The 118,375-nt window shown below is 37.6% G+C and overlaps 1 pseudogene; it reads left to right on the plus strand.

Annotated features, from left to right (window-relative positions):
• Positions 1-7,907: 7,907 nt before the first annotated feature.
• On the plus strand, positions 7,908-82,125 carry LOC139729194 (uncharacterized; annotated as a pseudogene).
• Positions 82,126-118,375: the final 36,250 nt, after the last annotated feature.

Below are 118,375 nucleotides of genomic sequence, written 5' to 3' on the forward strand. Positions count from 1 at the left end.
TGGCCCAAGGATGATGTATGATACGGCAATTAGTTGAGTAGATTTTAGTGACATTGGCAAGAGGTCAAAGGTCAAAAGGCCAAGGTCAGATGCTAAAAATGTTGCTATTTCCCCATATCCATGCAATGCCCAAAGGTATTTTCTTGAAACTTAGTGTAGACATGTACTACTGCATAAAGATTCTCCAGAGAGAGTTTCATGTCATAAGGTCAAAGGTCAAAGATTAGGTGAAGATGTTACAGTTTCACTTTTCTCACAAATGGTTCAATGTATCTTCATGGAACTTGGTACATACACATGTACTGACTGGCAGGGATTATGTAGGGAATTTAGGGGTCATGGGTCAATTGTCAGGGATCAAAGGTCAAGGTCAACTCGTCAAAATTTTACTATTTCCCTCATATACTAGTATACGCAATGCTTGCATTATTTTTAAAACTTAATATACATGTATTACCTAATGGAGATTCTCTTGGAAATTTCCTGCTAAAAGGTCAAAGGTTAAGGGTCAAGGCCAGGTTTAAATGCCAAAAAAAAAATCTATTTTATACTGTAATTACACTCTTTCTTTATACCTTGAAAATTACTCAATGCATAAACTTATAAAAGGGTCCGTCAGAAGTCACGTAAAAATCTTCAATTCCCCAAATACATGTACCTGCACTCTTTAATAGACAATTATAGCAAACGTAGTTCAAGGAAAGTGAACATTCAAGATATTTCTGACAAACCTGTCATTTTAATATTTTGCCAGTTATGTGAAACTGTTATCTCACATTGTGAAGACATTATACTATACACCTATTGGGAGAATCATGCATTATGGTGGAGGCATCAGTCGCCATAGCGACATTTCTAGTTATGTGTTTATTTTGCAGATTATTTTCTCTGAAATAAAGTCATTTTCACAGGAGAATATGTGAAGTGAGCTGTACGCTAATGTGTGAGATAGCCTTCATGTGGCTTGTTTGTTAATGGAAGATAAAAAAAGATTTGATTTAGACTCGTCAGTGTCTAACTCTTTAATAGTAGTTAGTAGTAGTAGTAGTAGTAGTAGTAATAGCAGTAGTACAAGTAGAAGTAGTAGTAGTAATAGCAGTAGTACAAGTAGAAGTAGTAGTAGTAGCAGTAGTAATAATGATAATAGTGAACTCAATTCATAAAGTACACAACCTTGTACATATGAAGAGTTTTATTGCAAAATGAGCTAAGTGCCATTTTCAGACATTTCAATGTAAGTCCATCATCAGATAGAGCAAAATTGAACCTTTCCAGTAATACCTCACTTGTGACATAACAAGGAATATTCTGAAAGTTATGCTTAAAAATACCTTTTATTTTCTTATTGTTTTCTTTTTTTTTTAAACCAGCTTTGATCACAAATATCTCTACAAGAATGGAGTCCGCTCTTTTTGCGATAAAACTTTTCATATATTCTTCCCCACTGCAAAAGCTTATAATATGCTTTACAATAATGCACTGATAGATCACTTGACAGAACTATATAACATTAAGGGAAGTCATGTAGATAAGAAAGTTGAAAGGGAATGTAGGTAAGAGCAGATCTTATGCATGCATGTTAGGTTCAGGTAATGAGATTGGCGTGAGTTGGAATGGCGAGTTTAAAGGGATGGTATAGTATTGGTGGAGATGAGAATTGGGCTGTTAACTTTTTTGTGGATACCAAGAAATCACTTATGAAATTGTACAAAGCATATGTTCTAAGAGGAATTCAAACTTTATTTGATGAAAATTGTTTTTGGAATGGTTGAGACAGCGTAAAACAAAGCGATTGTAATAAAAGATGGGTCTCACCATTTATTAGAATCGCTCTGTTTTGGATATTTCAGTCATTTCAAAACCAACTGTCATCAAATTAACGTTGATTTCCTCTAGGAATTACATGTTCTTTCAGATCTCACGAGAGGTTTCTCATTATCTCACACACAAAAAAAAAAAAATGTTAGAAACATGAAGTTAGTTCTCAACCAAAACTATACGATCCCTTCAAAGTGTCAGAGATCTCGGTCAAGGGATGGAGAGAATGGGAGTTAAGTCATAGAGGGTCAGGGTGTTCCAATGGTATGGGGAATGAGCATTCAGTGGTGAGAAAGAAATCATTTTCATATAAAGCAAATAATTGATCAGTATAGGTTTGGTAGATTGAAGGTTCGGTTTACCATTGGGAGCAGTGATTTAAAAATGTTGGAATTATCACATTTGATGCATATGTGGAGGTCAGTTTTATCACAAAACATCCTACATTATTTTGTACCATATAAAAATTTTGCAATAAAGCGTAATATATAAGGAGATATCATTGTTTTTTCTCAATAAACGATAACATTTTAGTACTATTTCAGGGGCGTCACCAGCTTTTTTTCAAGGGGGGTGCGTTTTGACACTAAATGTTTACGAGATTTTTTGGACAGACATTTGGAATATAGGAAGCTCTCAATCCCTAGACTTTTACTGTTTTTTGAGGGAAACCAAGCGGGGAAAGGGTTAGGGTATACCCCCTATAAATGGATTATGGAATGACGGTGTGAAACGACAAATTACTGGCAGCGATATCAGGAGAATGGCATGACGACTACATGCGAGCGAGGGGAGCGAGCGAGCTTGAAAATTTTGACATTTTACAATCCAAAAACTGCCGGTTGTAGCCATATTTTTTTGCTTTGTAAATTAAGGGGGGCGCACCGGGCGCAACTGCTGGCAATTACTGGCAGCAACATCAGGTAAACTGCATAGTAATTAAATGCGAGCGAGCAAAGAGAGCGAGTTTGGAAATGTTGACATTTTACAGTCCCAAAACTGCCATTTGGAGCCATATTTTTTCGCTTTGGAAATAAAGGAGGCGTGCGGGGGGGGGGGGGCGCAACGGGCGCAACTGCCGGTAATTACTGGTAGCAACATCAGGAGAATTGCATAACAATTAAATGCGATCGAGGGGAGCGAGCGAGCTTGAAAATTTTGACATTACAGTCCAAGAACTGCCGTTTGTAGCCATATCTGTTTGCTTTGGAAATTAAGGGGGGCGCACCGGGCGCAACTGCTGGCAATTACTGGCAGCAACATCAGGTGAATGGCATAGCAATTAAATGCGAGCGAGCGAAGAGAGCGAGCTTGAAAATTTTTGACATTTTACAGTCCAAAAACTGCCGTTTGGAGCCATATTTCTTCGCTTTGGAAATAAAGGAGGGGTGGGGGCGCAACGGGGCGCAACTGTCGGTAATTACTGGCAGCAACATCAGGAGAATTGCATAACAATTAAATGCGAGCGAGCGAGCGAGCGAGCTTGAAAATGTTGACATTTTACAGTCCAAAAACTGCCATTTGTAGCCATATTTTTTTTTTGCTTTGGAAATTAAGGGGGGGGGGGGGCGCACCGGGCGCAACTGCTGGCAATTTTACTGGCAGCAACATCAGGTGAATGGCATAACAATTAAATGCGAGCGAGCGAAGAGAGCGAGCTTGAAAATTTTGACATTTTACAATCTAAAAACTGCCTTTTGGAGCCATATTTTTTCGCTTTGGAAATAAAGGAGGGGGGGGGGGGGCGCACCGGGCGCAACTGCCGGCAATTACTGGTAGCAACATCAGGAGAATTGCGTAACAATTAAATGCGAGCGAGCGAGCGAGCTTGAAAATGTTGACATTTTACAGTAAAAAACAAACAAACTGCCGTTTGTAGCTATATTTCTTCGCTTTAGAATTTAAGGGGGCGCATCGGGCGCAATTGCTGGCAAATACTGGCAGCAATATCAAGAGAGCATAATGATTACATTCGAGCGAGCGGAATGAGCGAGCTTGAAAATTTTGCATTTTACAGTCCAAAAACTGCCGTTTTTAGCCATATTTTTCGCTTTGGAAATTAAGGGGGGAGGCGCAACGGGCGCAACTGCAGGCAAGTACTGGCAGCAACATCAGAAGAATGGCATAAAGATTAAATGCGAGCGAGCGAAGAGAGCGAGCTTGAAAATTTTACATTTTACAGTCTAAAAACTGCCGTTCTTAGCCATATTTTTTCGCTTTGGAAATTAAGGGGGGGCGCACAGGGCGCAACTGCAGGCAATTACTGGCAGCAACATCAGAAGAATGGCATAAAGATTAAATGCGAGCGAACGGAGCGAGCGAGCTTGAAAATTTTGACATTTTACATTCCCCAAACTGCCGTTTGTAGCTATATTTTTTCGCTTTGGAAATTAAGGGGGGGGGGGGGCGCACCAGGCGCAACTGCCGGCAATTACTGGCAGCAACATCAGAAGAATGGCATAAAGATTGAATGCGAGTGAGCGAAGAGAGCGAGCTTGAAAATTTTACATTTTACAGTCTAAAAACTGCCGTTCTTAACCATATTTTTTCGCTTTGGAAATTAAGGGGGGGGGGGGCGCACCGGGCGCAACTGCAGGCAATTACTGGCAGCAACATCAGAAGAATGGCATACAGATTAAATGCGAGCGAACGGAGCGAGCGAGCTTGAAAATTTTGACATTTTACAGTCCCCAAACTGCCGTTTGTAGCTTCAAGTATATTTTTTCGCTTTGGAAATTAAGGGGGGCGCACCAGGCGCAACTGCCGGCAATTACTGGCAGCAACTCCAGGAGAATGGCATTACGACTAAATGCAAGCGAGAGGAGCGAGCAAGCTTGAAAATTTGACATTATTTACTGTCCACAAACTGCCGTTTGCAGCTATTTTTTTTTTCGCTTTGAAAATTAAAGGGGGGGGGGGACGCCCGGTGCGCCCCACCCCCTGGATCCGCCACTGGTAGTCAAGGGTGTGGGTTTATGTTCATGACTGGGGGAGGTATGACCAGCGAGGTGGCGTCGAAGTGACCAAGCGTTGAAAGGATGTCCAAAATCTGCACTTTAGAGCATCCCCTAAACTAATTGTGCGTGTTTGTTTGTGTGTGTGTATATTATATACATGGAAAAGTTAGGAATTAACCCAGGTCAAGTCTTTTTATTGGCAATGCAAGACATTTATATATATATATATATAGACTAGTATGTAAAGCAACACTGCAAAATCAATGATCTAGCTTTGATATAACGAAGCGTAAGGTACAAAGGTGTACATTCTACATCACATTGCGCAACATTGTAGCAGGGAGGTGGAAGCCCCTGATTGTAGCGACTCTTCGTTCGGATGTACTGAGTACACTGCGCACATCCTGCTTATATGCAGAATGCCAACCAGGAATCACAATCTTTTGTCGGGTCCGGGCTTTTTGAACAATGTTTCACACTATATACCTATTTAATTATGGTTAAAAGAAATCATAGAAAGATATCTTATTTCTGGATCACCCTTTCATTCAAAAGCAGTTTACTAACACTTGAACTATTATTTCGGGAAATCCTTTTTTTTTTTTTACCAGCGGATTGGGAGGGGCCGCACCCCCCCCCCCCTCTCCGTAGTTACGCCGTTGCTTTTGGGTGAAATAATTGGACAGATTTCTTGAATTCTAACAAAAAAGCAAGAAAATCTTTTCATCGCGGGAATTATGATTATGTGGGGTGGGGCAAATGGTGCGCTTGCCTTCCAATATTTTCATGGGGGCAACATTTTTGTTTTCTTTCAAAAGCAAGAAAATCTTCTCATTTCGGGAATTATTGATTACGGGGGGGCAATTGATATGCTTGCCCCTCCATTTCTTTTTATTTTTTTTTAATGAGGCTAAGGCTCGCTCTTGGGCTGGCAATGTGGATTGGTGAGAAGTAACGTACATAGACCCTACATATATATAAGTATATATATGTATAAGTGCTCCGTATCGTACGGATGTACAGTATGGTCGATAAATAGTAAACACTGTAGAATACTAATAGATAAGTATAAAATCAGTGCTGCCAGAACCAGGGGTGCGAATTGTTTTGTGTGTGTGTATGTGTGTGTGTGTGTGTGTGTGTGTCCCTGGTGCAAAATATTAAAAAAAAAAGTAGAAAATAATAATTATTTAGCGTCCGGCGTTGAGGTCGCTCGCAGACTAATTTTTTTTTTTTTTTTTTTTTTTTTTTTTTTTTAAGGATCTGAAGGGGGGTGCGTTCGCACCCAACGCACCCCCCCTGGTGACGCCCATGTATTTTGAAGCCCTAAAGCTGGGTTTTTGTTTCATCTGCAAATGGTAAATAGTGCTTTTAAACTTGGCTTTCCAGACTGTACAAGGAGATCTCCTCTATAATGGGTCATAGTAGGTATGCCATTGCATTAGTTCATATATAAATGAATATGTAATTACCAGTACTACACTTGGAGGAAAATGTAAACAAAAGGCGGTTCCAACGATTTTCATGGATACGTTGAAGGCTTCAGCTGATAGAAGCACATAACACAACAGAGAATCGTACAGAATGGGAAATAAGTTATTAGGACTGAACAGTTTGCATACAGTTCTATCCATAGGAGACATTTGTTTCCGAATAAAAAAAAAAATTTCGCTTGAGATATTAAATTTCACTTTCATGACGAATGAAAAATAACCTTACACTGTATCCAGCTTAACCATAACTGTCTTGAAAACAGCAAGAACTAAAGACCAGGAATCCAGAAATTCCGTAAAGGAGAGGCGCCTTTACAAAATTAAAGGGGGCGCACAAGTCCACCCCCCCCCCCCATTTTTTTCTTTTTTTTAACAAAAAATAAAGAGGGGCGCGCAATCAAAGCGCCCCCCCCCCCCCCCCCCCTCTGGATCCGCTACTGAAGACGGAAATAAAATCTGTCCATGCCTTATGATTATGAAGTCAAAAGTGCTCTGTACATAAATCTATTTGAGACTTAATACATATTTTTCTTGAGTTAAGGTTGAAACCGACATTTCGAGGAGAAATGCGTAATGCACACTTGGTTATCGATTTGTTTGGAGCTTGTATGGTCAATAACTAACCAACTCAGCACTATAAGGGTCGCATTTGATGTCACATCGGCGCTCAGATCTTCAGTTTGCATGCTTTCGAAAACCAAACTTGAGTCAGATCCAGAGCTCGGAGATTTTTTAAACCAACCTTGTTCTATAACTTGTGGTGACAGTTTGTTTTGAATTCATGAAGTAATTGTTATAAGATAGCCAGTTATCATATGGATACACTTATGCACACTACTCCAGTTATAGTTGTCTTTTAGGAGAGGCTCTGTTTAACCTTACAAGTGTTCCTTCTTATGCTGACATTATATTTTATAACAATGAAGTATGGACGATTAATGGTGATAAGTCACATTATTACCAAATGATATTTGCCACTCTTTCCTATTCGCCACATTTCAGGGTTGGAGCGTTTAATGTCATCTTAAATCAGATATTGTAATCTACGTTAAATCAGAAACCAGTCGTTATGCGGATTCGCCTCACACATCCTCGCTTCGCTCTTTACAAAGTTAGTTTCCCGGAAGTCTGAGGTAATTGCAAAGCCGTTGCTAAACAAAAGTGGCTTTGACTGGCCATGTCAAGTACATGTACAGGGCAGCCGTTTTTCTCATCGACGTACCCGTACATTATTCCAGGTGAAAAGATGATCAGGAGACGGATATACTCAGTTTATTGCAAAAACAATCGTGCACGTTGCGGCAGTCTGCTCGGAAAACCGGTATTGTGTTTTACATGTTGATATTAAAGAGGAAGCACTAACGTTGACTACGCAGTACTTTCACTTTCTAGCGGAGGAGCGCGCGTAACACGGGGTAGCCGTAAATCGGACGTTTGCCGTGCGCAAGCGATTGTCTGGTTCAGTGTTCGTGTTCACTGCGGCTGAGGAGTAACGCGATTAGTGGAAAGTTCTGCGGTGTGTCTGCCACCGACTCTCTCCGCCTCTTTTGCCTTCTCCCCACGTCCTGACTCTCACCGCTCAATTCTCCTCAACATGTGGGACTCGAATCATCGCCATGAAATAGTGCCTCAGGTTGGAATGAACAACTGTGTCCACATCTAGGAAGGTACATCAGTGTTTGGTATATGTGGACATACCCTAGCAGACGACTCCAGAAAGTTGCAATACTATACCATATAGGATAATCGTCGAAATGACCTGCTTGCAACTCGGGACTCGCTTTCTTTGGAGCTTAATACTACCAATCATTGGGCTCATCTGCAGATCAGATGGATCTATCACAGCAGATAGATGCACGTGAGTATCCCTATCTCTTTTGACTTTTTTTTATTACACTCCACAAGGACTGCAGTGATTTAGAGAGCTGTTTGTACTAAAGATAAACAAATGTGAAAATTGTGTAAATTAACACGGACAAGTTTCTTCCCCGCAAAACAAACAATCAATACATTTTTTTCCAGATATCATCTTTATTAGCGTTTGTTTGTTACCCTTACGATGTAGGCCTATCAGCCTCTTAGACAGTGTATACAAGCAAGAGAGAGAGAGAGGGGGGGGGAGAGAATACTGTCTTGTCCATAAGAAATTGAAACGAGTCTACATCATCACATGGCAAGAACATACTTGAAAAGAAAAAAAAAGGGTGATGTCTCCTCTGTTCAGCCATGAGCGAGAATGTCTTTTGTAATTGATATGGCGTAATTAGCCTACTGTTCAATGTTGGGTCATGTAATTCTCATCGGAGAGACCAGCTGCTGTATATCGTGAGTTTGTTTTGCGGGTATCTGGTAGAGTTGTTTATACTTCCAGTCAGTCACACAAACATCACATTCTGTGTCCTATTAAGGTGGGTTTATTTTATGATTGAGGCTTCATAAGTGCACACAGTTTTCATCCCGAGGTAAATCTTGTACACAGCGCATTTTCTTTGCTTTGCTTTTCTTTTTCTTTTTCTTTTTCTTTTTTTTTTTTTTGGGGGGGGGTAGTTTCTCTAGGCCTAACTTTCAAAATGTTTTATGTAGGCCATACGAAAAAAATAAGGGTAATGAGAGTGCGCGTGTGAAGGAGAAAGCGCGATGGAGGCTAGTTCGTCATACCCAATGTCGATATGAGAAGGCCGCGAACGCACATCAAGCTTTTACACAAAGATTTATTACCATGACAGTTGCACGTGTCCATTATACTTTTCCTTTTACTTTCTAATACGAAAGTGATTGTGGGTATTTAGCACAATTGTTACAGCAATCGTTATGCATGACGTTCATTGTCACTGGTGGTAAATAAAACAATACGTACTAATAGGTCAAACCCCCCCCCCCCCCCGGATGTTCCAAGGAATCTCATCACTTACATTGATAGAATGAAATGGAAGTAATGAACAAAACCTAAGCATGATTTAGACAGGAACTAGAATGATATGAAACGAAAATGCTGTGATAAACGAGTTGCTTAGATCTTTGGATTCTTACACAAGGCTTGTAAGGACCCATTAAAGCAAACTTGACGTGCGAAGCATATTTTTTTTCTATCTCCCTTTCTCGAGTGATAACTTTAACAGATACATGTATTTTGTTTGTTTGAAGTACCATGAAGAAACAAACTTTTGATATAAGTTAAAGTTTGTATATTAATTACAACAATTAACAATGAGAGCGAAAGATAGTAGAATACTCGGTTAGCGAAATACAAACCCGTCGTTAGACATTCAACTTTTAGAGGGATTATCAATAAAGAAGCAATACATAAACTTTACAAACAAACAAACAAACAAGCAAACAAACAAACAAACCGGCCCCTAACGGACAATAAATTATTAATTAACATTTTTGAAAAAAAAGACTTCGGAGAAATGACATGTGGCTTGGAGTCCACTAACTGCCACCAGAATTCTGTTTTTATGATACTTTAAGTTCTCAGAAATGGAATATTGTCCTTTTCTCTGCCCTTGCGTGACTCTCTATATTTATGTCTTTTCGTCAGTCTGTCTCTCCATTTAATTCTTCTACTAATCGCGTCTTTGTCATCTCAAACACTCAAAATAAAAAGATACTCACAAAAAGACGATATAATATGAAGGAAGGACGATCGCTGACTCTTTTTGATTTAACGATGCTGCTTTACGATTATAGATATCTAATATTAAAAAAAAACCAAGGAGAATACATGGTGCGGCAAAACGTTGAACCGAGTCGCGCCCCTCTTCCCTTATCCCTCCGCGCTGATACCATCTCCAAAGATGATGTAGGCGGAATTGAGAAATTTGCGCGCAGCTTAAGGGGTTAACAATACAAGGATACAATCACGAGGATCCATCCCGTGCTGATTACTATGGGTTTGATGTCAGCGGGCGGTACGACTAATATTTCTCAGTCAGCACTTCGGGTTCTACATGGTGACAGACGTCATAATCAAAAAATGAAAAGATGGATATATTATATACATGTTCAGGCATGACAACAGATAAGAAAATGGCAAATAACAAAAACAAATACATACCAGATAAAAGAATATCATTATTCCGAACATTAGAGACTGAAATTATAGTCCTCAATGTGAGAGGAAGAGATACGTTTTAAGTTTGGATTTGAATGTTTCTGTAGATGACGATTAAGTGAATAGGTAACTGATTCCGCAATTTTTGGTCCCATAACGGAGAAAGCATGATCTCCCGTTCATGTATAGTAGGATAATGATGTCAATGATTGCATACACAACCTGTAAAGTATATCAAGATATAGAGGGAGAGAGAGGGGGAGGGAAAAAAGATACATAGATATATGTTTATGCAATATACTGATATATTCATCTGGTGATACACGATAAAGACATAATATCATAAAAGGGCTTTAAAAAGTTCTACGCCGTAGCGATGTTCATGTTGTAATTATGTTTCCTAACTTACAGATGGTGTAGAAGTGTACAGAAAACATGGCTGCGAAATCATGTAATTGCAACCAACCGCCTCCCCTCTCTTATATTCATACAAACTCCAACCCTTCCACTTTACTAGTATTACAAATGCTCACATGCGCCCAGCACGTGCGGGGGGAGGGGTTCTACTATTGCACCGGGCTGCACAGGGACATATCGGAAATGATCACCCGAATCAAAACGATGACACATTCACGAAAAGCTTTGCAAATTTGGCTGAAGATGTTTTCATTTGACTCAACTAAATAAGATTTAATTTCTCCACTTTTCATGAATTTTATGATCGTTTTGGTTACGGCGAGATACCAGCACCATATCAGTGCCACATTATTATCTTGTAAGCCTTTTTTGCTAGTAGCTATTGTACGAATATCTCCAAGTCATTCCTGCTCAATGTGAATATACATATATATGTATATATATATATATATATATATATATATATATATATAATGCAAAAAGTAGAAAAATAGTCGTGCATTTTTAGTCCAACTTGTTGTTAGGAAAAAGCTTCAAAGGGAGGCCTCTTTTCTATTATTAAATTCTCAAATACATTTTCCTTTTGAAAGGAGATTGAGATAAGTACACAAATCATGTAGTCTGAGGATGTTGATAATATTGAATAAAGAGAATTTCAAGGAGCTTGCTTTCGTGGACAAATATTTAGGTACTGTGAGTATTACTGTCATGCTGGTTTCCAATAGTTTAGATGAATAAAAACGGTCAAGTTAAAAACGGAGAATTGATTCACGAACTATAATCCTAGTCTAAATTTGTAATCGTTCACAAGTTGACTACAAAAGCATGATACATAGTTGTCAAAACGTCGTACTAAGCATGTCATCCAGCGCTGCCTTCCTCTACTAATTCTCTAACCATCTGCTCAAATATGTAAAAATCATAAACCATAAAATGCTACAATACTTTATTTCATTTATATTGAATGAGGGTCGTAGACAAAGGCGACAGTTTTCCTTTGTTTGTTGGAATGATTTCTGAATGTCTCTCTGCCGGTCTACTTTATAGCATTTTCGTCGTCACGTGCAGCCAAACGTACCGCGGTAAAGTTTTAATTGCAGGTATTTTCGTGCAAATCAAGTGAAAAAGCAATCAATATTGCAAGGCCCAGGTTAGCTTCTTAGCAAGGAGCTAGGTTGAGATAACGTATAGCCACTATACTTTGTAAGGAGAAAGGACAAGATGTAACTGAGAGTCTTTTTAAACTACGATGGTATTATTGGCTGTTGAAGATGTTTATTCATTATCAAAACTTGTGCCAACATCTCCTCTAGTAAGTTAGTACTGGATACCATCTTTCAAGCTGGCGTGAAGCCAATGGAATAAACCGTTTACAAGGGTTAATACACCTTCAAGAATGTACTTGAAACGTATTCCATATCATGAATCGAATTCCATGCTAACATGCAGCATGATGCTCTGAGCGCCAAAGTGATTTTGTATCACAGAGGATCGAGTCACGTGGAGTCGTAAACTCGAGTACACTTTCACACGTGTTTGTACTCCAGTCTGCATCAGTCGTTGTAACTTATATGTTACCGAAGAGAAAGGACGGGTGTTGAGGGCCGTAATTCACAAAGCTGATATGAAATATGATATCCTAAGAATACTATGTGATATGATTTTTTAAGGAGGTTGGGGGTAATCTAATGCACTGGTTTTGCTGGTTACACAAGGAGCATCTTCCTCAAATTTAAAGGGGAAGTTCAACCAACATTTGTGTGCAATCACAATGAAGTATTCAGTAAAATTTTTACAAAATTTGAAACATTTTTATTGAAGGTTATGAAATTTACTGTACATTGATTTTCGAGGACATCCACAACGCACTTGACCCAGCTCTTCAAGGAGACATTATTAATGTCTTCTTATGAAGAAATTATGCTTCTTCATCTTTGTAACAAACCCTAGAAATGTGTACTTGTTATCTATTTAAAAGAAAAGACGTTTCAAAAACTTCTTGGTTGGCATAAATTAAACGATAAGCATACTATTTGAAAACGGTATTTCTGTATTCCTTATGAATTGATTAAAAATACATTATTCCATGATTTACGTGTCATATTTGTAACTGGAATTGATAACATGATTTGTATGCAACATACATCTCTTTGACAAAAGTCATCATAGATTCACTGTGATTCTTCAAATATATAATTTGGTATCGTTGCCTCAAACGATTTTTTCCTCGACGTACATACTTTGTACTTTGTATTCTTTATCCCTTATATGGTTTGTCTACTTTCGACCATGAGCCTCCTACGTGTAGGTTCATGTTTTCACTTATATAATCCCTAGCTACACTTCCACAGCTTCAGGTTGTTTCATCTAAATTCAATTCACTCACACATGCTTTCATTTTCGACAGAAGACATAACATATTTGTATACACATTTCACTTTCTTTTGTAATTGAGAATAATGTCAACCATGCAGGCAATGTGAAATAAGCATGGTATGCAAAAATAGCGAAATCTTATAGTAATGACACAATGCATAATGAATACTGTTCAGTATTCAAAGTGTAGTGAACAATATGCAAAGTGCGAAAGATGAAAATGTTCGTTGTTACGCTGTCTATCACTGGGCTTCTTGCTTTTGGTACCGACAATATCTCTCATGCAGCTTTTTCCTTGTCTTCCGAAGATTTCTCAAACTCTTGTGCGTCGTGTCACGTATTGGGCTGAGTATGGATTTGAAGTTAATAAGTCCATTTAAGTGTAGGATGTATGGGTTTGAATTTCCTATCCTTCATATTTCAATATGAAGATCAGAATGGGAGATAATCGTAAAGTGCGGAGTAATAAAGAAATCCTGAATCCAGACTTAGACTCTCATTATTTGCCTTTTCTTATCTTTAATGGCATAATTATGCCACTGAACAATCACGCAGCTAAATGTAATAAATACCTATGGAAAAAAGTGAATGGAGCCAAGAGAAGTGAAAGACATAACAATGAGACTGGTCGTATGAATATACGGTGTATGGCTCTCTTGGTTTTCTATGACACAATCACCAGTTTCAGACGCGGAAAAATGGACTTCGGTGTAACATTCAAGTTCTTTCTGAAAGCGTAATAATGAAATATTACATTGGTAAGCATCAAAGAATATCTCTCGAAAGAATGGAACTCTGAGATATTTAGGATAAATCCACCACATCTGTAGACAATGAACTCGGCATTGAATTGAGATTACAGAAAACAAACAGCTGTGTAAAGGGGATTAGGTTAGTCTTCGGTAAAGCATTTCAAAAAGGATTTTGTCTGTCTTTAGACTTCCTGTAACCATCATCTTCCCTTTGCTATTTTATTCCACCCCTCCTTTTTTTTTCTCTCCTAGTCGTGTATCTGCAAAAGTCTCTCTCTCTCTCTTTCCACACACACACACACACAAACACACAAACACACACACACACACACACACACAAATATATATATATATATATATATATATATAGAGAGAGAGAGAGAGAGAGAGAGAGAGAGAGATTATTTTGTATTATATTGTATCATGTTTTATCATGTATTTATTTTATCTATTTATTTATTTATGAGTGTATGTGTATAATATGATTTATATACACCATTTGTCTCACGTAATTATCGCTTTCATTGTTTTTATATACCATGCCTGATTACGTTGAGAACTTATGTAAAGAAACCAATATTTTTCATTTCAATTTTCACGTATTTCGAATCACCATGACACAGGCTCAAACTAATGTACACTTTGGTCTGATGATGTTGTGCATGTAGACGGACGGATGACGATACTGTTGTTTTTCTCTAGAAAGTATTTCTCCACTAATTGTCCTGAGAAGGTATCAAGCATCATAGACCTCATTTGCCCTGGATATTACTCCTCATTAAAGTGAAAAAATGTAGATAACTCATACTACGAGATTAACCAGTGAAATGTTTAGATTTAAAAATCAGTAAATACGTAAACATTTTATACACAACGCGGAAACGCATGTGGCTCTACGTGGCTGGAGTGGTGTATGTAGTTTCCACTTGAGTGTGACCAAGACTTCGCTACCCATCTAGGTAACTTCCCGCTGGGAGTCGGCCTAATGGCATCAGCGGCATCGGTAACATAGACATGTCTGTCTTTGAGTTACCGTCAAAGCGGAAGAGGAAGTGACATGAACATGCAGCAAGAAATACGATCCTTCCTAACAAGAAACAAATTGGCAATGGAAGAAGAAGACGATTTTGCCTTGTTTAGTCGAGCAGCAAACAAGAGCGAAAATTTATCCTTCCAAAGATGACAAAGCCAAAGAATCGGCTTACAGAAAGGCTAAAATCAACGATGCATCAACTCGATGCAAGATGATGAAATCAATATTATTGATGATTTAATGAGGGATGATTGTTTATGATATCCTGAAATTGATGCTGGAATAAGAATATCATTATTCACTATTATATCGTCCACTGGACTGATCAATTACTTTACAGTGTTATGAGCCTCATTAGAAATATTACAATAAAGGAAAAACATATGAAAGTTCACGGCAAGTGCTTCGAGCTACTTAAAAGGGAAAGGAGATACGATAATCATACAAGCTACATACGTCACTGTCACGAGTGGGGATGCCAGACACCCTATAGGTTAGCGTTTGTTGGTAGAAGCTGTGAAATATGATTAAAACGAGTTCCTTTGTAGTTGAATGTCATCAAGTCGATATGATAAGCCTTGTGTGATACCCTGTGTGATACCTTGTGTGATACCTTGTGTGATACCTTGTGTGATAATTAGCCTTTTGTGATTTAAGCTTTGTGTGATGCTAGGTGTTGCAAAAACATTTCCCACTTTTGATCCTTTATAATTCAAAAACTATCAGATAATACTAACATTGATATGAGCAATAGCTGTATAGTGTACAATTTTGTTGGAGGTAATTTGAAAATCAAAGCATGATTCAGTTTCTTTAAATTCAACATTGATTTTTCAGTTCGGTTTCAGATTATGCTCTATCTTCAACCCTCTGTACAAAACTTCAACTTTGCACAGGGGGTTATTGGTGTGTATAGGAGCGTTTTGTTGATAGCCAGACAATGGTCCTGGAAAATGGCCAGGATTGGAATGCTCTATTACATATTTATGAGGAATTCCACTGTCACAGCTAGTCTTTATTCATTCTGAAATGCGTTGTATGCAAGCACATGGAAACATGTGCTCACTTTTTTCATGTGCAGAGCATGCATTTCACCCTGTGTCGTGAATTCATACTAGCAGTGCTCAGAGAAATCCACATGAATAATTAATAAAGCATTCATGTGCCTTGTAGCAGAGCTCTAAACAGGCGGTAATAGCCATGTCTATTGTTCAGGGTCATTGTAAGCATACACTCACATACACATCATTGGTTCCTGTGTAAAGTTCAATTTTTGTACAGAGGGTTAAAATTTGCTCAAAATCTGGAACCGCACATTGAAATAGATAATTGATTTCATGAAACTAATATAGGCTTTCATAATTATTCAAATCACCTCCAACTACATTGTACACCATTCAGCTATTACTCTTATCAAGGACAGTTTTATCTGATATATGGTTTTTGAACAATTAAGAATCAAAAGTGGGAAATGTTTTTTGTAACATCTGGTACCTTGTGTGATATTTAAACGTGTGATACCTTGTGTGATATTTAAACGTGTGATACCTTGTGTGATATAAACCTTGTGTGATACCTTGTGTGATATAAGCCTTGTGTGATATAAACCTTGTGTGATACCTTGTGTGATATAAGCCTTGTGTGATATAAACCTTGTGTGATACCTTGTGTGATATAAGCCTTGTGTGATAGGGCCTACCTTGGGTGATATGGAGTAAAGGAAAGAACACTTCGAGAAACTCTCAAATCAATATTTTATTCACAAAATACTTCATAGGCAGACCATAAATCTATTTCTTATCATAGTCATGCAGTACAGCTAAGATCAGGTTTAGAGTTTCAAGAGTATCATGTGAGGTGAGCATTCAGATCATCGTATACATTCGTACAAATATATCTATACAAACGTACATGTATGTATACGTATTTAGGCCTAAATTATTATGTGTGTGTATGTATGTATGTATGTATGCATGTAAGAATGGATGAGTGGGTGTGTGCGTGTGTTTTTTTTTTTTCCGGGATGGACAAAAAAAAAAAACGACTACAACTTTGCCTTTCGTCACACAGCGGCTTTTAACAAAGCTCGGCCAACATGACTAATGTTCTTTCTCTTTCCCTCTTGCTTGGATCCTCTGTTGTGGTTTCTGTGTATGATTTGTGTTTTTTGTACTCATTTCGCGAAGGTTCAAAAGTGCAACTGCGTGGAAGAGGATGCGGAAATTACAGGTTGACAAAAAAACAAAATGCTCACGCGATATGGGGCGTTGGTCATCCACGCTATCCGTATAGTGAAAGGAAAAGATACATACATTCTTTCATTTCCTTTTTTCATGGGGCTGTACCTAACATAACATTTGTTTGAATTACATTCGATACACTCGACGTTTTGTATTAGAAGTAGTTTGAGAAAGGTACACCTGTTCAGAGAGCTTCGAGACTTTGAATGAAAGATAGTCATCAAACATGATACCTGGTAGAAAGATTTCAAAGTGGTTGCGTTGATCACATGACAGTACACGGTGTCGTCTGCGTATAGATCTCTATTGTAGTGCTCAGATAAGATAATATATTTCTTAAACAAGTGAAAAGAACTTCATAACTAAGCTACTCATGAATGATTGAATGATATCGTAAGAAAACCTGGGATCATGTGGTACTAAGGAAATTATACCGCTATAAAGGAAATGAGAGAGCGTAATACCGTGACCTACTCTCTCAAAAAATTCGAGTGAAAATATTCACTCTTAAAAGAGTGAATACAAAAAAGAGTGAAATTAGAGTGAAATTGGAGTGAATTGTGAGTGAAAATGTTCATTTTCACTCGTTTTAGAGTGACGTCAGGGATCACTCCAAAATCTTCGAGTGATCCCTGAGGTCACTCCAAAATGAGTGAAAATAAACATTTTCACTCAAAATTCACTCCAATTTCACTCTAAATTCACTCTTTTTTGTATTCACTCTTTTAAGAGTGAATATTTTCACTCGATTTTTTTTAGAGAGTAGTATATCAGTGTATATGAATGTTTCTGGATGTGTACATAACACACTCTGATAACAGTATCACGATGATTCAAAGCAACTCGGATCTCCTTAACTTGGTCCGACTCTGCCTAAATTGTCACTTCTGCCATTTCCTAATCCTTGCCATTTTTTTTTAACCAGACAATGGAACGTGACGCTCAAGTTAGAATTATGATCATCGCGCAGAACGAGCGAGACTCAAATCCTGGCTATACTTGTACTAGTGATTATAATTATGCCCACGTTGACTAGTCTGGAATTCTATCAGCGAAAGTGCGGCATGTAAACGTGAGTTAACACTTCAAGGAAGGACACTTTTAACAGCCAGCCAAGTGTAGTTTCGAAAAAAAGTGGATACTTTGCTTGTGTATTAAAGTACGGAACGACGCACAGACGATGCGTTTTCGTCAAAATTCCTTCCAGACGTATCAGGCAGGCTACATAGCACCGGGTATATATACAAACGATCACATTATTGCACACTTGAGATTATATGACATACACACACACACACACACACATATATATATATATATATATATATATATATATATATACCTCCTTTCTTAGCAAAATTAATATTGTTACCAACAAAAATATCAAAAACGCGATGCTAGAAAGTATCTGAGGCATGTAGGTAATTGGTTTTCCTTACTTCTTATAGTTGTTGAAAAGATTGAAAAACGTCTCTCTTTATACCGGTGCGTTCCCAACAGTGAGGTATTTCTGAAGGAGGCGTTTAATCGATTTATCTTCTAATGTTTCTTTTTTCTTTCTCTCCTCTCTTTTCTTCGGCGTCTTAAAAGAGATGTTAAAAGAGATCTTAAAAGAGATCTTAAAAGAGATCTTAAAAGAGATCCCTCCTAAGCCTCAGATTCTTATAATCTGATGAAGGCAGATGGTTGTGAATCAAAGATTAAGTATACAGTCACACGAATATGACCACATTCATTTTTTCTCAGGGCCTTTAATTTCTCCGACCTTCTTCCCCTCTCGCTCTCTCTAACATTATTGTTTTTCAAACTGCTAAATCCCTTTAATAAAAGGAAAGGGGAGCCTTTCTTATCGACGTATATTATGTATTAATATCTATGTTTCTTGCATTGGAAGCGACACTACAGTGTCCGGATCTTTTTTTCCCTCAACATCTTTCGAAGCACTCTTTTGACCAGTGCCCGTAGGACTTATTCTTTGCAGGTTAAAGGACAAGTTCACCTTCATAAACATAAGGATTGAGAAAATGCAACAATATTAGTAGAACACATCAGTGAAAGTTTGAGGAAAATTGGACAATCGATGCAAAAGTTATGATTTTTTTTAATTTTTGTTTTGGAACCGCTGGATGAGGAGACTACTACAGCTTGTGAGTCATATGCGTACAACAGCATAAAGAAAATGTAAAAGAAACTTCAACATATTTTCACTTTTTTCGCATAATAAAAGAGCACTTGACTTGCCTCTTTCTAAAGGCAGGAGGAATAATATTATCCATAACATTTGTCGGTAACGAGGCAGGGGAATGTGTACTTTTTTCAAAAGATGGAATTTTGTGAAATTCTCTTTATATTTTCCTTATATTGTTGTACGCATGTGACATCTAAGTTATTCATACACTGCAGTAGTCTTCTCATCCAGCGGGTACGGCACAAAAACTTCAAAAATTCATAACTTTTGAACGGATTGTCTGATTTTCCTCAAACTTTCAATGATGTGTTCTACTAATATTGCTATATTCTCTCAATCCTTATGTTTATGAAGGTGAACTTGTCCTTTAACCATTGAATCATTACCTGACATTTTAACTTCACGATAATGAAAATGATATTACAGGATCAAAAGTAGATATCGTTGAGATACTTGTTGAATCAAATGAACGATGTATTGAGGAGAATCGAAACTCGCTGGTTTATTTCTGATCAGAAACATTCAAACCTTCAAGTTGTTGTTTCATTCGATAACACACGTTCATGATGAAAATGAACTCTAGATGCACTTTCCCTTCTTTGAGTGCTTGTTGCCCGTTCAATGCCACACTTAAACGAAATCAGAGAAGGGACTCATGGTATATCGTTGATAGTCTACGCATCTTCCTGCCCGCATATAGAATACGATATGCAAATACATCGCCATGGCTACGATATCCGTCGTGTTGTTGTTTTCGTTAAAAGAAAAATACCACAAGCATTTTATCAATAGAAACTACCATGGATACCCATAAAAAGGAGGGCATAATACTTGTACAAAGTGAAGATCATGTTTGTTTGTTTGTAAGATCTAATAGTATAGATTTGAGAAATGACATGGAAAACGTTAAAAACGTGTGCGCCTAATTGATGAGTTTATGAAATAACAACTGCAAAAGTAATATGAATTTTATGGAGATAATTGTACTGGTATCATGATCAGTGATGCTGGGTGGACAAGGTGATATGAAGTCTCCGTCTGTTTGTTTCACCCACTTCTTGGCAGACGAGTTGCCTTCGTTAATCTAACCAGGAATAATGTAAGAATGTCAACACGTCCGAGCAAGGACAAACAATCTCCCTTTTCTTCATCAATGTTGTTTTGTTTTGTTTGTTTGTTTTAGCTTGCTGTTTGTTTGTTTTTCATTGTTTTTGCTGTTGTTTTTTTGGTTGATTAACTATTTTGTAATATGGAATATGTTAGTTCTGTGCCGAACATTTCATATGAATACAAATTTGTTATTCAGTAGATTTTTTTTTTGCTCCAAAGTTGTCGTCACCGCGTTGGGTTGAAGGCGTTCCATCTTTACGTATACCTGTATTCTGTTCGAGAGAGAGACAAATTAAAGTGTAACTACATATACCTTGTTCAAGTTGAGTCTTACAGCAAAAACAAAATACGCAGGAGTGAAATTTTCACAAAAATCGAATGAAAAATGCAGTCATAAATTATCCAGCTTTACTATTTTAACGAAGCAGTGATATTCATCATAATTGCACACAAGTCAATTGCAGCGAACATGATATCATCTCATAACCCAACCACTTGTTTGTTCAGATAATGACTGTTTGGTCAACTATAATTAACGAGACGAGTACAACCCCTTCTCCCTGGAAAGTCGCCATTGCTTACTCATTTCAACTCTAGAATGATTTGATGTGGATGATTCTGTTCATTTTTATTTCATTCAATTTAAGAGAACTTAAAGGACAAGTCCACCTTCATATACATAAGGATTGAGAGAATGCAGTAGTATTAGTAGAACACATCAGTGAAAGTTTGAGGAAAATTGGACAATCCGTTCAAAAGTTATGAATATTTTAAGTATCTGCGCAGTCACTGCTGGAAGAGAAGACTACTAAAGTGTATGATGTCACATGCGTACAACTATACAAGGAAAATAAAAAGAGAATTTCACAAAACTTTATTTTTTGAATAAAATGCACATTTCTTCGACTTGCTACTGACGTATGTTAAGGGTAATATTATTCCCCCTGCCTTCTGAAAGAGAGAAGTCAGGTGTTCTTTTGTTATGTGAGAAAAATGGAAATATGTTGAATTTTCTTTATTCTTTGTTTATATCGTTGTACTCATGTGACATCACAAACTATAGTAGTCTTATCATCCAGCCGTGACTGAGCAGAAACTTTAAAAATTCATAACTTTTGAACGGATTGTCCGATTTTACTCAAATTCTCATTGATGTGTTCTATATACTAATATTACTGCATTCACTCAACCCACATGTCTATGAAGGTGAACTTGTCCTTTAAGTGGCGATTTCTTTCAAAGACTTGTGAGGTGATAAGATTATCATCTCATCTAGATGACTATGAAGATATGAACATTAGAATTCCATAACTTTTGTGTAGCTGTACTCTTCCTTACGTCGGTCATCTTGACAGAAGGTTACACAGAACAGATATACATGTATATGACATACATAAAAGCGTGTGTACATATGGGCATAATGTCTATCTACACAAACACAATGATTTGTCGGGAATTGTCTATACATATATATATTTTTCGTCTCCCATGATATACGTAACAGAAAATATATAACAGAGTTGATGCGACAAAGCTGGTTTCAAAAAAGGAATATAAAGCCACGTTAGATTTTTCAGTTATCGTGTACATGAAGTTATTAACTGTTTATGCATATATAATTCAAATATCTTGAACAGTAGCTCACAACAAGATCAAGTGACTGTATAGAAGCCTTGAACATTTTTAAGACGCGGTACTCGAAAGAAAGGTTCACTCTTATTCGGTCAAAGGAATCTATTTCAGGAGCTTTTCAAACTCAGTATTCTCGGTTCATGGCCCGCCGGTGACGTTAATCTACGTGTGATGTTTCACCAGACATATAATGTTACGTCCAATTCAGTGGGCATAACCTGAAACTTGACAAACATAAACATAACTGAGTTCACCATTTTGTCCTAAAACATTAATGATGGTTAAACTTATGAATGCTTGTATCATAGTGGTTATGCACTTATCCGACTAGTCTCCAATCAAAGACTGCTGGGTTATTTTCCTTGTCTTGCTCTCTTTAGCGATGTTAGTTTCAGCAGGGGTGGGTGTAATAAATAATAGATAATTGTTTCATCCTGTACAGATTCCCATGATTGTGCGCTTAGAAACATCCGTATTAAGCGCCTAATAAATGTTTTGTATTGTATTGCATCGTATTGTCTTGTATTGTATTGTATTGTATTGTATTGATTGTGATCTCGAGTCCATCCATCATCAAATCAGCTCCATGCTGTATATAGGACATTAGCGTTTACATGAGGTTTTAGTCACAATTAATCATGTAATCATTATTCAAAAGTTTCATTGCATTAGATAGCTGTAAACCTTTCATCTGAATACCTTTGTTTTAATACTCCATTGATGTCAGAGGCGAAGTGTGGTTCTATCTCTGCAACATCCAGGGATAGTTGCCACCGGATCACTACCCCTCGACATGACAAGACCCATGTGTTTCTGTTATTAGCCCAGATTAGTCCAATTACCGTGATATTATTAACTTCATCCCACGGGCTTCTAAAAAAGAGGCGTACCAAATTGACACCTGTTGGCTGTTTTCTGTCCATCTCATAATTTGATAGCCATTTCCTGTCAATATTTCAACTTTGCGTCATACTCCTGAGGATCAGATAAGTCTGATGTCCTTGAAAAATAGCAGCCTTGTCTCCTTTACTACATCATATTAATTTTTACATATTCACTCTTATGTCACTGTGCTCCTAATTATGAGCCGCCTTTGAAAAATGTTTGTGTTTTGTTCCTTTGTTTGTTTGTTTGTTTGTTTGTTGTTTGGTCGCTCATGGTTGAACTACTCTATGCTCATATTGCATGTTATGGGTCCTATATTTGTTTCTGAATAAGTTATTTTGTACGGGTTTATGGTTTGAAAACCGAGCGTGTGTGTGTGAGTGCGTGTGGATGTGTCTGGGTATGTGTATGTGCGTGTTTTTTCTTTGTGTGTGCGGTGTATGAGTGTGCTTGCATGTGTGTGTGTGTGTGTGTGTGTTTGTATGTTATAGAGTTGGCCTGCATGAGTGTGTTTCTTTCGAGATGATTTGTCTCAATGTGCAAGGGAAACCAAAACTTTTATTCAAACTTAAACTAATGTGTAGACTATATAAGAAGTTACGAAGCCGGGCAAGGTATAAAGGAAGTTACAGCTTTTTCAAAGGGGACTCCCCGGGCATTGTCAGGTGTTCAGCAGAACCAAATGATCACTTTCTCTTCAGTTTATTCACTCTTATATTAAATAATCATAAACTCTATTAAATCTTATCCAGTGTCTTCTGATTCACCTGTTTAAGTGGCCTAATGACACAATGTGTCAAATGTCAAATGAGACATTGATTATCTCAACTACATAAAGGAAAAAGTAAACTTGGAAATTATACATGTGCAATGTTTGCGGAGAATTTCCCACAGCGTATCACAATGTCTGTCATTTACTAATGGCTGGATTTCTATTAGCGGAACTTCCTTATTTCTTGCATGCTTAATTTTTCTTCACAGAGATGTTTTCAACTTTATGCTAAAATTATTGTATCACAAGGGTTTAGAGTTTATTAAGAAAAGAATTTCCTTGTGTAGAAAAAAAAAGTCGGATAATTTAAACAATGATTTTCAGACTGAAAATAGTTTTTAATCAGAAGATCAGATACTATTACCTCGAAATATGACGCCACGTGACAATTTCGTCAGATGAACAAGAGAAGCAATCATATTTTTTATCAATTAAATTGTTTTGTTTTTGGAGGAAATAAAATCAGCTGTGTGATTACAGAGGCATCATGAAAGTGATGCTTTGTAGTTAAAAAGCTCTAAAAGTAATGATTTTTCTTTCGCTAAAAAAACCTACCCAAATGTACATGCAGTAGCTCATTAACGTAATCACAATAATGCAGGCTAGTGCACCAATATAATCAGCCTTGAATCAGTCATATTATACTCTTTTTCATATGTCTAAGTTCTTTTTTTTTTCATTTCTTCTCTACTTGTTGCGTTCATGCAAGATAGACTTTTCCTAGAATAATGATCATCGTAATGTGTTCAACAACACGATTGTTTCAAAGCTACTTTCCTACAAGCTTGCTCTTGTTATCTGGATTCTGGATTAAGCCGGTGGGTCAGTATCCGGCACTCCAGAGGTGCTAAGATCTACGTGTTTGCCCTATACTCTCATGACTTACGAGCTGATTACATCGATTCGACAGCCTCTCATCGATTCGACAGCCTCTGTCATTCACTGTCATCTGGTATGAATCGAGTTTTGATGCATGATGAAATCATACTTTATAGAAAACATGCCAGTCTGAGATCTTGCTAGAATCAGCAGATAGCTTTCCGGAAAGATGACTCGCTGTCGATCTAAAGTTTCGTTACGTCATCGAAGAATATCTTTTATTTTCAAGTTATCTCAACTTGTCTCAAACTCTATAAGCCAAAGCTCGTGTGATAATGTCGAAAATAGATTTCCATAGGATAAACCAACGTTATTTCAATTCGGAAAAAGCTCCCAAAGTAGCAATCATAAGGGTCAGTCAAATCTTCATTGCATGAGGTTTGTGAAGACACGTTGTCTAGACATGCAGTTATCCATTCACTCTGTGGACTTCTTTCTCAACGGCTCAAAATAATGAAATTTTCTGAAATCACCACAGTGCATTACATTAGGTATACAAGTTCGCCCTTTCTCTCTCTCTCTCTCTCTCTGTCTCTCTCTGTCATTGATTGAGCTTATCAATATTCGCAGAGCAGAAAAAAAAGAAGAAGAAAAGAGCAGTGCGACTACTTTGAAGATTTAATTTTCGCCTTTTATCTCTTTCATTGTTTGTAATTTCCTGTTCACGAAGCAAATAGAACAAAATTCAAGGTTTTGCTATAAAGGCTTTGCACGGTCTACAACATTACCAAGAATGAATACTGCAGGCATACCTGAGGAGCATACTGGTTTTTTTTTTAATTCTTCTTGAAGAGTTTATTACATACATCAAGAAATATGATACAGACTCGTAGGATAATGACGATTTACAGATATTTCTTTTAAGAGTCTTTCCATCATTTCTGGTTATCAGAGTAGTTTTTGTCGGATCACTACCCCGACCAGCTTGGGATGCCTTCGTTTCATCTCAATGCTCCGACCACTGAACTCAAAGCCGTACCTATATCATTACATTCCACTTCCTGGGACGCATTTTACCTACATTGTCGCTTTGAAGTGCTTTCATGCTCAATCTATCTAGCATTCACTTTAGACATCTGGATAAAAGGGAGAGGTGTGAATAATTATATCCATGGTCGATGTGGTGTAGATAATGGAAGGAACTGATTAAAATATTTTAGATTTACCACCGCCCTACAGAAATTGTTATCGTATCTTATAAGTGAAAAGGGAAGTGGTTCTCTATATTTTTATTGCATGCACAGCTCCGTATACAATAGTAAGTGAGGTGTGATAAATGTTTTTTTTTTTTTTTGCGAAGGAAAAATGTTTCAACAGACTCACACATATAGATCAGAAAAAGACTGAGATTTAAATAGACCAATCAGAGCCAGTCTTCACCTCTGAGAATTCCTTTGAATCCCCGGAAGCCCATCCCCGAGCTAGTCATAGGCTGGTATGACAGAAGACCTGTTTGGCAGCAAGATAAGCTCACTGGATAACATCGCGTTGTCTGCTGACTGTCCCAGCCTCAAACCCAAACTAATTATAAGTGAACGCGGCATCACATGAAACAAGAAAAATTCGGAAGTTCCGCCGCATTATGTTTGGTTTCCCCGACCGTTTCTAATTAGATTTTTCCCTAAACTTCATCCTCCGTTTCTTTCTTTCTTTCTCTCTCTCTCTCTCTCTCTCTCTCTCTCTCCCTCTCTCTTTCTGTCTTCGTTTATCTATCTATCTTTCTTTTTTTTTTGAAGACAAATTTCTTCGGAAATTGAGAGTTTCCCCTTTCCATAGTCGCTTCGAGCGGTGCCGCTGGTTCGAACTAGTGCCGATAGACGCCGTGGTAATAAGAGATCATGACCGACTTAATGTTTCTGTTATTTTCAAAAATTGTCTCCCACTAAACCAGCCCAAAAAACATCCCCAGTGAGGTGGCCTTTTCCACCCACCAATTCTTTACGCCTCACTTCATAAGATGGATTAAAAAAAAAAAGAATGATCATGAATGAAGATGCATCGGGTTTGACACATCGGAACATACATTGTACCACGTTTTCCTGATGTGCACTGTCAGATTCACGCGCTATGATCGGCGATGAAAGATCGATAGTAATAGTAGGAGTCGTCTGCAATTTGAACTCAACAGAAAATCCGGTTTACTTCTCTCATTTCCCTAAACCTGCTGAGTGAAACATGACATGACATACTGCAATATGTTCCTCATTTTTTTCATTACTTTCAAAGTCTCGGCATTTCGCGGCATTTTTCCTGTTAAATTTCAAAAATGACTATAGACGGAGAGGATGAAATAGATTGATGAATGTATTCTGGCTTTTAAAAGGAAATATTTCCATAATCTTTTGGAGATAAAGACTACAATGACATCCTGCATGCTATACATTCTACCCTGAACTGGGGTTTATAATAAATCTTTACCAATATTTTACCTGTTTCCTGGTACCAGGGAGGTGTTTCGTCTCACATCCCTGCTGGTACTGAGTGCTTACTACAGTATTTTCAAAGAATGTCGATGTATTTTCTTTTTAAATCTTGGAAACGCTGACGATGAATCATTCAATTATTTTTTTTTAATGTCTGTCAACGTATATTCATTAGGCCTGGTAATTTACGAGACTTTGTTTATGTTTGTGCGTGTAGTGTGTTTCCTTGATGTGCTTGCTTTGCTGGATGTCTATAAGCGCCAAACTGCTCATCAGACTTATTGCATTTCTTTGTAGTTGTCTGTGAAAGCTGTTCCGCTTTGAGATCTTCAATAAAAAGTGCATGTACCATCTAAAAGATGCTTTGTGAAAGAGAGCAGTCAAATGTTTCCACCAGGAAATGCACATTCACTTATAACAAATTTAGCGCGTGGCTGTCCAGTTAACTTCTTTTTTATTCAAAATCTAAAAGGATTATCCTTTCTCAAGGAAGTGAAAAATCACAGGTCAAAAACTATTACAGTGACCAATACAATAGCACGCTTTTATCATCGACTTTTGTGTCACAAGTTTAAGGATTGCACTGTGGCTAGAATAGCCGTAATACGTGGTGATAAGATGTCATTAACAAAATGTTTTCGGCTGGATTTCCCCCTACCCTACCATTCAACCTGTCGTCAGCTCATCTCTGTAATCTCCTTAGTTCTTTCATTTGTTGCAAATCACAGACCTAATCGCTTCTCATCCACATAGGAGTTTCCTTGTAAATTTGGCGGGACTTTTTCAGCATAATGTGTATGAAGAGATAATGACAGTCCAGAGTGAACAAAAGTTACACTGAGTCACGTCTTTAGGCTATGTCCTGAAACTGTATGCCTTCTACACGTTACTGTCTCGTGGTTTCTTAAACATTGTTAAAGAGACATACTTAATACTAAAGCAACAGGAAATTGACAAGAAATTAAATGTAAAGTATTTAAATGTTTCTGCTGGATATGAAAATCAAACAAACAAGTGAATGAATGAATGAATAAATGAATGAATGAATGAATGAATGAATGAATGAATGAATGAATGAATGAATGAACATCCATTGGCACTCATGTATTTTCGGAGATGAAAACCTTACCATATACGCGACTCTTCAACTTTGCTTTGCTTAAAAAAAAAGACACTATTATTAGAACTTGTAAGAACTTCATTTGGAAAAGTACCTCTTATCCAGATACGTACACCAATCGAAACTATATTGACATAAATGTGTCATTAATGTGCTCTCAAGATTAGCACTGAATAAGCCGGAGGCTTTATACGATGTTAATCATGTTAATTGGTTAACAGCACTGCACCACTCTGGTTTTATTTCATTATAACATGTATTGTTGCTCTTATTTATGATATATCAACCAAACACTTCGTGGAAAGTTAAGACGAGATGATCAACAATGGCACACTTGTCGAAACTGCCATAAATCTCCTCCATTTCTTATATTGCAACTCTGTGGCCAGTATTAATGTATAAAATATGTTCATGCTACAGTATACATCCCATGCTTAAAGGGCATGTTGACTATATAATACATGTCGTACAGCCTATTTAGTATTTCTTCATTTGAGTTACTAGGATTCATGTTATAGGCAGCGTCAATGTTCTTGTTTTAAAGTGTGCTGTTCGTAGCAATACTAGACAGCCTTGACATAATAGTTCTTAAATGAAATGGACATTCATTTTGTTATACTTTTTTGCGAATGCATTTTCCAGCTTGTTAATTTGTTATTCTTTACGGCTGTAATCATCAATGTAAGCATCCATTTTATATCATTTTCTGGGAATCTACGCCGAACAAGCAATGCTTTTATGTAAGTTCCACATATTTCACATGACATGCGAAATTGTAGTCATTCTCTTATTTGTGATATTCGACAGGTTGCACTTTCAATTCTTGATATTTTTATTATTTACGTGTGAAATATGGAATCCTGAACAATAGTAATTAATGATTAAAACAAACAAGCATGTAGGTTGACGTTGTTGGCTGGCGGTCTTTAACGAGAAACTTGCCTTGATGCTAAAATTAGAAGACGCAAGCTCCCCTTCTGTCTTCAGAATACTTAGTCATCACAGAGGCTGACTCGTCTCAATGCATGCCCGATGTGACGTACGGAAATGACAAAAAGACAAAGGGTGCTGTAGAACACGGAGGATACACCGTAGAACACACATACATACACGCACACAATTTAACACGCCCACACTCGCCATGGTAATTATTATAACACATATATACACTCGCCATAATATACCAGCATTATGCGCAAACGCACATGAACTATCAAATGTTGATTTTTTTTTCTTCAGTCATGCAAACAGAGTTTATCTAATAGGTTGTATGCGTCACAGAGTATATGAACGTCAAAGTGTGAATTGGTAGATTAGTGTATGGATTTTTTTTTTTGGTATATAAGTTTCTATATGTCATAAAAAAACCCCATCAGATAATGAAATATGCATTGGCTCAGCTATACCTTTCATGTCAAAAATAATGTTTCACCTTAATCTTTACAACAATAATCAAAGTGAGATGAAATGATAAAAAAAGGATAACAAATTAGAAATAAAAGTATTCAAATACTCAGCATGGTCAGTTGGACCTTAGAAGTCTATATATCTCTAAGAGATGGACTTAGCATTGTCATCCCCGAACCTTCTCTTAGCAACCGTCTTCTCAGCTCTACATGGGACCCCAGCTTATTGCCTAATCTCATCTTTATACTTACTCCCCCCTCCATGATTTATCCATCAATTCACGTACCCATACAAAGACAGACACACAGACACACACGCACACACAAACACAAACAAACAAACACAAGCATAATTATCATAGACAAGGAACATACGGTCATGCAGCCTTATAGGCATATACCTCTATAACTCTTTACCTCTTATATCCCTAACTTATATGAGTGTTAAGACAGCTTAGAGAGCTGGATGATGCCCCATGTAATTCCACAACTTATTCTAGTGAGTAGTAATGGCCATCGGAAAACAGTTATGACAAAACAGCAATCCCAATTACCTCCTTAAAACAAACGAACGAACAAACGAACACGAATACTGATAATGTTGAAAACAACTACTTTTCCATAAATGAAAGTGATACCAATGATCAAAACCCTTCTATACTCACTAAAAGTAGTCCTGGTAACAGTGGTTGTAATGATATAGATGATAACAATGATGATAATAACAGTAATGATTATGATAAAAATAACATTATGTTTTTACTAACAAATAAAGGGAGTGTCACGTTGATGACAAAGATAAATGTAATGGCCATCGTGATTGGATATATCAAAGCGATGTTAATAGAGTAATAATTTTCGTCGAGTGAAAACATAGGCAGACACATAGTGAGAGACGCACAGACAGACAAGGTGAATAACACTGCCCTATCTATGATGGGACATGCGGAAACTGAGGATCTCTGACCTCATTATGTGTTTGCATAACTGACCCGACTTAAAGATAAGAAGTCTAATTCGAACTTCCGACTCTTATCTCAAAAGATGTCTCCTTTAAGTCTCCAGAGATCAATATTTTTGTCTTTTAATTTAATTGTCTAATTTTTGGACAAAGTTTCGGAACTATAAAGGTATACCACACGAATGTATGTATACTTTGTATTTACTCTCTTGCACACATAATAGATAACAGAATATACGTGTAGTCCTATATAAATAAATAAAAAAAATATATATATATGTATGTACATATATAGTAATTATATATATATATGACGGGCGTGAGGTATATCAAAGGCATGCTGGTTTTTATATGTAAGTTCAATATTTATGCATACAAGACACGATTAGCCATAAACAAATATTTCTTTGTAAATAATGTGATAATACATCAAAGGATTAGAATGACAGTATACTATGAATGAAACCGTCTCGAATGTACAATCAGTAAATTAAAACATTTTGAGGAATAAGATAAAACTGCTGAATGTCTTCAAAAGAAGGGATGATAATCGAAGAACTGTCTTCCAGGAATCAGCTGTCTCCATATAACGGGCATGCCAGGTATGAGGAAATGCATTCACAGAAACTCTAGTTTGCTCAAAGGATGTTCTTTTTTATACATCAATATAGAGGACTTACATGTAAGTACGTTTGATTAGCATTTCATCAATTTCTGCTTAACAATGGAAAGTGGTTACATATAAACAGCGCGAACCTGTGCCAACTTAAAGAGCTGACGGGTTTGAGACTTGGCTGGTCTGCTTGTCAGCTGCCGTACAAAGTCAATTCGGAAGTACAAGGTTGATAATTTGGCGGAAAAAAAGTACATGATGCAATTTGTGCGTGCATGTGTGTTTGTATGCGTGATTTGATGTGTGTTTAGTGAAAGTGGTACACCCTCTCCCTGTGAAGTTCATATGCAGTTGTAGATAGTGTGTATGGGAGTGCAGTATAGCTTTTAAATGGCTCTCGCGCACACATTGTGTGTGTGTGTGTGTGTGTGTGTGTGTGTGTGTGTGTGTGTGTGTGTGAGGGGGGGGATGTGGTGTGTGTTTTTTTTCTGCTCCAAGCACAGGGTATATTCCATTGCTATACATGTATTACTATTTTGCTTAGTATACCCGCTCGGCCTCTTGAACACCTTTCAAAACGACTTTCTCTGCGGCATTATGCTTTGTGGTAGCAATAACAATCAAAAGATATCAAAGTAAATTTTCACAAGTAAGTCCAGACGAACAGATTTAATTTACATGCTTTCGACAATCAAAAGAGTTTGAAGAAAATTGAAAACTTTTACCGCAGTTCTGAACAACTTATTTCCTCATGTTGTGTTATTATTATGCTGATTTAGAATTAGTACTACAAGACTATTAGTTCCATGATTTTCAAACAATGACAAGTAAGCTTAGACCTATATCTTTTTATCTTACATACACATTACAAGTGTTTGAATGTGTACATGTGTACAAAAATATCCATATACATCACCTACACACACACACACACACACACACACACACACACACACACACACACACACACACACACACACACACACACGCACTCTCTCTCACACACACAGCAATATCTATACAGGCTATCATTCAATTGTTATATTCATATATTTATATTTTTATATACTTATATATTTGACAATATACTGAATAAAGAACTCTGTGACTTAAAGTTATATATTTAGTGTGAGTGTCTTTTTTTTTATACTTTGTGTTCATTTGTGAGCTCGTCTATCATCAGGTATCTTTCTTCGTATACAAACGGAGCTTGAGGAGAGAGACGCGGGGGGGGGGTGGGAAGGGAAGGATGGAGGGGGAGGGGGAGGTCGCCAGAGAACTGCCTGTCTAGCTCAATATTTCTTTCTGACAATGACTTAGACAAATTTAGTGCAGTTACAGGACAAGAATTGATTTGATGAGTTGGTCACAGTTAAACACGCCCCTGGGATTGTTGGGGTCGCGTGGTGGAGCAGGAGAGTGGAAATAAAAATGATCTCAACGGATATTACGAAGATATGACACACATCTTTTTTTTCCCCCTACCGATGGGAAGAAAAAGAGAAAGACATAAAGCTTTGCCAGTTGAGAATGGCGTTATGGGTGTATGGTGGCCCCAAAGAGCAAACTATCATCGTCTGACACTACGATGAGTTTAATCCAACACTTGTTTCCTTTAATATCGTCAAAGATCCATGCCCTTTATACAAGGCATGTTTAGACAGTGTTCATGACATGAATAAATGACATCCCGCACGGTTCTCTGCAGGAGTATATAGAATCTTAATGAAAATTCGTAACCAGCTCGAATGTTATAATTCGGTAGCGTTACGGAATGCAGAGGATCATTTAATGATATCGTTCAACCATTTTGTTTTAGAAATGTATCTCTAGTCTACAAATGAACGGCATTTTCGTCTTGTTCTCTTTTTCCATTCGCTGCATGACGATAGACTGACGCAAGACCTTTGAACCCCCCTCGATAATGCGAGTAATGTTTAATGAAACTCTCTTGGTGAGATTATCACGATTGGGAGTGTAATCCGTGGAGGATTCTCACTTCTTCTTCTTCTACTGAGATAAGGCGACGCAGCTGTTTCCCAATCTGCGTCATGTTCCTTTCATCCAAGGCAAATTGAGACTTTTAAGGAAGGACAGAGAAAAGATGGCGGTAAATCTGCTAGACTTGCGGGCTAGTACGCGTGATTTTTCCTTTTCCTGTTCAGGGTTTCCTTAGGGATCACTTAAAGGCATAATTTACCATTTGCAGATGAATCCAAAACCCAGCAATAGTGCTCTAAAGTAGTTCAAACATGTGAGTTTGTGATAAAAACAACCACTGTAAAAATTTGAATCCGTATAGTCAATGTTAGGTATTGTTGAATACACAAATGTGAACAATAGTTATAATAAAAATGTTACCAGACTAAACCGTCCTCAGTTATAGTTTAATGAGAAAAATACTGATATCTCCTTTTAGGCTTTATTGCAAAATTTTTATACGGTACGATGTTTTTGTGATACAACAGTATATGCATCAATAAACAATGTGATATCTTGAACATTTTTAAAATCACTGTTCCCAAAGGTAAAAAGGACCTTTAGAGGAAAATGAAACCCAAATATGTAAATATTTGTGAAATATGTGAATTTAGGAAATACAGCAATGTAAGTAACACATACATGTATTAGTGAAGTTTGAGGAAAATCGGACGCTCTGTTAAAAAATATTATGAATCTATACATTTTCGATGCAGCCATTGCTTGATGGGCGGATTACAACACTTGTGACGTCACATAATGGAACTAAATAGAACAGTTAAAGAAAATTCAACATATTCTCACTTTTTCAACATAATTCAAGAGCACCTGACTGAATTACCTACCTCTTTCAAAAAGTAAAGAAAATAACATTACCTTAAACATATGTCAGTAACAAATCGAGGAAATGTGTACTTTTCATAAAAAGTGAATATATTCTTTTTCAATCTATTTATTCATATCATTATACATGAATTTTCTTTTTATCGTTATACACATGTGGCGTCCCTAACTTATGAAGTCTTTCATACAGCGATGGTTGCACCGAAAGTTTAAAAAATCATAATTTTTGAACGGATTGTCCGATTTTCCTCAAACTTCACAGATGTTTTCTACTAATACACGTATTACAACATCCACTCAATCCACATGTACACTTGGGTTTCATTGCTCTTTAACCCCACAGGACCATGTTCTCACATTGCTGTCTCATTTGCTACCTTTCGACGATAGAGGGATTAAACGGGACATTTATCTTAAAGCATGGGTAGACCCCTGTTCATAAAAAATGGGCGAAACATTTAATTCAAATATGTGCAATGAATGCACCACTCATGTGAATCCGTTTGTTAAACGTGTGAGTCTGGTAAAAAAAATCGCATCCGGTACCATAAATCTGATTAATGCACGATACACACACATATTCTCTCCTCCTTTCTCTCTCTCTCTCTCTCTCTCTCTCTCTCTCTCTCACACACACACACACACACACACACACACACAGACACGTAATACACACAAGAGGAGAGAAGGAGACAGAAAAAAAGTGTGCAATCATATAATATAAACACATCTTCACATACAATAGTCCTAATACTTATACATTGGTCATGGCTGGTTGAAGAATTCTTTTTTTACGGTAGATAGCAATTTACAAATTCGATTTAACTAGGACAGTTGGCAACTGTTCAAGCGATGTTCCATTGTATCCGCAGAACTCACTAATAACTACTAATTGCCTTGATCTAAGCGTGCCACCAGTAATCAAACTGATACTATATGACAGAAATAGAGTCTGGTCATTTTTTTTCAGCCATTTCGAGCATCACACATTGAGACACATAGGAAATTACATTACTTTATGCATGCATACATAACTGCACACAAACACAAAGCGATCAACAAATATACATTCAGTTACGTGCTTTACTATTATCAATCTATTCGTGACTTTATTGATTCAAAACTTCTCAGTAAATTGATGCCTACATATGATATTCAAGTATATATATACGTTTCGTTTAAGATCCGACTGCAAGAATAACTGCTTATTCATATTGTATCATATTCATTATGGCTTCTTTATGTAATCGTACTCCACTGGCCTATTCCATGTGTGTATATATGCGTTGGAAGAATATTCATATGATTTATGACATATTGTCAAATTTTGTTATACATTTTATTAAAAACGGAAAGCAGAAATTAACTGAACTGAGTTGAACTTGAGGCAAAGGAATGCCGAAATGTTACACCTTGCAAAACAAAATCGACAAAACAAGGAAAACGTGACTCCAAAGACAAATCTCGCTGCAGTGTTTGATTTTTTTTAAAGACACTTTAAAGTTACTGCTACAAACGTACATTACAAACATAGTGCCTCCAGAAATATATGAGCTGCAGAGAGCCACGTGACTAGGATTAACATGGTACTCATTGGTGAGAGTCAAATCATAGAATTCTGCCAAGTTGGATCTGAAACCCACCTGTTGGATCTGCTCTTCCGCAGCCCCGTCAGTGACTCAACCCGCTAACACAATTGCTAGTATTTAGTTAAGGTCAAATCGGCATCATTTGGGAGGGACCGGTTTCTGTATCTCTTTACCAATCCGGAGCCCCGAGTCGCTCCCGTGAGGAAAAACACGAAGTGGTGTACACTATACCGACATGACTCATATTGAGGAACACTATTTGAAGTTGACTAATGGTTGTCATGGTTACTACTCCCCTCTCTCTAAACGGAGGCAAACGTTTTCCTTATGTGGTCAACCAACCAAACTGATCGGAGAGAACAGGGAGGTGGGTTATACCCTCACTACATCAGAGGGGGTCCCTTGGAGTGTGCATTTTAACCACAGAAGTTAAGTGGTTAAAAGGTTATACCTTTACCTCACAATCGTTCGCTCTTGTAGTTTACAACAGAATAGATTTCTGTCTGTTTAACTGATTGATAATAATTGCTTGACTTGATTTGATTGGTTCATTGATTTATCACTGATTTATAGTTTGACTCGTGATCTCAGTCTAAGAATTTCACTTATTGCTTGATCTGTAAGGCTATCGCTTAATCATGGTCTATCTGCTTAATCTACTTACTGCTGTCTTTGTTTGTCTCGTTATGTTTGTTATTCCGAAGGTTCATTAATCCGAAAATGAAAGAAAAGTGCGTACTAAATGAAAATGAAATCTTGTTCGAAATTTCTTCGGAATCACGAACAATATTTCGTTTTCAGATTAACGAACCCTCAGAATAATGAACCTTATTTCCTTTTCAAATTAACGAATTAACCTTCGAAAGAACTATAAGTTGAAATAACGAGGTGTGTGTGATTGAAAAGAATGATCAGTCAATAGATACATTAAGACGTCAAACATTTCGCTGATTTACTAAATACTTAAAAATAATTTGCCATATTGTACATAACTAATTTGGGACCGAGATGCTGTTAGTGATGTTACCTGACTAATACATATCAAAGCTCACACTCTGTTAAACTCTATTTATTATTCTCTAGACGATGTGAAACAATGTATTAATGCAGGGTATCAACTGTATCAGTCCAGGGACCAACATTGTTTCGTATTTCCATTCATTGCTTGTCAACATGGTATGAGTATCTTTCTCTCCTTTCTCTCACATGATATATGACATACAAATTTCAATATAGTACAGTAAAACAAGGCATGATCATGTGATTTAAAAAGTTCTTGTATGAAGTACATCATAATAGCTGATTTACACCAAGGCTTGTTTAAATGACTCCCTTGAATTAGCATTTTGTGTTTATAACAATGTGATTTTATATCTAGAAATGCAAACATTGATTTACCATAATGATGATAATGATAACAACTCTTAGAATAATAGCAGAATAATGAAAAAATGCCAGGGATTATCCTTACTATATCATTGCCATCATTGTAGCAAATATTGTCATTAACTTGGTCAACAAACAATAACAGCACAAAATCATGTCAAAGGGAAAAAGAAATGATAATTAGAGCTGGTCTTCGGTTGATAGAATTAAACATAGGTTTACCGTCTTGATTCCAAAGAAAAAAATTGTCTTAAACACCGTCACTTAAGTCGGAAATGATTCGAGAGAACGCAACTGCGCCAGGCTGATTGTAATCGCGGTACGATGATATGACCTTGTCGAAAAAAGAAATACGAGTTTTTGAATCAGTCACTGGATTTGTCTGTCGATTAAGGGTTTATGTTTTTGATGATTCGTTTCCATTTTGCCGCTCTAAATCCAAAGTGATTCATATCAAAATCCAGCAAAATTCACCCTTACCCCGTGGCGTCTCGACGGAGCATGTAGTGGAGAAATGAAACAAGTTTGATCTCGCCTCTAGCCTGAACGATTCCTTAATCAGACCCTGCATCTTGTTGCGTGATATCCACAAATTAGTAATCTTCCTCCTAACGATTCATCCAAAAGCTATCTGTTCGATACCATCATATTCTCCAAGAGCAGTTCTAATCCCAAGATTTATCGCGTTGAAACATATTTTCCCCTTTCTCCGTGTTTTACATATTCATAATTTTTAACAACAGTGAACTCGTCTATGAACACTCCTCACTTTCCTCCTGACTTCGTTTCTTCCTAGAATGGAGATTCAACTTTTGTTGTCACTGCAATTAAATGGTGGATCTGGTAGGTTTATCTTGACATGGTGTATGATGTAGGCCTACATAGCGAGGGCCGTGGAATGGGGATGCTGGGGGTGCAGCCCCCCCCCCCCCCCCCACACACACACACACGCACACACACACACACTTGTTTGGCTCTTAAAAGACAAAAAAAAAATTGACACGACCTAACCACGAGCACTCCCCCGATAACCCCCTCCCCGCCTTCCACACATTGCACACAAACTAATAAAACTTTCCGAGACCCCTGCATAGAAATTGGTCCTTAAATTTACAAATTAGCACCACCACATTAGCTGGAAAAAGAAAGTCAAACCTTTCTCTTGAGACATTATTGTTTATAGATCGTTTATTCAAAATACATGAAAACTCATTTTCATCTGATGAGTAAGAAGGCTTACATGTTTTGCTACATTCAGACAGAATGACAAATATCTTTTGTGGGTCTATTCTCTCCTAGAAAAAAAAAAGTGCAGGGGCGCAATGTGCCACTATGTATAGCGAGGCGTGAAAGTTCTCCTTAGCTTCCGTATTCAAGAAGTGCATAATCCAGTGTGTGCTGCCAAGATTCAGATCTACTCTAGAGACAGATTTAAGTCTGCTTATATGTTCTATGAGTCATTTGGTAGTGGGATAACTTCGTATCAAGGCTGTCGGCAAATAGACAGACAGAAATGAATCAGTAATCAGACTATAATCTCTCTGTATTGATTGATATAACATTCCATCACTCACTTCAAAAACTGACTACCGAATTTGTATATCAATTTACTATTACTGACTAACAAAACAGACTTTCAAAGAAATAGTCTGAATCGGTTTAGCCTCACATTCCATTATATTCCCGGCATTCCATAAATACACCTTAGTGTTAATGGAGATAATTTTATTTAAAGATTATGAATCTGATTCCGAATTTGATTCCATTGCTTGCGTATGAAAATTTACACTGCGTGAATATTCATAGTCATAATGCCATGTTGAATCAATTGCCTTCTGGTAGGTTGTAATTTCATTCAGATTGTTACCATTTTTTCGGACATCGCGGAAATGATGCCAAAACAAATATTGATGAAATAAACAGATTGATAATAAAACAAAAACAAAAAAAAAGATGCTGAGTGACTGAGTGACTGGCTAAATTGAATGAATGAATGGATGGATGGATGAATGAATGAATGAATGAATGAATGAATGAATGAATGAATGAATGAATGAATGAATGAATGAATGAATGAACGACCATTCTAGCTAAGAAACGAAGGTAATTGATAAGTGAATGAAAAATCAATTTACGTGACGAGACTCGATCTCGATAGGTGTATTGGTATAACATTGGATCTGTTTCCTAAATATTCAGCCCAGACAGACAAGGCTGCCGTTCAACTGAAACTTAATAATGTCGCATTCCTGGAGGCACGAGGTTTCAATAACCACACAGGTCCTACTTCCCCAGGCAGGTTTATAGTGAAACGTAGCTGCATGGCCTTTTCAACCACGTTCAACTACCACATTAAGTTCACGGTTAATATGAGGCCACTTGCTGATAGCCATCCTCCAGCTTTTAATAACCGAACACACGGGCATCAGACGCTCGTGTTAATTACAATCCAAATATGACACAAAGACAATGATATCGCATTGAGGCGTACCTTACAGCTGATGAAGCAAAAATGAAGCCCAAAATCAAGCTGTGAAAAGAGAGAGAAGGGGGCTGGAGGAGAGCTGATATTAGTCCGCTGTATCTAAAGCTATCCTTTCTCGTGTAGGCATTGAGTCACAGCTAGGTGGTTTGCTACCTTCAAGGTACACCAAGAATGCATCATTATGACGTCACTTTCCGAACCCTCACCTCAATCCTGATGGTCAACTTCTCCGCTCAGACTTATTGCCTACCAACACACCCTATATTGCCCACGGTAAACATACCTTGGAGTTTGTTCTAAGACCTCTAAAAATCAATAAATAAATAGATAGAAAGAAAGACAGATGAATAAATAGATAAATGAATAAAAAATAAATAAATAAACAAACAAATAAATAAATAAATAATAAATAGATACATATAAAAAGATAAATAAATATATACATGAATAGATAATAAATGAATAAATAATAAATATACATATAAAGAAATAAATTGATAAATGAGTGAATGAATGAACAAATAAAGAATGTTGGATGCTTCCGAAATATCATATATCTCTTTCCTAAATGTATATGGATTGAGTTTTCTTTAATCCTCTTTCTGATTGAGAAAAAAAAAGTCCATAACGAAAAACATCAGTGTAAATATAAAGGCTTTTTTTTTTGCATGTTTCAGCATTTTTTTAAATCATCTATGAATAGTTGTTTCTAAATAGATGACCCAACATCAGTGTGTTGACCTCATGGTACACAATAGTCATGTTTTTATTGTTATTGCCATATTGTTTTTTTGTCTTCGAGTGATCCACGTTTTACAAGCTCAGCTTTTCAGTAGATCGCTCTTATTCTACCTCTATATTTACTTTTTTTGTCATCATTGCAGATTATGCATTGTTTCTATTCATTCGTTCATATATTGTGTACTAAACTTTGTAATTTTTCCTTACAAATTGTTTACAATATAATTCACTAAATGTATAATTTTTATTTGTATTACATACCCTTTGTTGGGTGGAAATAAAAGCACAATCAAATTGTCATCACTTTATCTCAGTTGGTGTCGTTACAAGAAAAACGCAAAAAAAAAAGAGAAATCTTGAAAAGAAATTGAAAAGGAAAAAGGTTTTTATCAAATACCGCAAGTGAGCAAATTTCAGTGTGCCTGATATACCTGTGTTGTTCCTGAAGCTGGATTAGGGCTGTAGATACCAATCTTCCGTCACCTTATCTTGTCACTCATTCATGTGTAAGACATTTACACCAACACAAGTTAGCTCACTCTAGATTAACTGCTCCTAGATCAGAGAGAAGTAATACACGTTTTTATGTCCTCAGCTGAAAATAATACCCTTTGTAGCTGACAGTGTAATCATTACAAACACATAAGCAGAACTTGTTGACACTTTTTGCATTGCACATTATGTTTCCCATTCAGATGTACTTTTTTTAAAAGATATTGAATGATCACCGAAAAGGTTCATAAATATTTAGTGAAGTATATTTATATTCACATAGTATACTGTTGTCTATCATGTCTATATCTCTTTCAGTCAAGACAAATATAGTGGCTATTGGGTTCAATTTATTGTCTACTTAAACCGCTTAAGTATCAGCATATAGTTCTTTGATTTATCGAACATTTTTTTGAAACAATAGAAGAAGAATATTGACAAATGAACGTTTGTTGTTCTTTATTGTCAGTCGTAGGTTGCCAAGAATTGGTTGTTGTGGTCATTATCTCTGGAATCCCAAAATATTCAGAGAGATCCAACTCGTTCATTCCTGGATCTAATAAAAACGGATTAACGGACAATGCACACGCCTTGGCACAGAATGCCAATACACACACCAGTGTTGATCTCCCCATAAAATGCGATGTACTTTCGTTTAGTGTCCGATCTAAAATTAGATCGCATATTTTTTGGATAACCACAGAGGGCAAATTACGTCCCATGAATGGAGGCTTCCTTTCTTTCGGTAGAAGATACTGTAATCATCACCTAAAAATAATCGTTTCTAAATGAATCTTGTTTCCCTATGATAGCTCCTTTCCTTTTCCTCATATTTTTGAGCCGAAACGAATTTGTTGTTGCTGTTTATCTTTGAACGTGCACGTGCTCAATCGTTTTCTGTTGAAATCAAAGGTCATGTTTAACACTCATTGCTACATGATAGTACCGACAGTTTCATTGTAGTATGACCAATTTCCGATGTCAAGTTCATTCCTCTGTAACATAGCTACACAGTGATCAGCCTACAGCTGAGTATACTATAGGACTGTCATCTCATAAGATGTTTTGTCGCTTCTCTAAATGTCCAGGGCTTTGTTGCAGAAAGGTTGAGATCAAACATAAGTCAGAATATATCAAACATAAGTCTTTGAATTATACTAAATTCTGATTGGCTGATGCCTGACTTATGTTTCATTTTCTGGCACATGTTTGATTGCATCTGTTTATGCAGCAGGGCCCAGGTTTAATGTTTCTCGCTTTCAATTTGGTTTGTTTATTTACTTCATTTTCTTCTGCATTTTCAATGAATTCATGTGAGGAGTAGTTCAAGTTCTAATCAAATCAAATCAAATCATGTAAGAGGCAAATATGAACCTTTGTGTTGATACTACACCTGCTGACATGAGAAATGTATTTTGTATATTACCCTGCCCCTAGTCTTCCGTGCATCTCTCTCGAGCTCCCTTTGACCGAAAGTGGCCCTCTCGACAAGATTGTTTCAAAGGTGGCGCTCTGTTGTCTGCATGGAAAGATAATTGTGAACTTGGGCATGTAAAGTTCCCTTAGTTCATATCTGTTCTTGACACTGACCAGCCAGCATCATACTGGGTGACGGGCGTGCAGTGATTTGTCTTACCATATTCGGCGTTGACTTCTAAAGTTCTTAATAATACCCTTTGGGTTTGTGAGCGAGTGTTTCAGAGGAAAGCTCCACTTTATCTTTTAACTGTCATCGATAAGGAAACTCAACCAGACAAGACGGCAAAAGTTACATTGTCATTCATTAAGTTAAAATCGATCAATTAGAAAGTACTTGAATTTTGAAGTTTAAGGTGTTTTCGAGAAACGATGCTATCAGTCACAATGACATATACAAAAACATGTAAGACAAATGAAGCCGTGAAATAAATTTTCAAATAATTTTTGTCTATTCCCGTGGTTTTTCTGTAGACCTATGCAGTTAACTTGAATACAGGATGGAGTGTCATTGTGTGTTACCATGAAAAAAAAGGGATACAACATTAGGGTCAGTGATCTGCTCTCTGTCCACCCCCCCCCCCCCCATCTATCTAATGCTTGCTTTTCACAGGATTCTCCTTCCTTCTCCAGATAGCATAAAAGGTCCAAAACATTATCAGAGTGAAGCCGTGCCAAACATAGTAGGTAGACAGGAAAACGTCAGGGGTGTATCCAGGATTTTTTCTGGGGGGGTCGTAATCAAAGTTTTTGGACCTTTACCTTTGCGAGGGAGCGGAGCGACCGAGCGGGGGGAGGGTGTGGGAGGGGGGTGTCCCCCCTCCCACAGTAGGGAGTTTTTGAATTTTATATCTTAAAATGGGGCCATTTGGTGCATACAAAAGTGACTTTTTCAGCATACTTAAAAAAAAAAAAACACCCATTCATCATGTTAAAATTGGTGATAAAACCTGTGTTGGTCACTTGTAAGTTCGTTAATCGGTAAGTTGAAAACTGCATAAGTGCATTTAAAAAAAGTTGCTAACTAGCTAACCTTACACCTTCCTAATACATAGACCCCAGGGTAAAAAGCCCTCGAAAAACAGAAATTGTCTTTTACAAAAAGTGGACCTTTTGAAAATTTGGGGGGGTCGTACGACCCTCCCGACCCCCCCTTGCATACACCCATGAACGTATGTAAGGCAAGTATCTCGTTGAGCAAAGAATAGACAGATATAACTTGTTGACATACGGTAGATATAGGATATCCTCCTATTCAATACGGAGTCATGTGATACGCCCCAGATGGGACGAAAAAACAAACTTCGAGCCTTAAAGGTTGTTCTACAGGCCAGCTTCAACCATTAATCAAGCTTACTCCACAATTTTCCAAACGAATATCTCACAATGGTTTCACAGACAAAAATATAAACATTGTAGAAGGGCAATTCTCATCAACATTAATTGTGCTCGTACCACAAGAAAGGGGTTTTTTTTTTCTATGTTGAGCATGTTGAATGCTGAAAGGCATATAAATGTGATAGAATTTCAGGCTTTAACTGTACAAAGTAGTGACTACAATCTCATTAGGACAAAAACAAGAGACCCGCGGGTCTAGCGCTCACCTGAGTATCGCAAGTTCACCTTTCACGCAGTCACTAATCTAAATTATTTACAGCTCCACCAAAATTTGACCAGGCATTCTCAAGTAGAAGATGAAAATGTACAATAAAGGCCCAATTTTTTTAAGATTCCTTAATTTGGGGGGATTGGGGCCCCCTGGGGCCCTCTGGGTGGGGCATGGTGCCCATTTTGATAAATTGAGATCCTGACCCCCTAGGGATGCTACGTGCCAAGTTTGACAAAAATCCATCATGAGGTTTTCAGGAAGAAGATGAAAATGTACAATTCAGGCCCCCATTTGGACCCTTCCAACCACCCCCCCCCCCCCCACCCAAGAGGGGCACCCCTGGATCTCCTATGAACAAACTTGAAACTACAGTCATTAATGTACTCACTCATAGTATTATCTCAGCTCTATAACTTCTGATTCTAGAGAAGATTTATAAAGATTCCTTCATTTGGGGGGTTTGGGACCCCTGGGGGCCCCCTGGGTGGGGCATGGTGCCCATTTTAACAAATTGAGATCCTAACCCCCTAGGGATGCTACCTGCCAAGTTTGGTGAAAATGGGTCATGGGGTTCTCAAGACGACGATAAAAATGTACAATTTAGGCCCCATTAGGACCCCTCCTCACCCCCTCCCCTGGGTCCCAAGGGGGGCACCCCTGATTCTGCCATGAACAAACTTGAAACTACAGTCATCAATGTACTAACTCATAGTATTAACTAAGCACTATCACTTCTGGTTCTAGAGAAGAAGATTTTTGCAGAATCCTTAATTTTGGGGGGCTTGGGCCCCCTGAGGGCCCCCTGGGTGGGGCATGGTGCCCATTTTAACAAATTGAGTTCCTAACCCCCTAGGGATGCTACCTGCCAAGTTTGGTGAAAATGGGTCATGGGGTTCTCAAGAAGAAGATGAAAATGTACAATTTAGGCCCCATTAGAACCCTTCCCCACCCCCCTCCCCTGGGTCCCAAGGGGGGCACCCCTGATTCTGCCATGAACAAACTTGAAACTACAGTCATCAATGTACTAACTCATAGTATTAACTTAGCTCTATCACTTCTGGTTCTAGAGAAGAAGATTTTTACAGATTCCTTAATTTTGGGGGGTTTGGGCCCCCCTGGGGGCCCCCTGGGCGGGGCATGGTGCCCATTTTAACAAATTGAGTTCCTAACCCCCTAGGGATGCTACCTGCCAAGTTTGATGAAAATCGGTCTTGGGGTTTTCAAGAAGAAGATGAAAATGTAAAAAGTTTACGCACGACGCACGACGGACGACGGACGACGCACGACGGACGACGGACGACGCACGACGCACGACGCACGACGCACGACGCACGACGCACGACGGACGCCGGACGAAGGGCGATCGCAATAGCTCACTTGAGCCTTTGGCTCAGGTGAGCTAAAAAAACTTTTGTGCTGATGTTACATCAGGAAAGTGCAATAAGCGAGTACACGAATGTAACTCCGCCAGCCCTTAAAAAGGGTGGAAAATTTGTCCAATATCGACGGAGTACCAGCTGCATTTACGACATATCATTGCTTTGTTACCGTTCCTGATACCATAAAGGTGTTGTTTTACCACTGGGAGCAGTTTTTTTTTTTTTTTTGTAATGTTCGAGTTATCACATTTGATGCATATGTGTATAAGTCAGTTGTATCACAGAACATTCTACTATATAAAATTTTGCAATTAAACTCAAAATATAAGGAGATATCAATATTATTCTCAATAAACCGTAACTGTAGACGGTTTATTCTAGAAACAATATTTTATTACAACTATTGTTCACATTTTTTATATTTAACAATACTTACCATTTATCATAACGTTTTTGCATTGGTTGTTTCTATCCCTAACTCACATTTTAGAACTATTTTGAAGCTCTAAAGTTGGGTTTTTGTTTCATCTGAAATTGGTAAATAGTGCCTTTAGGAAATCCTCTGCGGGTAGGGAATGGGGGGGGGGGGACTCGGTACCCACTACTAGTCTGTCGCAAGGCCGATAATGCAGTGATAGAATTAAGCGATAAGGAATGATATTGTTTTCTTGGCATTGTGCAATTTCAATCCTTTAAGTTGTACCAACTAATTGCAAGCAAGCATATTGTATGCATATTACTTTGTATATTCTATTGAAAAAATTAATAAAGAAAATAAAGTTTGAATTGAACTGTTGAATTGAATTGACACTGCAAGGAAACAACTTTTTAAGCATTGCAGCATCAAAATTTGAGATTGCATTAATTGAGAAAGAAGCTGCATTCATATCATGTGTGTGAGTCTGTGTAGGTGTGCTTTAGGCTGTTTTTATTATTATTAGACATATTTATGCACAATTTGTATTTAGCAGTGTATTTTTAAAGCGCCAAATTTTTATCAGATAATCCGTAAAGCTAAAAGTCTGCTACGTGGAAAGAGGGGTAAGTTGTGAAGAAAAACGAAAAAGCACAGAGGCTGTATTCTATCTCTGTAAAACTGATGTACACCATGAAAAATTGGGTGTCCCAATTTCATACTCTCGAACCTATGATAAGATGCGAATCCAGAGCTTGTATTACTCACAAAGTTTGAAGTGGGAATGTCCTCTAATAGCACGGAATGTTTAAGATCACAACATGTTATACAGTTTACTGCATATTAAAATGCTGGAAATAGGTCACAAATAAAAAGGTGAGTAAAATATCGATGAGTAAGTCGTTCACGTCACACACCACACTAACTAGGTAGGTAAGTTTCACTCCGGATATAGATCCAGCAAGGTTAGGAGCTCAAAGAGCGACCTGCGAGACCTCAAGTCACTTCTGCATCCTTTCAGGGCCCGTGCGTGCTTCCTTACTTCTCCACCTTAGTCCCGGGCTGATGGAGAAAAGTCCCAGGTAATTCCTGGCTGAAACTCACCCACAATCAACGGACACACTCCTTTCTATACCCCATCCCTATCATTGCGGTTAGGGTTTTGGCGGCAAATCGTAAACTTGCTGAAATGAAGCGTAACTCCGCACTGCCGATGGCAAATCTATCCAAAAACAAAACAAAATAAAACAAAATAAAACACGACAACAACTTTTGATTTTGCAACAGAGTTCGTGAGAGGATCGATCACATTAGACTCTCCATCCAGTCAATTTACGTTGATGGAAGAGACTGTCACAACAGGCAAGACCTCTGCTATGCACGTTGTAACTTTGTCACGCTCAATTACTGAATAGTTCCGATGGCGTACTGGTCTTTGTTTGATAACCATTCACGATTTTCCAATGGGCTTCATACAAATTCAGGTAGTGCAGCTCATGTAACGTATGTTGTGTATGTAAGTATACTGTGGTGTCTGAGAATGAATGAAATGCAAATCGACAGGAGGAAAAGTATATTAAACATTCCTTTTGAGTAGTCAGTCGCAATACGGTACATTGAATCAGTATTATGGAGGATTCTTTCTATACTTACTGATATTCGTGATTTCCAAACCCATTCAGAGTCTATCTGACAAACGCATACCTGGGACAAATTCTTCATTGAAAGTGAAGCGCGTCACTAAACAACATTAACTACAAAAAAAAATCATATAGAGATAATGCCGAAATGAAGGCAAAATATCCTTAAAAACAAAACGAGGCACTGCATGACGAATTGTTAAACACGGATGAGGTAAAAGAGCCCAGGAAATTTTATATGAGCAAGCGGAAGTAAGAGTGAATTGAACAAGATATCGCCGGATTCAATGAAACGATTGAAAAGATAATGGAGGAACTCCTAAACAGTGATCCCGGATACAGATATTCTGAACGTGGAAGTCTTTATGGAATACTTGATAAAGGGCGTTATACTGTGAAAACGCATATCTGTGAATTTTGAGGTTTACTTCTCCAGGTACGTGTTTTGTGAGACTAAAAGGTCTAAGGAAAAGAGAAAATTTGTTGCGAGAAGAAAGAAACCAGGTACCTCAGGGAAAGCACCTGGCAACAACGTAGAATCCCATTCCTCTGATATTGTGAATAATATCTTTGCTCGCTGGTCCAGTCTGCTGTGCTGTGATGGTTACCGACCTCATTCTCAATGGCAAACATACCAGAGGAAGAAATTATCCCACCAGAAATGGAAGTCATTGGTGTTGGATTAGAGTGATATAGTCATGTCGAATTCAAAAGAAGATAATCATTGCAAGGGATTTACCGTGACAGTGGATAGGGTTGGGTTTTTTTCTTCGCAGTCTATTCAGTATCCCAGTCCCATTATGCTATTGAAGCAAAATTTGATTTAATTTATTTTTTTTGCATTCTTTGTCATCTAGGACGATTTTTAGTATCTGTGTATTAACAAATATTGGATGATTGCAGGAGGAATCCCTGTGAAGATGAATTAACAAACACTGAAATTCCCTTGAATGATCAAAAATTCATGATAGGCCCTACTTAATTTCATGATACTAACAATAAACTACACGAAATAACAGTGGTGCTTAAGTTGACACTGTGTGCGGCAGTGGGTAGGGCCGCTGCCACACTTCAATATTCATTTCTTTGTTGAAGGGCGTTAACAGGTGTTACAGCGTTTGAATTTCGGAGTTATGAAAGGAAATGCTCTAAATCGCATTGCAGTCATGCGCAATCATTGCACTCAAACAGTCATTTCCGTCGGTTTTTAACTCTCAGATTATGATTACTGGTCACAACCAAAATTAAATCAGGTGGTCAGTTTGAGGGTGATCACTGCCCACACCTGGTCAACCAAAAATAACCACGAACACGTTATTTTGTGATAGCCTTTCTTTGTTAAAGTGACATAATGTGTTTAACATACAGTTGTACTTAAAGGGATAGAATCTGACGACAATTGAATTAGATGAATTAGGCGCTAAAAAATATTTTCGGATTGTCTGCGAATATAAACATCAAATCCGAGTGATGAATAAACTGTATTTACACGTGACACCTATACTTTCCCATGGATACACCCGTAGTTCATCTAATTGTGGGTGTGTGTGGCCGTTGGTCCGTCTTTTATTCTCTGGTGGAGTTATTGGAATTTGTACACAATATCTTGTCATCTGACTTTAATACACTACACGCCATCCTCGCACGACAAGAGATGAATCTCCGTTCCCTTACGACTCAATTTTGAGGGACAGCTTTCTTTATTGCTTTCTTTTAAACTTTCTTCAACAACATTCAATCATTAAAAGCAATAACAATGGACACAGTTGGCAACAATATAGGTTAGATTACTCCAGGTTTGGATGATATGATATTCTTTGCCCTCTATCAAATATTTGTCAGCCGACAAAACATGGTCTGGTCGCCATTACAACATGTACAAGTTTACTTATTTAACCTACAACTGCAAACCCTTCCGCCAAAGTTAACCCTAACTGCCCTTCCGCCAAAAATCGATGAATTTACGTGGCTAAAGACTGGATTTCTTCTTTACCATTAAGTTTAGGCTTCAAGCGTACGTATGTATCCTTGTTTTGCTACAATATTAATATAACAATTTCGAGCTGCAAAATAATCGTAAAGTTTCCTTTGCAGATGTGCTATCGCTGTCAACACAATGGTCACGAAATATGAAATATGAAACTTTATTTCGAGAGTTCACTGTTGACTTGCAGTTTCCAAAATACTTTAAATGACCCGGCGTGTACAGGTATTGATTATGGAGTGGTGAGAATGGGCGCTTTCTGAAAATGTTCAACATCTGTAAAAATAAAGTATCGACCTTTGCCTGTTGGTCTCCACTTCCTTGCAAGGCTATTAGTTCAAGATGAAAACATTAAAAAAAAACTCTCCTAAAGTACTCTTGATATTCATCATTTAATGCTTTAGATTTTTGTATCAAATGAACACAATCTCTGTCACATTGTTTTTGCTGAACAAATAACCATGCATTGCATATTCGGAACATGAAACGTTAATGAATTTAGTTGGTTTGAACAGTAATCTAATGAAAGTGGTTAACTAATGCGGTTTTTCACACATTTTATTTTCATTATACAGGAATGAAACCGTGTATCTCAGCAACGACTGGCAGACTTACTTACAATGCTGCTCACTTCTCCACCAAGGCTCGGCCTGTAACCTCGGTAAGAGATCTTAACACTTCGCTGTTTTGAGCATCGATGTACTGGCAGTTTCAGTGACACGTTTACTCTAGTTTAGATGATTAAAAATGATGGTATTGTTGACAGGAATGATGATTATGGGGGATGTCCCTGATTGGTAACAATAATGATGATAATAACATGGAGGTTGACGATAATGATGATGATAATGACAACTTTTTTCATTTGATTTGATTTGATTTGATTTGATTTCTTTATTTGTCCAAATTATGTATAAAAACATGGCATGGAAAATTGGTTTTGTCACGCATTCATCATGGACACATCGTGACAACAGATAAAAAAACAGATTACATTACATACAACATTGAATGGATACTCATGAAATACAAGGAACTAAACATTCAATCAAAACACAAACTATCATCGTATGGTTAACGAGCAAAAATAATTGAAATTGTGATCAGTTGTTTGATCATATCTAATGTCAACGACACGCGATATAATTATGACGGTAAGGTATAAGTAATAATTGTAATCATGTGCATATCGATGTTAGTAACCCTATACAGCTTCCTTGTTGATTATTGAAACTCAGTGTTTCCAGGTATTGATTTGTCACGTGCATCAAGGCAGATAGAAGTAACACTAAACATATACTATAAAAATGAAGTAAACAACAAATTAACGCTACCATCATCTATACATCGTTGGCACATTTTACGACCGTCAAGGTCGTCATGTTTTCAAAATGCATAATTTTGCGTAAGCAGTAAAAAAACATGAACATTTAGAAATAGAATTAGCAGTGGTCTATTGCATTCGATTGATGACGTCATTGCGACGCGCCATGTCTACAGATACCTTACGAACTGTTAGTAATGTCACATGTGTGGTATCTATGTGATGTGGGGTTATAGTTTTACACTAGGAAGTCTACATCTGCCAGTCCTGATAGATGGGGAAGTGTTGTGAAATAATGTGATGAGAATCTGAAGATTCCTATGTGTACGGAGAAAAAGGCTAAGATCATATCGTAGAGGTCTAGCAGATATATACGTCTGGAGATGATAATTGTTTCATGTGCAGTGTTGTTCCGGGAATATTACATTTAGCAATAGTGTACTTTGAATCACTACCTAGGCCCCTATCCCATACCGTTTGTATCGTGAATATTCACCATCTTTCGATGGTAAAGGAGGATGCTTCGCTTGGAATAGCTTTGAATTATTTGCTTCCATTTACGCAAACCTGCAGAGTAGGTATTGAATTCCGTGTGGTAGAATGTTATAGCAGCGTGGATTAACTCTTATGGGTCCACAACCCCAAACACTGCATATAAACAGGATGGGGTAGGACTGATAGTGTTAATAACCACAAAGCAGTATACGTAGGCCTATCTAAAGGGACTAAAGAAAAAATTTCGAATCATTAATTTTGACTTACACAATACAGTTGACAAAATATTCATATCTATCGGGATAGAATTTTTTTCGACTAAGCTAATATTTCGACTTGTGCGAGACCGACTGTACTTCTGTTTCTAGAGTTTTATGTTTGTTTGTCTGTCTGTCTGTCTGTCTATTTGTCTGTCGGTTAATTTCTGTCTTTCTCTCCGTCGTGCTGTCTTTCTAGATTCTATAAGTTAAGCTTTCTGTCCGTCGATCTCTATCACAGTTCAATCGTCCTTATGGAACACGCAAACTAAGTCCTACTACATAAACACAAGGATAAGCTCCTATTACTGAAGGGGGTGGGGGAGACATCAGGAATAATTTTCAATCTCTACTCTCGGAACCTTGCAAAAATATCAGCTTCTATCAAACAGAAGCAGATATTTGTACCTATTTCAGCTCAGTCAGGTATCAAGCTGTTATACAAATAGCCCAGGGATATTGAGATTATGACGTAATCCACAGAAATGACCTTGATCATAACTAGTAACTATCTTGCCCCACTATCTATAGCAAAGTTCATCTGCCGTAATGTTCACACAAGCCATGCATACCTTTACAAACTCCTCTTTTCACACGTGTGCTATATTTTGATCCAGAGATGAGAATATTTATGGGCAATAACAAAAATATTCTCTTCGTTTTCAGTTACATAACCATATGGAAACGATATGCAATGCTCTTGGCAATTGCTGTTGATAGGCTCTTGGCAATTGCTGTTGATTAATTTCCTGCTATCAATCCGAAACAAAGTCGGAATACACTTTGCTGATCTGAAAATCAATAGAAGTTTTCACAACCCAAAGTGACTTTTCTTGTTTCGTGTTTCTTTTGCTGCAGCATTCCCGTGCAGAAATGGCGGCGAGAAGTCCAAAGATGGCGCTATATGCGTCTGTAATCCTGGCTGGACGGGTCGTCACTGCTTGACGCCGTGCGTCGCCGGGCGGTTCGGGCAGAATTGCAGCCGACGATGTAAATGTGGCGAGGATGCCGACTGTGATGCTATGACCGGAGCCTGTACTTGCCGCGATCCAAATCGGTTTGTCGCCACCTCTTGTTTCATGGAGGACAATGTCATTTGTACAGAAGTTATAAGAAAAGAAAATTATGCTATAATCATTATGTGTGCACATTTCTACTTCGGTGTCTTTTAAACTACAATTGCGTAATCACTGAGCTCGACAGATCGACATCGACATTTACAATTCCATTAGTAAAAGCAACACGGAAGCATTGAACCAGATTTTTTACTCTATATTTCAGAACATTCTGTATTTCATCTGTATTTTATTTTTGAACTTACATACTCCTGTGGGGTGAGTGAGTTAATAAGTTAAACTTAACTTAACTAAACTAAACTGAACTAAACTAAACTAAACTGAGCTAAATTTAACTAAATTAAACCAAACTAACTAAGCTAAAATAAATCGTCCTTTAAATGTACATTGAAATACTGGCAAGAACAGTATTAATGTCAATCTAGTTCGTTCGCGGAGGTGGAGCTTGTTTATTTGATTTGATTAAAAATGTGTCGTCCCTGTGTTCCATGTCATAGCTTTCTCTCTTACAAGTTCTATGATTATACCTCTTATTTCCCTCCTGTTGGGATACACCGTACCCCTCCCCCATGCACCCTCTCTCTCTCTCTCTCTCTCTCTCTCTCTCTCTCTCTCCCTCCCTCCCTCCCAGTTTTGTGCAATATTTTGAGATCACCTACCCGACATTTTGATGAAAGGCGCCATCATTCTTTTGAATACTTCGTTTCTCATGCTATTTGACGCTTCTCAATATCTCTCCCAGCTGCACAACTCGATGTCGCAGCGGTTACTGGGGTTCAACCTGCCACATCAAATGTCGATGTTCAGAGGGGTGCCAGTGTAACCATGGCAACGGAGAATGTTTATGTCGATCAAGACCTCCTCGAGATGGATTGTCCAGTCCTGCTAGTGAGTGAACATAATACGACCGAAAAACTTTAGGAAAACAACCAAACACACTTCATATGTATATAGCCTACATATGAATATGTACACAGTTTGGGCTAAGCGTCATTTTAAAACATTTTAAAAGTAAGTCCATCATAAGATAGAGCAAAATGAAACATGGTAAGAATGGTTAAGTCGTTTTGCGATCTAACTCTTCATATACGTGTGTATATAAAGAGTTCAAAAGTTTAAAAAAAAAGAAAATATATTCATTTCTATTAATCGGAGATTTTTTAGATTGAAGCCGCTGAAAAAAAAAGGAACAAAGAAAACAATTAAGATATACATGATATATGTGATAATTTTGATAATATCTTATAAGTATTTCTTGTCATGCAGTATCATTCAAAAGATTTCATTGTTCCATTCGATGACCTTATTTCAAAGAATTGAAAATGGTGTTTATCTGCCTTTGCAATCTAAACTCATCATACAATTAGGATGTGTAGTGTATATATTTTTTTGAAAATTGCCACAATATTATTTTCTATAGATTAATTGCGAAGGGTGAGGAAATAGCCAAGACTCTTACAAGATTCTCAAAAGTCTAGCAATCCATTCCTGCCTTCAAAAAAAAAAGGTGCTTAAATATGACATTTTATACATAAAGCTTCCCGTAGAGGTACACCGCCTCCCTTCCTGACGAGCATTGCACAGTTCACTTCTGAGGGATAAATCTTGGTAGCCCTTCTCTAGTCTCAGTATGGTTGTATTAGATTGTTTTCTGTCCTTATTATCTTACATCTTACGTAGTAACATGTAATAGATAGACTTTACATAATTGACCAGGTTGATGCAGTATCTTAGTTCATTATGGTGGAGATCACCCTATGAACCCCTCGTCTCATTCGCTTTTCTTCTTTTTTTTTCCTATTACACTATGATCTACGTTAGATCTGTACGTCGCTACACAAACTCAGTCGCAGAACGCATGTGGAGGTGAGTGTCGTAACGGGGGAAGATGTCGCCCAGCGCTGAGAACCTGTCGATGTAGGTCCGGGTACAGTGGTCGGTTCTGCGAGAATAAGTGCCCTCGGGGATTCTACGGCAAAAATTGCCAAAACAGGTGCAGGTGTGGGGAAGCTGCGACGTGTCTACCGGAATCGGGGCTATGTTTGTGCCCGGACTTCCCCACGTCGTGAGTACACAATCACTGGACATCGTACTAGTTAACATTTCCGTTTATTATCCCTACGATATATATATATATATATATATATATATATATATATATATATATATATATATATATATATATATATACTTGTATATATATACATATATAATCTATATAATATATTTTGAATTAGGTTACACATTATGACAATTATTTTACTTCTACTTGAAATGATTAGACTAAGGCCTTGAAAGGCATTTCGTCATTTTTGAAGAATATTACCGTCTAGTTGCCATTGAGGCTTTTACTGCCGTTGCCATGGCAACAACCTCCCAACGCAACATTTATAATAATCCACTTGGCTGGAAAATTTGTGTGTAAAATGCTTTGGTCCTCAACGCTTGATAACGTATCAATATCTAGAGTTGTCATGAGTTTTCATAACCTCCAACATGTGCTTATAATTATTCAATCTGTGTTTAAATCAGATGAATATAGATAGGAAAACACTAACAAACACACACATACACACACACACACACAAACAAACAAACACAAAGGAAACTAATCTCTCATATCGGCTCAGCAGATACTAACTAGTTTTCAAGGTAATGAATAGGCCTACTACTCGCCACCAAGGGAAGCGCAGTTTGAAAAGTGGAGAGAAAATAAAACGTTATTATAATGTAATAGGTTATTACCTCATCACAATTGATTTCAAATGTTGATTTTTTTTTGTTTGCCCTTGCACCATCTTCCCCACTCCACGCAACGCTATTCCACCCGATTCGAAAAATCTCATTCTCTCTGTTCACTAATCCAAATCCGCTTCCCCTAATGCTCCTTATCTTTCGAAATAACCAACCACTAAAACTCAAAGCCAATCTAACCAGTCAGGCGATATTGACGAAGAGGGCCATGTAGAGGACAGTCAAGATGATGATGACGATGATGATTCGGATTTTTACGATTCGTCGGCTAGTGATCTCGATGTAACCCAAGCCCCTTCGTCACCATCACAATACAGCATGTTTCACTGCACGGGTCGTTGCCCGATGGGCCGCTACGGGCCGTACTGTGGACAGCAGTGTCGATGTCCGGCCGGTCTGCTCTGTAACGACATCAGCGGCGACTGCGAGTGTCCCGAGGGGAAAGTTTGCACTGGTATCCAGACAGATTCGTCGTCCACTTCTTCGTCAACTTCGTCGACAACTGTGGGATCAGCTCCAGGTGAGACCAACCGTACTTTTGTAGTTCCTTTTTTTTTTGGGGGGGGGGGGGTTATTGTGTATCATCCGCCGAAGTAATGTTTGCACCCATTTAATTCATAATGATTTCAATAAAACATTAATTTTAAACTTCTGGGATAAGCTTTGTAAATTTCTGACAGAGAAAAGTGGTATTCTCTTGCTCTTTCTATGTCACGCACCAACAGACAAAAAATCGTAGATAATGCAGGGTCCAAAGGATTGAAACACTGTTTTTGTTTTTCATTTATATTTCATGTTGATATTTCCCAAATTCCATAACTTTTTTCTTCTCTTTATTATGTAAACGTTGTTTTCTTATGTTCTGTCGGAAACAGAAAAGATCATGAATCTGTACTTGCAAAAGGAAGTTCACTTTTATTGAATGCATCTTTTTCAAGATATCAATGCTTTTTAAGCTGGCGTTCTGACAACATTTCGTTCTGTTCCCATGACAACCTAGATATGCCATCGACTCCAACACGCCGTCTTCCTGTAACAGTCGTGCCAGCCGCAGTGAACCCCGACAAGGCAGAGGGAACAGCGCCCTCGGCGGCAGGCACAGCTTCGTCCAGTGTCAGTAGCAAGTTCCATCACGCGTCTGGGCAAGGCGACGGGGAGGGGACAAGCAAAGCCGCCGGCGCGCCCGAGATATCCCTGAAAGGCGGCGACGCCGTGCTGACGGGAGAGCGGCGGGGGCGCGGCGAGACGATGACGCTGTGGGCGGTGATTGCGGTGTCGAGTCTCCTGCTGCTCGTGGTCGCCTCGGTGCTCGTCGGCTTTCTTATCAAACGACAGCAACAAGGCGCTGTCGTCCACGCCCAAAGGTGAGAAGTCTTTCCCTCCCTATGCTATCTTATAACATCAGGATCGTAGTGTTTGTGTTCCTAACAGCTGTAGCCCTATTTACAATAATTTTGCCACAATGGATATTTGTAACAAAATTTTACTAAAAACGCAGTTATGGCTCTAATTGAATGAAACTATATATTATGGTAAATTGATGAATAACCAAGCCCAGACAGAAACGAGTTTTATCATTATTACTGGCAAAGTGATACAATGCAGATTTTATTGGTCTCCATAGCAACACGGGTATCACAGTACCGTAATTGTAACTATTATAAAGAGTGTACTAAGAATCTAAAAATGAAATTAAGTTACACTGTACTTTACAATAATGACCAATGACGATGTATCGTCGTCATTTTTGGCCAGTGCATGAATGGGTTCACCGATTGGCCATGTGAGGATTGGGAGCCACTAAGAAAAGCTACCGACATATAACACTGGGACAAGAGCTTGGTCAGGATGATTTACAACACATTTTGTTGTGAACAAGTAGTAATGATTTATATACCTAGTATGCTATTCAATCATACTAATTGTCAACGGCGGCTTAGCGATTGAAAACATGTATGTGCGTATGTGTGTTTACTGTGTGTTCCTGTGAGCTTTTAGTTTCTATGTTGTTATCTGTCTGTACGTATTATATGTGGACATATATACATACATATATATATATATATATATATATATATATATATATATATATATATAGAGAGAGAGAGAGAGAGAGAGAGAGAGCGAGAGAGAGCTTGTCTCCAAAAGGCGCTAAATCCATCATTTTTCAATGGATTTAGCGCCTTTTGGAAGCAAGCTCTTCATATATATATGTATATACGCTTGTGTTGTTGTTGTTGCTTGAGTGGAGAAGGACTTCTAACTTTTGGATATAGCAAGTGGTGAAGCGGAAGTGACTCTAATACCGATCAATCATAATCCATGGTCGATGTATCCAGGCCCCTAGACGTGGAGGTACCATGTTATATCTACCAAGGCATTAGACATTCTACCAGGGATTGTAGGTCTCAGTCTGTTTCCTCTCTTGCCAGCAAAGAAGAAAACTTATCGACATAAACCTGGTTAATCTCTCACCAGGGGTGGTAAATGGGTACCTGGTAAGATTAAAGTAGTCCAGGTAGTTGTTCGTTGATAAACAGTAAACCAGTGGTAAAGTCAGGCCGGTGATGAATATCATCATAATTATAATCACTGCCATGAATTCATTCACAACTTCCTAAGTAAGTTTAAGGAAAGCGGAAGTTGATGTGTAGAACCTTTTCATCGGGACAAATTTCGACCGACAATAGATATTATTGAGTCTTTTGTTCTGTATTCGAGAGCACTTAAGAGAAAGAAACTCATTTGCAGTGATTACCATTACTTCATTCCTTATACGTTGTGTTATGACGCATACAATCATGTAGGCGCATACGTGTGTGTGCGAAAAATCATGTTTTGCCTGTATGTGCGTGTGTGAGAGAGAAAGATGGTGTATGTGTATGTGTGTTTATGTACGTGTGTTTGGGAAGTGGGCCTTGTTGGTATACCATTGTGTTGTGTGCTGTCAAAATGAAACTCCTATTTCCCATGGCTGGTCTTGTTTGGCGCCATGCCAGAGCGATCTTGATGACGAAACTGTTTCTTGAAATTACGTCACGAGACTTTGTTGTTGTTTTGGTTCACCATGTGTCCCATTATGTTGCCAGTGTTGATAGGAGATTCATATCTACGCCATCCAGCAAACCACGGGTCAACGCGATGGCGCACCTCTTTCAGCTGCATCGAATTAATACAGGGTTGCACAGGTCCGCTCGAAATTTGCTTCAGAATCCATATAGATAGAGTACTCGTATGTCTCTCTCAATCTCAATCTTAATCAATCAATCAATCAATCAATCAATCAATCAATCAATCAATCAATCAATCAATCAATCAATCAATCAAGCAACCAATCAATCAATCAATCAATCAATCAATCAATCAATCAATTAATCAATCAATCAATCAATCAATCAATGAATCAATCAATCATCAATCTATCTATCTATCTATCTATTCACATATTTCTCTATGCATGCATGTATATATGAATGTATGTATGTATCTATCTCTTTATCTATCTATCTATCTATCTATCTATCTATCTATCTATATATCTATATCTACTTATCTCTAGAGATCACATTGTCACTTTATCTCCACGAGACAATGAGTGTCACCCACCTACTCTAAGCCGTATATGTTACCAATCACGCCAATGGCTGAATAAAACTTAAAAACAAAGTGAGTCAGTATGTTTCGCTTTCACTGAGCTTACAAAGATGGATATAGCATTAATGTCATAAATTCTACACAATCTTCAAAACACAATGTGTTATGTCATACAGCATCACATTTTTCCCGTGAAGAATTCAGTACCTTATTCAATTCTGTTAGAGTTAGTGTTGATTTATCCCACAGAATACAAATTTTAGAAATGACAATGATGTGGTATACATTTGTAAATACAGGTGTTGTTTTAACACGTGATTACATTCATTCATTCATTCATTCATTCATTCATTCATTCATTCATTCATTCATTCATTCATTTATTCCTTTAGAATTACAAGCCAAGCTTGTCGCAAATGTGTATATTGTGATATATGTTTATTGTGAACCCCTGAGAGGTAATCTTTGAAAGAAAGCGTAATCATCATAAACGTAAAAAGAAAGTATAAGGTAAAAGAAGACATGAATGACTCTAGAATATAGAACAAGACGGTTAACAGGGTTATTAAAGCAGACACGAAAGCAAAACATGTGAACTATAATGCCTACAAACTCTTCATCCTACTTTAAAAGGAAGTCCCCCTTTCCGCGTAATTTCCACCGCTAATATATCTCACAAAGTACGATATTTTTGTATAAATGAAAAGGAGGAACAATGCATACTCTGTAATGGTCACAAAAGTAATAGCGATAAAAAGAGTGATCTACTGAAAAGTGGAGCTTTTAAGACGTGGAACACTCTAGAAACAATACCAAAAGCCTAATTTATATCCAAGGTTCACTTATGTACAGTTAGAGCATTTTGTGATTTATTTCTCTCCTTGTTTCAGTTTTAATCCCCCAGGCAAACACTTTTGATGATTTTTGATGATTCTGTGTGTAATAACATTAATTCGTGAATTCATCACACTTCGGGGGAAGTGTTTATATACATTCTATCTTCCACTCAGGAGCAGTTTAAAGATTTGGTGAGATTTTGAAATTGTTAACTTCATAAGCAGTCACTTGAGTCTGTAAACTAGAATCGCTTTGGTTCACAATGAGCTCTTACAGATTTTCATTTTTAGAGACAAGTTAGCCGATATGTGCATTTAGCCATCGACTAATAGCAATTAATATTGTTTAGGACCTGAGCTCTCCTGGAATTTTACGAGAACAATAAAATTGTAATTTCTGTACTCTGTTTAGTTGTAAACAACTGGACAGAGATGATAAGGGTTATCGTTTCATATCAAAGATCAGTTTATAAGGAGAACCGGAAACGGCACCACATAAAGTTTAATCTCCACTCACAACATCGTTAAAAAAGACGTTAACAATTAACATTGTTTATTTCTAGAATAATGGGGGAAAATCTTAGGAAAGTCGTTCATCTGTATAGGCTGGAGCGTTGAGAGTTAAACATTCCTGAGGTAAATAGTGTGTATTGAGATTAAAAGTTTAACACCATCTTTTTTAAATTTCTTGTCATGTTTTTTGAAGATCAAGACTAGAAAGCACTGTGTCTGAGAAGCAAGATTTTGAGGAAGCAAAAAAGAAGAGACTCCTTGGTTTCATATTCATGCTGGCACTTATAGCCTCTTAAATATCGGATTTACGAACATCTGGGTTTTAAGAATTTGAGTGTTTCGGAAAAATGAATAATGATAATGATAATGATATGACAAAATCATATAGCGCCTTTAACCGAAATGTTTCTAAGCCCTTTAAGGCCAAGTGTAAGCTGCGCTGTAGGGTGATCTGAGATTGTTGAGATTCATACGTGTAGTCAGTTTGGGTATAGATGAGAACGGGCCTGTCCATATAAGTACGAGAGTGGCAGCGCATAGTTATATTCATATACAGAACTTATATACCGCATATCGCTATACACCGTGAGTGTCTGTATGCGCTTTGAGGGAGAGGGTTGAAACTGGAAAAGGAATGTACTGTATGTACAGATGTACCGTAGATGTTGCGGTTTGCAAGACCAAAACTCATTCTAAATACTTTTTTAAACAGAAATGTCTTGAGAAGACTTTAGAACTGTAACACTGTGGAAGCTTCCTTTATACAACATGGAACAGTGTTCCACATCGTGGGAGCAGCTGCATGAACAAAAGATCACTCGCCATAAAACTTAATGGTTATGGATGATGTTAATGTAGGTAGGTGATGAGAAGGATCTTGATAATGAACCTTCAGAAAAACAAACTTCATCCAGAAACACACCGGCGAGAAGAAAATTTAACTACCTGGTGATGTATGCGTGTACAAATGCACGTATGGATATAAGATGCGAGCAGCTTGCGGGTACCAAAATACTTTCAATCTTGTCTTCATTCTTTATGTTTTGTTTGCGAGATGTTTAGACAATGGAACGTGCCAATGTCTCAAGGACTCATACGGTTTGAAAATGAATTCAGCACTTAAGATCTATAGCTTTGGGTGTAGCGTTTTGAAATATCACAACGTTATACAAGTAATACAACGTTATACCCCGTTGAGGACGAGTCCCGAGTATACTCGGGCACGTGTCAAGGGGAAATGTGTGTTGTAGCAAAATCAGTCTGTCCTCAACGAGTTAAGAAGAACGCTTTCGACTTTCAATGCATCTGCCTCAACGAGATTTTGATCCTTTAAGAAGAACCATGAACCAGAGACCTCGTGCATCATTGTTGCAATGTTAGAATGTCCGCATCAGCTTTGCAAAGCAATGAATAAGATGTCCTTGATATCAAATCCTTCTTCTCCCCGCGCCATGGCCAGAATTAACTCTAATTGATTTAGCATGTCCTTCCCCTTTCCTTCCTCCTTTCTCTTTCTACTTCCGGGTTATGATAAGCGACACCACATCTTACTTCCGCCTCTGATAATGCTCGTAAATACATTGTCTTGTTGTGGTCCCGGATTATGAAGCAACCATCTCTAGCAAATGTTGCGTTAGTTTTGGCATGCCATCACTCTCGATAAAAAGCGCCGAATGTAAGGCAGTAATAGGACTGCATTTAGTTCCCGTGATGTGAAGCTGTCTCAATTGTTTACTTTCCATCTTTGGGGGAGGGGATATTGGGGTGGGGATCTGTACTGGAGTAGGATGGGGGATTCCCCCATCGATGTGTTCTTTAACGAAACTAACTTTTCAAGGATTATTTCACTCACTGGAAGTGTAAATCACGTGAAAATGTATAATTACATTGTGATACAGGCCTTAGTATCATAACTATAGGATCACTCGTCTGCCTGGAAAACAATGGACATGATAGGGATCTTACACTGACTGAAAAAAAAACTTTGTATGTTAAAATTCCCTGACTATTTTATGTAATGCTATGATTCTATATCATTTTACATACCGGAATATTTTCAGGGGAAATTGTGGTTCAACCAAAATAAATGCAAAGCTTACTCTCTCCTTCTTACTATTCCCCTTCTGATTCCCTCATTATTCTATTGTACTTTTATTTTTATTGTCTGAATTATACCGATTGAAAACATAGAAAATTAATGATTTTCCTATTTTTCAAACTACTGTTATTCTTCATAAGTACACATTTAATCGTTTTTCTATATCTTTGATTTGTTTTTTTCCGAACATTTTTTATTTTATTTTCGCTACAAACTCAACCATACATTTATACCCATCCACAGAATGTCGGTCGTCTGATTATCTTTTAACCCCCGGATCATCGTAGCTTAAAAATAATCAAAATATCATGGGCCAAAATGAACCCTTTGCTTTCAATCTAAAACAGTGCCCATCGCAAAATATTTTCGACAGGGAACTTAAAAAAAAAACCACTTTATATCCCAATATCCTTCCGATAGGCCCACCTAAATGAATATGATATTCATACCATATGTCCTCAGCAACTCTAAACAATGATTTTACGACTATCATATTATTATACAATAATATGTTTCTCACATCACACAGGCATACATTAAAGTAAAGTGCTTCCACAGGAGCAACATTATCCCAGCACATCAACAAGGTTCCTAATGTACTCTACAGTTTAGTGTGTTTCATGTTGCAGCAGCATTATATGGTCATCACACTAGTGAATATATGTTTATGTATATGGTCCGCTACATTGCAGTTATTTTTCTATAAACTTCTTAAGTGTTCCCTCTTGTATTGCTGTATAAACAATTAACTTGGCATTGCTTTATTTCATCACTTTCAACGTTTTCTCGTGTACTGCAAAATAATGTATTTTGATTTTGTATGAATAATACAATAATGCCAACACTTTCTGAGCTTTTGTTTCACTGTAATGCAATGGAATGCAGAAATAAAACTGAACATGAACTGAATTGAAGTATGACTCCAATCTAGGGTGTACAATATCGAACACTAAATTGATTTAATGGCGGGAATAAAAGTGACAATTCGCCAGTATATAGAAGGAAACCAGGCTACAAAGTTCAAAATGGTCATTTTCTCTCATCAGCTGTGTTTTCCGCCCATGTCATGTCAAAGAAAAAAGTCAAAGCCGTATATTCAATTGATATTTTTCATGTTTTCTGCAAGTTTTGTGTATCACGCATTTCGGACGTCATCAGAAAGATAGTCACCGGTTCATTTATTCGCTCTACCACCATAAGTGACAAAACACAACAAAATTGAGAACAACCCGTATATACTAATGATGAAATACTAGTACCAGGTCCTGTGTGTGTTGAGGGTGGTTCTGGTGTCATGATCGATTAGATTTGCCACAAATCAGTCTTCATTTCAAAGACATAAAGATGAGTTATGAAAATAATCTTTCGTATCTCACACCGTCACACTCATATCACTTTCATGTTAAATTCAAAATGTTTTTGTTTTTATATTTTACCGTCCTTCTAAATCGCAAAGCTATGAATTTTATTTATTGTGCGTTGCAATGTCAATGATACACAATTTTTCTGTAAGAATTCATATTCATGTTTCTGTTGGAGATGGAAAACAAACAAATGGTGTCAGTTATTCAGGAAACGAGCATGTGAAAAAAGAAAAAAAGAACAGTCTGCATAGACTCAAATTTAGCCTCAAACATCAAGGAAGATTATTGAAAGATATTCATTGAAGAATACATTTTTCATTTGAAAAGGCACTTCCACTCCTTATACCCATGTTGGCAAAAGATATAAAACCACAAGAGAGGTAGAATTTTCCTCGAAGTCTGACATATAAGAAATTTACATAAAAAAGGAAAGATTTCACTGGTTTTCGCACGAAACAGTGCATTTTAGTAGGAAACAGAAATACGAAAAAGGTGAGCTGATAATGTTACGCTCTCTGAAGTCACTTACTGATTGATTGATTGATTGATTGATTGATTGATTGATTGATTGATTGATTGACTGATTGATTGACTGATTGACTTTATTTCCGTTTTGTGTTCACAAAGGGAAAGAAACAAACATAACTGAATTGTAATGATCATTACTAAACAATAACATTTTGTCCTTTTTATGACGTAAAAAGGTAATCGAAACGTATACATGCTCGATAACAAATACTTTTGTTACAAAATAGTAATACGAATAGTCATAAGAGCAAAAGTGGGGGGGGGGGGGAGAGACTTAAATTCAATTACACGCACATTTTCACCAGTTTATTTTCTTTAGACCTGAAATAAAAGGGAGTAGTGAACATAGCTTTGTTATATGTTTATATATGTACACACACTCCTCACACACACACACACACACACACACACACACACACACACACGTATATCTTTGTCTTTCAAATCATGCTTTTTTATGATGGCATTCAAGGGAAGGACGGTAGGTGCTATGTAAAGTTGTCACAAAAAAAAGTCATCTTTTCTTTTTCACCCAAAACAGTGAGAGGGTTTGAGGTGACGATATCATAAGCTCATTTATCAATGTGGTTTTCTATTTGAAATCACAGAAAACTGTAGAAATACATGTAACCTATAAACTATTATATTTTTCTTCTTCATGTCCGATTTTGATTAAACGTTATATTTATACTATTGTCTGATAGTCTGTAGTCATTAGTTGTTGTAGTCATTGTCTGTAGTCATTTGTTAACATGATGTGGACTTTCAATGAAAGAGGAAGCGATGGATCTCTGTTTAATGAAAACTGTCCTTTTATTCTGATTAATCAGGGTTGACTCCAACAGGAGGGGAAAACACTTCCCAGCACAATACCAACAACTAGATATCTTATTTTGATAAGAGCTCACATATAAGCTCAGTCTCAGTGGAAAGGTGTAATTAGAATCTCTTGAATATGTTGCCAAAACATTCAATATATACGTCATTTCTAGTACTATTTATCATATCTATGCGAGTTATGGTCTAAACATGCTTACTGCGCAGTTGGAGCAACCAACATGCTGGATTACATATCTGTTCTACACAATTAATTCACTGTCGTGAAGGTTAGTCAACTCGGTATCATTACGCTTATCTTAAATACCCACAATACTGCTGAGAAACGGTACAGTAGCTTGATACACCTGTAACTGCATCACAGTGTTGCAAGCATACATTTGGTGGTGAATGCTATTAAAGCGAAGTGATGAGGTTAGATGGAAATGGAAGTCATGACGACACGTGAAAAGAATTCCCACGCAAGATTCATTTCCATTGAAGAGACAAGCCCTCGGCAAGGTCAGCCAATTGTTCCCGTCCGCTTTTATCTTCAAGACAGCGTGACAGCTTTTTAATGCGCGCTCACAATTGTTTAATTGTTGGCGGAATGTGTATTCTGTGTTTGAGAGCAGTAGACTGTATTGACAAAGGCGCGATACGGATTTACAAGGCGTACTGGAACAAATCTAATGAAGTCCCATTTAACGTTGAATGGACCATTTGTAGGCCCACATCCTACCGGGGATTATTTCACTACCAATTTGCAGTTGTTAGCCTTGACTGTGGAGAACAGGTAAAATCATACCATTTTCATTTTCACTTTTCTCTCCTTGTTTATAGCGCTCTTCTGGTAAAGGTGTTGAACATTTGAAGCAGTAACCAAGATTTACGTCTTGATTCGTCATTTCTAACGAACTCACAAACCACCAATGATAATCCATAACCTGTACTGCATGCATGATGTTTGTAGTGTCACTGTACTTAGAGCTATATATCTTCATAAGTTTATGATAAAGGATATCTATTCCAGAAACTGTTATGAGCTGCAACATGTGCAGTTATCTATCGATACTAGTTTTCATTTTCCTTAATTCTGATTAATCTACATAGGCCTTCAAACCTCAGCGTGTGGTAAACAGATAAATGATGTGCTAACATGGCAAACTTGAGTGGGATTCACTGAGAAATCGCTGAGACATATAACCATCGGAAATGAAATGATAAACCCAAGGTACCTAATGTGCCGAGTACAGAATAACAACCTTTAGTTTTACCTTTATCTCACTCTGAATTTGAAGATTGTTTGCTGTGTAATCTGTTCGATAGAATTATCTGCGGACAAAAAAAACCCCACACATTTCTATTATATGTTCATTGTAAAATTTTGGTATTTACGTCATTTTGAAGACCATCTGCCCAAAAGAGGAATCAGCTGCTCCGCCGTCACACTCGGCTGTTAAAGACATTGTTTACCATTTGCAGATGAAACAAAAACCCAGCTTTAGTGACTTCGAAACAGTTTTATAATAAGATGTGAGTTAGGGGTATAAACAACCAGCGTAAAAAAAAAAAAAAAAAGTTAATCAGTATGATCAATGTTAAGTATTGTTGAATATACAAAATGTGAACAATAGTTATGATAAAATCGTTTCTAGACCAAATCGTCTACAGTTATGGTTTAGTGAGAAAACAGTGATATCTCCTTATATTTTAGGCTTCATTGCAAAGAAAAAAAAAGAATATATTCATATATATATATATATATATATATATATGGTAGGATGTTTTGTGATACAACTGACCTACACATAATCAAATGCGATAACTAGAACACTTTTTAAATGACTGCTCCAATGGTAAGCAATATCTTAATAAGCACATACATTATATACCATGCAACGACAGCTAAACACACACACACACACACACACACACACACACACACATACACACACAAACACACGCATCATCATCATCATAACACACGCACACATCATCATCGTTCATCATCATTAACATCATTATACATACAGACACAGGACTCCAAAAAGCGTGTCGCCTTACAAGTTTATGTATCACATAGACGTATAATTTGAGAAGGAGGCCTTTTTCCTTAAATGTTCAATCCTCGTCTTTTAGTCCTAATCTAAAAGAAATCGATTCTATGGACTATTTCAAGTCACATTTTAAAAAAAAGAGAAAAAGGTAAAACAAACAGTTTCAGAGCTTCCTAAAACCGAATGATAACGTAAAGTTGAGGCGTTGACCAATCAGTCTTCTTAAAATTCCTCCTTCCCATTCAGATGGGTGAGAGAGACGCTCTTAGGCACTGTTCTGCGCTCTTTTATGAGAACTGTCATCATAGTATACTGATAATCATCATGCAAAGATGATGCAAGACACACATATCTTATTTCTTGGGGGGGGGGCATTCTATCAATGTGTACCCCTCGCCCCTCCCACACACACACACACACACACACACGTGAAGACAAATATTTCGATAAAGTAAAACACGGCGTCTCGGGAGTGGAATTAACAGCGATGATACAGATTTATTCAAATCAATGATTCTTGTGTCGAGTTTTTTTTTAATGGCAAATGAATGGCGTCGTCATATTAGTTGTCGTAAAAATCGACTTAAATGACTTGAATGACTTGAATAATCGTGTTTATTTACGTCCATGAAGGGCAGTTTGTCAATCAGTTGCAATAACGAAACAGATTGCCTTAAGGTAATTTTAGCAATATGTTGAATTCACCATTAATCACATCTGGGACTTTTGAAATACATGACGAGGTCACAAAGCATTCTGTGCCATTTCAATTTGACTCCCTTAAAGGGGATGGCTAGTAACTAATCATTGGGAATCAGTGGGAATGCTGAGGATGATTGTTCCAATCCTTACGGGATTCATTTAAGAGTACATTATATATCTATTGTGTGAAAATTATTTGCTTCAGAATGGTCTCATATTCAAGTAATGTGCAGTTTAATGTTTCCAGATGATGCCTGTACAGTGACGGGGCGATCGTCAACGGCCCGGCTCATTAACGATCGCCCCGTCACTGTACAGGCATGCTAACTTGGAAACGTTAAACTGCACATTACTTGAATATGAGACCATTCTGAAGCAAATAATTTTCACACAACAATAGATATATAATCATGGTACTCTTAAATGAATCCCATAAGGATTGGAACAATCATCCTCAGCATTCCCACTGATTCCCACTGATTAGTTACTAGCCATCCCCTTTAATATTATTCCCACATACATTACAATGCGGTATCTGTGTATTTACACAGCAAAGGAGTAAGATATGTAGTTCTAACTGGAAGTAAAATAAAAGACCTCAGGTTTAGACACAAGTAGCAAAATCATTCTGATGTATAGAGGCAGTTAGTTTCAGTTTACTTTATTTTGCACCAAGCATTAAAAATATACAGGGCATAAAATAAAACATGAATGTACAAAATGATATACAAAAAAAAAGAAAAATTCATAGGACATACAATACAATTAGAAATAATGTGGCGGTATGACTACATACAAAGACAATGCCATTGGTGGGGGAAGCAGCAAGAAAGGAAAAGCCCTTGTGAGTAGCTGACCCATTGTACTGTAACATACATACATTTGACAGATTCAAGAATTAAATTAGATGGGACCGGAGCTGCCAGATATTAAAGTATACGTTGTAACATGCACAAATAGAGGAAAAATACATTTCTATTGCAAGTGATGCTGCTTATATCACTGGTCAAATTTCAGACCTGCCCATGTTCGATTACGCGTAAGTTCGTGGAATTTTCGTGCCCTGTGGTGTAATTGCTCCGTGGTAATGTTATCGCTTATTTAATAAACGCAAATCCAGAAGAAGCGGATTTCCTTGTCACTGTTCGAACCCACAAAAATAATATTATGGTAATGTTACCTATAGAGGTGACTATTATTCGTTTCACCAACTCCTTCAGATGATATGGGTTACAAGCAATCGGTGTTTAACCCTGCGAGAAACTCAAGCCAGGTTTCATAAGTTCGTCATCTCTATTCATCTGTTTCCAACATTTTTTATTTTCAAAGAATCGAGTTCATTCTCATGAACATGCTAGAATGATATATACGGAGGTCTCGTCCAAACTTATCATAACAATACTCTAAGCAACGATATGATATTAGCCAGAAACATTATATATGCATCATACAGAAAAAAAAAAAAAAAAAACATTGTTTTGAGTCATGATCATGCGTTAGATATACATTTTCTACACAGTATATATGCATGGTATTAGATTTATTAAACTGGCAAGTAGGACTAAATGAAACAAACAAACAAACAAACACATCAATAGCAAAAGAGTTGAAATTTGTTGAAGCCCGCTTACACCAATGATGATAATAATGATACATAGATACGATTTCCTTTTACGCCATTTTCCATTCTGATTAAATGCTCAAGGCGCTTTACACCAAAGAAAAAAGACTGAAAATACATGTACCATAGAAGAAGATGAAGAAGAAGAAGAAGAAGAAAAGAATAGGAAGAAGAAGAAGAAGAAGGAGAAGAAGAAGAAGAAGAAGAAGAAGAAGAAGAAGAAATGAATGTCTGTCTTCTAAACGCACGGTTTAAAACACTGTTAATGTACAACATACTGACAAGGTTGTGTTCGTGTGGGACGACAATGCATTGGTCATCAGTCAAGTTACATGTTGTAATTGTTTGGGGAAAAAAACGTTGACCTGAAAACGATTTTCTCAACGCCAATCTTCCAAAATGTGTTAGATTCTCTCCCATTTAACATTTAAAAGAACGGAGATTTCGGAATTGCCTGCGGAACTGTTGCCATGGTTTCATGGTGGTTTTAATTATTAGTTGTACCTAGCATCATGAAATCTTTCATGCATGCTTTCTTTTAATAGAAAAACAGATAAACCGGACCATACACGTGGTAAAATTCAACGTCCTTTGGACTGACGGATGTTATTTCAAATCACAGGACTTCAAAAATTTCGGCATATAAACGCGAATGTATAATGTCATCACCAAATAGATGGTCATTGATTACGTAGAGGCCTTACTGTTAGATCTCATTTGTTTTGCTTGTATGGTGACTTTCATGTCATTAATCGCAGATGAAAGATCGTAATAGTATTTTTGACATCATAACTTTGACGTATGTGCCGTATCATGATCATGATAATGCTGAGTTGTATAATGTCATTATAATCAGAGCATTACGTATCAAAACTAGGTTAAACTATAACTTTCATAACGCTATACATGATCGAACCCCACCAAAGAAACCATTGTGTAATGAGCAAACAACATCATTTTAACCTCCTTTAATTCCCTGGTAACCAGTCACAACAAGCAGTTTTGTTTCTTTCTTTCCAATCGAGCTTTCTTTTCTGCCTGTGGATAGAGGTTGCTTGGTTTACATGATCTGGGGCTCTCGATGTAAAGGAAAGTAATGGATTCTTTCTCAATCAAAACCTGATGGTGATCGTCATACCGTTAACGAGCAGTTCTTTTGTTTTACAACGCCTCATCGAAACAGCGTCACCAAGTTTGTTTTTGATGTTAATCACGAACAGTGCTCTCTCTCTTTCGATCTATCCCTCCCTCTCTTTTCCTTCCCTCTCTCCTTCTGTATGTCTCTATTTCCTCTTCTTTCCCTTTATTCTGTCCATCATTTTACTATCTCCCTCTCGAGGTCCCTCAACTCTTTCGAAATTACTGCGCAGTACTTGATGCCTTGTTGCTCCAATCTAAGTGCCCTTCCAGTATACGTATCTCCTGTATTTGTGTTTCATCATTGTTATTCTGTTGTTGGTTTCGACAGCATCTTTTCACACGCATTCACATTTACACTCATCGATTATTGAACTCATAAGGATGACACCATGCACATCAAAAAAGAAACGCTCCATTTAAATGAATGAAAATATCACAAGGGGTTGCAAATCATGATTATTGTTGACTATACTACGCAGAAGTTCTTCCACGTGCAGTTATACGTGCAGCAATAACCAGGGTTGTGACAACTTAAACGGGATGAAATTACCTCCACATGACCTCAGCTAAAAGTGCATGTAGGCGTATGTGATTATCAGTTCAGTTTTTATCGGTATCGTTATTAGGTTATTTCTTTTATTATTCTTTATCGCTTCTCCCTCCTATCATTTTCTTGTTGTTTCTAATTCACTTTTGATTCATCTGTCCAGTTCAAGTAGCTACATAGAGTGCTGTGTATCAGCTGGTGTAGTCATGAGACAGACCATGCAGCCATGACAACCACCGTTTCCGGTGAAAGTTTTCCCCACCGTCCGTCTGGCTGCGGTGGGTATAAATGAGAAGTGCTGGCTTGCTATCCGAGGCATTAGCGCTATATCACCACCAGGAAAGGGGAAATTGCCAGTAGATCCAGCTTACACGGGTCTCGTGGCTATACTTGGTCGATTCGTATTTTTCTGCTGGTAGATTGTTGTCGTACATCACGGTCACGACGCTCGAGATCGCTCAGCCCAAAGAAAGGATATTCGACGCTGAGCTGATCTGCTTTGTGGGTTTTTTTCACGGATTCAGTTGAGATATTCGTTTGCAGTGCGCGCTGCGTTCTCTGGACGCGGTTGCTTCGAAGAATGGCGCCGGAGTGTGTGGCGTACAAGAGAGAGTGGAAACATGAGAAGGGACGAGTTTCAGCTGGTACTAACCTGAGACAGTTGTTTTCTTGTTTCCGATCCTGTCTTCCATACAGATCACACAAAGTGGGACTGGAGGAGACAAACGTCTACGAAATCGTGGAATCAACGAACGGTAAGTTTGATTATTATTACATAAATATTCCATGTTCGTTAGTACCGATAACGTTTTAGTGAATGGCAGATAAATAATGTCAGCATATTTGACCCGAGAATGACACAAAACATGTTTAAAAAACATGTCAAGAACCACACCTATAGGTTTGCCTGTGTTGTAAACCTTCCAAGTCAAATTATCCCCTACCAGGATCATTCAGAGCTTAGCGACTTGTCACATGTACTCTGCACAGGAACACCAATATTCGCTTTCACCACGAATTCCATTTGAATTTCCATCCGAACTTGCATGGATAGTTCAGTGGAAATGTTTTAGATTGTCTATTCTGTCTTTTCAATTTTCCTCGGCATTCTTGAAGTAAATAAGTCCCCTATCGTCTAAACGAGCAGACATAAATCGTTTCTTTTATGGGTTTGATATCTATACTCCGTTGTTTACAACCGAGTACAGTGATTGATTGATTGATTGATTGATTTAAAATATTACTATGTAAAACTCATTTCTGCAATATGCGGTATACGATTCAGAGCAGCATGTATCATTTTGACAACCAGTGAAATGTTTCCCCTATGGGATATAAATTATGAGTTGGTCATACTAGGCCAGAAAACGAGGCGACTAGTTTTGATGACCTATATTGTTTCGTGTTACGTTGTGACGAGATCAAATCAAAACCAATTGTTCGCTTGTATAGCTAATCTGTGGGCAATACAATGAAGAATTTCAGAATTTTTATATGCGAACATATACTATGTCGCTGTATCCTATTATAAGTCTCGTAGGACATCGTCTAGCATTAGAACGACTGACTTGTATCAAACTTTGAACTCAAACTATTCGTGTTTAGCAGTGGGAAGAAATACATTTTTACCTCTTCTCATTTTTCTGTATCCTTTCAAGATAAAGAAATCTTACAGCTGCCAAACAAATGTTACTCGAAACCATTCGTATTTTCACGTTTTCCACAGAATATTATGGCACATCAACGATTCCATTTCTTTGCATTTGGTCCAACTTGTTTCTAACAGACTTCAAGTTGCAAATGATTGACAAATTGCCATTCATCGATCATTCTATGTTGTGAGTAATAGCCATGATGAAAGAAAAATGGACATACAACTCGGGTGAAATTCGAACCCACGACCTTCTGAGTTTGTATCTATCAGTGGATGCCCGTGATTTTTATCATGGCTATCACTAGAAAACGCTGAATAATCAGTGTTATTTGCGTCGATGAAGAGCAATAAATTGTCAATCAGTTGCAATAGAAAGTACTCGACGCAGGAATCCCTAATTTGAATAGACTAAAAGTTGTTCCTTCTCGTCATAATATTATGACGAAGAAAATTCGTAAGATGACATGTAGACACAATGATATAAATCCAAAGTCAAGCATGTAAAGTGGGATAACATTCAAGAGCAATTCCACACCTATGACAATGACCACGTGGATTTTAAGAAATATGATGGGCATGACAAGATACGATGAAGAGAACGATAGAAGTATCTACAGGATAGGATTTGAATAAGAAAGATATGGAGTTTAAGACGAATCATTGAATAGTCTTACTTCAAGATTTGTGTTTCCCCAAGACTTCGCGAGCACATAACTACAATGGAATTTGCCTGCATGTGGGATTTTAATGTCTTCATGATTTGAGTTTCATTGCTAGTTTAATCATGTATACTTCGTTGTATGTAAACGGGTGCATGGAGAATCCATCGTAACACAGAAAACAGATGTATATTATACTAAATAGCCAATACGCCTAGATCTGTTCTATTTGAATGTGCATGGGATGTTGATAAAGAGAGGGTGGTTGAAATGGAATATGTGTGAAAGGAAATGGGACTTGATTTGTGTGTGGTTTTTTGTCACAAATCAGGAAATTACTCTTCGTGTGACCCTAGTTCATATTCTCATCAGGATAGGTATATTTCCTGGTGAAACAAGCGGGTTGCTTTTTTCCGATGGTAAGAAGAAAAATGAAATGGTTCTCATACATGTGGTATACATATGATACAAAGAAGGCGACAACTCTTTTTTTTCTTGGATAGTGGCGCGTATATGTCTCGCTGAAGGGAAAGATTTTTGTTCGATAATGTCCTACTTTTGCTAACTTCCTCCTTCCATAGATCCCCTGCCACGAAGATAATTGCCTACAATGCGTATAGAAGTTTAGGGTCTTGATTGGCTACGCAGGGGGTGGTTTGATATCCAAGAGAGGAAAGTCCAGCTTCAATCCCCCCCCCCCCCTTTCTCCCCCCCTTCCTATCTTTCCCTCTTTCTCACTCTCTCCCTCCCTTCCCTGTCTTTTGCTCTTTCTTTCTCTCTACCTTTCTCATTCTGTCTATCAGTTTCTATGATATGTGTTCCTGTTTATGTTGTTTATTGTGTCGTGTTATTTTTGGGTGGATATAATATGTGGGTGGTTATGGGTAAAATGACACGCAGTCAATGTTCCCAGATTTGGTATAATCATTGAGTTGGGTTTAGAATGTGATATGATCTGTAATAGAAAAAAAAGTGGAGTATTACTTTCAATTCCGTGGACTATCGGTATAAAAACAGATAATCATAACAAAACAAAAACCAAGAATAGTCCTGAATTGACATGACGGGTCGTAGCAGGACAGGGATGAAGTCTGTAGTCTATATCGCAGTGTCCTAAGAATTTAAATTTTGATCAGGGAAATTTATAGGCAGTAAACATGTCTTAGAGTGATTTTGGATTGGATGTAACAGTGTCTCAGGCAGTGGTTTGTTGGCACAAAATACTGAAAGGGTTTTTACCACATTGATAAGTGTATTATGGCGATGACCAAATTAAAAGCAAATGAAAAGTGGGATATTCGATAATGGGAGGGGGGTTATAACGCAGCCCTTGTATATTATGAGAATAGCTAATATGCATTTTTAAAAATGATTTCTCATTGATTCGATGCAGCCCCCTCCCCAACTTCCCTCCAAGCATCGCTCTCTGTGTCGGTGTACTTTACACCAAACACCAATACTCCCAAATCAACTGACCGTCCACTATAAACACAACACCGAACACTATAAACACAACAAAGAGGAATACCTGACTCCCAACTTCTCGTCTGTACATATATCAAAATACTGTAACAGTAAGTGTAAAACCTGAAGAAGAGCTTTGACACTTTAAAAATTGGGTGAATAATGATGATTGGACAGTTATGAACGTCCCAGAAAATTGATAAAAAGGTAAAACGTAGTTTCAAAACAAAACCGAACCAACCAAAACATAATTAGTCAGGTTCAAGGCACTCTTTCAGTAGGCCTACACTAATTAGAAGACGTCAGTTTGACGATCACTGGACCCATTAACGTGAAATGAAATATCTTTCAGTTTGCGTGCTTACTTTGCAAACATTTCTGTTTTCTTTTGGTCTGGTGAGGAAAATTTTTGTTTAGATAGTAGGAGTCCGCTGAATGAGAATTTTCGTGTGATATAAAGAGTCATAATCTTCCTGTTACACCATGCCGTCAAAGGCAAACAAAATACTTTATAGTCGAATCTTGTAACATTCAATTCAATTCAGTTCAATTCAATTCAATTCATTTCATTTCAATTCATTTCAATTCATTTCAATTCATTTCAATTCAATTTAATTCAACTCAAATTTTATATCATTTTGTAATGACATGCAAAAACCTAAGCATATGACCCTTCAATGTCAAACAAGCATCAGGCAGTGGTGTGCTGTATGTATAGGGAAATTTATTGTTTGGTACACTTTGCTTTTTTTATTTTGTTTTTTATTAGAACAAATTAAAATCAATTACAACAATCATTAAATGGTTACAAATCACGCAAAGACAAAATGGTTATGCAGAATAGACTGGTACGTCAGCAAAAATATAATACCCTTAATTAACATCCCCCACCCCCCACCCCCCACCCCCCCCCCCAAAAAAAAGAAGCAAAGTGATGATTTAATATAAGTTTAATCAAAACAAAATTAAGTGATTTAGTAAATATTAGAAAAATTACAAAAAAAAAATCATGATAAGAATAGCTGGAATTATGCAGTAGTTTTCTAGCAATTAAACGATAACATTGATAGACACCAGCTGGTCATAAAAACAATATACATGTATAAAAGTTGCAATTACTACATCAAATGAACTGAATTACAATTACTAAGCATGAGTTGCATGACAAAATATGAAATATGATGTCTACAATCAAGTACTGCTAAAATATACACAGAGTGCAGTATCGTAACAAAAAAGGAACACTAGACCTCAACAAATTGTTTTATTTTTAACATTAAAAAAAATTATATTTTAATGATCTTATGATATGTTGACTGTAAGGAAAATAATTATACATCAACTCGCCATTTTTTCAAGTGTGCAGGTAACTTATTTCTTTTCTTGGCTATCAAATATTCTAGGTCCTGTTGTTTGTTCACAAATACTTTAAATACAGCTTAACTTGGGAGATTATTCTTAAATTTACAAATATAAATATGATACTTCAATAGTAAAAACAGGTATGAAATGAATTTATCAGTTGAAATTCAAACATTTTTTTCAAAATAAGTGACATTTATTTGAACATCATTTTGGGAAATTTTGGAAAGGAGGGTTAGCCAAATAGGAATAACCTTTTCACACTCACAAAATAAGTGGACCATTGTTTCCTCACTTTTATCACAAAAAACACAATTAGGTGAATCCTTAGATTTAATCTTAAAAAGGATTGGTACACATTGCTTAACAGCCATGTATTATCATCACTCCTATAACAAGGGCCGGGGTGTCTTTGATAGCTGAAACTTGCTTTAAGCTTGTCTAATACAGCTTAAACTAAACGCAAAAATGCAAAGTTATGAAATGCATTCACAGGATCAGATAAATCAATATGATGCGTAACTGTTTAGATCGGGGGTGTGAATATATGCATACATTATTTGAATACATTAGTAAACAAACCTTTTCAACAATATTATTCATACACACGTTGTCTTGCCCGCAAGTCGTGAATTCTTGGCACTTCCGTGTTTCACAAGTAACATACTAAATCAGATATGTGATATCATTTACCTTATCGGACATCAACACTTTCAATGTTGTGGTTTGGTAATAATGCCCAAGACTCAATCAAAGTACCGCAACTCGAATCCTGCCAAGTGCATGCGTTCTTGAACACAATCTTTTATTCAAGATCTTTGCCAGAAAGAACACAGTGTCCCGCAATCTGTTCACAATGTGTTCACATAGTCGACTATGTGAAAACACCCGAATTTTACAGTGTGAAGATGATTTCACACTGTGGTGTAGTTTTTCATAAAGAGTTCACTGCATAGTAATGTTATGTTTCACACCGTGTTTCACACCGTGTTTCACATTGTGTTTCAAACTGTGATCATTCCAGTAGGGACAATTCAACACTCTCAGCCTTGACCCTATAGGTAGGTACTCGGCTATGCTGGAGTAATACGAATGGTCCGGCCCTTTGGAAAAGCAGAGTTATTAAATGATAAAATGGATACCCTTCATAGAAGAGAATAAGATCATTGTCATTATGGTGACGTTTGAAAGTAGCAAGCTAGTAAATATACATCACTGTGGGATGGCTAGAGGATTATTGGTTGACACAGCGGAAAGCCATTATACTCCTCCGCTTAACTCGACTCTAACTTTGGCGAGACTCCAAAAAATGGTTATCCTCCCGAATACTGAACAGATTTCCATCTCTTTAGTTTTCATATAAGAAAGTTTCATATTTTTGGAAAGTTGACGCCAACAATTCAGCACTTTGGATAATGCGGGCGTTAGGGTGTCTGGCCGTTGCTAGTGGTTACTGCTGTATATCTGTTAACGCATTCAAAAGACAGATATTAGAACGCTGATGCAGAAGTACAAATGCAGTATCGCTCAATCTCATTTTTTTTTTTTCAGATATAAAATTTCGTTTGAAAATAACAGTTTGTATGCAAAGATCCTGTGCCCCAGTATATTCCTTAACTCTCCATGGTCTTAGCAACTACACTGCAAATTTAGAATCTATTTAGTTTCATTCCACTGCTTTAAGTCATTGCATTAGTATCATTTGTCGTTTAACATGACCCGAAATCACAAAATGCTTGCATAACTGCATCAGATTGGGTTTTTTTTTTCTCGCGGCAGTGAAGTAGTGTTGAAATCTTGATTAAGTTTTTCAGTCCACAGTGTTGAAACTTCCAGCGAAAATTTAAGTACACCAACGCTGTTAACTACCATTTTAGAGTAGCTTTCATTAATTTGTTTCTTGTTTTAAAATATGTTTTGTGTAAAAGTTTGCTCTATAACTTACTTGGCTCCCATTCAGTAACGTAACAGGGGAAAATGAGAATTTCGTGTATAGAACTTTGCTGGATACTGCTGACTTATCTTGACTCGGTTTGTAACCCCAGGGGTTTGTAAACAGCTATAATCGTACAAACTGGGTCTGTCTTTTTCGTCCTTAATAAATGCATCGGAACCAGAGGATGTCTGTCACAAGATAAGTCAAGCTGTCGATATGGCATCCCGTGACAAAACTTTACAACGGAAAACTAAAATCACCCAATTGTGTGACATTTTTCACACGATCTTGCACGAGTTTGTCCGCGCTTTGGAGAGAAATCCCCTTGAAAAACGCCCGCGATAGGAAAAGCGCGGTAGATTCAGGCGGGAAGGACGATCGTCTGTTGTTGGACTAAAGAGGGGATGTTGTACCTGAATATATCTTTTGCTAGTGACGTTGAAGGACACTATTCGGTGTTCCAACTGGTTTAGCTAGCTTCCAAAGTTTGCCGGGCCTGGTACTTACCACATGGAGCCTGGAACCACTTCCTCTGTGTTTAGTTCACACAGACACAAACATCCATCACACATTTATAACAACACAGATATACTTGATGTAAGTACGCACCATAAAGAGAATCATCATGTCAATTATTATTATAATTATTATTCATTTGGCATTTAAGTCATATTACATGATATTTAAGAATATGGTGATTCTAGGTGCATACAACTGGTTGCCAGGGAAGGAAAAGGCAAACTTTATCCCCGCGGCTCGAGGCCTTCCTCCCCGACCAATGCATGCACCCAGAATCAGCTATACAACTGTTAAACAATAAAAAAAAAACATACAAATGATATTTTATAACACAAAACAAATATACATTTAAAGTACAAATAAATTCAAATAGATATAGGCCTACAAATGCAATCAGTCACATGAAAAATAATAAACGGTTTATGTAATCTCACTTCAGTAGGCTCAAGTTTGCATACCATGCTTTTATTTTGTTGAAAATCCAGCATTATACTTGGACCCTTTGGGTGGGGTCAATGGCATCTTGGTTGCAGCAAAAAGAGTTAGACACACTGTAAAGTGCATCATGCTTGAAGTCAGGACCTCTTGGTTTACAGCCAGACTCTGGAAAAGGGCTTCCAAAATAGTATCATTAATACATCAGAATATGCGAAATGAATATTTGAAAACGGTTTGAAATAGAGATAAAATACCCTTTCAAATGCATTCCATAGAGAATTATTTTAACAAGTTACCATTATTAAGATGAATAGACTGTCATGATTCTCGATACCATTCATTGTGTAAGCTGGATTAAAGAATTAATGTTTTTAAAATGATATTGATATGAGACGGGCCCAAATTTCCGGCAGTATTTTGCTTGAGTGATTGTAAAAGAAACAATGATAATGAGAGTAATACTATATAGTAGCAGTGACGATATTAATGATAATGATAAGATAGTTATTATCCATTATCATAATGGCATTGATAATCATAATCGTACTAATAATGGTGATAGTAACACCGTTTTTCCTCAGAGCGGGTGTTGTTCTTGGGCCTATATCCCTTCTCTAAATGATTGATGAACGAAATAAAGGTGACAATAGTAGGCGTGCTTTTACTGCATGCCATTTAATACAAAGGAAAGTACACTCACTCTATCATACAATATTCATTAGCCCAAGAAACGGACACACAATTGATATCCTTCTTACTTTGCATGGTATGTTCAAAATCATTTCCTGGATCATCTGGATTTAATAACAGTAGTGTGTGTGACTGCGATCTGCTATCCGGCAGACGTATGCACTATCATCGATTTCCTATTGCCCGTAGAAATAATCACATTTTAGAATCACGGGTGCTTTGTAGACGCTGTTATATGTAATGCCCTTTGAACCATTCTGAGTGCGAACATTTCAGTTAGATGACCGCGCGCGTGTGTATTAACACAAAGACTTCTCTCTAACTACCATCAGATTTTACCTTTGCACTTTTGCAGGAACCTTCATACTTGGTATAGCATGGCATGACACGGAGTCATTATTACCATCATTTATGACAGCTGGAATTGACATGCACATGTGGTAATATAATCCTTTCCGCTTTTCTTCCCCGCATTTTCTATCATGACTATTTACAGGCCGTGTGAGGAGTAATAGCAAATCACTGGACAAGCTCGCGAAGAAATCCGGGAGCGAAGTGAATCAATCCGTGCCAGGGACAGCATCAGTTCCATCACCAAGGAGATCTACCTCCTCCGCACCTCCTCTCTGAGTAATATGTCCACCATGGATATGACGAGAACTGACACCAAGGCTACCGAGCTCTTCGCCAACTGGGCCAACAGCCTGCGGACCAACAAGTCTAACTCCAGCAAGGGCAGTGCCTCTCCAAGCCCGATGCGCTCCCGATCGAACTCGAATCCGAAGCCTAGCACCACCAAGGTCACGCTCGACAACGACTATGACGACTACGCCGAGCCAGTCGATCATGTCTCGACGCTCAGCTCGGACGCTCCTTCCAAGCGAGCTCTAACGATGACGCAATCTGATTCGAAGACGAGTGATCGCGGCTATCAGTCTCTCTACACGTCGTCTAGCTCGAACACCTCATCGAATCGGGTGTCAGAAATTTACAAGCCGACGGACGACAGCGACTACGACGAGCTTGATGAAGAGGTACTCGAGAATGAACGACCAAAGCAGTTCCGCTTCACGCGCTCATATACCTACTCGACTCCTTCTTCGCAAAGCAGCGAATACAGCGTTCTCAACAGAGGGACGGATAGAGGGAGTGCGGGCAGACGAGCTGCCGAGGGCGGGAAGAACGCGACGCGAGGGAAGACAACACGCGGAAATACAGGTTACAGCAGTGCATTAAAAGTTGCCGAGAACGATGGTCAGTATTCGCACCTCAACAGGCCGTCCCAAAGACTCGCTCCCGCGCCAGCCAAGCGGGTGCCGGCCCCGACGCTTCGTCATGACGACGAAGACGACTACGACTATCTGGAAGGAGACAACCAGCAGCCCGCAACGACGGGCGAGCAGACGAGCCCCAAAAAGCTCGGCGGTAACGGTCAGCTGAGACAGCCGCAGCCGTGCCCTGATGGGGGTTACGACGTACTGCACAGACAATTTAAATCTCAGAACGATCAGTACGAATCTATATGGCCCAAGAAGAAATGAATCTTTGATTCCACATCAAGATTTTGTGTTTCGACGAAACGGGGAAGCCTTAGTTAATCACGAGATTGATCATAAATTTGTGTTTAATTTGTAATTGACTCGCGCACATGGGAGAAGGCATGTCTTTCTAGATAACCCATGATAAAAATAGTCTGCTCTCACCATCTCATCTCTCTTTATTCCCAGCCGCAGCACTCGTCATGAACTTTGTAATGTCATCAGGTGTACACGTATTAATTCTTGGCCCACCTGCATATTATGATAATTTGTGAATCCGTTGACATGCATCCGTGGAGATTTCTTATGTTACGTAATTGTCACGTGTACTGCAATTTGCGCTCATCAGCCGGACATCACGAAATGCTGTAATGATAACTGGAAGAGTGCCGTCGCTCTACGTTCACCTTACATCATAGCCCATAGTAACAATAATTACACGTATATCTCGGGGCGTCTCTCAGACGTACCGGTGTACTAACCTATGTCTTCCCACGTAAAATCAGACAAGTGTGTGAACATGAAATGTAAGGTTAAAGTTCAATGGAAGAGCATGGGAACATGCAACAAGTATAATATAGCATCAATTTACAGTCATTGCTGCAAAAGAAAATATTTGGTTTGCTGTTGTATGCGGAAAGGGTTCTTTCACATTTCAAAGTCAGCTGTTTTACTGTCGAAAGAAAACAAAAATATTTATTTAGGTATTTATTTTGTTTAGTTTAATGTGTGTATTTATTAGTTTTTTGTGTGCTGATGACGGGGAGTTTCTTGTGACATCATCATCTGTAGCTCTACATACAGAGTGCATGAGCAGGCGTTAGTTGCTGAAACAGACTGAACATGTTCAAATCAGTGCTTGCCTGTTACGTTAAAATGTGAAGACTTAGGAAGACAGTTATTTGCATGTATGAGGGAAGCATTCTGGTCTAATTATGTTTTAATACTTCGTCTTTGGCGAGGATTATACTGTCAGATGTTACACACACACACACAAGCACACTCACCATCATGACCGTGTGGTATAACGGGCAAACGAGATACAATATCATTACAAACTGTGTGCAGGTATATATTGCGTTTGACTTGGTGGTTCTGACAGTGCTTCTTTCAAGCTTTGCTTATGCCATGTTCTCACTCAAGTGGCTGTTTATCAACTTTGTATTGTATGTGCCTGACTCCAGCATTCCTTAGATGCCAATGATGTTAAAGTGTCATAAAAGATAGAGATTTTTTCTACAAAATGAAATGAGATGAAATGATTTCAAAGTCCTTGGTGCTTTTCAAATATATTTTCTTTTTATTTCTGGGTGCGCAGCATGTCTTTTTGTGATTTGACCTTCAACAGTAAACTAATGATAATGTCTTGTGCAATTTTTGTTTCATTCGCAAGAGGGGCACAGAGACCTTTGAGGAGAATAAAGAGGACTCTTTCAGAGAGAGAGAGAGAGCAAGTAAATGTGATAAAGAAGAAAATAAGAGAAGATTGAGAGGAATAAAATGAGGCCCAGGGGTAGACGGGTTAAGACAAACCAGACAAACGAATGTTTCACTAGACTAAGAGTCAGCCTTTGCTCGGAAATCACCCGTGACATAAAATTGATCGCAAAGTCATCACTAAGCATTATTTAATTCAAGAGCAATTAAATCCTAGCTGCGTCTAAGACTTTCCTGTATGTGGCGAGGGTCGCCATCTTTAGTCAATGTTTAATTACCTGAGATCGCTGTCCTATAGACCTAGGAAACATCCCTCATTCTCTATTTCCATGATTTCCCATAATGTCAAACCTAGATGTCAAAACTCGATTTATAATATTAGCATGTTTTTGCTCTTTTTGTAAAATTAAAGTTGTGATCCATTCCAGTCTTCCGGTCACGATATTGGTCCCAATCTCATTTCATTGTTATTCAAGATAGTCATGATTACAAATCGACAAAGCAGCCCACATAGCTGTTCTAGAACTGCTTCAACTTGAGATGATCAAGGTGTAGAACGTCCGCCTCGCCCCTTGATTCTGCTTTCCCTGCATGGTATCGTCAAAACAATGCTACTCTTCACATCACGTTCATGTCCCACGACTTCAATCTGTTACAATTTAGTTTAGCCCAATATGAATGTAACATCAGACTAGATATCAAATGTATTTTATCATATTTTTGCTGCATTCGCAAAGTTCAAAATAATAATCCATTCTTCCCAACTCCTACGTTGTCTAGATGAATCAGAAGATGTCAGATTTTGTTAATTCTGATGATGTAGGGAATCTTTCTTGAGATATCAACAAATGTAATCCTTTGTCTGTGTCAAAATCATTCCTAAATTCACTGTATCCGGTATTTTTTATTTTTTTTTGTGAAGATAAGGGAGAACGATGCTGAAAGATATCATGTCTTGGGTGAGATTGTCTGACATATGGAAATGAAGGAAATCTTTATCCAATCAACCTTGTTGCCTTATCTCTTAGTCGTCTTCCGTAAACCAACCTTGTGCACATTAGCTGTAGACCAACAGTAAGTCTGAGTACACGTTTCACCACGTCTGTCTATGACGTGAAAGGCTATTGCAAGCTAACGCGCATGAATCCAAAGCCGCCCACCCGCAAAATTGCTTCCGAAATTCACACCGTAAATATCTAAATGTACATAATTATGTAATTACGCTCGAAGTTTCTGATAAACCCACCAGTCACACAGACAAGCGTTGAAAAAAAAAAAAGGTGCTGTCTTATGAGTTGTATCTTCTTGCGTCACATCCTATATAACGTTTTGATATGATGCTTAGCGTGACAGATTTAATTTTGGTACAATTATGCAAGTGTCTTGTTTTATAGTAATCTCTTTTTTCCCCCCTACTTGTGCACGGGTCGGCTGTGAAGTGCAATTAAGAAGTGTACCACCCATGCAGCATCACTATGTCGATGTGGCGGTGTGTATGTTCAATGCTATGATCATTTTAGTAGCTTTCGTTCTCGCGAAGTGCATTATCTTTCACTACTTTATAATCCACAGATTTTGAGAAGGAGAGACTGTTTATATATATAAATTTGGATGTGTACTCTTTATCATATTGCTAATAAACGTTCACGATCACAATTTTAGCAGTCATTGTTTGTTTTCTATATTTGTCTATCCGATTAAATATGTATATCTATATGGATATCTGTAAATCTCCTTGCCTCGAGTTCTGAGTAAATAATGTAATGATTGCCATTAGTTCAGAAGAGAAGAAAAAATACTTTCAAACTTTTGAACTAAAGCACGTCTAGTACATCATGATACATGATGAAATGTGCAGTATTAAAGTTGACAGCATCAAGTACACGTTTTTGTTTTTGTTTTTGTCTTTTTTACACGTTTTGTAAAGTCGAATCAAGGGAGAGGAATAAAATTTTTTATTTCAAATCAAACAAAGACGAAGAAGCCAAGGAACTACACCAACTGGTTAGTACGGGGACAGGGTGCTTCCTGTATCATGTGTATTATGAAGCCAATGAAAGTGTCTTTTTTCTAAAACACAGAATGGCTTGATCTGCCCAATCATATGGAATGTAAGTCATCTGAGTCATGTAAATAGAAATAGGGCGAGATACCAAACTATGCTAGGATCACAAGTCTCACAATAGATTCCACACAATCTTTCACTGAACTCTTGAAATTTTAATTCTGTTTTAATGAATTGATAAAAAAAGACGTAATTCCATCCATCAACTTATTCTAGAGGTGCAGTGACGAAGCAGTGATGCTCATAACATTGGGAAAGTATAACTGTCAAATTAGTGCGAGAAATAATTGCCGTGGGACCATAATTTTGGATAGATTATCGGGAAATTTCATCTCTCTATTTCATTCAGTTTTACCCTGTTTGTTACCGTATGGCAACATGAAAACCGAGCTGAATTTCCTCTTTGGAAATGTTCATATTGTGCAGGTGGTGGATAAAATAATCTGCGCATGCCCAAACGCTGAAGCGCATTCCGCATGCGCAAAAGGCGAAGATGTGCCCTCATCGACGGGTTGAAAAAAAAACAACAACCAACAAACAAAATACATGGTCTTACTTTACAATGCCTTTGTGGTGACGAAACGGTTGTGACATACAATCTATAGCATTACAGCTATCTTCCAACATGTCAATTCAGGACGATAACGATTCAAACATAATCAATTTTCACTTGGCCTTTGTAGCATAATGATAATAATTCTATGCCTCGAGATGACGTGCCATATCATTACTGGTGTCGGGAACCGATGATTTTCTTTCCAAGCAATACGGTATACATTTTTTTTTTTTTAATACGGAATCAGACACATGCATTCCTTAACTATTACCATTATCAACATTATCCAGGAACACACACACACACACACACACACACACACACACACACACACACATACATTACATGACAGTATTACAGACACAAGCGTGTTATAAACGGACAGGTTAGCATAGCCTGAGGTCATTAATTTTACAGATTGACAGAGTGTCAGCTTCATCACTTCTAAAAATGAGGTAGATTTAACATAATCAAAAGTTAGAAAATGCTCAGTAATTTAAATCTAAATAATCATGTTAACATGCATGCAGTGCACGGGAATGCAGTGCACGGAGAAAATTTATAAAACTAACAACTGAAACATGAGCTGGCTAGACTTTCTTCGGAATTTATGTCCTGGAAAAATGCAGTCAGTTTTTTCCCTGTTTTGGTAAGGTTGTTGTTCTTTCGTTCTTCCTTTGCTGTCTTTAGAATTACATTGGGACGGCCTTCTTCCCTCTCCTTTCCTTCCTTTTCTTCTCAAAGAGTAAAGGCTAGTCTCGATGCAGCATTCTCTGAACGTCTATCTAATTCAAAACATTCTCACAATTCCATACCACTTTAATCAAAATTTATTCACGTTTGTGTGTTGCTCGAGTACGTATTTTCTCCAAGTGGCAATTAAACAATCAAAATGGCCTACGTGGGGAATCCCCTGAAAGATATTATCGCCATAGGTTAAAAAACAAACAAACAAGCAAAACATACTTGAGTAAAAGGAGTACACGACATGCATATGATACATGTATTTGAATCTGACAATACAGTAACATTCTAAACTTTTTATGATCCCCTTGATAAATGTTCTTTTTGATTTGTAAATGATATTTCAGCTACTCACACAGGAATATACTATGTAGGCCTATGTACCTACATAATACATTTTTATTTGTCTATTTGTATGATAATGTATAATTATCCTGGCTCATGATGAATAAGCGATATAACCTTAGAGCACATGAACATCGGCATTCTCGAAAAAAAAAAAGCCGAGGTAGTTCTACTGCACACATTGTTATATACTGTGCACACATAATTATCTTAAAAAGAAACTGTAAGGAAAGGGTGTTTGTTGTTGCTGTTGTTGTTGTTTTGCTTTAACAGTACAATTTATCATAGACAGAACTCATGACAAAAGTTATTTCACTTTAAAGTAGAAATCCACTCCAGAATTTTTTTCAATTTCACAAGAAAGAGAGAAAAAAAAATATCCCTGCAGAACGTTCTAAAAATGCACACAAAAATCGGATGAGAAATTAGAAAGATATGACATTTTGAAATTTCATGTTTGGGGGGAAAACATTACTTGACCAGTCCTTATGGATATTCAAACGAGCGGGTTGATGATGTCATACGCTCATAACTTGTTATGTACATTATACAAATGATGCACAGGATAGAGTGCGTTAATGGAGATGTGGCGCACTCGAGGGTATTTACAATTGTGAAACATGCACGAGGCGAAGCCGAGTGCATGTTGCACTACATTGTAAATACCCGAGAGTGAGCTGCATCTCTACTAACGCCACGAAATAATCCTGTGCATCATTTGTTTTATAAAGTGGGTCGAAAACTAACAGCATTTTTCACGTACCTTTGTGGGTCAATACCAGTCAGCTACATGTAGCACTCGCTCAAGAATCGATGTCCGAAGATGTTCGTCCCAAACATTTACGCACGTCGCACTCGGAAATCCCGCACATGTAAGTACTCTACGTATGAGAGTATACGTACGCCACACATGTTATGCACACAAGCAGAAAGGCCGGCCGGCAGCCCGAACTAGAAGTTGTTTACAGGATTGACAGCGCGTATAGTAGCGCGCGACGCACTTGTAACAACAGATTGAGTGCGCACTGCTAGTGTAAACATTGTGACGTCAGGCCGTGCATGTTAGTGAGAAATTAATACACGTACACGTGACTCATTTCAGCGCTTCCAATTGGCTACATTCTTGAACCCATTTTATAATATGCCATATTTGAAATTCAGAAAAAAAAGTATTATTCTTAGCTAATACATGTTGTACAGATAAAAGCATACTCCCATACCAAAATGTCCATCAGAGCCGACGATCAGAGGTAACAGGTTATAGGCAAGTTTTACATACATGTATACACGGCTGAAATATGAGATTTTTGTCATTTCTGTATAATCATGAAATGAAAATTGTGAGAGCATGACATCGTCAACTTGCTGATTTAAATATTCATAACGACTGGTCAAGAAGTGTTTTTGGAAAAATGTTAAAATTTCAGAATGTCATAACTTCCTTATTTCTTATCCGATTTTAATCATAATTTTCCACTGCTCTGCAGGAAACATTTTTCTGTTTCGTATGAAATTGGTAAAATTCTGGAGTGGATTTCTTCTTTAAGAAAAAGGATCTGAGAGCTTTCGTGAAACGTATTTTTCACTTCTTTGCTTTGTTACTACACTCTCAATGCAATGTACAGTACTTTCCTAATCAAAATGCATGGTAGCGCAAAAGCCTTTCTACTTTACTGAAGTTGAAGGTCGAGGTGAAAAATTAGCGTGCATGTGTGTGTTGGTGCGTGGGTTGTGTGTATAAACGTATCATAACATTCTGAACACCAGCAGCAATGCAATACAAACACACACACACACACACACACACACACACACACACACACACACACACACAAGATTTATTCACACCGTTTCGCTACAATATTTAAACATGTTTTACGTGGGCCTCTGTAGCAACATACACAAAGAGAAAATAAAAACGAAAAGTAATTGGTGTTAAACTTTTGGTCTCAATAAACATTATTTACCTCCAGAATTTTCAGCTGTCAACGCTAGAGCCTTCATCAGCGGAAGTTGAACACCAATTTTAGATGAATTACCAAAACAGATGAGCTGCTACTCTGAGATTAAAAGTAGTTTCAATACATGTGCATTGACTGAGTCAGCATGTATCACCTTAACAGGGATTCCCAGAGCATGACAAAACGTACAAAATGCACTTTGCTGAATATTTTGCGATTGTTGCTGTTTGGCTTCATCTTTGTTTCACTTTTCTTCCTGTCTTTTTTTTTCCTCTTAATGCATGGAGGAGAAATGTGGTATACAATGTAGTTGGTGACAGTGGCCCTGGTCTCTTAATACCCTGTGCAGGAGGTCACCACGGGTGTTTCCCAAAGAATTGAAGTCGATCTTAAAAGTTAAAATCAACTTAAAATTATGGTATGCTGTGTGTCTTCACTGGTACTCTAACTTTCCCATGAAAATGAAACATTTGGAGACTTTTCATGCAGTCATTACTATACAAAATAAAATAAGTGACGACAGAATTTGAAAAGCACTAAATAAAAGTGAACAGGTAAATCAATGGCATACTATAATTTAAAGTTGATCTTTAACTTTTAAGATCAACTTAAATTCTCTGTGAAACACCCCCATTATGACTACTTGACACCGCGTGCTTCCTGGGATAGATTGTTGTACCTAAGATGTACCTCTTCACCAAGCTGTAAAAAGAAGTAGCTGGCAATACCGGGATATCTATGACAATGCTCTCTTAGGTAGTATAGCTACCACTGCAGAGGCTACCCTGGGTAAATAAGACCATTATTACGATCTTTATCACTCATAAAAGTAAGCAACAAAATAGAAACACAATATAACTTTAGTTCGACTTTTATCCACTTTATTCATTTATGTGGCACTGTGCAGATATATATTTAGTAAATACAGTGTTTGTAGAAAAGATTCAAGGTTGAAGGATGATAGGAAACCGTCTACGACCGAATCATTACAAAAATATGAATTGACAAAATCTATTTCAGCTGCACTTTTATATAAACTTCACCAATATATACAGCTAGGCCGTGTGCATACAAAAACAAGGTAAAGCAGGACATAGGACAAGTTACACTGTTTTATGACTTACCCACCAAATAAAACACTAGGCCAACTTGAGAACAAGGCAATATTCAAAGGGCTGATGGTGGGATTAACAACTATGCTGTGTTGGGGCACATTCACATGGCGATGCCTGGCCTGATAATGCTGATTCTGATTCTGATTCTGATGATTCTGATGATGATGATGATGATGATGTTGATGATGATGTTAATGATGATGATGATGTTAATGATGATCATGATAATGATATGATAATGATAATGACGATGATAATAATGATGATGTTATGATGATAATGATGACGATGATGATGATAATGATGATGATGATGATAATAATGATGATGGTGGTGATGATAATGATGACGATGATGATAATGATGATGATGTGGTGATGACAATGATGACGATGATGATGATGATAATGAAGATGATGATAATGAAGACAGAGAAAACGGTGATGATGATAAATCTTATGACAGTACCGAGAGATATCAATGCAGACAATTTTGATGGTGGCAGTGATGATAATGACTGTGCTGAATTAAGGGATAGTATAGTTTTGGTTGAGATGGGGAAATCAGATTTTAAGTTTCATGAGATAATTAGAAACCACTTGTGAAATGTGTAAGAGCATGCGATTCTGAGAGGAAGTTTAATTGATGAAAATTGGTTTTGAAATGGCTGAGATATCCAAAAACAAATGAAAATAAAGTGGTTCTAATAAAAGATGGGCCCAACCTCTTATTAGGACCTCTGGTTTTGGATATCTGGGCCATTTCAAAAACAAATTTCATCAAATAAAACTTTTAATTCCTCTTAGAATTGTATACACTTTCATATATCATAAAAGGTTTGTCATTATCTCACAAACAAGTTGGAAACCTGAAGTCCCATGTCAACGAAAACTACATCATCCCTTCAAGTGGGATTACAAATGAAGACAGCTTTCATCTGGTCATCACCATCCCATCACCATGCCAACGCCACTCAAAATCTTGATGATGATGATGCTACTGGCAACCCTGAGAACGCTGGTAGCATTCTTTACTGCAGTTGTATTAAAGTCACTGATGCTACAGTGTACATTCTAAAGATAACCATTGTGCTTAGTAGACATTATTGCAATAATAAATACTGTGATAATATTACTTTTTGTGCAAAATGTTATGATCTTTACAATATAAGTCACTATCATTAGCAACACTCAAAGTAACCGTTTATGTGAGTGCCTTACATGTAATTATAAAACGCTCAACAATATCACCTGCTATATTAGCAAGATAGCACATATAATTGAATGATTGTTCATTGTCCTAGTGAGAAGAAGTTATATCGACAAAAATCAAACACCATTTGCATCTTGGCAGTGATTTTGACTAGAATGAAGGTTGAAAGAATACCTATCAACCCTTTATCATTAGATTTTGCAAATGATGACGAAGCTGTCTGCCAAAACAAAAATAAAAATTACAGAATGACAAGTTATTTCCAGAAAGAAAGATTAAAATCATTTGGTCCTACGTCATCTACAAGCTGTGTCACAAATCATTTCTATCACTTCTTTATAATCATTCAGTACTTTATCAAAGTGACTTATTCTTCACAGGTGCTGGATTTCTACAAGCCTTGTATAGGCTTGGTGTCTGATTAAAGACAAATTACAACAAACGAAGACAATCTAAGATCATCCTTGACAATCTGAGACGATACAATACAATCAACATAATCAGAAACACAATCTTTCTCTTCAACACAAGACCACATGACATGTGGTATCATTCTCTGCTGAACTGAGAAATCACATTTTCAAGAATGATGTGATGTCACCATATCAGAGAAAAAAGAAAAAAAACTAAAGAATCAACAAAAGTACATTTATTCCAATGGTGAGAAAATTTTCAATACCTGTTTCTTCATTCGCATTCTCTGCATAGCCTGTAAGCAGTCTTGCATGACATCAGTTCATAGAATAAATACGACCCGCAGTCTAACCGAACAGGCATTGGTACGATGCCAGGCTCTGTAGCACACTTGAAAACACTTCATGACTTTTGAAACCACAACCATACTCAAATAAAAGGCCTCAGATAATCATATACTTGCCGCCCTAGAGGATATAGAAACAATTTGATGTTATGATTACACCGTGTCTTCGACGAAACATTGATACCACATCCAAAGATGATCATTAATCAAACTTTTCAATGGCGTACTGTAACCTCGTTTAAACTTCACTCACAATTTTTCTCATGGGATCTTAAAAATAAGAGAGTAAATTCAAGCAAGGCTTTTTGCAATGATCTGGTCTTCTCACAATATTCTAGTCAAGCCATAACCTAAGCAAGGAGTCAATGATGATAGAGGATTACAAATGAAGTACAGGAATAGCTCTGGCATGGTCGATTTCTCATGAAAGGTAAATATTTCTAGCACTCCAATGAAGACAAAAGAGCACAAATCAAACCATAAATATCTGACACAGCATCACAAACATACTTATTTTTCTTTCATAATGTTCATAACACACAATAACATATACATAAGGGTTGTTTTTTTCTTCCAATCATAAATTCCAGCTTAATACATATCTTTGGCTAGACACACATTTGCATAACATGTAGACTTTAACAAAATATACAATTCAGACAAGCACATTCACACATTTCAAATGTAGGCAAATATTTCAATTTCACTTCTAATTCAAACAGAATATCCAATTCCATCAAACATTAAGAGATAAGAAGCTGCCCTGTGGTAATGTACAGAAAATAACCTACAACAATAACATTTACCATTACTTCTCTGTTAGCAATAAAAGCGCTGGTCTGAGTAATTCAGATTTAGCTCTGAATTATGCACTCACACTTACATATGATCCCCATATTAAAATCACTAAATACTAGATTTTACATGGAAAAAAAACTTTCCCTAGAGAACAAATAGTTCAGTAATTTGATCAAAATTCCCCTTTTCAAGATATATACAATTCTGCCTGGGGAAATAGTACTGGCAACTTGAGCACAAGAATGCCCCATGGCAGAACGAGCATTTAGGGTTGCCAATTTGAGTATGTCAACATTGACACCCATGTGTAAGGAGATCATGACAAGACCTTCCATACTCAAATCAAAGAAGAAAATACAGGCACAAGGGACTCATCTTACGTGAATATTTCAAGTCAAGCAAATGATATGACAATGAAGACAAAGGCAAGTTGTATGAGAGGATGTATGACTGCTGAACACAAACATGAAAGGATGTCATAAATATTGCCTGCACACTTTGGGACTTTGTACCGCTCCTCCTATAATATGGCTTCATCTGTTTGGAGGTAGAAGGCATTAACTCCACAAAAATCTAATTTCCTCTGCAAACAAAGCTGAGACAAAGAAGATACTTTGACTTTTATGCAAAATTGTGTCATTACAGCTAGATAAAAACAGAGTGGTCTTGATGAGAAAAATGATGATGTGGATAAAAACAAAAATTACAAATTACACGTAATAACTGTATTGTGGGGGCACTTCATACCAAACGGATGCGGTGGCAGTTATCAAACTAACAAAGTATTAACACGTATATTGTTATTGCTAGTATGGTAAAATGTGCCATAGTGATATGCCTTATGTCAGCTTGTCTAGTCAAGACCAACTAATCACAGTGAATACCGGAGATAGAATTTGAGTTAAGGCCACTGTTATGGGCTGAAATACCATGACCTTCACTGCTGTGGGCAGCGATGTAGCACATTATTGATCGATGGTAAATATCTATGTCACAATGATACACAATTCATCAACAACACAATTCATGATTGTCTTTACTTTTTACACTGTTGGACAGATATGCTTTACTTTCACATAGCACTATATAAGTATACACTTTGAGCTTTATCTTTGGTTACAAATTAGAATTTCACTAAAAACAATAAAATATACACACATTATGTAGGTTTTTTTAAATCAAAGTTTGTAAAAGTACATTTGCTGACAGTGATATGCAGGCATAACAACATGTAATGACCCTGAGCATTGTTACTCCCCAACCAGTTTACTAAACTGCTCATATTCAAAGTCGCTCTAAATGGGATGTTCCGTTTTACCTGTTTGTCACATACAGTACCTCTTCTCTGTCTGTCAACTTTCTCTCTATCTCTTTCTCTCTCAAGTATTAAACAAACTATCCCCACATAGCAATTATACCTAATCTGCCTCTGAAGTAGATGAATTATAAACAAAACAACAAAAACAAACACATAGTGAAATAGAAAATATACATTCAGACTTGAAGGGAAACATATCCCTATGTAGACTCTTTTCTCTTATAATGCATAGAAAACATAAGACTATCAGCCTCTATAATAGGAACAAAACGTTAAAGGAGTGTAGAGGGACAGGTGCTTCAATAGGCAAATGCCAAATGGTATGGGGCAAGCAAATGATTCTAGACAGGGCAAGTGGCGTGAGATCTAATTGGAACTGCTAGCCCACACTTGGCTAGCAAATAGATCTGAAAAATGAATGATAGATAGATAGATGGAAAGATAGATAGATAGATAGATTGATAGATAGATAGATAGATTGATAGATAGATAGATAGATAGATTGATAGATAGATTGATTGATAGATAGATAGATAGATAGATTGATAGATTGATAGATAGATAGATTGATAGATAGATAGATAGATAGATAGATTGATAGATAGATAGATTGATAGATTGATAGATAGATAGATTGGTAGATAGATAGATAGATAGATAGATAGATAGATATATAGATAGATAGATAGATAGATAGATAGATAGATAGATGAGATGATTACAAATCATTGCATTGACTTGCAGGCAATCCCCTACCTTTTCTCTTGTTAGCTGTAACCTTTGAGGTACAGAACACATTGTACCTGATGTAAAAACATACAAGGTACTTCACAAACTTCCATTGAGAGAGTTCAATTCCTTGTTGTTTTGTTATGCCTACTTGCTTATTTGCTTGTTGTAGTGTTTCTTTTCTGAGGTAGATATCTTCTGGCTTGGGCGAGTACATTGTGTGTACTCTAAACTCACTTGCCCACTTGGACAAGCACTAACTCTAAATTTCCAAAGTTATACATTACATGCACTATATGAATGGGTCTAGGGCAATTACCCAGACCCTTTCCCTGGCCCTAATCCTGAACCTAATCCTAACCCGAACCCTAACCCATAACTCCTAACCCTAAACCTAAACCTAACCCTAATCTTTACTCTAACCTTACCACTAACCAGTATTTAGCCAGGGGGTGATTGCCCGGATATGATATGAATAACTATTATTATCATTATTATTATTGAATTCATCATAATCATCATTACAAAGCCCCTTAGGGATTTGTTTTACAGCCTCTTTTGAGATGACGGACTCCATGTTTTTTTGCTGGACTGCATGGTTGGGGATCTAAATGAGGGAAGAGGTGGAAATGAAAGGCTTTGAGTTTGAGCCAGAACACCATGCACTAACTCGTGATCACAAATGAATGCCAACTTCAGTCCAACCACCATCATCAGGCTATGTCGGGACCAGTGCTCATCCAGATAAATGATATAGCCAAATATGAAAGATGTGCTGAAACATGACACTTTGAGCTAAGTTTTGTAGGGGTATACATAAGGCATTGTTAACTTTACAATATTCACTATGATGATTTATATTATACCTGCATGTTTCATAATTCAAACAATATGAAAATAAAATGGAATATACGTGGAAATACACCTTCCTCTTGATCTTTGTTCCTTCTAGAAACAGTATTTGGTTGGGTATAAATACATTGTATCATGGTGATCAACATTTTTGTGCCAATTTCCTTTTTCCCTACTATTTGCAAGAGAATAATTGTTGCTTTGTACTTCACGGAAAGTTTTGCAGTGAAAGTGCAGGGACAACAGTGTGCCAGTCCATGTCTGGATTTAAAGTGATCACGAAAAGTGACGGCAAGATTAACAGAGGTCAAACTGTATGTATATTCCAAGACTTAGTTAAGAAAGGAAAGGAGGGTGAGAGTAGGCTGGGAGGGTTCAGTATGGCTCTCTTCATTGATTGTTTTCCCCATTAACCCACCGGCTGTGGGTACCTGGTGGTCCATGTATAAAGTCTATGAGAGTTCTAGAACCTTGAGGGGGAATGGATTAAACAACATTAGAGATATTCACCTGTCTATGTCACCCACACCGAGTCACAAACTATCACTTTTGTGCTGGGCAGAAAGTACCAGTGGCTATTACACCTATCCATGCTGCTGCTAATAGAATTTTCCTCTGTTTTGCTTCAGTTTGTTTTGCTGAAACCTGATGCAAGCAGGGACAGGAAGAGATTAAACCTCACACGGAACCCACCACCGGTAATTGGGGTGAATCCCTGCACGGTGGTATCGGGTATGCACAGGAGGATGCAAGGTGGGGGGTGCAACATACCACCACATTTCGGGAGGGGGGGGGGGATGAGAAGGATACGACGTGGAGTGAAAACTACCACCATATTTTGGGAGGAGGAGGAGGATGCGATGTGGGGGATACAACCTACCACCACATTTTGGGGAGGGGGGGGGGGATGAGGATGCAATGTGGGGTGAAACCTACCATCCTATTTTGGGAGGAGGAGGAAGAGGAGAAGGGAGCAATGTCACTGTCAATGTCACACTTAATGTCCTCGTGCACTTTCAATGAGAGGACACTCAAGGTGTCTTTAAACCGGAAGCAATCCACTCCAGCATGCCTTTCAACATTTCCTGTATGGAAACATGAGAGCACGCCCCAGTGAGAATCATATACATCACATTAAATATCTTAGTACTGTAGTACTCTCGTGATAAATCAGGTCACCCAAAGTATAATCTTGAAAGTGAAATAAATGACCTCAAACACCACTTTAATAGCCACCAGATAGGTTTTGAGACCCTCGATATTGTACTCAATATCCAATTCTCTGTATCACAACCACCCATCAAGGCAGTCATCAGTGTTATAAATCACAACAACTTTGACTGGTACTGCCAACAAGGGACAACAAGATTATCGTCTCATGTCTTTTTTTCCATGTTCATGAGACAAATATGGAGAAACATAGAAACCATTATCAGGAGAGCAACTACTGACATATAAGAAATTTATTCAAAAAGAGCAGTCTTTGTGGGTTTGTTTTCCTTATTAAAAAATACCAAAGCTCTTTAGTTTGAACTCTCCTGGTCTTTCTGCTTTAACCTGTCACACGCACAAAATGTTACGTTCACTTTTTCATCTTATCACAACTAGAAAAATCAATTCTTGAAAACAAGAAAAACTTATTTTCAAAACCAACAGCACACATGACATGTGCTTTGGAGTTTACAAAGCAGTTAATTCAAAAGCTCCTTCTGATGTAGTGTAAGTCAAAATTTCCAAGAAAACCCTACAAGCAGCCCAGTACTTTGAATATGTCAGAGTCCACAGAATGTATCTTAATGGTCATGGTTCAGGGGAAAATTTTTTGTTGTATGCCTTTGTGATGTACAGAATATATGCATATGTTTCTGCTTTTCCTCTGTTGAGAAGGAGAAGGGCGTTAAGTGGTCTTGAACACTATGGCTTTAGTGGCAACTTAACGCCCTTATCATTCTCAACCGACGTTTTCATTTGGTATTCTATCTCTCCACACCATTTGTACATGTGAAAGTGACTTCATAGTAGGGAAAAATTCAAACACTTGCCATCAAACCAGAGCGCTATTCATCCCTCTGCAATTTTCAAGGAATGGCTTTCATATTCCATGGTTGAATGCTATGCGACATGAGAAAAGGATAATACATGAGTATTGCGGAAGTAAACATCAGTAGACAGTCTGTCAGAGACAGTGGACAGTGTTAACTGTCATCAGAGTATGGAGAAAGAATCACAAGTGACTGTAAGAGGGTGAACTGACAACTGTCCTCACACTTCTCAACACAGCTCCACCATCTTGTAGCCTGAAATCAAAATACCTTTCAAGAGTGTCTACGTGTCCCCCTTCATACTGTTAAACTTAAACAAGTTTCTTGTTCAATCGATCGAAAGGTCCTTGTCAGCGAAGAGTTTCACATCCTCACAGCAAACCCCATACTTGATGCAAGGAGATAGCTAAAGAGACTTTCACTCCGTCTGATGCCCAGGGTGAGCTCTCAGTGGACGAGGTGTGTCCTAGCCTCAGATATGACCAGCAACAGACACTGACGAGGATAGCTTCCAAAGACCGTCAAGTTTAGAAACCCTAAAAATACATGTCTAGAGACCCTGAAGGAGGAAGTTTTGAGACCGTTGAGGAGTAAATTCAGAGACCCTAAAGCAGCAAGTCCATGCTAAAGGCTAGACCATCTCCCTCATTCTCTATTCATACTCTCATCTTCTCCAGAATACATCACTCTTTCCTTACTCCTGACTTTATTCATTCCTGGGCAGAGAGATGACGGACCAACTGGGGTGTGACAGGTCAGCCTACATGGGTGCAGTCTGGGCTATATTTTGGTTGAAGGAAAATCAGCCGAGGGAAGCAAGGCACAGACATCAAGGCACACTGGGGGGGAAAAAATGAGGGAAGGAAACATCGTAGATAACAGAGATTTTGCTGGAAAGTACTTTTCATCTCTCGCAGAAAAAGCAAGCCAAGCATTCCGATGAAGTACTTGAATTAAAGGACGGATTCCCTGAAGGTAAAATATGGCAGAAATGAATCATCTCCTAGGGGCAATTTCTATTCAAATTACATATAATTGTTTGACTGTACAATATATGAAATATATGCCGGCACATGTTTTTGTAATACAATTGAGTAAGAAAACAGTTTTCAAGCAATCTCATTTTTACCATTTTTTTTTTTTTTTTTTCTGGGAGGGGGGGGTTTAAGCACAAATTAGGGCAATACTCTACCCAACTCTCACATGAAGTAAATGTTCTATAATGATGCTTGGAGGCCATGATGCAAGTAGTACAGATGTGATGTCCTTACGTTGTCAATTTGGGAACTGAATTCAGGTAACAGAATGCAACCAGGATAAACATAATCTATCAACAAGAAATGTTTTTTTGGGGATATAGCCAGAATTGAAATGCAAATAATCCTCACGGAGGGCTTTACAGACTATTTGAAATACAATTCTATTGGAATTAAAGCACAAAGATTGAATCTTGCTGGCACAACATCTATTACGCAAATATGAAGAGCTACATGTAGGTATTGAATGATTGAGTACTGTGAGGATACAGTATCCCTTGATGTATGGTGGGTTTTACAAAATCATGGAGTCAGAGGAACAAGGCAATCTTGCATAGTTTGCAATAACAGAGTGTTCTATGATAATGGTATCGTTTGTCCCTGGACAGGACAAGCAAAACAAGAGATATCTTCCAGGTAAGTACTCCATGTAATGGAGATTAAACAAGAGTGGTATGTTCATGTTGAATCCGGGATGGTTTCCTCATTTGTGAATCAACATCACGTTGTCTGATGACCTTTGGATGACCGTCCTAACCCCACAGACTACGGCACAGGCTGGCTACCAAGTGGTTGTACAGACTGAATAGCAGCTGACGTGGAGAGTGTTCAAGTGTTCGTATCTACTGACCGGAACTGGGTGCTTCAGACAGCGAGGACATCTAATCAAATTCCCAGGATAGTGATGCAGCATGGGATAGGACATAGAGAGATTTCAGATTTACAAAAATACTCATTTGCAAACCTGCTTACAAATGTGTTTATTGCGAGTCAAGTTATTCCTTTAAGTCTGAACACAAACCTTGAATCCCAATATTCAAATTTATGTTGGCCGGTTGTCATGCAGAGGGTTCCAATCAAATTTTGTTAAGTTCTAGATCATAGGCATTCATAGTTTGAATGGTTAAACCTCTAAAACACGATATGGGAGCTGGAGCTTAGATATAGCTCACATCCACTTCCACCCTGGTTCCTGTATACAAGTAAACGCAGCTGGTTATCAAGAGTTGCATACAATTGTATTTCACGGACAGGCCATGGAGTGTGTAACACAGCAGTTTGCATGGAAGGTTTTTTGCAGTTGTCTTCAGCCAGGAGACTCAGTATAGTATCTGACCACTGTATACCTTTAGACACACTTAGAAACACATTTCAGGAATGTGAGTAAAAAAAGTCTAAAACCTGTCATTATTCTCAGCGTATCAACCAAAGACAATGTCATATCACATCTAACTAGAAATGTCGCTACGGCGACTGGTGTATGCCTCCGCCATAATGCATGGTTCTCCTAATAGGTCTATAGTACAATGTCTTGACAATGTGTGATGACAGTTTCACACAATTGGCAAAATGTGTGATGACAGTTTCACACAATTGGCAAAATATCAAAATGACAGGTTTGCCACAAATGTGCTGAATGTTCACTTTCTTAGAACTAGGTTCAAAAGATGAATGATTAAAATGTCAGAGTGCAGGTATTTGGGGGAACTGATGATTTTTAATTGACTTTTGACCCTTTTATAAGTTTATGCATTGAGTAATTTTCAAGGTATTGAGATATATAAGGAAAGTAGTGATATTTTGAGGAGTTGACCTTCACCTTTGACCCCTTGACCTTTGACCCATGACCCCCAACTTCCCTAGATAATCACTGCCCATTGGAACAAGCATATACTAAGTTCCATGAAGATACCTTGAACCATTTGCGAGATATGGAGAAAAACATGAATTTTCAACCTTTTTTTCACAAAATAACCTGTGACCTTTGACCTTTGACCCCCTGACCCTAAAATCCAAACAAAGTATTATCCCCCCAGGATATACCCTCATACCAAGTTTGATGTAAAACCACCACACGGTTCTTGAGATATCGACAAAAACAATACGGGACGGACGTACGTACGGACGGACGGACGGACGACCCGAAAACATAATGCCTCCGGCCACTTCGTTGGCGGAGGCATAACTAGAAAAGCACTCTAAGAGGACAGACCTCCAACAAGCATGCAACTCATTTCCACCACTGATCTTGTTCTTCCATAGAGAAATCAGTAATTTCCACCCCTGATTTCCCAATATAGAAGCCTTTGTTACGTCATAAACCCTCAGCTGCAAGGCGCGCCTCGCCCTAGCAGAAACTAGAGCACGCACTTTAGTGCGCGCATGCAAACCTCAATATGCGCAACCTGAACTCCCAAGTTCATTGGCCCTACCTGCCAAAATATCAAAAATCCTTCATTAATTCCCCAAAAATTCTCAGATCACTACCAAAAGTTAATCGTTTGTTACTTGTGTCATTCTCAACCTTTCCTGCAAGTTTCATCTCAATCCGTTAACCACTTTTCGAGATATTTTGCACACGGACAAACTAACTAACAAACTAACTAACTAACAAACAAACAAACGGTAACAAAAACATAACCTCCTCCCTTGGCGGAGGTAACAAACAAGACTTCATCATATGATGACCTTTGACCCCTGAAATCTTCCTTAACTCTTTGGAAGCAGGTAGTATCCTCATGATCAAATGCCATAGGCACTAACATGTCACTATGGCCATGAATGAACACATTATCAGTGAAAAAAAAATATACCACATGATGAAAATAGCACATTTGAAATCCCTGTTCACAGTATTACCAAGTATGGAATATGCATAAGGTGGTGGCAGAGATTGCTTGATAACAGAGAAACAAATTACATTTCTCTTTTTTGTGGAACAGGTCAGCTTAACCTACAGGAGTCTGGAATTCATTTCTATGAGGTCCTGGGGGGAGTTTCATCAATATAGTCAGCGCTGGCAACTTGTCAGTGCTGACTATTTCAGTAAAATCCTTGGTTTTGATTGGCTGAGATGCTCTGGTCACTGACTGTTACTATGGTAATTGTCAGTGACTGACAACTTTCATGAAATGGTGCCCAGATCTAAACCTCCTGTGAGTCTCGGTCGCTCAGGTTTTTGCTCTCCCTCTGGCAGCTTGAGTCGTTGTGCACATGGGAGAAGTGAGGAGAACCATTCCAAATGGATGCTGAAGATGGTAATGGTGATGGTGGTGATGATGGTGGTGGCCATGGCAACGGGATGCATCACAGATAGCAGATGTGTCTGTCCGACGGACTCCCCATAGATGCATTCAGAACGTCTCCCGTCTCCCCAGTCTCTTCATCCTCTGAGCTCTCATACCTGTACAAAGACAAAAAATGATTCAAGGAACGCAACCATGAATGCAAAGTCTGATTACTCTTTATCAAGATATCCAGTAGTAGGGCTCATCATTAGCAAAGCATTACATAATGTGAGGTCAATAATTCCTGACTTTCATTTACATCAGTATCATGACAGGGTTAATGATTATGATGCAACCATTTTAATGTGGCACATCATCCCTTTGACAAAGTTTCTGTGTGTTTGAAATTGGAGAATAAAATAGTCATGGCAATCATAGGGAAAAAAGACTACCACATCAACATGGCAATACAGTAGACTGGTTGCTGGGAGTGAAGTATCCCACCGTATCATATATCCCATTGTTGGATTGTAATATCAAGACCCTAGAAGCATAAGAGGAGCTCTTATGATGAGAATGAATGTTTGAAACTTAGGATCTCTTTCAAGGTAAATTCTGAAACATTTGGGAGTAGTTCCAAAATCTACATTCTATAGCCAAGTAGTAGATACCATTATACCAATGTAAAAATTGTCTGACTTTCAAAACTCACTGGCAAAGCTCCAAGTAGCAACACCTGGCATGCTATAATCTCGTAAAAATTCATACATATGAAACTGAGAAGGGAAGGAAACAAAGTAATTTATTGCTTGTACACTGGAAGCAACTCTTCTTCTCATATATTCCAGGGTCTTTATATTTATTTATGCATTCAAAACAGAAATTTATGCACAAAAATGTTTTCCTTTCACAAGCACTATGTCAGTTTCCAATCTGGCACTAAAAATAGAAATCTTCATTTCCACTGAATGAAACAAGTTTACAAAGCCTTGGAACTCATCAAGCTTTTCTTCTAAAAAAATTCCCTAGTCATCAACATTGATTAGGCCATGATGCATTGTCAAGGCACATCATGGGGTTTTGCATGAAAGCATTGAAAAGTCCGGTGAAAGTTTTCGCTCATGTTCTTCTTCGGAAGCTAGGATTTCCCGTGCAAACCCTGTTGAGTGAATATCCGCAAACATGAAAAACACTCCTTTTATCCACTTGAAATGACAATGCCCTGACATCCTGCTAAGACAAAGAAAACAGCTCTTCAACAACTTTCCCATCCTTAGTCTGATAAATCCTTCTCAGAAGAGCTTTCAAAATGAACCTCAGAATCTCTTTCACATGTTATGACAATGCAGACACTTTAACAGAATGGAAATTAATATTTAACAGAAAATATAAAAACTGAATGATATGTTATAAAGAGTTCAAAGCCAAGGACAAGACTCTCTGTGATATAGGTGGCAATAAAAACCATTCTCATAAAGTGGATCATACCATTGGCAAGGTCTCTCTATGCATTTGAATGAAGTGAATATGAGATTGGAAAGTGAAGAAAGAATACTGTGTACGTATAAACCAATGGTACAACTTGTTGGGATCAAGGTGTTCCTTGCCTCACAACTGCATCTGTACCTTTGCATACAAATTGTACTTTGTGTGAGAACAGATAGTCCTAATAACATGTAAAATTTCTTGAACATATCTAAAGGTTTGAAAATACTATCTGTGTATGAACACAAATGTACCTATACACACAATGAACTAATTCAATGTATTATCAGACATGTGCAATATGCCACGTATTCAGAATAAAAGATGTTTTCAGTGAAAGTGTTTATGGATAATTACTTTGACTAACTTTATCATATCATATATCATTACGTAATGAGTCAAACCATGGTGCTTCATAAGCATTTGTGAAAATCAAGATCAAGCAAGTGTTTTGGAACTCTGAGAAAAATGTTTGCCCAAATTAGGCAAGCAAAAAGTTTTGAAACCACCTTTTTCCACTTTTCCCCCTTCAAACCTGTGAAGTCAACACACTTAAGCCCAAAGACAATGACTGTTTAATGATGCAACAAGCTCTCATTTCATTTCAGCAACTTTCTAAACACTGACGTGAAGAAGTCCCAATGCAATGCAACACCGATACTCAATCAAACCAAGTTTGTTTGTGTACTCCAATAAGTTTAAGTGTGTGGATCAATCAATGTATGCTGTTCATTCAAATGATGATGTTTTACCAAGCCCTTGACATACAAGAAATTTTCTATATCATTTTCTTATATTTCTATTGGGCAAGTGTTCTGCAACAATTTGAAAATCTGTATGCCAGACCGGGCAAGTGGTTAAAAAAAGAAGTTATGTAGCACTCTGCAGACTATGAAACAAATCATTCAATATATTTCTCTATCTGCACTCATGACAGCTTGACATTTAAATGCAGAGTATTATTTGTCTTTGTACTTAACAGACTCCTCTCAATTTGAGACTTTAATATTTGGGGTGAGGATATTTTCCCCTGATTGCCTTCATTTTCATTCATTCTGTATTTTCCTACAATGTTCAAAACTGACCTACTTTAAGGACAAGGCTTTAAGAGCTGTATAAAGGTAGGATATATGTGCTCTCAAAGTTATGACAGTTAACTGCAGCTACTCCACAAAAGGCTGGTATCTGCTCGATCCCGTGTAGAGAACCATGTGATGCACCTGATACTCATGTGACAGTTTCTCTTTTACGACATGACTGTACACATCAGGTTTGTATTGATCTATTATTTGGGGCATGTAAAATAATTCAATATTTGTTGATTTAGTCTTTTCCTTCAAACATACGACCAAAGTAGATTTCAGTGTCATGATTCATGTACACTTTAACATCACAACCCTTGCAGCTTGTCTGTAATAGCTGTTATCATGACAACCAGTCCAGTCCCTCAAGCTCATTGGTTGTTGCCTAGCAACCTATCACAGTACCTACAGTTCTTCAAATAAATGATTTTTGTGTACAGTTGTTTTTAGTGCAACTGATTGACAATTGCTCTTCATTGATATGTAAACAAACACCAATTATTCACTGTTTTAGGAATAGCCAAAAATTTCAAAATTGGGTCATGATCAGAATGGCATCTTTTACATTTAGCATTCTCACTGTCAAAAACGTTTGAAAGTTTTTGCGTTGTGATTATTTGCAAAGAGCTGACCTGTGCATGTACATGAGTGGCATGCTACAATGTTATGTACATCACAATGCCGAACCAATATACGCCATGTGCCACAGCTGGTAAAAATAGCAACACATTACATGTGTGGTGTATTGTGGGATATAAAAATCTCACAATTTTTTGCAGTCACCGTTCTCACAGCACAACCATGCATCTTTTTGCCGAAGAATTGCACTAATTTGTGCAATTTATATTGTGACCCAAATTTCACCAAAAAATTCCATTCTCACTATAAAAATTTTCAAAATTTGGGTTGCAATCAGCTAGGATCCCTCACCCCCCCCCCCCCAAAAAAAAAAAAAAAAATTAGAAAGGCACTTTTGTTTGGATTTTACTCTGTTCAGATGGCTGAGGGGGCAACAGTTAAAGATGCTGGCAGAGTGGAGACAGTGTACATTACCTCTGCACTTTGAGAAACAGGAAATAGGTTTTCTACTTCCCTGTAATGTGAGCTTTCTGCAGGTTTTCTGCCAGCAAAATGTGGATAAATGAACATCTAACCTTGTCTAACAACAAAAGCACTCATTCCTTTTTTTTTTCTGAAGCCATTAACATGGTTGGGAAGTTAAACTGAACTAAAGGATCCCAGTTCATCACCCTGCTGAAAATCTGCTTTCATGAAATATAACATGACATGAGACTGATTTGTGATCAACCTCTAAAGAACAGTCCAATCAGGGAACACCCGTTAGTCTCCAGGTTACACCAGTAGGCTACTAACATCTATTTTAGTTTGTTGACCCGAACACAATATTTCTTTGCCTCTCTTATAAATCTTGAAACAATGATGATAATATATTCCTTCCTAACCTGGGAAATCTCAAGTTACAAGTTTATGGGGTTAAAAGCACTGAAATAAGCTACCCTACAATATATAGCAAGCTTTGACATGAAGGAAGAAACATTAGGCAAGGTGATATCAACTACCGGTAGTCAGTTTTGATGACGGTGCTCAAGATTTACCCACTATTTGCTTTATTAAATACATTGTACATGGTTGTTATTTCAATTACAAATGCAAACAGTTTTTGAAGGAAGTGGTCAAAATTGAACTCATGCTTATGGCAGATATAGTGTCAAGAAATAATTCGAATTTTCATTTGACTTCTGTGTTCTCTCAGACCCAATGTTGCATATTAGCAACACTTTATACCCAAAGAAGATCATTATTACTTTTTTCATGTTTCTTTGGAGATATGAAAAATCTCGTGTTCAGGACGGAGTTAATACACAGTCAGTTTAAGTCAGTCTACCAATGATACACAATTCCGCAAAAAAATTGCACTGAAATAATTCACGGGATCAGAAGTGATGCATGGCAGTGTTCCATTCCTTTCCTCTCACATTTCTTTGGCTGCATAACAAATCAAGCCAACTGCTTTGCAAATTACACTAAATGGCAGGTTTATGCCATGAAACATAATACACATTACACTCTTCATGTCTCACCTGAATGATTTACTTATTTGGCAATTATTTGTAAAAAATTATCTTAATGAGGGCTGCTGCTTTAAATAACAATAATTACTATTTTCCTGAAAATCTCACTTATGGTGTACATGTAACTGATGAAAAAAAAAACAGTGTTAAACATTTTCTGTCCTTTCTGCCTTCAGCCAAAAGAGAGACCGGAGATTAAACAGAAGTTACTTCCCACATTGCAATTCCATTCCCTTACATGTCACATGACACAACAAAAAGGAAAGTTATTCACACTTCCCTACTCCCCCCCCCCCCCCCCAATCAACTAAAGATGGGTCAATCACCCTGTAAGGCCTCATCATCTCCAAGAATGCATTAATCTACTGATCCCCCATTCTGTTCTCCCTTCTTTAATCTTCTCAATAAACCACAGTTAAATTGTAAAACTGTTCAAACTTCTGCTGTTATCACTATTTGACATAACTTCATTGCCCCACCCCCTCGTCCTCACTGTATCTACAGGTATATAATACAGTCTTCAGTTTCCATATTATGTTAAAACAACAGATTCCTATTCGGGGCAGAGAATTCTACAACCTAGAAGGCGATATTGATTTCATAAAATTAGGGTTGTGATGCTACGCTTGCATTCATTAGTGCTATGTTACTTTCATTCCGGTAGACATGTTTCTTGAAACAGACTCTCAGCCACTATTTTTAGGAATTTGCTGAACCTGCAACCCTAACTTTGGCTTATGGGGAAAGCAAACAATGCCCACACGGTAAATTCAATTTTCCATCATTTGTCATATCAAATCACAATAATCTAATTGAGTCTTGTTACTTCTAAGTTTCATCTCACAATGACCCCATACTATTCCCTCCCCACCCCCAAAGTTTGGTTTGCTCCATAAGGAAGCCTCCTTTTGAGAGCTACCACAATGGCAATCAAAGCAGATTAGACGACTCAATAACAAAGGAATGCAGCAGGGACAAAAGAGGGGTAACCCTAGCTGACTAAACGGGAGCTGTAAGGCCCATTGTCCACCTCCATATGCCTGGTAATTGTGACAGGGTGTAAAGGGGGAGGCAAGCAAACAACACCATTCTGACACCATCTCCCTCCTCCTATTTCCCCCATTCCATCACCCCCCTTTCCCCTCTTCCGCTCCTTGCCTGCTCCTAGCGAAGACTCGCTGTCATGCTAGAGCTCTCCTGTAAATTTGCACAGCTCCTTTCAGAGAAAGAACAATAATGAGTTCTTCAAGAGTTCTACCTGAGAAGACAAAAACCTCAACTGCTTGTTTCCTGTGTTACATTTCTCCTTCTTTTCTTACTGGTTGAAATCCAACACTATTTGACTTGCATGAATAGGCAGCGGGACAGGTTCTACTGCAACTTGCCTTTGCTCTGCTAGAGGTTATAGCTTTACACTCAATTGTAAGGTGTAGCAGCGGTCCACTGCACATGGAGACGGATATTGATTTCGGGAAGCCCGATTCCTTCACGCTGCACCTCAAGGGATACCACAGACAATGCGGGTGTGACGATGATGCGTGACAAATGCCACCAATTACATGACATGTAACACACCTGTGTGGAACACATCACTGACAGACTTATGGGAAAAGGATGTCATTTGAGTACATGACTCAATCAAGAATTTCTGCATTATCCCTAACACTCCCTATTTAGAGAGGACCAACATACATGTATGTGCATTAGTACGTAATTTGAGACAAATCTATAAAGAAAGTTCCAACTTTAGATTGCATCTATGATCTAGGTAGAAGTTTGAAATTATCATTACAGAATTTTGTGAAGTTCATCGTGACTTTTGATACATAATGAAAACCACTCTCCTCATGCATTGTACATTGGCTGCAAAAACGTTGGATTCAGAAGTGTTTTCCTTGACACTTCTACGGCTTTTCTGTGGTTTTCAGCCACTGTATTAACCCGTTGAGGACGGGCTGCTTTTGCTATGACACACATTTCCCATGGACACTTGCCCGAGTATGCTCGGGACTCATCTTCAACAGGTCATCATGAATATTCTAGCTTGGAGGGGTTTTGGTTTGTTCTGATTTTGCTATTTCCACTCCAATTCTCCCTACTCTGGTGCATGCAAGCATAAGGATTACGCTTACGTCTCGCATGTGTTCGGGATTCTACCAGACAATCCCAAGAAAGAGGGTATGTACACTACTTACAAATCAAAACACCAGAAAGTATCCATGGCAAGGAAATCCGCAGTTTTTGGTTACATTTTTGTTTCTTCACCAGCATCAAAAGGAGATCAAGGAAAAACAAAACAAAACAAAACATAAAGCGCCTTCACCTTTTCAAGTTACGTTTTTGCCAATGTAAACAGGCTTGCTGTCATAAGAGGCAGTCTGTGGAAAACTCAGAATAGAATCGGAGTGTACTCTGATTGCATTACCTGGTACGCATCTCAATTTCGTATCTTGTATTTCTTGCACGCTTTCCAAGAAGAGAAACTTTCTTTATGCCTCTACTCTAGAAATAGACATCAAATACTTCTTAACATCTACTGGCAAGAAATAGCTCCCTCAATACATTTATCACAAAAAAAGAAAGAATGATATCTGAAATCAATTTTTGAAATTATATTGAGTAGCACATTGACTCAAATGACAGTTCAGTTGCATGCCAAAAAAAAAAAAAAATGTGTTTGTACATTTCTCTTCCTCAAAATCTACTCCTCATGCTGATCAACTTTTATTTCACAATGCAGTAAAGCAAGGAATGATTCACCTTGTTTATTTCAGACCAAGGCATATTTTTACATGTAATTTCTTGTCTTGTTGTTTACCAGGTCAGCCGTCCTTGACACTTGTTGTAAAACAAGCAGAGTGAAAATCTATGCCAGATTACTTCTATTTTAGTTTTACTTGCTATTACTCCATTTAGAGATACAAATAAGACAAGAAATAAATGTTAGGACTAAAAATAGACTTAATCTGGCATGTAAAATCTCAGATCTTTGAATTTTGGAAGACATGTAATAACATGTCATCATCTATGTCTAGCATGGTGTAAACACAACCACCCCCCCCCCCCCCCCAACAACAACAACAAAAAAACATGCCTACAGCTGTCTTTGTACAATGTACATAATCACTGGTTTGAAAAGAAGTATTCTCATTGAAACTTGTAACAGATCTTCGGCATATCACACAGTCCGGTCAGTAAAAGGAACACCCACTTTATGTCATGCATATAATTCTTCCCCTTTTTACTGCAACAACTTAGAAACAGCCAAAGAAATTACAGAAATTCAAGAAATACTTAATTTTGTCTCTGATACACAAACTGGCTTGAAAGTACTTTAGGTTTAAATATGACTCATGCCACTATAGCATCTGGTCGCTAAGAAATTTTAAAAAGGACTGACAATCTTTAACAAAGCACCATGCTGAATTTCATGATAAATTGTCTGCTACAGTCAAGTCATTCTTTAGTGGGAAAACTTCAAAGAATAAATGGAGCAAAAACTGAATAATTCTTGTCTAAATTTTGGGGGTCTAGTTTTTACGACACAAAGGACAACTTTCTGAATATCATTAGAATTTTAATTGCAAAAAGCTGATTTATCTCTATAGACTTGGATATGAGATATACAATGGAGTAAAAAAGACATAGAAACAGGTGCTTAGCACAGACATTTCTTAGAAAAAAAAAAGCATGCAATTTTTTTTTCTCTCTGCTCTTATTTTGTTTTTGTTTTGTTTTAGTTATTTTTTTTTTTGGGGGGGGGGCATGGGTGGACAGCATGTAACTTGTGTGCCATTGAGTTGAGCCAATCTTTTGTCAGAGACAAGTTTGACCCCATATTGGCTACCTAGTTAAATTTAGCCAAGGATAAAGATAAGTGACAGCAATTAGAAGGGTTACTTTTCACTACGACAATCTTTGAGAGGGGATGTGGTAGGAAATATTGATTTTGCCCTTTCAGAGCAATGGGGGAGCGAGTGGAATTTCAGGCATTGTTCACACTAATTGTTTTCTCATGGATTACTTGGAAGAGAATAGGCATCCACTATTGCCCGACCATGTAGGCACTAACAAAACAGACGTCCCTCTGTAAGAATCCACTCTAGAAGCTGCGCAAAAGTAAACTTTGGAATTATCGCCCGGAGGCTCTGAATAACTTTCGGATTCATTCTGGAGAGGTGATCGAGAAGACCTCTTTTGTCAAGATGACTGTTTTTTTTAGTTGACCCCTGATCTGAAATATTCATGACCTGCTTTTTCAAGCCTCAGAGAGGTGGAATTTCAGAGGACAAACAAAACTTTGGGTTCAACAGGGTTCAAATGAGACATTGTACAACATGTTTTATGATGCCATGACAGTTTCAAAACTAAGAAATGTTATCCTAAATGTTAGATTACCAAGTTTTACTATATAAGGCACCAACGGGCTAAAAGTCATATTACTCTCAATCTAAAATACTGTCTTGCACCTGGATATCAAAGTTGTCTTCATGTACTCCTAACAACACATCTTTGTACCAACAAAGATTATAGTCCAACTGAATTAAAAATTAGCAATAGAAGTACTATTGAAAATGAAAGTGTAATAACCCTCTAAAGAAAATATATGCCAAGTTGTAAACATCATGCTCAAAAGTTTGCAATAATGACAAGATTCTTTTTAAAATGAAAATTTGAGTTCACAAAGAAATCTTAATCATCTGTTTACGTTTTTCAAAATCAAGCAAAATGCACTTGATTTTAAAGAACAAAATTATTACACTCCGCACAAGCTACCCCAACTTTCTCCACATTGATTTCATTTAAATACTTAATCAACTGCCACCATAACTATCCATAGCTACTATACAGATTGTACATGTAGTACAGTGTAGGTTTGGATCAAGTTTAAGACTTTGTACTCAAGCCAAGGGATTAAAAAAAATGTTTGTACCAGCACAATTTCCTCAACATTATACCTAAACAGACAATGGGTCATCCTTGAGAACGTGAACGTGACTTTCATCTCTCGTGCCAAATGAGATACAAGCAATCCCTCTCTCTCCAGCTTCTTTTAAAGGGCAAGTGCAGGGGAAGTCATAATTTCACATTATGTACGTAGTTCATAAATCAACAGCTCCATGTATAGATTTGTGGAATTTATTGTGGTCCTTGAGCAGAGAAACCATTACTCTGAAAACCTCAAAAAACACATTACAATGTACAAGGACGCTGACATAGGAGGCTCATATATATTTCAGAAATGTAGCAATGTAATTCCACTACAATTCTGCTGGCTTTAGGTAAGTTCACCGGTGCAGAATTTATGCATGCTTTCTTCTTTAAATTTTTTTTTCTTTTTTTGCCTTGAGCCAGCACTTATGCATTCTTATGGTGAAGCTGCCATGTCATCATCTTTGTTCATTGTGATAGTTACATTTGAAAACATTCTTATTCCTTATCTTAATCGCTACAAATTCTGAAAGTCTGTACCCAGTACATACACTGTAACTAAGTTGTTCAAATGTCAAAGTCTGAAAATCATCCTCGGGTCTCCTTTAAGCTCACACATGGACTACGTGTAAGGTCACGGATTACAATGTCCTCACATCTTTGTAGTTAACGACCACTTTCTCATCTTTGTAGTCAGCAACCACTTTCGCATCTTTTCAAATCTCAAGGATAGTGTTGGTGAAGGCACAATGACTGGTATCATCCAGAGGTGGGGAGTTTAAAGGTGACTGGCCTGTCAAGGCTGATTGGAGCCTGGTATTAAAGCCTGCAGCATGTGTGAAACTATGAGTAGACGTCACTGATGTGTCATTCTCATATTTGCCCATTTGGGCAAATGACTCAGTAAAAGGGGAATGAAAACCAAACATACATGTGGATTGAGTGAATGCAGCAATATAAGTAGAACACACCGGGGAAATTTTGAGGAAAATTGGATACTCTGTTCAAAAGTTATAAATTATTAAAGTTTAGATGAGATGAGAAGGCTACTACTGTAAAAGTGGAAATTTTCATGCACCTAATTTTTCGCGCTTGGCCGGGTAAGGAGAGTTTCGCGTGTTTTTAATTCCACGGAATCAAGACATCAACTACTGGAACATATGGCATTCAAAAATATTTGCGTGCTTTAATTTCCGTGCTAGCTTCTAGTTCAACACCGTGAAAATTTCCATTTTTACAGTATTGGTTAATAGTTCTGATGGCTTGTGACATCACATACGAACAACGATCTAAAGATTGATGAGAATTAAACAGTGCTTCATTTTTCTACCATAATGAAAGAGAAATTGACTTAGCTCTCTTTAGAAAGCATGGGGAATAATATCACTCTTATTAAGTCAACACCAAGTGAAAGGAGCATGTAATTTTCATCTATAAGAAACCAGGCTACCTGTCTGGATCTGCATATACTGTTTTCTGGGCAGTGACACAACCATTATGGGCTATCCCTGATTGCTGGAAGTCAGAAAATAAACTTGGAACAAATACCAAGGCTCTGAAATCCTCACATTGTTAAATTTTGAATAGTTCAAGGTGGACATGGCTTATCAAGTGACAGAAAGACAATATTGATGCAGAGAGAGGAAGATGTGTTATAAGAAATTATTGTCATTATTTGTATTTTTCCCCATTTTTCCTAATTTTGTCCTGATCAAAATGTTTGATAATGCTTCCTGAGTACACTTTTTTTTCTTTCTTTTTTTTTTCTTTTCCTTTTAATGTCTGTTATGCAGAATTTATCTCTTAAGAAATATAAAGTGAATGATAATTTCAATAGTTTTTCCTCTTTGTTTATGTGAGCATGTTCCCAAATTATTTTGCAATTTATCATACTCGAACAGAACTAATTTTGTTTTACAATGATTTGATTATATAGCATGACTCTTGTCTTTAACAATGTAATGCTAAAGGCCAATGTGTTCTGTCAGTCATAGCATGCATGTGTACATGTTGTAGCCAATGTGATGCAAAAACCCCTATGGAAATCATCACATTCCATGTGGCTTAATGTTTGAAATAAAAGAAAAATATGCAGGTAAGTGTAGAAATGTGGCTTGGCAGCGACAAAACCACATGGCTAAAACTTACTTGGCACAGGTCACCACAATTTCATGCAGGCTTTCTTGGAAATATTTTGTTATCTCCCACTGGTCAACCACCAATAACAAAAGATGAAGGCTAAGAATGGAACTGCCCAAGTCATTTCTTCAAGCTGCTAAAATTTTCATGATAGCTACATGCATGTCACCCAGATTAAATATACACGTATATATACATTTTCCTGGAATTATTTTCCAGCAAGTGAGTTTCAGTTACAGCTCAGGAAATTCAACATCATACTGCTGACCGATACCTCAACTCTGTCCCACTTTAATAGTGATATAAAAATATCACCAGTGTGGAATATTTTATGTGTCAAAAGTCATTACTGAGCAACGTAAGTTCTGAGAAATGCTTTGCCTTAACATTTTACTTGCTACCCAACAGCAAAGCTTACTGTCCATGAGGATATTTTTCCGTCAAGTCATCCTTGCACTTACAGTGTAGCAATGTTTTTAGCAATGTTTTGGAGTGCCCCTAAAACAGAAACTCTAAAGACTCATTCACTCGGGCCTACTCGATATACTGTGAGTGATCGCAATAGCTTTATACTGAAGCCATTTGGCTCAAGTGAGCTTGAAAAAGAATCTGACATCTTTTGGCTGACCATGAGATTATACCCCAAATATCTAATCTCCACTCTTTTCCTTGAATCTAAAGGAGTATGCATAGCAAGGCTTAGGAGGGAAACCATAATCAAACTACTATACGTATAAACATTAGAGACAGCAAAAAAAAAAAAAAAAAAGATTAATGAACAGACAAAACATGTCACAGGGAGGGAACAAGCATATGAGTACCCTAAAAAGCATGGGGGGGGGGGGGGGAGGGGGATACAAAAGTAGGAGTGCAATATGCCAGCTGGAACTGTGGTTAATATCTAATTCATACCATCAAAACAACAGTTCCTTTTGAATATAGCTCTCATGAAGTAGCTGCTAAGTATTGCATGCCAAGGTTCAACTCCTAGGACTTCAAATAAGTACTGTAACAATAATAATCAAGTTGTAATGAATTAAATCATCAAAACACTAAATAATAAGCCCCTCTGCATTAACCCTCTTACAAATCCTTTACACTCTTCCCAGAAATCTAAATCATTGATAAAAATTATGGGATGTGACCATATTATAATCTAGCACAGAGGAGAGAAAATACTCTAGAATGTTTACCACTGTCTTACCCTTTTCCTGTACCCAACCTATTGCTGCAGACACCCACATTATTTCCTACACCAACCCTAGCAAGCCTGAGAAAATCATTGGCAAGACTTGTACACAAAGAATCCTCACAAAAAAGAAAGAAAGAAAATGAAGCGATGTTGACTCAATGCAAGTGATTCAAAGGACAGATTTCCATTTGTTAGGATTTCAGATTCATACAAAATATTCATCAAATATCTAAGCAATGTTTCCTGTGATAAAAGAGAATTTAAGTATCTTTTAATAATAGCAGATGTAGAGAATGATGACCAGTAATGTATTTCGTCCATACAAGACATACCATACACACGTATTACATATTACCGTATATGGTTTGTTGGTAAAAAGGTTTACTATCAAACATATTAAAATCTTATGCATGCCTTTCTAACAATGGTTCTTCTTGAAAACCTGAAAGCTTGCCCTAAGTTTGCCTGGCATAGCAACAACTAATGCATGCAAACTGGATTTCACATATTGAAAAGTACTTGTGAAGTAAAGGTTAATAGAATAGCTTGTTATTATGTAAAGATGTAAGAATTAATTTGAACATGTTTAATAGCAAATTGGTCTTTTACAATGGCCATTTTTATTTCTGTTGTTACAAAAACCAACAGACAATTTCTAGCTTTCATCATGCACTGTTTAATTGCAGCTGGGCCAAGTCACTGCAATATGAATAAATATTTCATCATAATTAATAATTATGATGAAATATCATATTCTACATTTTTGGCATGCCAGTGCCATTCATTACATGCAAGACTAGTAATTGCCAGACATCATTATAGTGCATAATGATGCTATCAGTACGAAAAAAAACCAACCCCCTCTAAACTCTAAAAAAGACAAAAATTATTACACATATGAAACTACAATGTAAGTTGACTTTCTGAATTGGATAATATTACAGGCAAGTCCAAATTAATGGCATGTCAATAGAGAATGCATGCTGCCTTAATGTGAAACTTTCAAGCATTCACAGCTGCATTCAAATGTGCAACTATCTTAAGAGTTTGTTTCACTTTTGTGTTCAGTCCTTTGTGTACTACATGTATCATTTAAACTACTATAATGTCTCATATCACTTTGGCCAATGGTTCCTATTACACTCAGCCTCACTACGACCTTCAACTCTTACATTACAGATGCCAGTCTCTAGATTAGCATGCAGGGCTCACATGGCTAGACACACAGTGCTCAAGTTTCAGTCCAGAAATAAAACGACAAATAATATCACCAACAAATTGTGTAATCATAACAAGATTCGAGGTAATTATGATGATAATATGGATTACATTCCAATTATCACATGCACATTCTTGTTTCATTTTTTGTTTAATTCAGAATTTTCCAGGCATATTTTCTTTTGTTTCAAGGCCACTATCCTTATCAAGCTGTGCTTACAAATTGTATATGATGGTGGTATCCTGCATTTTTTTTTTCTTTCTTTTGTTCCCCATTGACAAGATGCAATGAATTTGTTGTGATAGTGTGTAATTCATCTTAGAATTATACCAATGAACTAATCTAGGTTACAAATCATAACTTTAGATGATAATTGCTCAATGACTATAGATGTTTTTGTACATCAATTTGTATGTGTCATATCATTGTTATATTTGTGTTCATGATTTTCAAGAATAAAAATGCAGAAACAATTATAAAGGTAAAAATATCAATACAGAGTCATATCTGTTGTGTTACTTGTAATACTTAAGAACTCCTCAAGCTTACCACTTCGTTTCATATCAGATGATCACATACAGTAACCATACAAGATAGACTACAGGTACAATTTAACACGTTGAGGACGAGTTTGAGTATATATACGGGCAAGGGTCTATGGGAAATGCATGTTGTAGCAAAATTAGCCTGTCCTCTATGGGTTAACACAAGACCATACCACACTACTGGAAGGGTTACTGTAAAACGAGAAATTTTCGCGTGCATTTTAATTTCGCGAATTTCGCGAGCGCCAAAATTCGCGAAATTAAAATGCACGCGAAAGTTTTTGTCTACACTACATGCATTGAACGCCAGTGGCAATTCGCGAAAATTTCATGCCGCGAAAAAGGCTGTCAGCTCCAATTCGTGAAAATTTCATGCCGCGAATATATCATGTTTTACAGTATTCAAACAGATTAGACTTTAACCCTAAAAAGGCTGGGGGGGGGGGGGTAATCAACCCCCCTCTCGACGTTTTTCGTGACTACTCCGCCGCGCGAAATTTTTTGACCGCGCCGTTCGCTGAATTTTTACTTTCAAGTCTCGCGCATCTTTTGACACCATTTTTTGCGAAAATCGTGCATACCGTTACGACGCTGAATAACATTTTATACATGCCTGTCAGACCGAAAATGGCTCAAAAACGTAATTTTGTGTATAAAGTCTATGCAAATGGAGTTTTCTCTTCTTATTCACAAAGATATGATTATTTTCACTTTTATAGGCTGAAACTAATTGATTTTAGCATGATTATGCTTGATATAGGTTCTGTCATAAATTTTGCAAAAAAAAAAAATGATAAAACAAAAGATCGAAAAAACAGAGAAATACATAAGAAATTCACAAAACAATAGAATACATAAGAAATTTATTTTGATACCAATTTTTTTTTTCAAGTACATTGTTAGGAATGCTACACAGAATGTTTTCACCAAAAATTAGGATTCTACGAGCTTTAATTTCTGAATTAGAGCAAAGTGTATGATTTTATGCATATATTAGCATAATTAATTATTATGACGAAAATTTCCATTTCTTTTTGTATAGCTTGGTAGATTACGCAGCAGGTAATGCACGTGCCAAGGGGGGGGGGGGGGGGGGGGCTGAATCAACCCCTCCCCGGCCACAGAACACCCAAAAAAGCCCGGCCTGGTTAGGGTTAAAGGATAAATGGGATTTACACAGAACACATTTCATTTGATTCTTCCACAGTAAATGCATGGTTTCATGGTATGATGTAGAATATGGGGTGGGGATGACCTGGTGTGTGTGGAATGCACCTGCACTTCAGTTCTACTCATGAATAGGTGAGTATTGCGGATGTAGGTTTCACACTAGTGGGTGGGGGTATAATGAAGAGGAATCCCATTCATCCAGTACATGTTTCATTCATGGTGGCGGGCAAAGCAGCAAAGCATGAAGGGGGAAATCAATACAGGTAATCGGGATATTTCTATTCCCAGAAACAAATATCCTGTCTGGAATCTCTTGACTGTGACATATTTTGATGGTTCACCCACACCATAAACCTCTGCAGGAATCATGTGCAAAGGTTTGTCTATTCATGACGTTCATGCAACTAAGATCTAATTGGTTCAACCAATGAATCTCATGAGAATGAATGCTTCCCAAAGATGTGAAACTATGGACAAAATTGATGCCATTTGCACCATCACATGACTAACCCTATCATATTTGTAATGCATTATGCAATGGCCGACAAGATCTATCCAGTGTACAAATTCTGTGAGAACATCCGTTAATTGGTATCGTAGTGACGCACTTTCACATGGACATTCAAAGACTTGCACAATGCCTGTCACCCAAGAACAGCATTTAATGACAATTGTGGATCCTTGGTCTATTAAAAAAACCTAATGCTAATTTTCTTTGAAAAAGAAATTCACCCAATTGTTACTTTTTAGTTTCTATGGGCGCTTATGGACTTTTGTGACCTTGAAGAGGAGAGTAGGGAAGACTTGCCATTATTAACCCGTTGAGGACGAGACCCGAGTATACTCGGTCAAGTGTCTATGGGGCATGCGTGTTGTAGAAAAATCAGTCCATCCTCAATGGGTTGAGACATCGCTTTCAACTGCACATGTGTTCTTGTCATCACTGTTATTTTCCCCAATAATTTGATTAGAAAGAAACAGACATTCACTACTCTCTTTTCATAATTTTGCAAGACACTGAAAGAATTCAGAATACTGCTATGGTGTGAATGAAAGAAGAAGCCCTAATGGGCAAGGGAACATATGTGGAGAGTAACTGAAATGGGCAATCTGAACTTGTTTAATGCAACCTATTAAAAGCAGTTGCAATTTGAATACTGATTTCTAATTCCAGTTGTCAGCACATT

Source organism: Diadema antillarum, unplaced genomic scaffold (assembly GCF_040938485.1).
Source record: "Diadema antillarum isolate AM-2024a unplaced genomic scaffold, OU_Dant_1.0 seq00000225_RagTag, whole genome shotgun sequence".
Taxonomy (NCBI): Eukaryota; Metazoa; Echinodermata; class Echinoidea; order Diadematoida; family Diadematidae; genus Diadema; species Diadema antillarum.